The sequence below is a fragment of the Neofelis nebulosa genome, chromosome 6, assembly GCF_028018385.1.
Source record: "Neofelis nebulosa isolate mNeoNeb1 chromosome 6, mNeoNeb1.pri, whole genome shotgun sequence".
NCBI classification, from domain to species: Eukaryota; Metazoa; Chordata; class Mammalia; order Carnivora; family Felidae; genus Neofelis; species Neofelis nebulosa.
The window spans coordinates 32,300,001-32,444,179 of record NC_080787.1 but is presented as its reverse complement, the minus strand read 5'-3'; the positions used below and the strand labels follow the sequence as shown (position 1 = coordinate 32,444,179).

The following is a 144,179-nucleotide window of genomic DNA, read 5'->3' as shown; positions in this document are numbered from 1 at the left end:
GCTTGTTGGCCATTTGTATATCTTTCTTGGAGAAAGGTTTATTCAAGTCCTTCTCCCATTTTATTGAGTTGTCTTTGTTGTTGAGTTGTAGAAGTTCTTTATATATATACCTTATCAACTATATGATTTGCAAATATTTTCTCCCATTCAAGAGGTTGTCTTTCATTTTCTTGATAATGTCTTTTGATGAGTTAACTTTTATATATGATATAAGGTAGGGGTTCAATTTTATTCTTTTGCATATGGAAATTCATTTGCCCTGCACTATTTGTTGAAGACTTTATTCCTTCCCTAGTGAATGAACTTAGTACTCAGGTCAAAAGTCAGTGTTCATAGGTATATGGGTTTACTTCTGGACCCTCAATTTTATTCCATTTGTTATGTGTATCCCTATGCCAGTACCACATTGTTTCGATGATGATAGTTTTGCAGTAAGTTTCAAAATCAGGAAGTATGAGTTTTCCAACTTTGTTTTACTTTTCAAGATTGTTTTGTCTATTCAGGGATACTTGGAATACTCTTTGAGGATCAACTTTTCCATTTTCTCAGTAAAGGTTGTTGGAATTTGAAAGTGACTTTACTGCATCTGTAGATGGTTACTGGTAGTACTAACATTTTAACAATATTAAGTCTTCTATACATAAATATGGAGTGTCTTTCCACTTATTTCTGTTTTCTTTAATTTCTTTCAGCAATATTTTATAGTTTTCAGTGTAATGTCTATCATCTATTTGAGGTGGGAGTTATTACTAAAAGCAGGAAAAGGTGCATCAGGCCAAGTTTCCATAATGGGGGGTTAAGGACATAAGCCCAATAGAGGGAGGCAGAACTTACAGGAAAGATAAAAAGAAAAATCATACCCACTGTCACTGAGTTGGTGTTAATCACGGATAACATGGCCAAAAAACATGTTTTCAGGAGTAGAGGACTTACCCATCTGTTGTAAAACTTCCTCCGCTTTTGTGGTGGTCTTCTTCAAATTCCCCCCTTCCCTTGCCCATATCAGGAACTTCACTTGTCAAGAGCCGGGCAGGTGCAACATTTTTGGTTGCTTTTCCTTGAGGTGCAAGTGATTCATCTGAGGCATCAGATTCTGTCCGTGCCAGGCCATGAAAAGGCTTGATGTATCTTGCTGGAGTCCACGCTGGCCCTTCCTGAGTGGAGACACAAGTATAACCTCGCCCCCATGTTATAAGTTCTAATGGTCCCTTCTATACCTTTGTTTCTGGATCCCTCCACAACACTAAAACAGGAGATTCATTAGCAGTATGTTCAAATTTTTCTTTCAGCTGCTGATTTAAAAAAGGAATCCAAATTAAATAGATTCAATATAAGGACTGTATCAATTTGGATAGTTTTTATTTTTTTTATCTAATTGCTTGGTTAGAAATGCCAGTACAATGTTGAAGTAGGAGTAAAAATGGGCATCCTTGTCTTGTTTCTTATCTTAGGCAGAAAGTTTTCAGTCTTTCACAATTAAGTATGATGTTAGCTGGAAATTTTTCATAAATTCCCTTTATCATGTTCAGGAAGTCCTCTTCTGTTCCTAGTTTCTGAATGTTTCTTTTTTTAAACATGGAAGGATGTTGAATTTTGTCAAATGCCTTTTCTACATCAATCTAACTGATCATATGGGTTCTTTCACCCTAATTCCTTCTTTAAAGTAATCAATCTATTACATTGATCCATTTTCTTATTTTGAACCATCTTTGCAATTCCAGGCATAAATACCACATGGTCATGGTATATTATAATTTTAATATGTCATAGGATTTTGTTTGCTATATCTTGTTGAGGATTTTTTCATCTATATTTATAAAGAGATGTTGGTTTCTAATTTTCTTTTCTTGTGACGTCTTCTGACTTTGATATCAGGGTAATGCTGGCTCTATAAGAATGAGTTAGGAAGTATTCTCTCCTGTTTTTTTTTTTTTTGGAAGACTTTATGAAACATTGTTGTTCACTTGTTGTTGTTTGGGAGAACTCAACAGTGAAGCCATCTGGTCCTGGACATTTCTTTGTTAGAAGGGTTTTTGATTACTGATTCAATCTCTTTACTTGTTACAGATCATTTTAGATTTTATATTTCTTTTTCTTTTAGTTTAATAATTTTTGTTTTCTTAAGAATTTGTCCACATCATTAGGTTATATAATTTGATGGTTATAATTATTCATAGTATTATCTTATACTCTTTTTATTTTTGTGAAATCTGTACCTTCTTTTTTCTTTGTCAGTATAGCTAAAATTTTGTGAATTTTGTTATCTTTTCAAAAAACTAACTTTTGGCTTTATTGATTTTCTATTTTTCTTTTTGATTTCACTCATCTCCATTCTAACTTTTATTATTTTCTTCCTTTAATTTTGCCTAAGGAAGTTTAGTTTTCTCTTTTTATAGATCCTTCTGATGTAAAGTTAGGTTATTAAATTTGAATTCTTTTAAATGTAGCTATTTACAGCTACATGTTTCCCTTTGAGCATCGTTCTTGCTATATCCCATGAGTTTTGGTATGTTGTTTTTTCTTTTATTCACCTCTAAATATTTTCTAATTTTCTTTGTGATTCTTCTTTGACCCATTGCTTAAGAGTATTTTAATTTCCACATATCTGATTTTTCTAGTTTTTCTTTCTTTCTTTCTTTCTTTTTTGTTTTTTCGCTTGTTTCTAGTTTATTTCTTTGAGATTGGAGATGATACTCTGCATTATTTTAATTTTTAAAAATTTATTAAGACTTATTTTGTGGCCTAATGTATAGTCCATCCTGGGAAATGTTCCATGTGCACTTGAGAAGAATGCAAATTCTAATGTTGGGTGGAGTGTTCTATATATGCATATTAGATCTAGTTGGTTATAATGTTGTTTGAATTATCTATTTATATTCATATTAATATTCTTTCTCTATGTTCTATCCATTATTTAAAATGGTATGTTGAAGTATTCAACTATTATTATGGAACTACTTCTCCCTTCAATTCTGTCAATGTTTGCTCCAGTGCTGTTACATTGCCTGATTTAATTCTCAGACTCCATACATATTCTACACCTCCTTCTGTATTTTCCTTTCTGTCTCTCTGGATTAAGCCATATAGTTTCTCTCTGGTCAATTTAATTTCCCCTTCTTTTTCCCTACCTCCTTCTTTACTTTCCTTATTCTCTCTCTGGATTAATTTTTATAGTTTCTGTGTCTGGTCAATTCTACTTTCTTTTCTGTCTCCCCACCTACTTTTTTGTTTTCTTTTCTCTCTTTCTGGATTAAGCTTTATAGTTGCTCTGTCTGGTCAATTTTTATTTTTTTATTTTTCCCCACCCCTGTCATTTCTCTCTTTGTATGTGTTCTTTCATCAGCACTACCTCCACCTTGTTGTTTACTTGTAGCTGGTGTTTATGTTTTTTTGTTTTTGTTTTTTGTTTTTGTTTGTTTGTGTGTTGCTTGTTTTCCTTTCCAGGGCTACTTCAATGTACAAATCAAAGCACACCTGGTAGAGGGTCTAAAACATTACTACAAGTAAGGAGATAAAGTAACCAAAGTCACAATAACAGAGAGCAAGTAACACTCCCAAAACCACCACCTGAAGGGCCAGGCCCTGGACAATGTATGACCCCTCTTTAATACAGTAGTGCTCACAGGTACAGGCTACATAGCAAGCTTTGAAAACACACAAGGGACAGAAAATTAGTCAAAATGATGAAACAGAAGAATTCTCAAAAGAAATTCCAGGAAGAAATAACAGGTAAATAATTGATCAAACAGATATAAACAATATAACTGAACAAAAATTTACAATCATAGTCATAAGATTAATCACTGGGCTTGAAAAAAGCATAGAAGACAGCAGAGAATCTATTGTTGCAGAGATCAAGGAACTAAAAAATAGTCATGATGAACTAAAAAAAATGCTATAAATGAGGTGAAAAATAAACTAGAGGCAGTGACAGTGAGAATTGAGGCAGAGGGGAGAATAGGTGAAATACAAGATAAATTTATGGAAAAAGATGAAGCTGAGAAAAATAGAGATAAAAACATTCTGGATCATGAGGGAAGAATTAGAGAACTAAGTGATTCAATGAAAGGGAACAATATCCATATCATAGGAGTTCCAAAAGAAGAAGAAAGAGAAAGGGGCTGAAGATGTGTTTGAACAAATCATAGCTGACAACTTCCCCAATCTGGGGAAGGAAACAGACATTGAAATCCAAGAGGCAAAGAAAACTCCCTTCAGACACAACTTGAATAGATCTTCTGCATGACATATCAAACTGGCAAAATACAAAGATAAAGAGAGAATTCTGAAAGCAGCCAGGGATAAACGGGCCTTAAACTACAAGGTAGACACATAATGATAGTAGCAGATCTATCTACTGAAACTTGGCAGGCCAGAAAAGAGTGGCAGGAAATTTTCAATGTGCTGGATAGGAAAAATATTCAGCCAATAATCCTTTATCCAGCAAGCCTGTAAGTCAGAATAGAAGGAGAAAGAAAGTTTTACCCAAACAAAAACTGAAAGAATTCATCACCACTAAACCAGCCCTACAAGAAATCCTAAGGGGAACTCTGTGAGTGGAATGTTGCAAAGTCCACAAATGAATGGAGACATCACTACAAGCAGGAAACCTACAGATAACACAATGACTCTAAACCCATATCTTTCGATAATAATACTGAATGTAACGGACTAAATGTTCCAACCAAAAGACTTAGGGTATCATAATGGGTAAAAAACAAGACCCATCTATTTGCTGTCTACAAGAGACCCATTTTGGACCTGAGGACACCTTCAGATTGAAAGTGAGGAGATGGAGAATCATCTATCATGCTACTGGAAGTCAAAAGAAAGCTGGCATAGTCATATTCATATCAGACAAACTAGATTTTAAACTGAAGCCTGTAACAAGAAATGGAAAAGGACATTATATCATAATTATTGGGTCTATCCATAGAGAAGAGCTAATAATTATATGCATTTATGCACTGAATTCGGAAGCACCCAAATATATAAAACAATCACAAACATAGACAATCTTATTGTAAGAATGTGATCATTGCAGGGGACTTTAATACTCCACTTACAACAATGGACAGATAATCTAGACAGAAAATAAAATAAACAGAAACATAGACAGAAAATAAAGAAACAAGGACCCTAAATGATACACTGGACCAGGTGGACCTGACAGATATATTTAGAACTTTTCTTCCTAAAGCAGCAGAATACACATTCTTCTGAAATGCATATGGAACATTCTCCAATATAGATCACATACTGGGTCAGAAAACAGCCTGCAATAATATAAAATAATTGAGATCATACCATGAACACTTTCAGACCACAATGCTATGAAACTTGAAATCAACCACAGGAATAAGGCTGCAAAACCTCCAAAAGCATGGAGGCTAAAGAACATCTACTAAGAAGCAAATGGGTCAAGCAGGTAATTAAAGAAGAAATTAAAACTTCTATGGGAATGAACAAAAATGAAAACACAAGAATTCAAACCCTTTGGGATACAACAAAGGCAATCCTAAGAGGAAAATAGATTGCAATCCAGGCCTATCTGAAGAAACAAGAAAAATCCCAAATACAAAATCTAACAGCACACTGAAAGGAAGTAGAAGCAGAATGGCAAAGAAACCCCCAAACCCAGCAGAAGAGAAATAAAGATCAGAGCAGAAATAAACAATATAGAATCCAAAAAATCAATAGAATGGACAATTAAACTAAGAGTTGTTTTTTTGAAAAGATAAAAAAAATTGATAACCTCCTAGCCAGACTTCTCAAAAAGAAAAGAGAGAGGACCCAAATAGATAAAATCACAAATGAAGATGAATTTGTCACAACTAATCCTTCAGAAATACAAGCAATTATCAGAGAATACTATGAAAAATTATATGCCAAGAAACTGGACAACCTGGAAGAAATGGAAAAACTCCTAGAAACATATAAACTACCAAAACTGAAACAGGAATAAATAGAAAATTTGAACGGACTGACAAGTAGTGAAGAAATTGAATCAGTTATCAAAAATCTCCCAACAAATAAGTCATGGGACAGATGGCTTCCCAGGGGAATTCTACCATTTAAAGCAGAGTTAATACCTATCCTTCTCAAGCTGTTTCAAAAAATAGAAATGGAAGGAAAACTTCCAGACTCATTCTATGAAGCCAGCATTACCTTGATTCCCAAACCAGAGACCCCACAAAAAAGAAGGATTACAGGCCAATATCCCTGATGAATATGGATGCAAAAGTTCTCAACAACATACTAGAAAACCAAATTCAACAATATATTGAAAAGATTATTTACCTGATTTGTTCGTTTTAGCTACTCTGACTGGTGTGAGGTGATATCTGAGTGTCGTTTTGATTTGTATTTCCCTGATGAGAAGTGACATTGAGCATTTTTCATGTGCCTGTTGGCCATCTGAATGTCTTCTTCAGAGAAGTGTCTATTCATGCTTTCTGCCAATTTCTTCACTGGATTATTTGTTTTTTGGGTGTGGAGTTTGGTGAGTTCTTTATAGGTTTTGGATACTAGCCCTTTGATATGTCATCTGCAAATATCTTCTCCCATTCTGTCGGTTGCCTTTTAGTTTCACTCTTATGTGGATCCTGAGAAACTTAACAGAAGACCATGGAGGAAGGGAAGGAAAAAATTAGAGAGGGAGGGAGCCAAACCATAAGAGACTATTAAAAACTAAGAATAAACTGAGGGTTGATAGGGGGGGTTGGGAGGGTGGGGAAAGTGGGTGATGAGCATTGAGGAGGGCACCTGTAGGGATGAGCAGTGAGTGATGTAAGGAAACAAATTTGACAATAAATTTCATATTAAAAAAAAAGAAAAAAGAATTATTTACCATGATCAAGTAGGATTCATTCCTGGACTACAGGGCTGGTTCAATATCCACAAATCAATGTGACACATCACATTAATAAAAGAAAGGATAAGAATCATATGATCCTGTCAATAGATGCAGAAAAAGCATTTGACAAAATACAGCATCTTTTCTTAATAAAAACTCTTAAGAAAGTCAGTATAGAAGGAACATACTTAAACATCATAAAAGCCATATATGAAAGGCCCACAGCTAATACCATCCTCAGTGGGGAAAAAATGAGACCTTCCCCCCTGAGATCAGGAACACAACAGGGATGTCCACCCTCACCACTGTTGTTTAACATAGTGTTGGAAGTCCTAGACTCAACAATCAGACAACAAAATGAAATAAAAGGCATCCAAATTGACAAAGAAGAAGTAAAACTTTCACTTTTTGCAGACAACCTGATACTTTACTTGGAAAACCTGAAAGACTCCACCAAAAGGCTACTAGAACTGATACATGAATTCGGGAAAGTTGCAGGGTACAAAATCAGTGTACATAAATCAGTTACATTTTTATCCACTAATAATGAAGCAACAGAAAGAGAAATCAAGAAACTGGTTCCATTTACAACTGCACCAAAACCATAAAATACCTAGGAACAAACCTAACCAAAGATGTAAAAGATCAGTATGCTGAAAAGTGTAGAAAGCTTATGAAGGAAATTGAAAAAGACACAAAGAAATGGAAAAATATTCCATGCTTATGGATTGGAAAAATAAATACTGTTAAAATGTCAATACTACCCAAAGCAATCTACGCTTTCTATGTAGTCCCAATCAAAATTGTACTGGCATTCTTCTCAAAGCTAGAACAGATTAGCGTAAAGTTTGTATGGAACCACAAAACACCTAGAATAGCCAAAGTAATAATGAAGAAGAACACCAAAGTGGGAGTCATCACAATCCCAGACTTTAGCCTTTATTACAAAGCTGTAATCATCAAGACAGTATGGTATTGGCACAAAAACAGACACTCAGATCAATGGAATAGAATAGACAACCCAGAATTGAACCCGCAAATGTATGGCCAACCAATCTTTGACAAAGCAGGAAAGAATATCCAATGGAAAAAAGACAATCTCTTTAGCAAATGGTGCTAGAAGAGCTGGACAGCAACATGCAGAATGAAACTAGACCACTTTCTTACACCATACACAAAAATAAACTCAAAATGGATGAAAGATATAAATGTGAGACAGGAAACCATCAAAACCCTAGAGGAGAAAGCAGGCAACAATCTCTTTGACCTCAGCTACAGCAATTTGTTTCTCAACACATCTCCAAAGGCAAGGGAATTAAAAGCAAAATGAACCATTGGGACCTCATCAAAATAAAGAGCTCCTGCACTACAAAGGAAACAATCAACAAAACTAAAAGGCAACCGATGGAATGGGAAAAGATATGCAAATGACATGTCTGATAAAAGGTTAGTATCCAAAATCTATGAAGAACTTCTCAAACTCAACACCCAAAAAACAAATAATCCAGTGAAGAAATGGGTGGAAGACATGAGTAGACAAATTTTCAAAGAAGACATTCAGATGACCAACAGACCCATGAAAATATGCTCAATGTCACTCATCATGAGGGAAATACGAATCAAAACCACACTGAGATACCACCTCACACCAGTCAGAGTGGCTAAAATGAACACATCAGCTCTTGCACTGTTTGTGGGAATGAAAACTGGTGCAGCTGCTCTGGAAAACAGTGTGGAGTTTCCTCAAAAAAATGGAACTACCCTACGACCCAGCAATAGAACTACTAAGAATTTGCCCAGGGGATACAGGAGTGCTAATGCATACGGGCACATGCACCCCAATGTTTATAGCAGCATTTTCAACAATAGCCAAATTATGGAAAGAGCCTAAATGTCCATCAACTGATGAATGAATAAAGAAGATATATATATATATATATGCTTATATCTACAATGGAATACTACTTGGCAACCAGAAAGAATGAAATCATGCCATTTGCAGCAATGTGGATGGAACTGGAAGGTATTATGCTGAGTGAAATAAGTCAGTCAGAGGACAGATATATGTTTTCACTCATATATGCATTTTGAGATACTTAACAGAAGACCACGGCGGAAGGGAAGGGGAAAATATAGTTATAAACAGAAAGGGAGGGAGGCAAACCACAAAAGACTCTTTTTAAAAAAAATTTTTTTTTCAACGTTTTTATTTATTTTTTTTGGGACAGAGAGAGACAGAGCATGAACGGGGGAGGGGCAGAGAGAGGGAGACACAGAATCGGAAACAGGCTCCAGGCTCCCAGCCATCAGCCCAGAGCCTGACGCAGGGCTCGAACTCACAGACCGCGAGATCGTGACCTGGCTGAAGTCGGTCGCTTAACCGACTGCGCCACTCAGGCGCCCCCACAAAAGACTCTTAAATACAGAGAACAAACAGGGTTGGGGGGGCGGGGGAGAGGGAGAGTGAAAATGGGTGATGGGCATTAAGGAGGGCAGTTGCTGGGATGAACACTGGGTATTGTATTATAGATCAATTTGACAATAATTTATATTTAAAAAAGACTTGTATCTGGAATATATAAAGAATTCCCAAAGCCCAATAAAAAAGCAACACTTCCATTAAAATGGTCCATTTTTATAGATATTTCAACAATGAAAGTTATACTGATGACAAATAAGTGAAGAAAAATGTATTCAACATCATATGTCAGTAAGGAATGAAATACCACTTTCCACCTACAAGAATATCTAAAATTATACAGACTGACCAGGCTTGGTGTTGGATTTGGAAAACCTGGAACTCATATACTTCTGGTGTGGACATAAGTTGAACATATTCAAAATGATCAAGCCATGTTCATACAAATACTTGTACATAAATATTTATGACAGTTTTATGTGTAATAGCCATAAAATAAAAACAACCCAAATATCCATCAACAGGTGAATAGAAAAACAAATTGTGCTATACCCACACAATTGAATACTATTCAATAATATAAAAGGAATCAATTATTGATATATGAATATTATGGATACACCTCAAAATAACTATGCAGACAGAGTGAAAGCAGACAGACAAAAAATGTGTACAAACTACATGACTTCATTGATGTAAAATTCTGTAAAATACAAACTAATCTTTAGTGATGGAAAACAGGTTGACTCAGGATGGAAGAGGGGCAGAGTGGGGCAGAAGACAGAGGAATTATGAAAGGGGGAGTGAAAAAACTGAGGAATTGTGGGTAAATTTATTCTTTATTAATCATTCTCCTAATTGTGGGATGGCTGTATGTATAAGCACATACATACATATGTCAAAACAACAAATTGTACACCCAAACATGTGCAATTTATTACCCAATTACCCAGTGTCAATTAACACCAATGTCAATAAAGTTGTAAAAATACATATATAAGTTGAGAATTGGTATTTGAGTCTGTATGTTATCAGGGGGACCACTGGAAGGTTTGAAGAGAAAGGTAATGTCCATGATGCTACATATAATTATCATTCAATTCATGAAACTGATTTTTCTGAAAAAAAAAATTCAAAGTCTTACCCCCTAAAATGAGTTATATGGTATTAGGTTAGAGTCAGAGACATCAGAATGAGCTCATGTTTAGCCTATTACAGATACCAGTTGATACAGAAATAATTATATATAAGTGAGAATACATGGGTTAGTATGTACATAAGATATCCTAGTTCTGCCTACTAAGAGGAGCTAGAAACAATGGTACCCCAGTAGCAACAAGCACACCTAGAACCCAGATCTTGATTTCTAATACCATTCTCCAATAAAAGGAACCAGGGCTCTTAGAGAAATGGCTGATTCTAAGGATTGTGACAAGGAAAATAGAAGGTGAGTCTGGAACATTTAGCGGTGCCAACAAGAAAGGAAGTATCCAAGAAACATAATTATTAGAACATATTGAAGGGACATAATAGCTAATTTGAAAGAGCTTCCAATGTCCAAATTTGGAACAATTTGAGCAACAAAAACAATAACATAGTATTGGACTGTAACCCAAAGTGTAAAATAAAAATCCAAGAGTCCATACTGATATAAATAAGTGAATGAATGAATGAACTAATGAATGAATAAATAAATAAATATTAACAAATGTTACATATAGAAGAATTTTAAATAATTTATGTAGAATCTTTGCCCTCCAAGACATGTAGCTTAATTCTTCCTCCCTACCCCAGCCTCCTCCTGTGTAAGGGCTTTGCTTGATGATTTTGTTTGATGACTTGCTTCCAAAGAGAAGGGTATGGACATGGGAGGTGTAAATTTGTAGGTAGGGACACCCGGAAAACACTACTTCACTTATTTAATCAAGGCTATTATTACTAATAAGTCATGTTAATAGCATGTAGTCTTAATATGGTATGATGAGAATGGCACTTCAACTCTGTGGTCTTCCTCCCCAAAACTCATAACCAGAGTCCAACCATGAGCAAACATCAGACAAGCCCAAATTGAGGAACATTTCTACAAAATACCTGACCAACACTGCTCAAAACTGTCAAGATTAACAAAAATGAAGAAATTCTGAAAAACTGCCTCAGACAAGAGGTAGATGACTAAATGTAATGGTGGTATCCTTGATGGGATTCTGGAGCAGAAAAAAAAAAGAAAAAAAAAGAAAAGACATTGGAAAAATTAGTGAAATCTAGATAAAATGCAAAGTTCAGTTAATAGTAATGTTCCAGGGGAGAGAGGGAAGATGGCAGCATAGGAGGACGCTGGGCTCACCGTGCGTCCTGCTGATCACTTAGATTCCACCTACACCTGCCTAAATAACCCAGAAACCCCCCCGGGGATTAGCAGAATGGAGTCTCTGGAGCCAAGCGCAGATAAGAGGCCCACGGAAGAGGGTAGGAAGGGTGGTGAGGCGGTGCTCACTCCACGGACTGGTGGGAGGGAGCCGGGGCGGAGGGGCGGCCCACCGGCCAAGCAGAGCCCCCGAGTCTGGCTGGCAAAAGGGGCCGGACGGACTGTGTTCCCACAGCAAGCGCAACTTAGCCTCTGGGAGGTCATAAGTTAACAGCTCTTCTCAGAAAGCGGGAGGCTGGAGGACAAAGGGAGGGAGAGTTGCTGAGCCCCCGGAAGACAGAGCTCAGCTTAGTGGGGGAAAAAAGGCGCTCACCAGCGCCATCTCCCCCCGCCCATCTCCCAGCCAAAATCCCAAAGGGAACCAGTTCCTGCCAGGGAACTTGCTTGCTCCCCGCAAACACCCAACTCTGTGCTTCTGTGGAGCCAAACCTCCGGCAGTGGATCTGACTCCCTCCCGCTGCCACAGGGCCCCTCCTGAAGTGGATCACCTAAGGAGAAGCGAGCTAAGCCTGCCCCTCCCGCCCCTGTGCACCTGGCCTACCCACCCCAGCTAATACGCCAGATCCCCAGCACCACAAGCCTGGCAGTGTGCAAGTAGCCCAGACAGCCATGCCACCCCACAGTGAATCCCGCCCCTGGGAGAGGGGAAGAGAAGGCACACACCAGTTTGGCTGTGGCCCCAGCGGTGGGCTGGGGGCAGACATCAGGTCGGACTGCAGCCCCGCCCACCAACTCCAGTTATACACCAGAGCACAGGGGAAGTGCCCTGCAGGTCCTCACCACTCCAGGGACTATCCAAAGTGACCAAATGGAAGAATTCCCCTCAGAAGAATCTCCAGGAAAGAACAGCTAATGAACTGATCAGAAAGGATTTAAATAATATAACAGAAAGTGAATTTAGAATAATAGTCATAAAATTAATCACTGGGCTTGAAAACAGTATAGAGGACAGCAGAGAATCTCTTGCTACAGAGATCAAGGGACTAAGGAACAGTCACGAGGAGCTGAAAAACGCTTTAAACGAAATGCAAAACAAAATGGAAACGACGACAGCTCGGATTGAAGAGGCAGAGGAGAGAATAGGTGAACTAGAAGATAAAGTTATGGAAAAAGAGCAAGCTGAGAGAAAGAGAGATAAAAAAATCCAGGAGTATGAGGGAAAAATTAGAGAACTAAGTGATACACTAAAAAGAAATAATATACGCATAATTGGTATCCCAGAGGAGGAAGAGAGAGGGAAAGGTGCTGAAGGGGTACTTGAAGAAATTATAGCTGAGAACTTCCCTGAACTGGGGAAGGAAAAAGGCATTGAAATCCAAGAGGCACAGAGAACTCCCTTCAGACGTAATTTGAATCGATCTTCTGCATGACATATCATAGTGAAACTGGCAAAATACAAGGATAAAGAGAAAATTCTGAAAGCAGCAAGGGATAAACATGCCCTCACATATAAAGGGAGACCTATAAGACTCGTGACTGATCTCTCTTTTGAAACGTGGCAGGCCAGAAAGGATTGGCACGATATCTTCAGTGTGCTAAACAGAAAAAATATGCAGCCGAGAATCCTTTATCCAGCAAGTCTGTCATTTAGAATAGAAGGAGAGATAAAGGTCTTCCCAAACAAACAAAAACTGAAGGAATTTGTCACCACGAAACCAGCCCTACAAGGGATCCTAAGGGGGATCGTGTGAGACAAAGTACCAGAGACATCACTACAAGCATAAAACATACAGACGTCACAATGACTCTAAACCCATATCTTTCTATAATAACACTGAATCTAAATGGATTAAATGCACCAACCAAAAGACATAGGGTATCAGAATGGATAAAAAAACAACACCCATCTATTTGCTGTCTACAAGAGACTCATTTTAGATCTGAGGACACCTTTAGATTCAGAGTGAGGGGATGGAGAACTATTTATCATGCTACTGGAAGCCAAAAGAAAGCTGGAGTAGCCATACTTATATCAGACAAACTAGACTTTAAATTAAAGGTTGTAACAAGAGATGAAGAAGGGCATTATATAATAATTATAGGGTCTATCCATCAGGAAGAGCTAACAATTATAAATGTCTATGTGCCGAATACCGGAGCCCCCAAATATATAAAACAATTACTCACAAACTTAAGCAACCTTATTGATAAGAATGTGGTCATTGCAGGGGACTTTAACACCCCACTTACAGAAATGGATAGATCATCTAGACACACGGTCAATAAAGAAACAAGGGCCCTGAATGATACATTGGATCAGATGGACTTGACAGATATATTTAGAACTCTGCATCCCAAAGCAACAGAATATACTTTCTTCTCGAGTGCACATGGAACATTCTCCAAGATAGATCATATACTGGGTCACAAAACAGCCCTGCATAAGTTTACAAGAATTGAAATTATACCATGCATACTTTCAGACCACAATGCTATGAAGCTTGAAATCAACCACAGAAAAAAGTCTGGAAAACCTCCAAAAGCATGGAGGTTAAAGAACACTCTACTAACGAATGAGTGGGTCAACCAGGCAATTAGAGAAGAAATTAAAAAATATATGGAAACAAGCGAAACTGAAAATACAACAATCCAAACACTTTGGGACGCAGCAAAGGCAGTCCTGAGAGGAAAATACATTGCAATCCAGGCCTAACTCAAGAAACAAGAAAAATCCCAAATACAAAATCTAACAGCACACCTAAAGGAAATAGAAGCAGAACAGCAAAGGCACCCTAAACCCAGCAGAAGAAGAGAAATCATAAAGATCAGAGCAGAAATAAACAATATAGAATCTAAAAAAACTGTAGAGCAGATCAAGGAAACCAAGAGTTGGTTTTTTGAAAAAATAAACAAAATTGACAAACCTTTAGCCAGGCTTCTCAAAAAGAAAAGGGAGATGACCCAAATAGATAAAATCATGAATGAAAATGGAATTATTACAACCAATCCCTCAGAGATACAAACAATTATCAGGGAATACTATGAAAAATTATATGCCAACAAATTGGACAACCTGGAAGAAATGGACAAATTCCTAAACACCCACACGCTTCCAAAACTCAATCAGGAGGAAATAGAAAGCTTGAACAGACCCATAACCAGCAATGAAATTGAATTGGTTATCAAAAATCTCCCAACAAATAAGAGTCCAGGACCAGATGGCTTCCCAGGGGAGTTCTACCAGACGTTTAAAGCAGAGATAATACCTATCCTTCTCAAGCTATTCCAAGAAATAGAAAGGGAAGGAAAACTTCCAGACTCATTCTATGAAGCCAGTATTACTTTGATTCCTAAACCAGAGAGAGACCCAGTAAAAAAGAGAACTACAGGCCAATATCTCTGATGAATATGGATGCAAAAATTCTCAATAAGATACTAGCAAATCGAATTCAATGGCATATAAAAAGAATTATTCACCATGATCAAGTGGGATTCACTCCTGGGATGCAGGGCTGGTTTAACATTCGCAAATCAACGTGATACATCACATTAATAAAAAAAAAGAGAAGAACCATATGATCCTGTCAATCAATGCAGAAAGGTCTTTGACAAAATCCAGCACCCTTTCTTAATAAAAACCCTTGAGAAAGTCGGGATAGAAGGAACATACTTAAACATCATAAAAGCCATTTATGAAAAGCCCACAGCTAACATCATCCTCAATGGGGAAAAACTGAGAGCTTTCTCCCTGAGATCAGGAACACGACAGCGATGTCCACTCTCACCGCTGTTGTTTAACATAGTGTTGGAAGTTCTAGCATCAGCAATCAGACAACAAAAGGAAATCAAAGGCATCAAAATTGGCAAAGATGAAGTCAAGCTTTCGCTTTTTGCAGATGACATGATACTATACATGGAAAATTTGATAGACTCTACCAAAAGTCTGCTAGAACTAATACATGAATTCAGCAAAGTTGCAGGATACAAAATCAATGTACAGAAATCAGTTGCATTCTTATACACCAACAATGAAGCAACAGAAAGACAAATAAAGAAACTGATCCCATTCACAATTGCACCAAGAAGCATAAAATACCTAGGAATAAATCTAACCAAAGATGTAAAAGATCTGTATGCTGAAAACTATAGAAAGCTTATGAAGGAAATTGAAGAAGATATAAAGAAATGGAAAGACATTCCCTGCTCATGGATTGGAAGAATAAATATTGTCAAAATGTCAATACTACCCAAAGCTATCTACACATTCAATGCAATCCCAATCAAAATTGCACCAGCATTCTTCTCGAAACTAGAACAAGCCATCCTAAAATTCATATGGAACCACAAAAGGCCCCGAATAGCCAAAGTAATTTTGAAGAAGAAGACCAAAGCAGGAGGCATCACAATCCCAGACTTTAGCCTCTACTACAAAGCTGTCATCATCAAGACAGCACGGTATTGGCACAAAAACAGACACATAGACCAATGGAATAGAATAGAAACCCCAGAACTAGACCCACAAACGTATGGCCAACTCATCTTTGACAAAGCAGGAAAGAACATCCAATGGAAAAAAGACAGTCTCTTTAACAAATGGTGCTGGGAGAACTGGACAGCAACATGCAGAAGGTTGAAACTAGACCACTTTCTCACACCATTCACAAAAATAAACTCAAAATGGATAAAGGACCTGAATGTGAGACAGGAAACCATCAAAACCCTAGAGGAGAAAGCAGGAAAAGACCTCTCAGACCTCAGCTGTAGCAATCTCTTACTCGACACATCCCCAAAGTCAAGGGAATTAAAAGCAAAAATGAATTACTGGGACCTTATGAAGATAAAAACCTTTGCACAGCAAAGGAAACAACCAACAAAACTAAAAGGCAACCAACGGAATGGGAAAAGATATTTGCAAATGACATATCGGACAAAGGGCTAGTATCCAAAATCTATAAAGAGCTCAACAAACTCCACACCCGAAAAACAAATAACCCAGTGAAGAAATGGGCAGAAAACATGAATAGACACTTCTCTAAAGAAGACATCCGATGGCCAACAGGCACATGAAAAGATGTTCAACGTCGCTCCTTATCAGGGAAATACAAATCAAAACCACACTCAGATATCACCTCACGCCAGTCAGAGTGGCCAAAATGAACAAATCAGGAGACTATAGATGCTGGCGAGGATGCGGAGAAACGGGAAACCTCTTGCACTGTTGGTGGGAATGCAAATTGGTGCAGCCACTCTGGAAAACAGTGTGGAGGTTCCTCAGAAAATTAAAAGTAGACCTACCCTATGACCCAGCAATAGCACTGCTAGGAATTTACCCAAGGGATACAGGAGTACTGATGCATAGGGGCACTTGTACCCCAATGTTTATAGCAGCAGTCTCAACAATAGCCAAATTATGGAAAGAGCCTAAATGTCCATCAACTGATGAATGGATAAAGAAATTGTGGTTTATATACACAATGGAATACTACGTGGCAAAGAGAAAGAATGAAATATGGCCTTTTGTAGCAACGTGGATGGAACTGGAGAGTGTGATGCTAAGTGAAATAAGCCATACAGAGACAGATCCCATATGGTTTCACTCTTATGTGGATCCTGAGAGGCTTGACGGAAACCCATGGGGGAGGGGAAGAAAAAAAAAAGAGGTTAGAGTGGGAGAGAACCAAAGCATAAGAGACTGTTGAAAACTGAGAACAAACTGTGGGTTGATGGGGGATGGGAGGGAGGGGAGGGTGGGTGAGGGGTATTGAGGAGGGCACCTTTTGGGATGAGCACTGGGTGTTGTATGGAAACCAATTTGACAATAAATTTCATATATTGGAAAAAAATAATAAAAAAAATACCCCCCCCCAAATAGTAATGTTCCAATATTGGTTTCCTAGTTTTGACAAATGTATTAAGATTATGTACGATGATAACAGTGGAGGCTAGATAGGGCAACTCTCGGTCTCACCCCTACTCTTCCTCAGCTCAATAAATATTTTGTATTAGTTTCTGTCCTAACATTACCACAAACTTAGTGACTTAAAACAACACAAATTTAATGGCTTACAGTTCTGTAGGTCAGAAGTCAGACATGGGTTTCACTGGGTTAAAATCAAGATGCCAAGAGGCTATATCCCTTTCTGTAAGTTGTAGGGAAAAATCTGTTTCCTTCTCATTTTGTTTGTTGATGGAATTTGGTTATTTGTGGTTGTTGGACCTAGACTTGTGTTTTATTGCTGGCAGTAAGCTGAGGTCTACTCCCAGCTTCCAGGGGCCTCTGGATTTGGCTCATGGTGCCATTCCTCCATTTTTATTTATTTATTTTTAAATTTTATTTTTTAAAATTTACATCCAAAATTAGCCATTCCTCCATTTTTAAGGAATTGGAAGGTTGAGTCTTTCTCACATTGTATCTTTCCAAAGCATTCTTCTTTTGTCATCTTCCACTTTTAAGGATTGGGCCAGAATAATCTTCCCATCTCAAGGTCCTTAACCTTAATCACATGTTCAAAGTCCCTTTTGCCATGTACGGTAATGTATTAACAGGCACTAAGGATGGGGGACACAACATTATTCTGCTTACCACACATTTATTGAATGAATGTTGAATGAAAGAGTCAAAATTATAGGGTGAGGAGGTTTTTTTTCTTTTTAATACACTATACACTACAGAAACTTTGTTTTGTTTTTACTTGTATACTTTAAAAAAATTTGTTGTTACATCATTCCAGTAAGATTAATTTTGCTGTAATTGGTAGTGGCACCCTTAAAAACAAAAGAAGACAGTGTTCCACTATAGAAAATCAAATGATAAAAAGCACTTACTAAGCACTAAGATGACCCAGAGACTTGGCTAAGAGTTTCAGATGCATCAATTTTATTTAATTATCACAAACCCTAGAAAATGAATATAAGTATAATATCTTCATTTTGCAGATGAGGAAGCCAAGTTTTTTTGTTTTTGTTTTTAATTTTTTTTTTAACGTTTATTTATTTTTGAGACAGAGAGAGACAGAGCGTGAACAGGGGAGGGGCAGAGAGAGAGGGAGACACAGAATCCGAAACAGGCTCCAGGCTCTGAGCTGTCAGCACAGAGCCTGACGCGGGGCTCGAACTCACAGACCGCGAGATCATGACCTGAGCCGAAGTCGGACACTTAACCGACCGAGCCACCCAGGCGCCCCGGAAGCCAAGTTTTAAAGATTTAATACATCTCTCAAGTTTGTGCAGCTAGTGACTAGTGGAGGAGCTAATATTAAAAAGAAATTCTGACAAAAGTCCATGGCAGAAATATCTACCCAAGGAGCAACCTTGACTGGCATTAACAATTAGCTGAGTTTAGGAACTAGTAATTCTAAGAGGTGGAATAGATGGTGTCTACAGAGGGGGAAAAAGAGTCCTCGGTGGCCTTATTAAGAAAAAATTAGGAATAAGTGGGGCAAGGTTAAAACTGAGGGTAGATTAAAGGAGATGATCTGAGCCTGAGAAGGGATCCAGATACTGACCTCAGCCACTCTACTGACATTGTATATGGATATAAAATTTATTTTTGTCATTTTTAAACATTCCCAGCATTTTCCCCAACAGCATTATTGAATTATAATTCACATACCATGCTGATCCTTTTAAAGTGTACAATTCAATGGTTTTTAGTATATTTACAGAATTGTAAAATGATAGTAAAAATCTAATTGCAGAATATTTTCATGATCTAAAAAGAAAGTACTCATCTGCAGCCACTCTCCATTCCCATCGCTTGTCCCCTATGCTAAGGCAAACACTAATTTACTTTTGGTATGTACAGATTTGCCTATTCTGGACATTTCACATGAATTGAATCATAACAATATTTGTCCTTCTGTATGTGGCTTATTTCATTTAGTATATGGTCTTCAAGCTTCATCTATGTAGTGGTATATATAAGAATTTCATTTCATTTTAAGGTTAAATAACATTCCATTCTATGACATTTTGTTTATCATTCATCTTTTGATGACTGTTTGGATTGTTTCCACCATTTGGCTATTGTGAATAATGCTGCTATGAACAGGAGTGAACAAATATCTGTTCAAATCCCTTGACCAGTGGAATTTTTGGCCCATACAGTAATTCTGTGTTTAATTTTCTGAGGAACTACCACGTTATTTTCCACGGTGTCTTTGTCATTTTATATTCCTACCAGCAATGCACAGAGTTCCCATTTCTCCACGTCCTCAACAAAACTTTTTTTGTTTTGTGTTGTTGTCATTGTTTTATAATAATAGTCATTCTAGTATTGTGACATTATACCCCATCTTTTTTTTTTATGTGCATTCCTCTAATACTTACTGACATTTAACTTCATGTGTTTATTGGTCACTTTATATCTTCTTTGAAGAAGTGTTTAATCACAACCTTTGCCCATTTTTCATTTGACTTGTTTATTTTTTTGGTGCTGTTGAGTTTTAGGAGTTCTTTATATGTTCTGTATATGAATCCCTTATGAGGTATGTGATTTGCAGATATTTTCTCCCATTCTATAAATTGCTTTTAACTTTGTTCATAGTTTTTGATGCAAATAGTTTTGTATGATAGAATCCAGTTTGTCTTTGTCTTGTGTTGTTTGTAATTTTAGTGTCATATCCAAGAAAGCTTTGCCAAATTCAATGTCATGAAACTTTCCCCCTAATGTTTTCTTCTAAGTGTTTTATACTATTAGTTCTTATATCTAGGTCGTCAATACATTTTTAGTTAATGTTGTATAAGGTATTAGGTAAGTCCATTGTTTTTATGTGAATATCCAGTTTTCCCAGCATCATTTGTTGAAAAGACTCTTTTTTCCCTTTGAATGTTTTAAGTACCCCTGCCAAAAATCATTTTAGTATTTATGTTATTTCTGGGCTTATTTATGGGGTCTCTGTCCTATCTATTGGTCTATATGTCTGTCTTTATGCCAGTACCACAGTGTTTTGATTTCTGTAGCTTTGTGGTAAGATTTTAAATCAGGAAGTGTGAGCACTTCAAACACTTTTTTTTCTTTTTCAGGATTTTTTTTTCTTTTTTGGTTATTCAGAGTCTCTTAGGGTGGATTTTTCTATTTCTTAAAAAAATTACTGAGATTTTTAAAGTTAGAGAGTGGAGGAAAGGGACAGAGGGAGAGAGAGAGGAAAACAATAGGGGAGAGAGAATTTTAAGCAGGCTCCACACTCAGTGTGAAGCCTGACACAACACTTGATCCACAGTGATTTTGAACTGAGCCAAAATCAAGAGTCATATACTCAACCAACTGAGCCAACCAGGTGGTTGGAATTATTGGGATTTTCATAGGAATTTCACTGACTGTATAGATCCCTTTAAGTAGGACTGACATCTTTAAATATCACAATCAATGAAAACGGAATGTATTTTTATTTATTTATCTTTAATTTCTTTCAACAATATTTCATAGTTTTCAGCAAAGTATTTTATCTCCTTGGTTAATTTATAGAGACTTTATTCCTTTCAATGCTACTATAAATGGAATTGCTTTCTTATTTCCCTTTCCAGATTGTTTATTGTAAGTGTATATAAAAACAAATGATTTATGTTGATTTTGTATTCTGCAACTTTGCTGAAATTGTGTATTAGTTACAACAGCTTTGTGTGTGTGTGTGTGTGTGTGTGTAATCTATCTTTCTACATATAAAATCATGTCATCTGTGAATAAAGATAATTTTACTTCTTTCCAATTTGAATGCCTTTTATGCCTTTTTATTGCCTAACTGCAATACTGCTGTGCTTTGGACTGATTTTGTCAGTCCCAAATTCGTATGTTGAAGTCCTAATCTTTGATGTGTTGGTATCTGGAGGTGGGGCCTTTGGGAGGTAATTTGGTCATGAAAATAGAGTACTGTGAATGGGCTTAATGCCCTTTTAAGAAAAGACATAGGAGAGATGATATTTCTGTCTGCAATGTGAAGATACAGCAAGGAGGAAGTCATCTGCAGACCTGAAAGAGACTTTAATAGGAATCAAACTGTCTGAGACCTTGATCTTAGATACCCAGCCTTCAGAACTGTGAGAAATAGACATCTGTTATTTAAGTCACCCAGTTTATGGTACTCTGTTATAGCAGGCTTACTGACCAAGACAATTTATAACTTCCAATATTCTGTTGAATAAAAATGGTAAAATTGAACATTCTGATCTTGTTCCTGATTTTGGAGGGAAAGCTTTTTCAGTCTTTCACCTTCAAGTATTATGTTACTGTTTTGTTTTTTCATATGTGGCCTTTATTGTGTTGAGTAGTTTCCATTCATTCCTAGTTTTTTATTAGTGTTTTTATCCATGAAAAAGTGTTAAATTTTGTCAAATGCTTCTTCTGCCCCAATTGAGTGATTGTGTGAAAATTTCCCCTTCAGTCTATTAATTTAGTGTGTATTACATGATTGATTTTCATATGTTAAGTCATCTTTGCATTGCAGGAATAAATTCCACTTGGTCATGATGTATAATCCTTCTACTATGCTGCTGAATTTTGTTTGGTAGTATTTACTGGAATATTTTTCCATCAATATTCATAAGGGATATTCATCTGTAGTTTTATTTTCTTATAAAGGTTTTGTATGGTCTTGATATCAGGGCAATCCTAGCCTCTTAAAAAGAGTTAAGAATTATTCTCTTCTCTTCAATTTTTTGTTTGATAAGGATTGGTGCTATTTTTTTTTAATGTTTGGTGGTATATACCAATGAAGCCAACTGCTCTGGGATTTTCTTTGGAGTTTTTTTTTTTTCTTAGTGATTCAGTCTCCTCACTAGTTATAAATATTTGTCAAATTTGTTGATCTCTTTGAAGAACCGACTTCTGGTTTCATTGATTTTTCTCTTATTTTTATATTCTCTATTTTACTTATCTTTATTCTAATCTTTATTTTTTCCTTCTTTCTGCTAGCTTTGAGGTTAGTTTGTTCTCTTTCTAGTTCCTTAAAGTATAAATTAGATTGTTGATTTGAGATCTTTCTTCCTTTTTAATGTAAGAAGTTGCAGTTATAAATTTTCCTCTTTACAGCATTTAGTGCGTTCTATAAATTTTGGTATACTGAATTTGCATTTTCATTTACCTATAAGCATTTTCTAATTTCTTTTGTGATTTTTTCCTTGATGCATTGGCTGTTTCAGATTGTACTGTTTAACTTCCACATATTTGTGATTTGTTTTCTGTTTCCCCTGGTTATTGATTTCTAGCTGCATCTTACTGTGTTCAGAAGATACCTTGTATATCAGTCTCTTAAAATCTGTTGAGGCTAGTTTTGTGCCTAAACATATATGGTCTATCCTGGAGAATGTCCAATGTGTACTTGAGAAGAATACTTGAGAAGAATATGTATGTTGTTTTCGCTGGGTGTTTCGTATACATCTGTTAAATTTATTTGGTTTATTGTATTGTTCAAATCCTCTATTTCTTATTTATTCTCTGCTTGGTTGTTCTATCCACAACAGAATAGGGTACTAAAATTTCCTCCTATTATTGTATGACTGTCTATATCTCTTAATTCTGACAGCGTTTTCTTTATATGTACTTTGAAGGTCTGTTATTAGGGGTGTAAATGTTTGTTATATCAACTTGCTATATTGAAATTTTATTATTATAGAATGTCCTTTTTCTCTCTTATAGACTTTTCTGATTTGTCTATTTTGTATGATATTCATATACCCCTTCCCCTATTCTCTTGGTTACTTTTTATATAGAGTATCTTTTTCCATTCTTTCATTCTAAATATATTTGTATATTTGAATCTACAGTGAATCTTTTATAGACAACATATAGTTAAATCATTTTTAAAAATCCATTTTTTGGGGGAGGAGCCAAGATGGAGGAACAGCATGGAAGTTTTTTGTGTTTCAAACATCCATGAAATACAGCTAGACCAACACTAAACCACCCTGCACACCTAGAAAACTGATCTGAGGATCAACACAACAATCTGCACAACTTGAACCACAGAATTCAGCAGGAATTCACCCCAAAATAAAGAGCAGGAAGAAATGAGAGCCAGGGACTTAACCAACACAGATACAAGCAAGATGTCTGAACCAGAATTTAGAATCACAATAATAAGAATACTAACTGGAGTAAAAAATAGATTAGAATCCCTTTCTGTGAGATAAAAGGAGTAAAAGCTAGTCAGGATGAAATTTAAAAATGCTATAAGTGAGCTGCAATCTCAGATTGAGACTATGGTGGCAAGGATGGATGAGGCAGAACAGAGAATCAGCGATACAGAGGACAAACTTATGGAGAATAATGAAGCAGAAAACAAGAGGGAGATTAAGGCAAAAGAGCACAATTTAAGAATTATAGAAATCAGTGACTCATTAAAAAGGAAAAGCATCAGAATCATAGGGGTCACAAAAGAGGAAGAGAGAGAAATAAGGTAGAAGGGTTATGTGAGCAAATCATAGTGGAAAACTTTCCTAACCTGGGGAAAGACACAGACATCAAAATCCAGGAAGAACACAGGATTCCCATTAGATTCAACAAAAAGCGACCATCGAGTCATATCATACTCAAATTCACAAAATACTCAGGCAAGGAGAGAATCATGAAAGCACCAAGGGAAAAAAAAGTCCCTAACCTACAAGGTAAAACAGATCAGGTTTGCAGCAGACCTATCCACAGAAACTTGGCAGGCCAGAAAGGAGTGGCAGGATATATTCAATGTACAGAATCACAAAAATATGCAGCCAAGAATTCTTTATTCAGCAAGGCTGTCATTCAAATTAGAAGGAGAGATAAAAAGTTTCCCAGATAAACAAAAATTAAAGGAGTTTGTGGCCACTAAACCAGCCCTGCAAGAAATTTTAAGGGGAACTATCTGAGGGGAGAAAGATGAAAAAAACAACAACAAATAAGTAAGGACCAAAAGCAACAAAGACTAGAAAGGACCAGAGAACACCAACAGAAACTCCTACTCTACAAGAAACATAATGACAATAAATTCATATCTTTCAGTACTTACTAGAGTGATATAATATGTAATAAATGTTCTAAATGTTCCATTCGAAAGACATAGGGTAACAGAATGGATAAGAAAACAGGATCCATCTATATGCTGTTTACAAGAGACTCACTTTAGGCCTAAAGACACCTTCAGATTGAAAGTAAGGGGATGGAGAACCATCTATCATGCTACTGGTCAACAAAAGAAAGCCGGAGTAGCCATACTTATATCAGACAATCTAGACTTTAAAATAAAGACTGTATCACCATTATAACCAAATAACCTGTCTAGTCATTGTATATATTTATCTGTCATTTTTGACAGATTGGGGCCAGCTTGATGTTTTGAATCTTTAGCCCAATATGAAACCTAAAGGCTCATTAAATTTTTTGCCATTTTATTGAAAATATTTACAATCTGTTTTTGCAGTTTTATTGGTAATCTGTGCCATAAAATTTGAAGACCACCATAAATCAAGGGAAATTTTGTATTCAGTTCCTTTTCTAGTGTAATGTTAAAATTGTAGATTATTAATGCATGTCCACTGAATATAACCCTGGTTTTGTGATATAACTGCTTACATTTTATTGGTGATATTAGATTATTGGTTGCATTAAATAACTAAATTCCCATTGTGATTAATTGAAATTTTGTCTTTTTGCAGAAAATTATTTGTGCATATAAGCTTTGTGCTTAGAGAATGTATGTGTTTTTGTCAGTATGGGAGGATGTAAACTTTGCATCGTTAGTGAATTTACTAGATTTGTAATGCTTTGCAAAATATAATAGGTATTTGATGGAGCATTGAGTGTACTGTGTGTGTGTGTGTGTGTGTGTGTGTTGGTGGGTTAGGTACTGTTTTGCCATCACTACCAATCAAGGTTTTGTAAAGTATTCTCTAAGTAACTTCTATACCCACGCTTTTAATTGAGGAACAAAAGGCTCACCAAATGTGGTAAGGGCCTTTGGATACATTCTCAATTTAAAATTTATTATGGTAAAATATGCATAACCAGATTTACAGTTTAAACCATTTTTATGGATACAAATCAATGGCATTAATTTAAGTACATTCAGTGTTGTGTACATCATCACTATCTAGTTCTAGAGCTTTCTCAGTATCCCAGAAACTCTGGACCCATTAAACAATAGCTCCCTATTCCTCTCCCCACCCTAAGCCCCCAAGCCCCTGGTAACCTTTATTCTTCTTTCTTTTTTTGAATTTGACTATCCAAATCACCTTTTATAGGTGTAATCATATAATATTTGTCCTTTGTGTCTTATTTCATTTAGCATAATGTTTTCAAGGTTCATCCATGTTGTGTTGATGTATCATATTTTGTTTATCCATTTATCTGTTGATGGACACTTAGGTTGATGAACACTTTTTTTGCTATTGTGAATAATGCTACTATCAACATTTTTATACAAGTATCTGAGTCCCTACTTTAAATTCTTTTGAGTGTATATCTAGAAGCAAAGTTGCTGGGACATAGAATAATTCTATGTTTAATTTTTTGAGGAACCCCAGTTTTCCACAGGGGCTGCACCATCTTATATTCCCACCAGCAGTGTACAAGGATTCCAGTTTCTCTACATTTTTACCAACATTAGTTATTTTTGTTTTGTTTTTTGTTTGTTTTTAATACTATCCCAATGAATAAAAAGTATTAATTTTATTGTGGTTTTGATTTACATTTCCCTAATGGCTTGTGATACTAACTAAGCATCTTTTCATATGCTTTTTGGCTGTTTGTATATCGTCTGTGGAAAAATATCTTTTCAAGTCTTGCTCATTTTTAATTGGGTTGTGTTTTCTTGTTGAATTGTAGGAGATTTTAAAATCTGTTCTGGATATTAATCTATTATCTGATATACAATTTACAAATAATTCTATCCCATTCTATGGGTTGCCTTTTTACTTTCTTCATAGTGTCCTTTGATACACAAAATTTTTTATTTTAATGAAATTTAGTTTGTTTATTTTTGTTATCATTGCCTATGCTTTTGGTGTCCTATCCAAGAAAGAATTGCCAAGTCCAGTGTTATGAAGATCCACCTGTATGTTTTGTTACTCCTAAGAGTTTTAAAGTTTTAGCTCTTAAATTTATATCTTTGATCCATTTTGAGTTTTGTGCATGGAATCAATTTTGTTTTGTGTTTGGATATCCAGTTTTCCCAGCACCATTTGTTGAAAAGACTGCTCTTTGTCCATTGCATTGTCTTGGCAGTCTTAGTTGAAATTAATTGACCATATTTATGAGGGTTTATTTCTAGTTATCATAAGTAAGGGGTCTATCCACCAAGAAGACCTAACAATTGTAAACATTTAGCACCAAATGTGATAGCACCCAAAATATAAATCAATTAATCACAAACATAAAGAAACTCATTGATAGTAATACCATAATAGTAGGAGGCTTCAACACCCCACTCACAGCAATGGACAGATCATCTTATCAAAAAATCAACAAGGAAACAATGACTTTGAATGACACACTGGACCAGAAGGACTTAACAGATATATTCAGAACATTTCATCCTAAAGCAGTGGAATATGAATTCTTCTCCAGTGCACATGGACTGTTCTCCAGAATAAACCACGTAGTGGGACACAAATCAGCCCTCAGCAAGTACAAAAAGATCGAGATCATACTGTGCATATTTTCAGACCACAAGGCTATGAAACTCAAAATGAACAACAAGAAAAAATTTGGAAAGGTAACAAATACTTGGAGACTGAAGAACATCCTACTAAAGAATGAATGGGCTAACCAAGAGGTTAAAGAGGAAATTAAAAAGTATATGGAAGTCAATGAAAACAATAACACCACAACCCAAAACCTCTGGGATGCAGGAAAGGTGGTCATAAGAGGAAAGTATATAGAAAACCAGGCCTTCCTAAACAAGGAAGAAAGATCTCAGATACACAACCTAACCTTAAAGAGCTGGAAAAAGAACAGCAAATAAAACCCAAAACCAACAGGAGACAGGAAATAATAAAGATTAGAGCAGAAATTAATGCTATCAAAACCAAAAAAACACACAAAAAACCCCAAACAACAACAGCAACAACAAAAAACAATAGAAAAGATCAATGAAACCAGAAGCTGGTTCTTTGAAAGAATTAACAAAATTGATAAACCACTAGCCACTTTGATGAAAAATTAAAAGGAAAAGACCCAAATAAATAAAATCAAGAATGAAAGAGGAGAGATCACAACCAACACAGCAGAAATAAAAACAATAATAAGAGAATATTATGAGCAATTATATGCCAATAAAATGGGCAATCTGGAAGAAATGGACAAATTCCTGGAAACATATACACTATCAAAATTGAAACAGGAAGAAATAGAAAAGTTGAACAGACCCATAACCAGTAAAGGAATTTAATTAATAATCAAAAATCTCCCAAAAAACTAGAGTCCAGGGCCAGGTGGCTCCCTGGGGGAATTCTACCAAACATTTAAGGAAGAGTTTACACCTATTCTCTTGAAGCTGTTCCAAAAAATAGAAATGGAAGGAAAACTTCCAAACTCTATGAAGCCAGCACTACCTTGATTCCAAAACCCGACAGAGACCCCACTAAAAAGGAGAACTATAGACCAATTTCCCTGATGAACATGGATGCAAAAATCCTCAACAAGATTTAAGCCAACCAGATCCAACAATACATTAAAAAAGTATTCACCACGACCAAGTGGGATTTATACCTGGCATTCAGGGCTGCTTCAATATCTGCAAAACAATCAATGTGATTCATCACATCAATAAAGAAAGGACAAGAACCATATGATCCTCTCAATAGATGCAGAGAAAGCATTTGACAAAATACAACATCCTTTCTTGATAAAAACCCTGAATAAAGCAGGGATAGAAGGATTATATCTCAAGATCATAAAAGCCATATATGAAAGATCCAATGCTAATATCATCCTTAATGGGGAAAAACTGGGAGATTTCCCCCTAAGGAAGGTCAGGAACAAGACAGGGATGTCCACTCTCACCACTATTATTCAACATAGTATTGGAAGTCTTAGCCTCTGTAACCAGACAACACAAAGAAATAAAAGGCATCCAAATCAGCCAAAAGGAGGTCACACTTTCACTCTTTGCAGATGACATAATACCCTATATGGAAAACCCAAAAGATTCCACCAAAAAACTGCTAGAACTGATTCATGAATTGAGCAAAGTGGCAGGATATAAAATCAATGCACAGAAATCTGTTGCATTCCTATACACCAACAATGAAGCAACAGAAAGAGAAATCAAGGAATTGATCCCATTTACAATTGCACCAAAAACCATAAAATACCTAGGAATAAATCTAACCAAAGAGGTGAAAAATGTATACACTGAAAACTATAGAAAGCTTATGAAAGAACTTGAAGAAGACACAAAAAAAAAAAAAATGGAAAAAGATTCTATGCTCCTGGATAGGAAGAACAAATGTTGTTAAAATGTTGATACTATCCAAAGCAATCTACATATTCAATGCAATCCCTATCAAAATAACACGAACGGTCTTCACAGAGCTAGAACAAATAATCCTAAAATTTGTGTGGAACCAGAAAATACCCTAAATAGCCAAAGCAATCTTGAAAAAGAAAACCAAAGCAGGAGGCATCACAATCCCAGACTTCAAGCTATACTACAAAGCTATAATCATTAAGACAGTATGGTACTGTCACAGAAACAGACACTCATATCAATGGAACAGAATAGAGAACCCAGAAATGGACCTACAATCATATGGCCAACTAATCTTTGACAAAGCAGGAAAGAATATCCATTGGAATAAAGACAGTCTCTTCAGCAAGTGGTGCTGGGGAAACTGGACAGCGACATGCAGAAGAATGAACCTGGACCACTTTCTTACACCATACACAAAAATAAACTCAAAGTGGATGAAAGACCTCAATGTAAGACAGGAAGTCATCAAAATCCTTGAGGAGAAAGCAGGCAGAAACCTCTTTGATCTTGCCCGCAGCAACTTCTTACTCAACACATCTCTGGAGGCAAGGGAAACAAAAGCAAGAATGAACTACTGGGACCTCATCAAAATAAAAACTTCTGCACAGCGAAGGAAACAATCAGCAAAACTAAAAGGCAACCGACAGAATGGGAGAAGATATTTGCAAATGACATATCAGATAAAGGGATAGTATCAAAATCTATAAAGAACTTATCAAACTCAAAATCCAAAAAACAAATAATCCAGTGAAGAAATGGGCAAAAGACATGAATAGACACTTCACCAAGGAAGACGTCCAGATGGCCAACTGACATATGAAAAAATGCTCAACATCACTCATCATCAGGAAAATACAAATCAAAACCACAATGAGATATCACCTCACACCTGTCAGAATGACTAACATTAACAACTCAGGGAACAACAGATGTTGGCGAGGATGCAGAGAAAGAGGATCTCTTTTGCATTGTTGGTGGGAATGCAAGCTGTGCAGCCACTCTGGAAAACAGTATGGAGGTTCCTCAAAAAACTAAAAATAGAACTACCCTACAACCCAGCAATTGCAGTGATAGGCATTTTTCCATGGGATACAGGTCTGCTGTTTTGAAGGGACACATGCACCTTGTTTATAGCAGCACTATCAACAATAGCCAAAGTATGGAAAGAGCCCAAATGTCCATTGATGGATGAATGGATAAAGAAGATGTGATACAGACACACACACACACACACACACACACACACATAATGGAATATTACTCAGCAATCAAAAAGAATTAAATCTTGCCATTTGCAACTATGTGGATGGAACTAGAGGGTCCTGTGGTAAGTGAAATTAGTCAGAGAGACACAAATATCATATGACTTCACTCACATGAGGACTTTAAGACACAGAGCAGATGAACGTAAGGGAAGGAAAGAAAAAATAATATAAAAACAGGGAGAGGGACAAAACATAAAATACTCTTAAATATGGAGAACAAAGGGTTGCTGGAGGGGATGTGGGAGGGGGGAATGGGCTAAATGGGTAAGGGGCATTGAGGAATCTTCTTCTGAAATCATATGCTAACTAATTTGGATTTAAATTAAAAAAATAAAATTTAAATTTAAAAATTCAATTTTTTCCAGTATATATTCATTTAAGAGTTTAATCTATTTTTATTTTTAAACTATTTATTAATAAGTAGAAATTTGTTTCTGCCATTTTGCTTTTGTTTTCTTTAGGGTAATAGCTGTTTTGTCACTCATTTCTTGCATTGCTGTATTATTGTACTGAAGATTACTGTATTGAATCATTATTATTCTTTTCTCATTTCCTTCTGTGTACATACTATAGTTATTTTTTCTTTTTAAAAAGTTTATTTATTTATTTATTTATTTATAAGTAATCTCTACACCCAACATACAGATCAGACTCCCAACCCCAGGATTAAGAGTCACCTAGTCTTCTGACTGAGTTAGTCAGGTGCCCTGTAGCTATTTTCTTTGTGGTTACCATGGGGATTACATTTAACATCCTAAAGTTATAACATTCTAATTTGAATTTATATTAGTTCGAGTTTAATAGCAAACAAATTTCTGCTCCTATACAGCTCCATCCTCACCCTCTCTAGTTATTGATGGCAAAAAATACATATTTATACATAGTGTGCCACAAACCATGACTAGAAATTATTTTTCTATGTATTTATCTTTTAAAATTCATGGAAAATAAAAAGTGGAGTTAAAAACCCCAATTACAATAATACTATGTATTACCATGTATTTACTTTCATTGAAGATTTCAATTTATTCATATGGCTTTGAGTTCCTGTCTAGCATCCTTTCATTTCTACCAGAAGTATTTCCTTTAGTATTTCTTGCAGGGAGGTCTAGTGCTAACAAACTCCTTCTGCTTTTATCTGGGAATGTTTTAATTTTCCCCTCTTTTTCAAACAAATTTGCTAAATATACAATTCTCAGTTGACAGTTTTCTTCTTTTAGCACTTTGAAAATCTCAACTCAGTGCCTTCTGGCCTCCAGGTTTATGGTGAAAAACATGCTGAAATTTTAATGAGGGTCCCTTGTATGTGATGAATAAATTCTCTTTTACTAATTTCAAGATTCTTTGTTTAGCTTTCAACAGTTTGATTATAACATGTTTCAGCGAGGGTCTTTTTGATTTATCCTGCTTGGGGTTTGTTGGGCCTCTTGGATTTCTAGATTTATAGCATGCTTCAAATTTGGGAAGTTTTTAGCCATTATTTTTTCAAATATATCTCTGTTTCATTCTCTCTCTCCACCTTTAGGGACTCCTAAAATGCTTATGTGGATCTTCTTTTTTTTTTTTTTTTTTTTTTTTTAAATTTTTTTTTTTCAACGTTTTTTTTTTTTTTTTTTAATTTATTTTTGGGACAGAGAGAGACAGAGCATGAACGGGGGAGGGGCAGAGAGAGAGGGAGACACAGAATCGGAAACAGGCTCCAGGCTCCGAGCCATCAGCCCAGAGCCTGACGCGGGGCTCGAACTCACGGACCGCGAGATCGTGACCTGGCTGAAGTCGGACGCTTAACCGACTGCGCCACCCAGGCGCCCCTATGTGGATCTTCTTGATGATATCCCCTAGTCATCAAAGCTGCATTTTTTTCTTTAATCTTTTTAAAAAATTTTTGTGCCTCAGACTTGATCATTTCAATTGTCCTTTCTTCAAGTCCTCCTATTACTTCATCGTCCTGCCAAAATGTGTTTTTTTTACTTTTTTTTAACTATTTATTTTTGAGAGAGAGAGACAGAAAGCTGGGGAGGGGCAGAGAGAGAGAGGGAAAGATGGAATCCCAAGCAGGCTCCATACTGTCATCACAGGGCCCAAATCAGGGCTCAATCTCACAAACCATGAGATCATGACCTGAGCCAAAACCAAGAGACAGACATTTAACTGACCGAGCCACCCAGGCGTTCCACAAAAAAAAATCTGTTTCTAAATTGCTTAATGTATTTTTCATTTCATTTGTACTTTTAAAATTCAGAATTAAATTTTGGTCCTTTTATGTTTTCCATGCCTTTATCATTGATATTTCTATTTTGCTCACACATCGTTTTTCTGCCTTTGTCCATGTGTTCCTTTGCTCTTTCAGTATCTTTAAGGAGACTGTTTTAAAGTCTTGGTCTAGAGCTAAGATGGAGGCATATTAGGAGGACCTTAGGCTTGCCTTGTCCCTCAAACATAGCTAGATAACTATCAATCATTCTGAATACCCAATAAATTGACCTGAAGACTTGACCTCTCCCCACCACCTCTGCATAGGTGCAGAGACCTGCTGAGGGTGACTAACCAGAACAAACTGCACAACTAGGGGGAGAGAAGACACCACATTGAGGAAGGTAGAGAATGTGGAGACACGATTTGCAGAGAAACGGATTGTGAGTGTTGCAGAAGGCAGGGAGCCCTAGTCCCAGGGAAATACAAGAGAGAGTGGAGTGCATAGGGATACACACAAGGAGAACACTTCCCCAAAACCATTGACTGTGTAAACAAGAGAGGCTGATTTTTGTTTTTGCAACCATAGGAGCTCAAACACTGGAGTCTTAGAGGTCAGCAGGCTTGGTTGGGATAGAGACCTGAAGGCACTTCCCTACTCCTGGAGAGAAAGCAGGCAAGTAACCCCATGGTAGACAGAGCAATCTGAGGACCCTCTAGGTAGCATGGGGAGAAACTGTTCAATCTTCTTGGAGCACATCTGAGAGATGGTGTTTGCAAGACAGGTCTCCCAGACAAAAGAGCTGGTCAGCAGCATTTCTTCCCCCCACCCCAATCTCTGCATAGATGCAGAGACCTGCTGAGGGTGACTAACCCAGACACTGGCTGTTTAGCCTGCTTTGCTCCAAATCTCATGCCTCTGTGCTCTGGCATGAGTGCCCTTCTGGGTCAAACTTGCATTCACACCAGCATGGCGACACCCTCCCCCAGAAGACCAGCTCAGGACCCTGCCACAGTATGTCCCTAAAGTCTCGATTCTTAAAATCCAGCAGGCATAACTGGTATAAGGCCAAAGTGCACTGTCCTCCAGGCAGGCAAGGAACTGGAAGACAGACAGCATGAAAACAGTTATCTGAAAAATGCCTGGGACACAGGAGGGGAAATTATTCGCTCTTCTGAGTGTGTTTCTCTGAGAGCAGCAAGCACAGAGACCCTCTGCGGACAAAGGAGCTGGCTGACACCATTTCCCTCTCCCACCGTTCATCATAAACCAACCTCAGTAAATAGTGCCAATACTGGCTTCCTAACTTACTTACGCTGAATCCTGCCCCTTGCACTCCGCTAGTGCTGACTTTCCTGAGTAAGTGTGCCTAAGGACTAGCACAGTGGGCCCCTTCCCAAGAAGACCAGCTAAAAATCCCAAATACACCGTATCTACTGACCATAGAGTTCTACAAGGCTTCAGTTCTTGTGGAAGTAGCATTAGGCCTCTTTTAACAAGCATACCAGAGCATTTCTAGTAAAAACTTGTCGCGCTCTGGACATCTCCAAGACTACCCAATGCAGGCAAAGAGAGCCTCTGCAGATGACTAACCTGAGGGACAGAACAGCCAAAACATAGCACCAGAGTGCACACACACACACACACACACACAACAAGTGATACTCCCTGACATTATATGATCTCTTCTTCATGAAGCCATTACTCTCAGGAGTAGGAAACATAACAAGATTTCCTAACACGCATAAGAAGATAGAGCTCTAGATAAAATGCCAAGACAGAGGACTTCATTCCAAAAAAAAGAACAAGAAAAGTTCATGGCCAGAGATTTAAGAGAAACAGATATAAATATTATACCCAATGGATAATTTAAAGCAACAATCATAAGGATACTCACTGGGCTTGAGAAAGGCATGGAAGACATCAGGAAGACCCACATCAAGTGATAAAACAGCTTAAAAAGTCAGCCAGAAATGAAAAATGAAATAACTGAGATTCAAATCTGACTGGAGGGGTGCCTGGGTTGCTCAGTCAATTGAGCATCCGACTTTGGCTCAGGTCATGATCTCGTGGTCTGTGAGTTCGAGCCCTGCGCTGGGCTCTGTGCTGACAGCTCAGAGCCTGGAGCCTGCTTTGGATTCTGTGTCTCCCTCTCTCTCTCTGCTTTTCCCCGCTCATGCTCTGTCTCTGTCTCTCTCTTTCTCTGTCAAAAATAAATAAACATTAAAAAAAACTGGAAATAACAAAAGCAGGCCACCACCAAGACATTTGTATTTAAAGTGGCAAAATACAATAATAAAGAAAAAAATCATAAAAGCATCAAGACAAAAGAAGTCCCTAAATTACAAGGGAGGATGCACAAGGCTAGCTGCAGATCTCTTCACAGAAACTTGGCAAGCCAGAATACATGATATGTTCAACATGCTGAGTGGGAAAAATCTGCAAGAGATGAAGAAGGGCACTGTATCATAGTAAAGGGAACTAACAAACAAGAAGATCTAACAATTATAAATATTTATGTACCCCAAATGGGAGAACCCAAATATATAAAACAATTAATAACAGTCATAAAGGAACATGTTGATAATAATATAGTAATAGTATGGGACTTTCACACCCCATTTATGTCAATAGATCATCTAAGGAGAAAATCAACAAGGAAACAATGGCTTTAATTACACACTGGGCCAGATGGACCTAACAGATATATTCATAACATTTCATCTTAAAAGAATCTGAGAGATTCTCATTTGAGAGAATACATATTCTTTTCAAGTGCACATGGGTCATCCTCTAGAATAGATCACATACTAGGTCACAAAGTCCTTAAGTACAAAAAGATTGAGATCACACCAGGCATATTCAAGAAGCAATAAAAATATCAAATCAACAACCTAATCTTAAACCTAAAGAAGATAGAAAAGGAACAACAAATAAAGTCTAAAACCAGCAGAAAATGGGAATTAATAAAGTTTAGAGCAGAAATAAATGATATGGAAACAGACAAACAAACAACAACAAACAAAGAACAGGCCAGTGAAGGGGAGCTGGTTCTTTGGAAAAAAAAAGTCACAAAATTGATGAAACTCTAGCCAGGCTTATCAAAAACAAAAGAGAAAGGACCCAAATATATAAAGATCACAAATGAGCAAGGGGAAATAACAACCAGCATCACAGAAATACAGTTATAACAATGTTATGAAAAAATATATTGCCAACAAATTGGACAACCCAGGAAGAAATGGATAAATTCCTAGAAACATATGAACTACCAAAACTGAAACAGGAGAAATAGAAAACTTGAAGATAGAAATGACAAGCAAAGAAATTGAATCAGCAAACAAAAGTCTCCCAAAAAACAAAATACAGTGCCAGAAGGCTTCACATGTATATTTTACCAAATATTTAAAGAAGAGATGATATCTATTCTTCTCAAACTATCCAAAAAAATGGAAATGGAAGGGAAACTTTCAAATGTATTCTATGAGGTCAACATTACCCTGATATGAAAACCAGGCAAAGACTCCACTAAAAAAGAGAACTATAGGCCAATATCCCTGATGAACATGGATGCAAGAATTTTCAATAAAATACTAATAAATTATATCTAACAGTACATTAAAAGTTTCATTCAAAATAATAGAGTCGGATTTATTCCTGGGCTGCAAGGGTGGTTCAATATTCTCAAATCAATCAACATCATACATCACATTAAAAAAAGAAATAAGAATCATAGGATCCACTCAATTGATGCAGAAAAAGCACTTGACAAAGTATACTTGACAAAGTATAACTTCCACTCATGAGAAAAACTCTCAACGAAGTAGGTTTAGAGGAAATATATCTCAACATAATAAAGTTTATATATAAAAACTCTACACTAATATACTCAAAGAGGGGGAAATGAGAGCTTCTCCTCTATAGTCAGGAATAAGACAGGGTGTCCACTCTCAGCACTGTTATTTAACAGAGTACTGAAAGTCCTAGATGCAGCAATCACACAAGAAAAAGAAAACAAAAAGGCATCCAAACCAGCAAGGAAGAAGTCAAACTTTCATTCACTATTTGCAGATAACATGATACTTTATAGAGAAAAACCAAAGGACTCTAATGAAATATTGTTAGAACAGATACACAAATTCAGCAAAGTCGCAGGATACAAAATCAACATGCAGAAATTTCTTGTGTTACTATACACCAATAATGAAGCAGCAGAAAGAGAAATCAAGCAATTGATTCCATTTACAATTGTATCAAAACCATAAGATACATAGGAATAAACCTAACCAAAGAGGTAAAAGATCTGTACTCTGAAAACTATAAAACAGTGATGAAAGAAATTGAAGATGACACAAAGAAATGGAAAAACTTTTCATGCTCATGGATCTCAAGAACAAATATTGTTAAAATGCCATACTACTCATAGCAATCTACACATTTAATGCAATCCCTATCACAATACCACCAGCATTTTTCACAGAGTTAAAACAAATAATCTTATAATTTGTATGGAAACACAAAAGACCACAAATCCCAAAGAAATATTGAAAAAGAAAAGGCAAAGCTGGAGTCATCACAATTTCAGACTTTAAGTTACATTACAAAGTTGTAGTGATCAAAACAATATGGTACTGGCACCAAAACAGACACATAGGTCAATGGAACAGAATAGAAAACCCAGAAATGGACCCAAATCCATATGGTCAATTAGTCTTCAAAAAAGCAGGAAAAAATATCCAGTAGAAAAAACACCATTTTATCAACAAATGGAAAAACTGGAAAAACTGGATAGCAACATGTAGAAGAATGAACCTGGACCACTTTCTTATACCATACACAAAAACAAATTTAAAATGGATGAAATACATAAATGTGAGACAGGAAACCATCAAAATACTAGAGGAGAACACAGGCAGTAACTTCTTGAACATTGACCATAGTAACTTCTTACTAGACACACCAGTGAAGGCAAGGGAAACAAAAGCAAAAATGAACAATTGCAACCTCATCAAAATAAAAGTCTTCTGCACAGCGAAGGAAACAATCAACAAAACTAAAAAGCAACCTTCAAAATGAAAGAAGATATTTGCAAGTGACATAACTGACAAAGGGTTAGTCCCCAAAGTATATAAAGAACTTATAAAAATGAACACCCCCCCAAAAATAATCCAGTTAAAAATGGGCAGAAGACACAAATAGGCATTTTTCCAAAGAAGACATACAGATGGCCACCAGATACATGAAAAGATGCTCAACATTATTCATCATCAGGGAAATGAGATATCACCTCACACCTGTCAAAATGGCTAAACTTAACAACATGGGAATTACAGATATTGGCAAAGATGAGGAAAAGGGGAAACCTTCTTACACTGTTGATGGGAACTGTTGTACCAGTCTGGAAAACAGTACAGAGGTTCCTCAAAATGTTAAAAATAGAACTACGCTACGATCCAGCAATTGCAGTAGTAGATACTTACCGAAAGGATACAAAAATACTGATTCAAAGTGATACATGCACTCTGCTGTTTGTAGCATCATATCACAATAGCCAAATTATGGAAAGAATGCAAATATCCACTCGCTGATGAATGAATAAAGAACATGTGGCACACACACACACACACACACACACGCATGTGTGTGTGTGTGTGTGTAATGGAATATTACTCAGCCATAAAAGAGAATGACATCTTGGGATTTGCAATGAAGCAGATGGAGTTAGAGTGTTATGCTAAGCGAAATAAGTCAGTCAGGAAAGACAAATATATGATTTCGTTCATATGTGGAATTTAAGAAACAAAACAGATGAATGTAGGCAGAAAAAAAAGAGAGAGGCAAACCATAATACAGACTCTTAACTACAGAGAAAAAACTGAGGGTTGCTGGGTGGGAGGTGGGTGGGCAGATGGGTTAATTGGGTGATGGGTATTACAAAGGGCACTTGTTGAGATCAGTACTGTGTATTGTATGTAAGTGATGAATCACTAAATTCTACACCTGAAGAAAAAATAAAATAAAATATACTATTGTAGCTATCAAGCAAAAGGAATATTATGTTAAGCAAATAAATCGGAGAAAGATAAAGACCATATGATTTCACTCATGTTTGGAATTTAAGAAACAAAACAGGTGAACATGAGAGAAAAAAAGAGAGGCAAACCAGGAAACAGACTCTTAACTATGAAGAGTAAACTGAGGGTTGCTGGAGAGGAGGTGAGCAGGGGGATGGGTTAAATGGGTGATGGGTATTAAGGAGGGCACTTGTTGAATCACTAAATTCTACACCTGAAACTAATATTACATTATATGTTAACTAACTGGAATTTAAATAAGAACTTCTTAAAAAAGTCTTTGTCTAGTAAGTCTCTCATTTGGTCTTTCTCAGTAATCATTTCTGTCAATCATTTGTACCTTTGAATGAGTCAGAATTCCCTGGATTTTTTGTTTTTGTGTGCCTTATGATTTTTTGATTTTTGAAAATTGAACATTTATATCTTTTAATGTGGTAACTCTGGAAATCAGAGGCAAAAGAAAGAAAGGCAGACAGACAAACTTTTGAATTATTGGGTGCATTAGGGCATATGCCACACAGTCTGACACTTTTATGTGACTTTTTATTGCTAGAAACTATTTACGAAGTGGGATAAGACCCTTACCTTATGTTTAAAAAGTGCAATTGTATGAAAGATTTCTGATGTTTGCTAGGATATTTTCTGAGACCTTTTCCATTTCCACAAACTTGCAAATATATTTGTATCATAGCAGTTGAGTTTATTTCGAGGCACTTTCACAAAGAACAAAATCAAGTCAGACACTTAATCGACTAAGCCACCCAGGTACCCCTCCCAATGCTATAAAAACTTAATCTTTATAGGTTTGTTTTCTCTTTTCCCAAGATTTCTTCAGAACATCTTTGGCTGTACTGTGTTGTTTTGTGTAAATGGAAAAATACATCAAGAACTTCATTTTTGTGGCTGAATAATATTCTATTGTATATATATGGTACATCTTCTTTATCCATTTATTTATTGATGGACAGTTGGGCTGCTTCCATCATTTAGCTATTGTAAATAATGCTGTTATAAACATAAGGGTATATGTATCCTGTTGAATTAGTTTTTTTTTTTAATATTTTGGGGGTAAATACCCAGCAGTATGATTAGTGGATCATACCGTAGTTTTATTTTTTTATAAGAGCAAATACATTTATTTGAGACCTAAATTGTTTTAAAATTTAAATCCACGTTATTTAACATATAGTGTAATAATGGTTTCAGGAGTGGAATTTAGTGATTCATCACTTACATGTAACACCCAGTGCTCATTCCAACAAGTGCCCTACTTAATGCCCATTACCCATTTAGCCCATCCTCCCGCCCCCCCTGCAACCCTCAGTTTGTTCTCTGTATTTAAGAGTCTCTACTCGTATGTCTCCGTCTCTCTTTTTATGTCCTTCCCTTCCCCTATGTTCTATTTTTAACTTTTTGAGGAACCTCCATACCTCCATTCCAGAATGGCTGCACCAGTTTGCATTCCCACCAACAGTGCAAGGGAGTTCATTTTCCTCCACATCCTTGCCAACACTTGTTTCTTGTGTTTTTGATTTTAGCCATTTTTTTTTTAATTTTTTTTTTTCAACATTTTTTATTTATTTTTGGGACAGAGAGAGACAGAGCATGAACGGGGGAGGGGCAGAGAGAGAGGAAGACACAGAATCGGAAACAGGCTCCAGGCTCCGAGCCATCAGCCCAGAGCCTGACGCGGGGCTCGAACTCACGGACCGCGAGATCGTGACCTGGCTGAAGTCGGACGCTTAACCGACTGCGCCACCCAGGCGCCCCTGATTTTAGCCATTTTGACAGGTGTGAGGAGATCTTACTATAGTTTTATTCAGCAATAATTGTAATGAAATCTTGCCATTTGAAATGACATGGATAGAGCTAGAGGGAATAATGCTAAGTGAAATAAGTCAGGGAAAGATAAATACCATATGATTTCAGTCATCTGCAGAATCTAAGAAACAAAACAAATAAGCAAAGAAAAATAAAAGAAAGGGAGAAACAAACCATGATGTGGACTCTTTATTACAGAGAACAAACTGACGATTACCAGAAGGGAAGTGGGTGGGGGGATGGGTAAAGTAGGTGATGGGGTTTAAGGAGTTCACTTGTCACGATGAGCATTAAGTGATGTTTGGAATTGTTGAATCACTATATTGTACACCTGAAACTAATATAATACTGTATGCTAACTATACTGAAATTTAAATTAAATTTAAATTAAATTAAATTTAAAAAAGAAGTTCATTTTTGTAAACAATTCTAATTTTTGTTTCCTATATTTACCAGCTCCCCTTCCATTTCTCTAATCCTTTTTTTCAGTTTTATTGAAATATAATTAACCCATAACATTATATTAGTTTCAGATGTACCAGATAATGATCTGATATATCTATATGTTGCAAAATGAGCACCATAAAAAGTTTAGCTAATATCTATCACCGCACATAAATACAAAAATGTTTTCTTGTGATAAGAACTTTTAAGATTTACTCTGTTGGCAACTTTCAAATATACAATACAGTATTATTAAATATAATCAACATGGTGTATACTATATATCATATATCATATATATATATATATATATATATATATATATACTGTATATCAGAACATATTTATCTTATAACTAGAAGTCTGTACCTTTGACCAACTCTATTCATTTCCACCATCCCCACCACCTGGTATCCATCAATCTGTTTTCTGATTCTACAAGTTCTTTTTTGTGGGGGTTTTTTTTTTTTTTTTAGATTCCACATATAAATGAAATCATACAGTATTTATATTTTTCTGTCTGACTTATTTTATCTAGCACAATGCCCTCAAGGTCTATCCACGTAACCACAAATGGCATGAATTTTTATGACTAAATAGTATTCCATCATGTGTATGTGTGTGTATATGTAATATTTCTTTATGATTCATCCATCAATGAACACTTAGGCTGTTTCCATGTCTTGGCTATTTTAATACTACAGTGAACATGGGGGTGCAGCTGTCTTTTTGAGATAGTGATTTTATTTTCTTCAGGAGGTGGAATTGCTGAATTATATAGTAGTTCTATTTTTAACTTTTTGATGAGCCTCCATACTGTTTTCTACTGTTTGTAGCAATTTATATTCTCACCAATAGTAAACAAGGGCTCCTTTTCTTTACACCCTTGACAACATTTGTTATGTCTTGTCTTTTTGATAACACCATGTTATCATGTGTGAGATGATAGCTCATTGTGATTTTGATTTGCATTTCCCTGATGATTTAGTGATATTGAGCATCTTCTCATGTGTCTGTTGGTTATCTGTATATCTTCTTTGGAAAATGTCTAGTTCCCATCCCCAATTTTATTCAGATTTTATGCTAGTTATGAGTTCATTGTATGTATTTTAGGTATTAATTTCTTGTCAGACATATGATTTGCAAATGTTTTCTCCCATTTGAAAAGGGTGCCTTTTCATTTTGTTGATAATTTTCTTTGCTGCAAAGATGCTTTTTTAGCTTGATGTACTCCTACTTGTTTATTCTTGTTTTTACTGCCTTTTTTTAAATCAAATTAAAAAAAATCATTGCTAAAACTGATGTCAAGGATCTTACCCCAGTGTTTTCTTCCAGAAACTTTGTGATTTTAGGTCTTATGTTCATTCTTTAATCCATTTTGAGTTTATTTTTGTGGATGGTGTAAGATAAGCATCCAGTTTTGCATATGGCTTGTTCGATTTTCCCAATACCACTTATTCAACAGACTATCTTTTCCCAGTATATATTCTTAGCTCCTTTGTCACAAATTAACTGACCATGTATATATGGATTTATTCCTGGGGTCTCTATTCTGTTCCTTTGATTTATATGTGTTTGAATGTCTTACCTGTAGTGTATTGATTACTATAGCTTTGAGTTATAGTTTGAAATCAGGAAGTGTGATGCCTCTAGCTTTGTTCTTTCTCAAGATTGTCTTGGCTATTCAAGATCTTTGATGGCTCCATATAAATTTAAGATAATTTGTTCTGTTTCTGTGAAAATTGCCATTGAAATTTTGATAGAAGTTGCATTAAATCTATGGATTGCTTTGTGTAGTAATAGACATTTTAACAATATTAATCCTTCCAATTCATGAACATAGTAAATCTTTCCATTTATTTGTGTCTTCTTCAATTTCTTTTATCAACATCTTATAGTTTTCAGTATGCAGGACTTTTACCTCCTTCATAAAATTTATTCATAGGTATTTTGTTCTTTTCAGGCAACTATAAATGGGGTTGTTTTGCTAATTTCTATTTCTGATAACTCATTGTTAATGTATAAAAATGCAACTGCTTTTGGATATTGATTTTGTATCCTGCAACTTACTTAATTTATTCTAACAGTTTTTTTGGTGAAATCTTTAGGATCTTCTGTATATTATATCATGTCATCTGCTAATAGATGCCATTTTACTCCTTCCTTTCTAATTTGGATGTTTCTTTCTTTCTTTCTTTCTTTCTTTCTTTCTTTCTTTCTTTCTTCTTTCCTAAAGAAAGGATAAAACAGGCATCCTTATCTTGTTTCTGATCTTAGAAGAAAAACTTTTAGCTTTTCGCCATTGAGTGTGATGTTAACCATAGTTTTTATCATGTTGAGGTGCTATGCTTTGTAAGTGTTGAAGGGTGCTCTGTGCTGGTTGTCAGCCTACAGTGTAAAATTAAGGTCTTCTCGGGTCTTTTCTGAACCTGCATCTTTCCCTGGGCATGTGGGGTAACTTTCTAAATTCTCCCATATAAGCAATGCTTTTGAATGTCCTAATTCTTAAAGTCAGCCAAGCCTTTCCCTGAAAGCTGCAGGCCTTCCAGTAGACTTCCAGAGTCCCACAATCTGCTAGTAAAATTATTGTCTAGGTGGAGAAGAGAATTCCTGGAGTTTTCTACTCCATCATCTTTCCTGATCTCTCTACATTGAATTTCAGCATCTCCCTACATTGAATTTTAGAAGATCTCATCATCAACAGTGTGTATATATATATATATATATATGCCTAGTTAAAAAAATTACCATATATTTCATATATTACTCTGAGTTTTATACAATTAAACAAATATTAAAAATAAAAACACTTAAATCAGATTAATTCTTTTCTTAATATGAAATTTATTGTCAAATTGGTTTCCGTACAACACCCAGTGCTCATCCCAACAGGTGCCCTCCTCAATGCCCATTACCCACTTTCCCCTCTCTCCCACCCCCATTCTCAGTTTATTCTCAGTTTTTAAGAGACGCTTATGGTTTGCCTCCTTCCCTCTCTGTAACTTTTTTCCCCCTTCCCCTCCACCATGGTCTTCTGTTAAGTTTCTCAGGATCCACAGAAGAGTGAAAACATATGGTATCTGTCTTTCTCTGTATGACTTATTTCACTTAGCATAACACTCTCCAGTTCTAACCACGTTGCTACAAAAGGCCATATGTCATTCTTTCTCATTGCCAAGTAGTGTTCCATTGTGTATATAAACCACAACTTCTTTCTCCATTCATCAGTTGATGGACATTTAGGCTCTTTCCATAATTTGGCTATTGTTGAAAGTGCTGCTATAAACATTGGGGTACAAGTGCCCCTATGCATCAGCACTCCTGTATCCCTTGGGTAAATTCCTAGCAGTGCTATTGCTGGGTCATAGGGGAGATTTTTAAAATTTTTTTGAGGAACCTCCACACTGTTTTCTAGAGCAGCTGCACCAGTGTGCATTCCCACCAACAGTGCAAGAGGGTTCCCATTTCTCCACATCCACTCCAGCATCTATAGTCTCCAGATTTGTTCATTTTAGCCACTCTGACTGACATGTGGTGATATTTCAGTGTGGTGTTGATTTGTATTTCCCTGATGAGGGGCGACGTTGAGCATCTTTTCATGTGCCTATTGGCCATCTAGATGTCTTCTTTAGAGAAGTGTCTATTCATGTCTTCTTCCCACTTCCTCACTGGATTATTTGTTTTTCAGGTGTGGAGTTTGGTGAGTTCTTTATAGATTTTGGATACTAGCCCTTTGTCCGATGTGTCATTTGCAAATATCTTTTCCCATTCCATCAGTTGCCTTTTAGTTTTGTTGATTGTCTCCTTTGCAGTGCAGAAGCTTTTTATCTTCATGATGTCCCAATAGTTCATTTTTACTTTTAATTCCCTTGCCTTTGGAGATGTGTCAAGTAAGAAATTGCTGTGGTTGAGGTCAGAGAGGTTTTTTTCCTGCTTTCTCCTCTAGGGTTTTGATGGTTTCCTGTCTCACATTCAGGTCCTTTATCCATTTTGAGTTTACTTTTGTGAATGGTGTAAGAAAGTGGTCTAGTTCCATTCTTCTGCATGTTGCTGTCCAGTTCTTCCAGCACCATTTGTTAAAGAGACTGTCTTTTTTCCATTGGATACTCTTCCCTGCTTTGTCAAAGATTAGTTGGCCATACTTTTGTGGGTCCAATTCTGGAGTGTCTATTCTATTCCTTTGGTCTATATGTCTGTTTTTGTGCCAATACCATGCTGTCTTGATGATTACAGCTTTGTAGTAGAGGCTAACGTCTGGGATTGTGATGCCTCCTTCTTTGGTTTTCTTCTTCAATATTGCTTTGGCTATTTGGGGTCTTTTCTGGTTCCATACAAATTTTAGGATTGCTTGTCCTAGCTTTGAGAAGAATGCTGGTGCAATACAGACTGGGATTGCATTGAATTTGTAGATTGCTTTGGGTAGTAGTGACATTTTGACAACATTTATTCTTCCAATCCATGAGCATGGAATGTTTTTCCATTTCTTTGGATCTTCTTCAATTTCCTTCATAAGCTTTCTATAGTTTTCAGCATACAGATCTTTTACATCTTTGGTTAGGTTTATTCCTAGGTGTTTTATGCATCTTGGTGCAATGGTGAATGGAATCAGTTTCTTTATTTGTCTTTCTGTTGCTTCATTAGTAGTGTATAAGAATGCAACTGATTGCTGTACATTAATTTTGTATCCTGCGACATTGCTGAATTCATGCATCAGTTCTAGCAGACTTTTGGTAGAGTCTAACAGGTTTTCCATGTATAGTATCATGTCATCTGCAAAAAGTGAAAGCTTGACTTCATCTTTGCCAATTTGGATGCCTTTGATTTCCTTTTGTTGTCTGAATGCTGATGCTAGAATCTCCAAAACTATGTTAAACAACATTGGTGAGAGTGGACATCCTGTCGTGTTACTGATCTCAGGGGGAAAGCTCTCAGTTTTCCCCCATTGAGAATGATATTAGCTGTGGCATTTTCATAAATGGCTTTTATGATGCTTAAGTATGTTCCTTGTATCTGGACTTTCTCGAGGGTTTTTATTTAGAAAGGATGCTGTATTTTGTCAAATGCTTTTATTCATCAATAACAGAATCATATGGTTCTTATCTTTTCTTTTATTAATGTGATGTATCACATTGATTGATTTGCAAATATTGAACCAGCCCAGCACCCCAGGAATGAATCCCACTTGATCATGGTGAAGAATTCTTTTTATATGCTGTTGAATTCGCTTTGCTAATATTTGGTGAGAATTTTTGCATCCATATTCATCATCAGGGATATTGGCCTGTAGTTCTCTTTTTTTTTTCTGGGTCTCTGTCTGGTTTCGGAATCAAGGTGATGCTGGCCTCATAGAATTAGTCTGGAAGTTTTCCTTCCCTTTCTATTTTTTGGGACAGCTTGAGAAGGATAGGTATTATCTCTGCTTTAAATGTCTGGTAGAATTCCCCAGGGAAGCTGTCTGGTCCTGGACTCTTATTTGTTGGGAGATTTTTGATAACTGATTCAATTTCTTCGCTGGTTATGGGTCTGTTCAAGTATTTTATTTCTTCCTGTTTGAGTTTAGAAGTGTGACAGATATATTTAGAACTCTGCATCCCAAAGCAACAGAATATACTTTCTTTGGAATTTGTTCATTTCTTGCAGGCTGTCCAGTTTGTTGGCATATAATTTTTCATAGTATTCTCCGATAATTGCTTGTATTTCTGAGTGATTGGTTGTAACAATTCCATTTTCACTCAAGATTTCATCTATTTGGGTCATCTCCCTTTTCTTTTTGAGAAGCCTGGCTAGAGGTTTATCAATTTTGTTTATTTTTTCAAAAAAACAACTCTTGGTTTCATTGATCTGCTCTACAGTTTTTTTCGGATTCTATATTGTTTATTTCTGCTCTGATCTTTGTTATTTCTCTTCTTCTGCTGGGTTTGGGGTGTCATTGCTGTTCTGCTTCTACTTTCTTTAGGTGTGCTGTTAGATTTTGTATTTGGAATTTTTCTTTTTTCTTGAGTTAGGCCTGGATTGCAATGTATTTTCATCTCAGGACTGCCTTCACTGCATACCAAAGTGTTTGGATTGTTGTATTTTCATTTTAATTTGTTTCCATGTATTTTTTAATTTATTCTCTAATTGCCTGGTGGACCCATTCATTCTTTAGTAGGGTGTTCTTTAACCTCCATGCTTTTGGAGGTTTTCCAGACTTTTTCCTGTGGTTGATTTCAAGCTCTATAGCATTGTGGTCTGAAAGTGTGCATGGTTTTATCTCAATTCTTTTATACTTCTGATGGGCTGTTTTGTGACCCAGTATGTGATCTATCTTGGAGAAGGTTCCATGTGCACTCGAAAGTATATTCTGTTGCTTTGGGATGCAGAGTTCTAAATATATCTGTCAAGTCCATATGATCCAATGTATCATTCATGGCCCTTGTTTCTTTATTGATCCTGTGTCTAGATATTCTTTCCATTGCTATAAGTGGAGGATTAAAGTCCCCTGCAATTACCACATTTTTATCAATAAGGTTGCTTATGTTTGTGATTAATTGTTTTATATATTTGGGGGCTCCCATATTTGGTGCATAGACATTTATTATTGTTAGCTCTTCCGGATGGATAGACCCTGTAATTATGATATAATGCCCTTCTTCATCTCTTGTGACAGCCTTTAATTTAAACTCTAGTTTGTCTGATATAAGTATGGGTACTCCAGCATTCTTTTGACTTCCAATATCATGATAGTTAGTGCTCCATCCCCTCACTTTCAATCTGAAGGTGTCCTCAGGTCTAAAATGAGTCTCTTGTAGACAGCAAATAGTTGGATCTTGTTTTTTTATCCATTCTGATACCCTATGTCTTTTGGTTGTAGCATTCAGTCTATTTACACTCAGTGTTATTATTGAAAGATATGGGTTTAGAGTCATTGTGATATCTGTAGGTTTCATGCTTGTAGTGGTGTCTCTGGTACTTTGTGGTGCTTGCAACATTTCACCCACAGAATCCCTCTTAGGATCTCTTGTAGGGCTGATTTAGTGGTGATGAATTCCTTCAGTTTTTGTTTGTCTGGGGAAACCTTTATCTCTCCTTCTATTCTGAATGACAGACTTGCTGGATTAAGGATTCTTGGCTGCATATTTTTTCCTTTCATCACATTGAAGATTTCCTGCCATTCCTTTCTGGTCTGCCAAGTTTCAGTAGATAGGGCTGCCACTAGTCTTATGGGTCTCTCTTTATAAGTTAGAGTGTGTTTATCCCTAGCTGCTTTGAGAATTTTCTCTTTATTTTATTTTGTCAGTTTCGCTATATGTCATGCAGAAGATTGATTCAAGTTACGTCTGAAGGGAGTTCTCTGTGCCTCTTGGACTTCAGTGCCTTTTTCCTTCCCCAGATCAGGGAAGTTCTCAGCTATGATTTGTTCAAGTACACCTCCAGCCCCCTTCTCTCTCTCTTCCTCTTCTGGAATTCCTATGATATGGATATTGTTCCGTTTGATTGCATCATTTAGTTCTCTAATTCTCCCCTCATACTCCTGGATTTTTTTAATCTTTTTCTCAACTTCTTTTTTTTCTATAATTTTATCTTCTAATTCACCTATTCTCTCCTCTGCCTTTTCAATCTGTGCTATGGCCACCACCATTTTACTTTGCACTTCATTTATAGCATTTTTTAATTCGTCATGACTATTTTTCAGTCCCTTGATCTCTGTAGCAATAGATTCTCTCCTGCCCTCCATGCTTTTTTCAAGACCAGCAATTAATTTTATGACTATTATTCTAAATTCTTCCGTTATAGTACTTAAATCGTTTTTGATCAATTCATTATCTGTTGCTACTTCCTGGAGTTTCTTCTGAGGAGAATTCTTCCGTTTTATCATTTTGGTTAGTTTTCTGTCCCTTATGCATTTTAAAACCTTGTGTGCTCTGCACTTGCAAGCACTGCTATATTAAAAAAGAGGGTCATACACTGTCCAGGACCTGGCCCTCCAGGAGGTGTTTTCTCGGGGATTGTTACTTGCTCTTTGTTGTTGTGACTTTGGTAATTTTATTACCATACTCATAGTAATATTTTGTGCCTTCCACCTGGTGTGCTTTGATTTGTTCCTTGGAGTAGCCTTGTAAAGGAAAACAGATAGACAAACAGGAGACGATAACATGCAAACACACAGACAAATAACACAAATAAACAAAACAAAAACCAAAGGCTAAAAACAAAAAAAACAAAAAGCACCTACTACAAGTAAAGAAGAGGGTGGAGGCAGTGCTGATGGAAGAGCATATACAAAGAGAGAAATGACAGGAGTGGGAGGGGAGGAGGATAAATGTTGATTAGGCAGAGAGACTAAAAGGCTTAATCCAGAAAGAGAGAAAGGAAAATAAAGAAGGAGGTGTGGAAGGAAAAAGAAGATAAAATTACCCAGACAGGGAAACTATATGGCTTGATTATTCCAGAGAGAGAGAAAGGAGTGTAAAGACAGAGGTGTAGAACATGTATCAAGACAATGGATTAAATATGCCTGTTTAGACAGATCAATAACCAGAGTAACCAGCCTAGGGGAGGGAAGAGATAAAGAGGAGAAATGGGGGGGGGGGTAGTGGTGAAGAATATATCTATATATCCAGAATTGACGTAGAGTTAATCCAGGCAGTGCTGCATCACTTGTCAGGAGGAGCTGTCTGCAGGGTCTCTGCTGCTCTGGTGGATAGCTTTTACCCAGTGCAAGGGGGTGTGGTTTGGCTTATTCTGAACCCACCTCCACTATGAGCCCCAGGAGTTGATCCCTGAGTCCCAGCCTTGGTGGTGGCAGTGGTGGCAGAAGCAGGGATGCCGGGGGGGATGGTAATCTCCCAATCTCTTCTCCACAGAGCCAGACCCAGTGGACTCCATTTGAGACATCCTCACTGTACTGCAAGCGCAGACAGGGTGGTCCTTCTTGCTCCACAAACCCTTCCCGCCCCCCCCCCCCCCCCCCCCCCCGCTTGGCTAGGATTCAAAGTCCTGGTCCATGCTCTCTGGCACTGGGGAAGTGCCTCTCATTGTGGCTATATGTGGCCCTGGCTGGCTTTGTCTGTGTCACAGCACTTCAAGAAGGACTGACTTCTCCTATTGTGGAATGAGCCACTGCCCTAGCCATGAGCCCCCAGGGGTGGCAGAAGCAGGCAGGCTTTGTCTTTTCCCACAGCACTCCACAGAAACGGAAACAGCCGCCTTATCCTTCTGCAAACTGAGCCCTCCACCCAGCCACTGTCGGGGGCGGGGGTGGGGGGTGGGGGGTGGGAGACGCAGACGCAGGCAGGTTCTATGCTATCATGTAGCCTTCCAGGGAGGGAACCACTTTCTCCAGCTGTGGACTGAGCCTCTGACCTACCTCCACACCCAGGGCTGGCTCCCCTTCTCCCCAGGTGCGTGAACAGGGAGGGCCCCAGGCAGAAGGAAGCCCCGCAGTTAGAGATCAGATCCGTCTCAGTCTCAGTCTGAGGTCTTTGTCCTGTCCAGCTATGGTCCTGCACTTCCCTAGCCACTCTTTCTCTTCCCTTTGTCTCTCCGCAGAAGGGGGTCCCTCCCTTCCATGCCAGCATGGCTTTTTTTTAATCTCCCCCAGTTCGCAGTTACCCACCTATCCTTTTTCCAGCTTTCCTATTTTCTTCCTAGTAGATTCAGTCTCTTTTCCTTCCAGGCTCTGGTGTTCAAAGTCCTTTGGCTTCTACACTTCTCTGAGAGATGTAGGACATATGGATCCCCCTACTTCTCCACCAGGTTGGCCCTCTCTCCCAAAATTAATTCAATTATTTTTTCAACAAAACATCCCAGTGAGAACAGACTGCAATTTGTTATACAAGTTCACATGTCAATAAATGCACTCCACTGATGCCTCACAGCCAACTTACCAACAAATGTCTGCTATAGACCACTATCCAAAATCACCCATATAGGTAAATCATTTCCAGAGGAATAAATAAGCAACAGTAAAGTTATCACTTCTTAATTATTATTGTAAAAATTTATTCTTACACTTTATATTTTTGGTAGAGTCCTCACTAGATATTCTTTGCATTAGCACATTAACTTTAGTCCTCATTACATGAGTTATATAAGATGGTAACATCCATTTAATTTAGTGACTATATTCCAACATCATTTTGAAAAACTTCTGCTACTACATTATGTTGGCCATTATCACATAATAAAATCATTACACAGCCATATAGTCAGAATTTTAATTTTTAAGTGTCCTTTATCCATGTTTACTTTGTAAGTATAAGACATCTCTTGGTTAAAGGTCCATCTCATAATGACCATTTCTCTAAGAACAGTCCCCAAATGCAGACAGACTTCTAGGGTTAGGACTCATCTGCATAAATGCCCCTGACCTCAGAGCCATAGTTAATCAACCCAAAGGTGGGCATCTGACCTAACCTGAGTCAAATTGTTTCTCCCAGGGATTTAAAATCTGGAAGTAAGAATCCAGAGATGAGGAGTTGTTGGAGGAAAATCATGTAATTGCAGTATCCAGGGAGTGAAGCCTCATGAGTTCCTACTGATCAAATTCTTGGAGACATGCTGGGTATTTCTCTTCTGACTCTTAGTTGCTTTACTTTTCCTTTGGTTCTGTAAGATAACCCATTGTTCACTGCCTAGCCAAGAACTCTCCTTTGTTCTTCTTTGCCTAAAAACCCCAGATATTTCCCATGATAGTTTCATGAGATGACTTTCCAGGGTTCCCAGACAACATAGATTATCTTTGCCAGAAACTCTATTTTTCATACTTCCTAGAAAAAAAAGTGGCCATAAAATCCAGTTCTAAGCAAGGACGCATAAGAGAAGTTTGAAGGAAGGATTCTAGAATGTGTCTCCCTTTTCTTTCTGGCCTTCAATGCAGACATAGTGTCTAGAACTGCAGCAGCAGCAGCAACAACAGCAGCAGCAAACACATTAAAGATGGTGGAGTAGACAGGGTGTCTAGGTGGCTCAGTTGGTTAAGCCTCCGACTTTGACTCAGGTCATGATCTCATGGTTCGTGAGGTCAAGCCCTGCACTGGGCTGTGTGCTGACAGCTCAGAGCCTGGAGTCTGCTTCACATTTTGTGTCTCCCTCTCTTTCTGCCCCTCTCCCCGTCCATGCTCTCTCTCTTTCAAAAATAAACATTAAAAAAAAAAGATGGTGGAGTAGAAAGATGAAAGAGAAAAGAAATAAAAGATCCCGATGGACAACCCAACTTTGATCTCACTGCCTCCAGATCTCATTTTATCACAGAAAAAATATATCCCTATTTCTTTAAGTCACTATAGTCAGATTTTTTATTTGTAGCTGCAAACATTCTTCACCAATGCTTTATAGTAGCCAGAATAATAGTCCTTCAAAGATGCCCACATTCTAATCCCTGGCACTTGTAAATATTTTGCTTTACATGGCAAAAAAATGACTTTGAAAATGTGATTAAGGTTAAGGACCTTGGAATAAAGAAATTACCCTTGCCCAATGTAAACATGTGAGTCCTTAAAAGTGGAAGATAATTAGGGGTGCCTGGGTGGCTCAGTCAGTTGAACTTCCTACTGTAGCTCAGGTCATGATTTCATGGTTCTTGGGTTTGAGCCCCACATTAGGCTTTGCGCTGGCAGTGCAGAGCCTGCTTCAGATTCTCTGTCTCCCTCTCTCTCTGCCCCTCCCCTCTTTGCTCTCTCTCTTTCAAAAGTAAATAAACATTAAATAAAAAGTGGAAGACAATTAAAGAAGAGCAAATCAGAAAGATGCAATATGAAAAGGATTCAAGCTGTCAATGCTTTGAAGACAGAAAAAGCACCTAGTGACCTCTAGAAGCTGTAAATGGCCCTCAGCTTACAGCCAGCAAGAAAACATGAACATAGGCCCTACAACTGCAGAAAATGAATTTTGCACACAAACCAATGAGAAGGTAACAGATTTCCCCCTACAATCTCCAGAAAGGAATGCAGCCTACCAATACCTTGATTTTTGCCCTTTGAAACCCATGTCAGATCTCTCACCTACAGAACTGTAAGCTAATAAATGTGTGCTGTTTTAAGCCCCCAGGTTTGTGGTAATTTGTTAAAGCAGGGATAGAAAACTGACACATACATAGTATCAACTTAGTAAATTCAATTTATCTCCTCTAGAATGAAAAGAATCTTCAGTAATTCAATAATTTAGTCTTGTAAAATTAAATCCATATATTCTCTGAATTAAAAATAAAATATGCTCTTCCCAAACTCTCAGATATGTGCCTGGCCTTGCCCAGGTTTATCTTTCATTAGTCCCTACTCTAAGCAGACAAGGATAGTTCTATATTGTTATGTGTTGTTCTTCAGAATTAGATTTGGAGTTGTGGTTCCTCTTTGTTGCTTCCTCCACCAACGTAGATGAACTCAGCCAAAAAAAGGCAAATATTTGGCAGATGTTCTCCTTTTAGCAGAATTAAAATCACAGTAGATGTCTAAAAATGTAAGTGCATGAAATTAAAAAAAAAACAAAAGGTTCTAAATCTGTGATTCTGTTAGTTCAACATATAAGAACTCTGTTAATATTATTAAAAATTTAAAATAAGTTTATTATTAAAAAATAGTTGTTAGAATTCCATATGGGATTGTATGTGATTATCTATAATGAAATACAAATAGTAGGTAAGTATCCATACTGTAGAAAGAGTTCACATTAGAGTAATGGTCAAGTGCTATTGCTCTGAAGCCACACTGCCTGGATACAAATAACACTCCTTCCACTTACTCAGCACATGATGATGAAGATTTACCTTCTCTTAACTTCTCTTAGCTCTTAATTCCCAATTAAAATGGGCTTATAGTACCCAAATCATAGAATCATAAGTATTAAATCATTTAATATATTTAAGGCACGTAGAAGAGTGCTGGCCTACAACAAATAATTAACAAATATTATTATTTATTGAACATCTTATGAAGAATATATTATAAATGAATATTTCAAGTATCTTTAATGAGATTTATCATCCTGAATTGGCAAGACTATTTTCTATTTTATTTTACATCTGGGCATCATTAAGAAATATTATTGCCAAAACAATTGCTTTCTTATTGGCTATGATGCTTTTAGCTGCAACAAATAAAACTCAACTAAATGTGCTTAAATCATAAAGAAATTTATTGCTTATCCAATAATTCTAGTTCCCTTGGCTTTTCATATAAATTTTAGAACCAGCTTATTGATTTTTACAAGTAATCTTTCAGGGACTATAAATGGGATTTATACTGAATCTATAGAAAAACTTTGGGGACATTTTACATTTAACAATGTTGAGTTTTTCAATTCATGAACATGGTATACCCTTACATTTATTAGATATTCTTTAATTTCTCTCATCAGTGTTTTGTTAATTTTAAACACACAGACCTTACACATATTATATTTACATTGAAGTATTTCATGTTTATTGGTGCTATTATAAATGGTAGGTGCGTAGGGGGATGGTTTAAATAAGGTCATGGGGATTGAGAAGTGCACTTGTGATGAGTACCAACTGTTTTATGTTGAATTACTAAATTGTACATCTGAAACTAATATTACACTTGTATATTAACTAACGGAACTTAAAAAATATAAAAATAAAATACTTAAAAAAAGAAAATTAATGGCACTATTCTTTAAAATTTAAATACCCTGGGGCACCTGAGTGGTTCAGTCGGTTGAGTGTCCAACTTTGGCTCAGGTCATGACCTCACAGTTCATGAGTTCAAGCCCCATGTCAGGCTCTGTGCTGAAAACTCAGAGCCTGGAGCTTGCTTCCTATTCTGTGTCTCCCTCTCTCACTACCCCTACCCCCCTCTCTCTCTCTCTCTTTCAAAAATAAATAAACATTTTAAAAAAATAAAATAAAATTTAAATATCCAAACCGAGGGTTGATGGGGGGTGGGAGGGAGGGGAAAGTGGGTGATGGGCATTGAGGAGGGCACCTGTTGGGATGAGGACTGGGTGTTGTATGGAAACCAATTTGACAATAAATTTCATATTAAAAAATAAAATTAAAAAAATTTAAATATTCATTATTTCATTCCTATTTTATTTAAAAAATGATATTTTTATATTGATCTTGTAAGCTGTGGATTTGTTAAATTCACTTACTAGCTCTAGTGATTTTTTTGTATATTTTTAAAGATTCTCTATGTAATAATTATGTAATGTACAAACAGAAGCAGCTGTATTTCTTCCTTCTCAATCTCTATTCTTTCTCCCCCTGCCCTTCTTTAGTGCTTTGTCTAGGATCTCTAGTATGATGCTGAATAGGAGCGGTGAGAGTGGACATATTGGCATTGTTCTTGATTGTAAAGGGACAGCATTTAGTTTTTCACCATTAAGTAAGTTTTTTTGTTTTTGTTTTTTTTAACAGAAATACCCTTTCTCAGGTTGAGAAAGTTCCCTTGTATTCCACGTTTGCTGAGAGTTTTGTTGGGAATGGATGTGGGATTGTGTCAGATGTTTTTGGTTTCTTTTTCTTTTCTTTTTTTTAATCTGTTCAAATGGTCATTTTTTTTCTGTAGTATATTGATATGGTGAATTACATTGTTTGATTTTCCGATATTGAATCAACATTGCATTCATAGAATAAGTCTCACTTGGTCATAATCTGTTATATTTTTATAAATCAGTAAATTTGATTTGCTAACATTTTGTTTGGGATTTTCACACCTAAATTCCTGATAAATTTGGCCTGTGGTTTTCTTTTCTCATATTGTCTTTTCTGATTGTGATGCCAAGGCAATACTGGCCTCACAGAATGTGTTGAGGAATATTCTTTCTCTATTTTCTGGAGGATTCTGTGTAAGATAGTACTGTTTATTCATTAAATGTTTGGGATATCTAACTGTGAAGCCACCTAACCCTTGGAGTATTCTGAAGTTATTTATCAATTTTAAATTTTGTGGTAAAATATACATAACATACAATATGTCATTTTAACCACATTTAAATGCACAATTTAGTAGTGTTAAATATACTCACAACGTTGTGCCACCAAAACCACTGTCCATTTCCATAACACTGGCTTTTAAGGTTTTATTAAATTCCAGTTAAGTTAACATACTGTATAAACATTAGTGTCAGGTCTACAATATAGGGAGTAAACAGTTATATACAACACATGGTGCTTACCACAACAAGTGCCCTCCTTAATACCTACCGCCTATTTAGCCCATCCCCCCCTGCTCACATCCCTCTGATAGCCATCAGTTTGTTCTCTATTAAGTTAAGAGTCTGTTTCTGGTTTTCCACTCTTTTTAACCCTATATTCATTTGGTTTTGTTTCTTAAATTTCACATATGAGAGAAATCATATGGTTTTGTCTTTCTCTGACTGAATTATTTTGCTTAGCATAATACTCTCTAGCTCCATCCATGTCCTTACAAGGGACAAGATCTCATTTTTATAACTGAATTAATATTCTGTTTGTGTATATGGAATTATAACTGAATTAATATTCAATTTTGTGTATATGGAATTATAACTGAATATCCCATTTTGTGTATATATATATATCCTATTCCATTTTGTGTATATGTGTGTATATATATATTCCATTCTACTAGTATATATATATACATATATATATGTATATATATATTCCATTTTGTGTATGTGTGTATACATATATATACACATATACATACATACACAAATATATATATATATATATACACACACACATATACACAAAATGGAATATACATATATATATACATATATATACTAGTGGAATGGAATATATATATATACATATATATGTATACATATGTATATTATATATGTATATATTCCATTGTATACATTGTATACATTGTATACATTGAATATACATGTATACATGTGTATATGTATATATATGTATATATTCCATTCCATATATATATATATATATATTCTATTGTAAGTGTGTGTAGATATATATTTATATATTTGAATCATAGGATAGGTCTGTTTTTAGCTTTTGAAGAACCTCCATACTATTTTCCAGAGTAGCTGCACCACTTTGCAGTGCAAGAGAGTTCTTCTTTCTCTATATCCTCACCAACACCTCTTGTTTCTTGTGTATTGATTTTATCCATTCTTATAGGTGTGAGGTAATATCTCATTGTAGTTTTGATTTGTATTTCCCTGATGATGAGTAGTATTGAGAATCTTTTCATGTGTCTGCTGGCCATTTATATGTCTTCGGAAAAAATGTCTATTCATGTCTTCTGCCATTTTATAATTGGATTATTTGGTTTTTTGAATGTTGAGTTTTATAAGTTCTTTATATATTTTGGATATTAACCCTTTATCAGGTATATCATTTGCAATTATCTTTTCCAATTCTGTAGATTGACTTTCTGTTTTTGATTATTTCCTTCACTGTGCAGAAGCTTTTTCTTTTAATAAAGTCCTAGTAGTTTGTTTTTACTTCTGTTTCCCTTGCCTCAGGAGACATATCTAGAAAGAAATTGTTATGGACGGTGTCAAAGAGATTACCACCTGTGTTCTCCTCTAGGACTTTTATGGTTTCAGATCTCATATTTAGGTCTTTAATCCATTTGGAATTTGGTTTTGTGTATGTTGTAAAAGGAAGTCGTCGAATTCATCATTTTGCATGTTGCTGCCAGTTTTCCCAACACCATTTGTTGAAGAGGCTGTCTTTTTCCCACTGGATATTATTTCTTGACTTGGTGAAGATTATTTGATTCATTTGTGGATTCATTTCTGGGTTTTTTATTCTGTTCCAGTGATCTCTGTGTCTATTTTGCACCAGTACCATACTGTTTTGATCACTCTATCTTTGTAATATAACTTAAAGTCTGGAATTGTGATGCCACCAGCTTCGTTTTTCTTTTTCAAGGTTGTTTTGGGTTCTTGGGATCTTTTGTGGCTTCACACAAATTTTAGGATTGTTTGTTCTAGCACTGAGAAAACTCCTGTTGATATTTTGATAGGGATCTTTTTTTAATGTGTAGGTTGCTATGGATAGTATAGGCATTTTAACAATATTTGTTCTTCTGCTCCATGAGCATGGAACATCTCTATTTCTTTGTGTTACCTTCAATTTCTTTTATCAGTGATTTATAGTTTTCAGAGTACATCTCTACCCCTTTGGTTAGGTTTATTCCTAGGCATCTTATGGTTTTGGGTGCAATTGTAAGTGGGATTGATCTCTTAATTTCTCTTTCTGTTGCTTTATTATTGGTGAATAAAAACGCCACAGAATTCTGTACATTGATTTTGAAGCTGGGGACATTACTGAATTTCTATATCAGTTCTAGCAGTTTCTGGTGGAGTCTTTGGGTTTTCTCTATAGAGTATCATGTCATCTGCAAATAGTGAAAGTTTGATGTCTTTTATTGGATTTGATGTCTCTGATTTGGATGTCTTTGATTTCTTTTTGTTGCCTGATTGCTGTCAGTAGGACTTTCAGTACTCTGTCAAGTAACTGGTGACAGTGGCATCTCTGTCTTATTCCTGATCATACAGGAAAAGCTGTTTTTCTCCATTGAGGATGATATTAGAGGTGGGTTTTTGTATGTGGCCTTTATTATATTGAGATGTGTTTCCTCTAAATGTATTTTGTTGAGGGTTTTTATCATGAGTGGATGTTTTACTTTATCAAATGCTTTTTCTGCATCTATTGAAATGATCATATGGTTCTTATCTTTTCTTTTATTAATGTGCTGTATCACTTTGATTGATTGTGAATACTGAACCATTCTTGCAACTGTGGAATAAATCCCACTTGATTGTGATGAATAATTTTTTTAATCTACTGTTAGATTTGATTTGCTAGTGTTTTATTGAGAATTCTCGCATCCATGTTCATCAGGGATATTGGCCCATAGTTGTTTTTTTGGTGGGGCCTTTATCTGGTTTTGGTATCAGGATAATGGTGTCCTCATAGAATGAATTTGGAAGCTTTCCTTCCATTTCTATTTTTGGGTACAGTTTGAGAAAAATAGGTATTTTCTCTTCTTTAAATATTTGGTAGAATATATCTGTGATGCCATCTGGTCCTGGGCTTTTGTTTGTGGGAGTTTTTTGATCGCTGATTCAATGTCATTGCAGGTTATTTACCAGTCTGTTAAAGTTTTCTATTTCTTTCTGTTTCAGTTTTGGTAGTTTATACTTTTTAGGGATTTTTCCATTTCTTCCAGATTGTCCAATTTGTTGAAATACAGTTTTTAATAATATTCTCTTATAATTGTTTGCATTTCTATGGTGTTGGTTGTTATTTCCCCTCTCTCATTTGTGATTTTATTTATCTGGGTCCTTTCTCTTTTCTTTTTGTTAAGTCTGGTTTATCAGTATTTTTTAAAGAATCAGTTTCTGGTTTGTTTCATTGATCTGTTGTGTGTGTGTGTTGGTTGGGGGGGTTGTTTGTGTGTGTGTGTGTGTGAGTGTGTATGTTTTAGTTTCTATATCATTTATTTCTGCTCTAATCTTTATTCATTCCCATTTTATGCTGACTTTAGGCTTTGTTTTTTGTTCTTTTTCTAGCTCTTTTAGTTGTAAGATCAGGTTGTTTATTTAAGATTTTTCTCGCTTCTTGAGGTAGGCTCGTATCATTACATACTTCCCACTTGGGATTGCTTTTGCTGCATTCCCAAAGTTTTGGACCATTGTTTTTTATTATTGTCATTTGTTTCCATGTATTTTTTAAAATTTCTTCTTTGATGTCCTGGTTGACCCATTCATTGCTTAGGAACACGTTTAACTACCATGTATTTGTGGTCTTTCCAGATTTTTTCCTAAGGTCATTTCTAGTTTCATAGCCTTGTGGTCAGAAATGGTGCCTGGTATGATTTCAAACTTTTTGTATTCACTGAGACCTGTTTTGTGACTTAATATGTGATCTATTCTGGAGAATATTCCATGTGCACATGAAAAGAATATGAATTCCGCTGATTTAAAGTGGAATGTTCTGAGTCTATCTGTTAACTCCATCTGGTCCAGTGTGTCATTCAAAGCCATTGTTCCTTGTTCCATTGTTTCTGTTTAGATCATCTATCCATTGATGCCTATAGTAAGTTCCCTACTATTATTGTATTATCAGTTTGTTCCTTTATATTTGTTATTAGTTGTTTTATATATTTGGGTGCTTTCAAGCTGGGTGCATAAATATTTACAGTTGTTGTATTTTCTTGTTGTATTGCCTCCTTTATGATTATATAGTGTCTTCTGTCTAGTGTTATTGTCTATGTTTTAAAGTCTAGTTTGTCTGATATAAGTATTGCTACTGGGGCATCCCTCACTTTCAATCTGCTGAAGTCCTTAGGTCTAAAATGATTTTCTTGTAGGCAGCATATAGATGGGCGGGTTTTTTTTTTTTAAATCCATTCTATCACCGTATGTGTTTTCATTAGGGCATTTAGTCCTTTCACATTCAAAGTAATTATTGGTAGATATGTATTGCTATTGTATTATTTCTTTTCTTGTTTCTGGAGATTTCTCTGATCTTTTATTGTCTTTGTCACTTTTGGTCTTTCTACTCAAAGAATCCTCCTTAAAATTTCATGCAGGACTGGTCCAGTGGTCACAATCTCCTTTAATTTTTCTTTTATTTTGTTGGGGGAAAATTTACTTTGCAAATTTAATTACAATATATCTTGATGTTGGCCTACTTTTGCTGATTTTGGTAGGAGTTCTCTGTGGCTCCTCGATCTGGATGTCTGTTTTCTTCCCCAGATTAGGGAAGTTTTCAACTATTATTTCTTCAAATAAATTTTCCGCCTCTTTTCTCTCTTCTTCTTCTTCTGGGTCTTCTATCATATGAATGTTATTATGTTTGTTGGAGTCACTGGGTTCCCTAATTCTATTCTCGTGTTTCATAATTATTCTTTCTCTCTTCTGTTCAGCTTCATTACTTTCCATTATTTTGTCTTCTAGGTCACTAACTCATTCTTTTGCTACTTTCATTTTTTTCTTTTCATTGCATCAAGACTGTTTCCAGTCTCATTTATTTCATTCTTCATCTCTGATTGATTCTTTTTCAATTCCTTTATCCCTGTGGTAATGGTCTCCCTGATGTCTTCTATACTTTTCTTAACCCCAGTGAGTATTCTTATGATTGTTGTTTTAAATTCTCCATCAGGCTTGTTACTTATGTGTTTTGCTTAGATCTATGACTGTGACCTTATCTCATTCTTTCATTTGGGATAAATGCCACATTGGGATAAATGTCATTGCATTTTGTCTAAGTCTCTACCTTCTTAGTGTTACAAAATTAGTTATGTCTCCTGATTCTGAGTATAATGGTCTTATAAAGACAATGCCATGTAGCACCCAGGGCTTGGTTCTTCAGGGAGTGTCTCTGGTATATGCTGTGTGCACTCTGTTGTTGGGTTTTTGCTGCTATATCCTTCAAGCCAGTCATATGCAGAGGTTCTCTTGCCTGCTATGAGCAATGTTTGGTCCTTGGCTGAATGTGATGAGTTTTAACCAGGTGTGCTCTTGTATGCTTGTGAAATGAGACCTGACACTACTTCCACCAGAACTGAGGCCCTGCAGAACTCTCTGGTTGGGAGACATGATGTGGGCTAGGGTTTGTGCTGGTCTTCTGGGGAAGGAGCCCACCCTCCTGAGATTAAGGCTACCTTGACTGAGAAGAGCAATCCCACCAGGACACAGGGGGTTGGGGCCTACTGTATGCAAGTTAGGCATACAGTGTTGGTGTGTGCTGCTTCCCACAGGTGACACTATGTTTACGCTGAGGGGCATGGAAATAAAATGGCACCAGCCAGCTCTTTTTGTTCTCAGAGAGGTATCTTAGTGAACTCAGCCTCTCAGGGACATGCTCTGAGAAGAGTGAATAATCTCCCCATTATGTGTCCAACGTGTTCTTCAGATCTCTTCCACACTGTCTGCCCCTGGGTTGTTTTCCTGCCTTCTCTCCAGTAGTAGCATAATGCCCTCTAGGCTCTATCCCAGCCAAGCTTTTTGACCTTTAAAACTCCTTGCTTTAAGACCCTCTGGTTGCAAGAACTCTCAGAATTCATCCTCTCTCATTTCCCAAGTCCATGGGTTTGGGGAAACATTATCTTTGTATATTCCCGTGTATTTCTCTCTCTCTCTCTCTCTCTCTCTCTCTCTCTCTCTCTCTCTCCCTCTATCTCTCTCTCTTCCTACTCTGTGACCATGCCTCCCTCCCCTCCCTAGTACCTGTGATCCATTTCTCCCATAAATGACATCTCCACACTTCTTACCTTCTTCACTGTAGTCTCTACTCTCCCTTTAGCTGTGGAATTTGTTCTTTCAGTCTTCAGGTCTATTTCTGTGGTATTTAGGATGATATGATTGTTATCTAGTTGTGTTCATGGGACAAGGTGAGACTAGGGTTCTTCTACTCCACTGCCATCTTCCTCACCCAACCCATTTCCATAACTTTTTATCATTCCCAAACAGTAACTCCCCATTACTTCCTGCTCCCAGCCCTGGTAACCTCTATTATACTATCTCTATGAATTTGCCTATTCTAGATACCTTTTATACATGGAATCATACAGCATTTATACTTCTTTTCTGGTTTATTTTACTTAGTATAATGTTTTTAAGGTTCATCCTTGTATGAAAATTGCCTTCCTTTTAAGGTTGAACAATATCCTGTTGTATATATAGACTACAGTTTGTCTCTCTATTCATCTTTGTTTTTCTACTTTTTTAATGTTTATTTATTGTTGAGAGAGAGAGAGATAGAGAAACAGGTTGCAAGCTGGGAAGGAGCAGAGAGAGAGGGAGACACAGAATCCGAAGCAGGCTCCAGGTTCTGAGCTGTCAGCATAGAGCCTGATGCGGGGCATGAACTCACGACCCATGAGATCATGACCTGAGCTGAAGCTGGACGCTTAACCAACTGAGCCACCCAGGTGCCCAACTCTATTCATCTTTGATTTCATTTGAGTTGTTCTATGTTTGGGCTGTTGTGAATAATGCTGCAATAAACATTGGGGTACAAGTTCGAGTGCATACTTTCAATTCTTTTGTATATACACTCAGACATATAGTATCTATCCCTAGAAATGGGATGACTCTTCAAAGTATTTAATTCAGGAAGTTGAGTCAATCTGGTCAGGAGTTGAGTTGAATTTGGGTTTTGGTTATCTTCAGTACACCACTGGCTTCAAATTCCTCTGGTATTACATTGTGCTTAGGGTAGAATCTCAGGTCCTAGAGAGTTTTCTTTAATGTTTCTGCTCCATTCTCAGCTTTGGCATTCCCTGGGATCCCACACCACACACATATTCTCCATGCTTGCCACTTCCCAGTGGTAGACTAAGGCAGGCCTAAGCGTGAAAGCTGGCTTTAGCCATTTTTTAAATTTCTTTGAGCCTAATTTTCTTATCTATAAAAAGAGAAGAATAACACCAAACTTCCAGGATTGTTAGGAGGAACTAGAAACAGTAAATTTAAGAAATCTGGTGGTGAAAACAATAACTACAGTAACATATATCTATTACTATCGGCCAACTAGAATTCTAATTGCTTTATTAATACTAACTCACTTGTTATTCCAGACTTAGTTTGAGTCACCTCCACTAGGTCACCTTTCTTGATTTCTCAAGACTTCATTAAATGTCTTTGCTGATTATTTCTATTTGTGTCTCCAGATCTTACCATTCTCTGTCTTACAAGTGCCCTGAGAGACTGTACATATGGAACACATCTCTTGGGCACCTTTTCTGGCTTCCATGAGGGTTTGACTTTTAAGTGAGATCAACTAGCAGTTGGAGAGCAAGGCCAGGATGTTTCTTCCCCATGGGCTTACTGATTGAGTTATGTTTCTAGCAATTGCTGTTTCCTTCTCTGTATTAGTTTGCTAGGGCTGCAGCTGTAACAAAGTACTACAGAATGGGCCAAAAACATCTCTTATTTCTTTAAACAACAGAAACTTATTGTCTCACAGTTCTGGAGGCTGAAAGTCCAAGACCAAGGTGTCAGAAAGTTCGGTTCTTTGTGAGGCCGCTCTCCTGCGCTTGTAGATGCCACCTTCTCCCTGTGTCCTTATAAGGTCTTCTGTGTGTCTGTATCCTAATATTCTCTTCTTTTAAGGACACCACTCATATTAGGGCCACCTCAATGACCTCATTTTACCTTAATTACCTCTGTAAAGATCCTCTTTCCAAGTGCAGTCACATTCTGAGGTACTGGGGAGTTAGGCCATCAACATATGAATTTTGGAGAACACAATTTAACTCATAAAACTCCTCAACTACAGCTCCAGTCAAGGGGCCTTTGTCAACCTCCTTCCATGGCTGCAGCTTCTAGTAGGCTCCAATCAATCTAGTCTTCCTTTCCTTAATTCAGGCCTAGGGATTACAACAGCTTCCCACTGTACTGGTCTCCTGCTACCTTAGCAGTTATCTTGGGTTCTGTTAACCTTGAAACCTTTCACTAAGAAATTCTTCATTGCAGTTACTTGCACAATCCGACTGGATTCCATTTCTTCCTGAGATACTATTGTAGTGCCTTCCCTGTGGATCCCCTTATCAACTTTCCTCTCCTGCTCCCAATACCTAGCACATTATGTGGCAACTGTCCAATTCCTTGTCCATGTGCCCTATGGAACTGCAAATTCCTTGGGGGTGAAATATGTGTATTTTCATTTTTATATATTTAGGGCCTAGTCTGGTATATGGCGTATAGTAGGTGCTAAATGTTTGTTGTACAATTAGTCACTGACTAATGACTCATTTCCCCCTCCCCCACCATCACTCTCTTTCCAGCATTACATTTATAGAACCCTAATACAACATCTCTAGACTATGAAAACAGCTTCCTAGTGGGCCTCTGTTCCATCTTCAGAACTAATGACAGATTAATCTTCCTAATAAATTATTCTCAGAGAGATGTACTATTCATTTAAGGCATCCAACTCAACCTTAACCTACCTTCAATTTCTCATTCTCCTACTATGCCCCTAACTGCCAACCACTTTCCAGATGCCAGCCTTTGTGCTACTGCTCACACAAAGCAGTTGTTACTCTCTTTGTCTTCAGCTGGAATCTCATCAAGCCTCTAAGGGGTGGATGTTCATAATATCCTTATATTGGTTCATAATATCCTATATGGTATTGTAGAAATTGCATAAGCAGCTCGGAGTAGGAGCAGGGCTTAAAGTCCTAAAGTCTTTAAGTTTAGGGTACCATGGGTAAATCTAGTTTCTAGGTAGTGGGAAGGTTAGGGTATCCCAGAGGAGGGGCCTGGGTAATGAGAGGGAACCTGGAACAGCAAATGATTTCTGCTACTGCTTATCTGTGTAGCCCTAAGAAAATCATTTAATGTTTTGATACCTGAGTTGCCAAATGTCTTAGACTAGAATTTGATGATATTCAAAGGCCCTTTGAGTTCTACAATTCAATTTTCTTTAGTATATACCAAATATGATTTGCTGATTTGGCTCATTGTCAACCGTCTATCTCTTGAGGCCAGGTTTTCCTCAAAACGTATAGGAGAAAAGGCTTCCCTTCACAAGGCTGAATATTTCCCAAACCTACATACCTGTATTTATGTATGTATGTATGTATGCAAATATATATATATATATAAAATTATATATGTATGTATATATAATTATGTATGTATGCAAATATATATATATGTATATATATGTATATATATATGTATATATATATATTTATATATATAATTAAGCTGCTTTTATTTATTTGCAAATTCTATGAAGTTCAAAGTCTTCCCTTAAAGATGTTACCTGTAAGAATATGATAAAGGACAAGGTGAGAAGGTGGGAATTGGTGAGAGGTGGGAAGCCACTATAATCAGTTTGGCTTCGAAGGAAGAGCACATTTTGACACTGCCCTTATTATGTTTAGACATAAAGCATATGCATCACTTCCTATAATATCACTTTTGGAAATGACACCTTATGAACCAAGAATTTCAGAATGTGGCATTAAGACAGGTCAATCTTATATTACTGGCTCTAAATAACCAAAATCATTGTGCTTGAAACATGCATGAATGTATGTATTTGTAAAGAACCTGCATACCAGAAATAAGGAAATGTAAGAGCCAGCTAAGACAGTTCCATCAGTCCTTTCTGTAAGGTCCCAAAGCAAATTTTACAAACTCAATTATACCACATTACACGGAAATTATTTACATGTAAGACCTTTCCCATGGGCTTGGTGAATAAATGTGAGTTAAGCATGGGGGCAGTTTTGGGGTGCCTGGGTGGCTCAGTCAGTTAAGCATCCGACTTTGGCTCAGGTCATGATCTCACAGCTCGTGAGTTCAAGCCCTGTCTCGGGTTCTGTGCTGACATCTCAGAGCCTGCAGCCTGCTTCCAATTCTGTGTCTCCCTCTCTCTCTGTCCCTTCCTTGCTCGTGCTCTCTCTCTGTCTCAAAATTAAATAAACATTAAAAAAAAACATTTAAGTGTGGGGAAGTTTTGTTTATATTTCTGTATCCTGAGCATCTAACACAATGCCTAGAATATAAGTTTTCAATAAATGTTGGTTGAATAAATAAATAAGCCACCTCAATTCTTGGATGGGGAACGTGCATGAGGACATCCAAGACCATGTTACCTGGAGAGCATTAATTGGACTCAGGGACAGTAGAAAGTGAGGGGATTTAAGAAGTGGAAGAAGATGATTCGTTAATGGATTTATGTACCCAAACCCTCCACTTTATGAAAATATAACCACTTTTAGAAGACTGTCCGTTTCCTTTGAAATAATTACTCATTCTTTCAAGCATTGTGATATCTTCAATTTAATATCATGAGGAAAATATATTAGGCTCTCATAGTTATTCTGAAATAGTTTCTAGGAAAATATTCAAATGGAACCTAACACAACTCTTGACTTATTTGGGGAAAAATAAAAATATATTTTTCTCCAGGGAGAAATACTAACATTGGCTTCTCTTCAGCCAATATTTCCCTCTGGAAAGTATTGATCGCCCATTACAAACCTTTAGGAAATCCCAGTTCTTGCCTTTTGTGCAGCTTTCAGAGCTAAAAACAGCCTGGCCCTGCTTAGTGATGGGAGGCAGCTGCTCCTTTTCAACATAAAACACATAGAACTATTTTTGAATAAAGAAGAAGATGCTTAAATGATAAGTATTTGTTCTAATTTCAAATGAATTCATATTTCCCTGAAATACATCATAGCTGTAGGGTAACTGGCTGTTCTGGGTTGCCCAGGACTTAAAGGGCTTCTGGGGACACAAGACTTTCAGTCTTAAAAGCAGCAAAATCCGGGGGAAACTGGGACAAGTTGGTCACCTCACATGACAGATGCTTTATACCTACTCAGAGAACCAAATTTTCCCTTCTTTTTATGTGATGACTAAATATATTAGAAATAAGAAATTCTATACATTTAAAAAGAACAGAAAGTGACTGATACAAACAAAAACCATATATTTCTTTAGGAAATAGGTAAAGAGGGCTAAGGGATTATTATTTTAAGTCCACAAAACGAGTACATTTAATAACTGGAAGCAAGCATGGTCTGTTTCAAGGTAGTTCTGCAATCAATTAATTAGACATTTTACCTCTGAAGCCCTAAGACAGACAGCTATGCAATTCTGGCAATTAAAATCAACACTTAGACTCATCCTGAAGTTCTAGAGTTGCTATTACTCAAGAAAAGAAAAACCCACAAACATACTTTTATCCAAAAAGAGTGTTCATACCATGGTTTGAATAAAATAACCACAATGAGGAAAGCGTCCTCCCCATGTGCTTGGTTATTATGACTTGAACAAAAACAGATTTTAAAAGCAAAAGTTCATTTTAAATTGGCCATATCTTAAAAATTATTGCAGTGAGGATGTATTGAAAATGTCCACATAACAATATTTATTCTTCCAATCCATGAGCATGGAATGTTTTTCCATTTCTTTGTATCTTCTTCAATTTCCTTCATAAGCTTTCTATAGTTTCAGCATACAGATCTTTTACATCTTTGGTTAGGTTTATTCCTAGGTATTTCATGATTCTTGGTGCAATTGTGAATGGGATCAGTTTCTTTATTTGCCTTTCTGTTGCTTCATTATTAGCGTATAAGAATGCAACTGATTTCTGTACATCGATTTTGTATCCTGAGACTTTGCTGAATTCATGTATCAGTACTAGCAGACTTTTGGTGGAGTCTGTCGGGTTTCTATGTATAGTATCATGTCATCTGCAAAAAGTGAAAGCTTGACTTCATCTTTGCCAATTTGGATGCCTTTGATTTCCTTTTGTTGTCTGAATGCTGATGCTAGCACTTCCAACACTATGTTAAACAACATCGGTGAGAGTGGACATCCCTGTCGTGTTCCTGATCTCAGGGGGAAAGCTCTCAGTTTTCCCCATTGAGGATGATATTAGCCGTGGGCTTTTCATAAATGGTGTTATGATGTTTAAGTATGTTACTTCCATCCCAACTTTCTTGAGGGTTTTAATTAAGAAAGGATGTTGAATTTTGTCAAATGCTTTTTCTGCATGGATTGACAGGATCATATGGATCTTATATTTTATTAATGTGATGTATCACGTTGATTGATTTGCAAATATTGAACCAGCCCTGCAGTCCAGGAATGAATCCCACTTGATCATGGTGAATAATTCTTTTTATATGCTGTTGAATTCGCTTTGCTAATATCTTGGTGAGAATTTTTGCATCCATATTCATCAGGGTTATTGGCCTGTAGTTTTCTTTTTTTCTGAATCTCTGTCTGGTTTGGGAATCAAAGTAATGTTGGCTTCACAGAATGGGTCTGGAAGTTTTCCTTTCCTTTCTATTTTTTGGAACAGCTTGAAAAAGATAGGTATTATCTCTGCTTTAAATATCTGGTAGAATTCCCCAGGGAAGCCATCTGTTCCTGGACTCTTATTTGTTGGGAGATTTTTGATAACTGATTCAATTTCTTCACTGGTTATGGGTCTGTTCAAATTTTCTATTTCTTCCTGTTTGAGTTTTGGAAGGGTGTGGGTGCTTAGGCAATCTACACATTCAATGCAATCCCAATCAAAATTGCACCAGCACTCTTCTCGAAGCTAGAACAAGCAATCCTAAAATTTGTATGGAACCATAAAAGACCCCGAATAGCCAAAGCAATATTGAAGAAAACCAAAGCAGGAGGCATCATAATCCCAGACGTTAGCCTCTACTACAAAGCTGTAATCATCAAGACAGCATGGTGTTGGCACAAAGACAGACACATAGACCAATGGAATAGAACAGACACTCCAGAATTGGACCCACAAAAGTATGGCCAACTAATCTTTGACAAAGCAGGGAAGAGTATCCAATGGAAAAAAGACAGTCTCTTTAACAAATGGTGCTGGGAGAACTGAACAGCAACATGCAGAAGAATGGAACTAGACCACTTTCTTACACCATTCACAAAAGTAAACTCAAAATGGATAAAGGACCTGAATGTGAGACAGGAAACCATCAAAACCCTAGAGAAGAAAGCAGGAAAAAAACCTCTCTGACCTCAGCCACAGCAATTTCTTACTTGACACATTTCCAAAGGCAAGGGAATTAAAAGCAATAATGAACTATTGGGACATCACGAAGATAAAAAGCTTCTGCACTGCAAAGGAGACAATCAACAAAACTAAAAGGCAACTGATGGAATGGGAAAAGATATTTGCAAATGACATATCGGACAAAGGGCTAGTATCCAAAATCTATAAAGAACTCACCAAACTCCACACCTGAAAAACAAATAATCCAGTGAAGAAGTGGGAAGGAGACATGAATAGACACTTCTCTAAAGACATCTAGATGGCCAACAGGCACATGAAAAGATGCTCAATGTCACTTCTTATCAGGGTAATACAAATCAACACCACACTGAGATATAGCCTCATGCCAGTTAGAGTGGCTAAAATTAACAAATTAGGAGACTATGGATGCTGAAGAGGATGTGGAGAAATCAGAACCCTCTTGCACTGTTGGTGGGAATGCACACTGGTGCAGCTGCTCTGGAAAACAGTGTGGAGGTTCCTCAAAAAATTAAAAAAATCTCCCCTATGACCCAGCAATAGCACTGCTAGGAATTTACCCAAGGGATACAGGAGTGCTGATGCATAGGGGCACTTTTACCCCAATGTTTATAGCAGCACTTTCAACAATAGCCAAATTATGGAAAGAGCCTAAATGTCCATCAACTGATGAATGGAGAAAGAAATTGTGGTTTATTTACACAATGGAATACTGCTTGGCAATGAGAAAGAATGAAATATGGCCTTTTGTAGCAACACAGATGGAACTGGAAAGTGTTATGCTAAGTGAAATAGGTCATACAGAGAAAGACAGATACCATATGTTTTCACTCTTCTGTGAATCTTGAGAAACTTAACAGAAGACCATGGTGGAGGCGAAGGGGGAAAAAAAAGTTACAGAGAGGGAGGGAGCCAAACCATAAGAGACTCTTAAAAACTGAGAATAAACTGAGGGTTGATGGGGGAGGTGGGAGGGAGGGGAAAGTGGGTGATGGGCATGGAGGAGGGCACCTGTTGGGATGAGCACTGGGTGTTGTATGCAAACCGATTTGACAATAAATTTCATATTAAACAAAGAAAATACCCACATATCACACTGTCTCATATATCAGTTATCTAGCTATCTTTCTACCCATCACTGTATTTGTCCACCTGTTGGGCTGCCCACAAAAACCTTACGAAGCAGAAAGAGGAACTGCCATTTAAAAGTCACAAAGTAGAGACCGATTTCATATCACCTTCGAGATGAACTATGCCTTTAATAGGGAAAAAGCACCATCACGGACCCTTTAATTACAAGAGAGGTAAAATAAGTACTTCCCTATATTTTGGAGCAGAATAGGGAATGAACTGATGTCATTATAAAGCCAAATATAAATGTTTTCAGATTGTGACATTGTTCTAGTATGTACAGTATGCAAGTTGTGTATCAGTGAAGCAGGGGTCGCTTTGCCTTTGACTTTCTTGCCCTTTTTAGGGGTTACTGGATGTATGAGTAGTCAAAGAGAAATATACCTTAACTTCCTCTGAACTGAATGTTCCCCATGCTATGACAGCTTGAACCTCTCTGCAGCTGTGGTTCTTGTGTTAGTCATTTGCACAGATCTGAAGTTGAAACTCTGCATAGAAAAGGCACACAGGTGTGACCAGCACTTGAAAAGTAATGGTCTTTGAATAACACAATGTGGCTCTAGGTGAGATCTTCTTGGCTGGGGGTTGGGGGTAGTTTGGGTGGTGAAGAGGAAGGTAGTCTCCTGGAGAACAGGTTTTCAGTGAGAAAACATCCTCACTTTGGTGTGGATAAGAAAGAAGATAATCCTGGTCTGTAGTCTAGCCTGAGCAGCTCTTTATGTATGACGGTTTTCTCATAATTCATAGGGTTTTAATGATGAATGACTAATCAAAATAATGATCAATGTTATCTAATGTAAAATCCAATAGAGTGTTAAATAATGACACCATTGTGTCATATGAAATGGACTTCCCCTCTCATGATAAGTGAAATTTCTTTTGGGACATTCCATTCTCTGAGGAAACCCCCTCCTCTCTCCAGCCCCCTACCCAGACATTTTAAGTATCTTCAGATATAGTTCAATTTCTGTTTCACACAAAAGGGTAAAAAACAAACAAAACTTACCAACACACAGCTTTTCACTGGAGAAAAACTCTAAAGGAACATTTAGCAGATGGATGTTATGTTTGCTAAGGAGGGCTGCTCTTGCCCAATCATTCCTCAGAGCTGGGGCTTCCCTTGCCATCTTCCTTTATATCTTCACTTCTGGGCTGCCCTAGGGCCCTGCAGGCATATTAAGAAGCAGAAGTGTGCCTTTAAGAGGGTGGCTGCCCATGCAGGTGTCATAAATGTGGACAGATGGGAACTCTGACCAGCGACATTTAGGGACCATCCCACTCCCCACTAGATATAAGGGTATGTGGTCACTTTGAATCAGGTTTTATGAAGATTTAGAATCCATTAACATAGTACTACATAGAAGGTAACTGGTCAGAGCTCCTGGTGTATCTCTTCATGCCCAGGTGAGTTAGGGTAAGAAAGCAAGGCCCAAGCTATATTTTAGACCAGTACTGTCAGGCAAATTAAAAAGATGAATATTCTAGTGAATCTAAAAAGACATTAGTAGTTCAGATTTTAGTAGCTTTGGGCTTGGATCATCAACCATGAAAAAGCTTTCTTTTTTAAATCATGCAAATTATTTTTTAATGTTTATTTATTTTGAGAGAGAAAGAGGCACAGAGAGAGGGAGAGAGAGAATCCCAAGTAAGCTCCATGTTGTTAGCACAGAGCCTGATATGCGGGGCTTAATCTTATGAACCGTGAGGCCATGGCCTTAGCTGAAATCAAGAGTTGGATTAACTGACTGAGACACCCAGGATCCCCTAGACCATGGAAGATTTTAAAGAACCTGTTTGTTGTCTCAGATAGACCTTTCTTGGCAGATATAGGGAAGAACATAGGTCAATTGCACACAAGGAAAATAACCATAGCCAACCTGAAAGATGGATATTCATAAACCAGGAATGGTTTCTTAACCAAAGCTCAAAGAACAACATGATATCAAGGGCAAAACTACAGAAAGTACTGGGCTCCACCAACTACAGCTATGGCTGCAACTCAAGCAACAGAGTACAAGAGTACAGAGTACAAAGAGCTATGCCACATGGAAACTATTCTAAAAAAGGAAAAACAGGTAGATGAGGTATTGATAGAGTATCTAGCATATAAAAGAATGAATTATTCTTGAGCCTCACATGACAAATGCAAAAACGTCCCAGCTGTTTTCTCTCTTTAGTTAAAAAAAAAATCTGACAGTTTCCCCACATACTAGGAGCTATTATAGGTACTAGATACAAAGATTGATGACAACAAGTCCCTGCCCTCATGAAGCTTAGAATTTTGGAAGTTAGGTGTACTCACAATACACATGCATCCATGTTATGACTTGTAAGCTGACAATAGTGTCACTTTCTACTTGATTTTTAGGAACCAGGGCTCTTATTTCCTCCTTTGCCTGATAGTCCACTCTATAAACTCCTTGATAACCCCATTCCTCCAACACTGGCCTTACCTCTGCCACCCCTCCCAAGAACTCTACATGTAGCAGATTTTATTGGCTCCCAACTATGTCTGATAGCATCTCTCCACTGGCCTCCTCCCATATTCTCCAACCCCATCTCTCTGCCCTGCTTACCTACCTGCACGCCCATTCCTCTGTTCTTCCCTGATCTCACCAAATGCTTGTGCTCTGAGGTCTGGTCTCTCCGAACCTCATAAGGGGAAGGAGGACACCAAGTTCACAATCAGAAGACTACTTGGAGGGCTGGAAATTGGTGGCCTTTTAAAGGTTGAAGTCATTGAGGAGCCTATCCTTATGGTCAGGATGAGGTTGACCCCAAACAGTCAACTGGGTATCCTCTTTCTGGACAGTTTTGGAGAAACAAAGAAAATGTTTTGTGCTCTTGCTTAGTAGTCCTAGGCTCCATCTTTCTTCTCTCCACAATTTCTTAGCTTGCTTTTACTTTCAGTAATGCTTTGGTTATATTAGTTCTTCATCTCAACTTCTTGTTCTTAGATTGTTCTTGTTTTACAGCATAGCCTAAGAATTCTGTGGAGGATTAACATTAATAGTATAGATTTAACTTGTTATAAAGTGAGAGAAAGAGAGAGAGGAAGAGTGACAGAAAGAAAGAGATTTCATCTCTAAAAGATCTCATCCTTGTGGCCCCATCATTCAGATGATAATGGCAGAAAGTGCCTTTTGCTCTCCAAGGACTAGAGATATTTCTCATTGTCACAACTGAGGGAATGCTACTGACATATAGTAATAGAGACCAGGGGTATTCCTAAATAGCCTACAATGCACAGGATAGCCCCAAAAGCAAAAAAAAAAAAAAAAAAAATCCAACCCCAAATATCAGCAGTGCTGAGGTTGAGAAAGTCTGGACCAAGCAAGACCAAGGAAGATTACATAATTCCTTTTCACTTGGGCAGAGGTTTATCTCAATTCTCTGAAAATATCAGTAACACTCCTAATGATTTGGTTGACTATAATGATTGAGCTTCTGCTTGTGGGCTTTTGCATACTACTACCTTAATGTTCAGTTATTACTCACTAAATAACACCATTAACTGGTTGTCCTTCACCACATGTGTACAGACTCAGCTTAATAGACTACTCCTCTCTTGTGCACATGTGAAGGCTTTACTTATTTGGAGTCATTACCAAAATTTGTGGTTTTGATTGTGTTGAGAGACAGGAAAATGGCAAAAAGGAAAGTGGAAGTAAAAATCTTACTTGGAATGAAATTCCTCTAGGCTTATGATGACTTAAAAATTTTATGAGAGAGAATGTAAATGAATAGCTTCTACTTTATTTTTTTTTTAATTTTTTTTTTTAATGTTTTTTATTTATTTTTGGGACAGAGAGAGACAGAGCATGAACGGGGGAGGGGCAGAGAGAGAGGGAGACACAGAATCGGAAACAGGCTCCAGGCTCCGAGCCATCAGCCCAGAGCCTGACGCGGGGCTCGAACTCGCGGACCGCGAGATCGTGACCTGGCTGAAGTCGGACGCTTAACCGACTGCGCCACCCAGGCGCCCCGAATAGTTTCTACTTTAGATGTGAAACTTGCCAGCTTCATCTAGGAGTCTTCTATCTTCCCTTCTTTCTATAATCAGGAACTATAAAGAATAAAAGAAGACAGGAAGGCACTTGGAAATGGGAAGGTCACCTGTTAAGCATGAAAACTGAATCTGAAAATCTCTGAAGTGTTGCTATGAAAATGAAAAGAGAGAAAACCAGGATGTGTGGCCAAATTGGATAAGACTTTCCCTTTTCCATTTCTTTAGCCCCAAACTTGCAAGATATGACAAACTGTTAATTATTGTGTGCTGATGAAGAAAAATAGGGTTAGGTTCTATGGTAGGATGGGGGAGTGCAGGCAGATAGTCTCCCCTCCCCCCTCACAAACGCACAAGAATATATTTTAAAAATCTGATTCTTCTGATTTCTGATGTTAATGGTCTCCTCTTTTCTCATTTAACCAAAAATAAAAACTTGCAATTGTGAAATGAGTTCTGGGCATGTGGATCTTGTGGGGCCACACTGAATGCAGGGCAGTGCACCCTTTTTGACTGTTAGGAGATAATCATTGCAGGTTCTGAGCCTAGGAGAGGTTGTAAGAAATGAATAAGAGAAAGGAAATATTCCAAATAGATTATAGAAGAAGAACTGGGTATGGATCTGCCATTTATGGGAAAATACTAACTTATGAACTTGTTGTGTTTTTCAAAGTTCATCTGACTCCCGGAACAACATCAGTAAAGTAGAGGGAAAAAGCAGTAGTTCATTTATTGCTAGATAGTATCTTCAAAAATTCAGTCAAATGCTCTCATTTTAAGGAGAAATAAAATGGTTCAGAAAAGTTGATTATCTTGCCCAAGATCACTCTGAGATTTAGGAACAAAGGTTGTTCTTGGGATTCCCCAGGCAGTCCGTTAACCATGCTTTGTTATTGATGAGCAGGAAGTCAGTAAAAATAGCGATTGTGAGGAGCAGAGGGATAGGAGTGACTTCCAAGTGACTGGAAGGTGGAGAGGAGAAGTGAAGGTGGTAGAGAAGGAAAACTCCAGAAGCAAGGGTTAGGAAGGATGATGCCTGATCTGGGTTCTATCCAACCTATGGGAGCCAGTTTGGGTGTACACTGAGTAGGGGTTTCCTACATGTGGGGTTCTGGTCCCTGCTATTGCCCAGAAGATATGGAATATAAGGAGAGAAGTGGCTCAGATGGAATCTGGAAGTTCTTTTCAAAGTATCAGCATCCCTCAGAATATAACGGCTGTCTTCTCAGTCCCCTAGAATTAATTAATTTATTCAGCAAATATCTATGGAATCCCAATTTCTTGCCAGGTATTGTCTCAGGCCACATGACTATAGTAATGAATGACACCAAGTCCTTTTCATCTGGAAGCTGCTTTCTAGTGAGACAGATAAAATGTAAGAAAACAAACATGATAATGTCCAATTATGTTAAGTGCTGTGAAGAAAATAATACAAGGTAATATGACAGTGATTTGAAAGATCTACTTTAGATTGGGTGGTCAGGAAAAGCCTCTTTGAGAAGGTGACATTTAGGCTGAGACCAGAGCCAGCTTTGCAAAGAGCTAGGTCTGTGTAGGGGGCACAGTCCATATAGAGTGCAAGGTTCAGCCTGGCAAGTTCAAGAAGCACACAGAAAGCCAGTGTGGCTGTAACTTTGTGAGCAAGAAGGAGCAGCTGAAATGAGGTCATCAGGGGTGAGCCTGGCCATATTAGATTGATGCATATGTTCATTTAACAAACATTTAAGCACCTATTGTGTGCAGAGCATTGCTGAAGATATACAAATAAAACTGAGAAACCTCTACCTCAAGGATTTCATCCCCAGGGAAGAAAATTAAGAGTTTAGTAGGGGGTGACAGAATTCTCAAAACAATTCTGCCACAGCTTAGAAAGTGTTCCACTCTAGACAGAATCATAATGCAGACATTACTACGTTGCATAGCAAGGACAGGGGCTTTCCAGAAGCAATTATATTAACACAACTATGCACCTACTACAGTCAGTTTACAATCTGAAGATGGGCACACACTAGTCGTCCAAAGCCACGGTAAGAGGTCTGAGATCCCGCCATCTGCTCCCCCAGGGTAGGGAGGTTAAGTCATCCCAGAGATGAGTCATTGAGCCCACCTTTTCCCACCGGGTGAGCCTTCTCGGTCTCCGTGGGTGGGGCAGGGCCATAGGAATCCCCCAACCCGGGCCTAAATCTGTCGCACTCAGAAAACCCAGGCAGGGGAGCCGCGAAGACCAAGGTTAGCACCTGATTCACCGAGGGAATCGAGGCAGGGTGGTGACTACTGGTAACAGGCCCCCCGAGTCGCCCCAGGGGAAAAGGTCTGCGGGAGTTTTGGTGACCCCGATCTCGGGGGACCTGGCCTAGAGACGCGCTGCGGCCGGGTAGAGGCGGTGCCTGCGCGACCACCAGACCCCGCCCCCGCCCCCGCCCCCGCCCTTCAGTCAACCTCCCGGAACGCGCGCCCCAGCAGTCCCCGAGGCTTGCGCTGCGCGTGCGCTTTGGGTTTCGGCTCCCGCCGCCAAGGAGCTGTGGGCCGCGCGGGGCGGGGCGAGCGGTTGCAGCTGCCGGGAGCCAGACTACAAGTCCCAGGGAGCCGGTCCGGCCAGGGAGGGGCGCTGGGGCGCACAAGGGGCGTGCACTGGCAAAGCAAGACCATTTCCCGGCAAGGGCGCCAGTGCCTCTGCTCTGCTCGTCCGGGAAGTCCGGGTCGGACGAGCGGAAAGCCTTAGAGTCCAGGCCGGCTCCCTGGAGCAAACCCAGTGGCCTGGATGTCCCTGATTATTATTATTGTTTATACTGCGAGCACGAAATTCTTCCCCAGGGCCTCCTCCCCCGCCCGCCCCACCTGCTCCCTCCTCCTCGTGTTGTAATATGCCTTTATTGAGCCTGCGACCTCATTACCAAGGGTGCTAGAGTTCGCATTCAGCCACCATGGGGAATGGGATGAACAAGGTAACGTGTCTTTCTTTCATTTGTTCTGGTTTTGCTTACACTTTTCAGCCTTCCCCGAGGCTGGTGTTTGCTGGGCAAGGAGAGAGCCTTCGACGAGTGCCCTGCTCTCGCTCCGACCTGTCTGGCCAGGTTCCGTTCCACAGCGATTTTGACACCTGGTGCGCTTTCCCCTGGTGGGAGCGGGAGGGCGGGGCGGCGCGCCTGTAGTGGTGCTCGCGATGTTTTTGTTTTTGAGGTGCCCCCGTCTCCAGCTTCCTGCGGGCTTCTGGGTAAGCAGTCTTCCGCACCTACCCTGCCAACCTGTGTGCTCTGCAACTGAGACCAAGCCGTGCTCTTTAAAAGCGTTGACACTTGTTCGGCGGAGACCTCAGCTGAGCTCAGAGGGGTTGTGGTTTCTTTTTCTCCCTTCCCCTTCTCTCCCAGAGTCGACTCTTGAAGCATCACCACCCACATTATTAGTAAACTAGAGTAGCTATTTAATTCCTGTTTCTCCCATATTCTTCTTCTTCTTCTTCTTCTTCTTCTTCTTCTTCTTCTTCTTTTTTTCTTCATGTGGACAAAGAAGTTGACAGAGACCTAAGTCCTGAGGTGTTACCTGGCAGGGGAAGGAGTTGTTGAGAAAACAGATTCAGATTTGGTTTATCCTGGATTATATGGCTTCTGCAGCAAGGGCAACCTGTCTGACTGGCTGTTTGTGCTGATTTTGCCTCACAGAAAATCCATATTGGTCTCTTCTTTTTGTCTCTGTTTTGCCCCCCACCCTCTACTCTCCAGTTTCCCCAGAACCCCCTTCTCAGGTTGTGTTTTTCCTGACAATGGAAGATACCAGGTTTAGCCCTGTAGTTGAGAGTTGCCTGGGGTTCATGTCACCCACAAGGTTAAGGATTTTGTGATCTGGTACTAACTGGTTTCAAGGAGAGACTTAGAAAACTTTTAAAAGTCCTCACCAAAGATAAGTACCTCTTCATAGGCCTTTAAATGATCTGCCTCCATTGTATTCCACACACCTACATCTCCACGCAGACCCAGCTTTCATAGTTGGTGGGTATAACAATGTGGCTGTCTTTCTTTTCTTTTTTTCTTTGTGCACTGCGGTCAGCAGTGGCTTGGTTCTTTCAGCTAGAGTGTGAAGTGGGATGGGGGAGTATTAGAACTCAAGGTTGGGAAGAAGAGTTCAGTTAGGCATAATCCTGTGTACCCAGTTAAGTTTTTTTCACCTGCCTGTTTCATGTTTATTGTGTTCTGCAGACACAGTTTATGGAAGAACTACTGTATGATTTAGGCCTGCATATCTGAGGCTTTTGGCAACCAGAATTGTATTCCTTGTGTGTACGTATGTGTATGTGTGTGTGTGTGTGTGTTGGGGGAGGGGGGCAGTGATCAAGATTAGAAACAGACTATTTCTCTCTTGGGTAAATACTTGCATTATGTCCCCATTAGCACTGAAATCCATCAGCACCATGAGCCTTCTGCTTGTTAAATGAAAACAACAATAAAGGTGCTTCCATAAATTTGTGGTCTCTTTTTGCCTTCCCACTAGTTGTAGTCATACCTTAGCTTTCCTTTAGTTCTTTCTACTTTTTTTCCACTTGACTTCTTCACTCTCCACCTTTTTCAGCATTTAATTTGTAGTATTTTAATATTATAAGTCAAAGAACATAATACCAATGATTGCCTGAATGTTCAAAATTAATTTAAGGCTTTTCAGCAAAAACAGTCATAGTCATGATTTTTATCTTTTGAAGAAGTAATACATTTCTTATTATCTTAACCATCTTGTATTGTAAACAGAGCCATTATATCTAACGTGCTGTGCTGTGCTAGTTGTAAGGGCAGAGGGAGAGTATAATGGTAAATGACACAAAGGTTTTTCATAGAACCTTTGGTATAGACTAGCAATTGAACCAACGGAGGTGTTTGCCTCCATTGTCACAAGTGAGTTTCCTATGAAATCCATGGACAGCTTGATTTCCACAAGGCAGGATGCTTTTGGAGGACACAGAGCAGTGAGGAAAAAAGGGGCAATCAGCTTGGGCCGCTGGGTTCTGAATGAAGTAAACCAACCCTGGCAGTCAGTCAGGGGTTAAGGTGTCAGAACCAGAGGGTCCTCACATCCTACCTATAATGGTAGTGCTTTCTTTATCCCACGTTTAGGTGAGTAATTCAGGTTGACCGAGATAAAAACATGCACTTGGAGAAGCATTTAGAGTGGATTTCTCTGACATACTGCTCAGAGAGACTAGATTTTTGTTTGTAGTGGGACATTATAGTACTTAAAATTAATAAGACAGTATAGGAGTTTCCATTATAGGTCCTCACCCAAAAGCGTAGGAGGTTCAGAACCTTGAAAGAGCTTTGCATCAACTGGGAATTTTCAAAGACTCTACAGAAACATGACATTTTCATGCAATAGCCTATTTAGTTTAACTCTAATCTCACTATAGATGTTTACTAGATTGATCTTTAGCATCTTAGTGAGGCACTCTGCATTGTAGCTATGAGCCAGACACCTGGCTTTGAGTCCAGGCTCTTCCACTTACCAGCTGGGTGATTTTGAGTAGGTGATTTATCCTCTGTGCACCTCATCTATAAAACAGGGATGAAGACAATAGCACTTCATGGGGTTATGGTGAAGATCAGATGAGTTGCTCTGTATGGTAAAGTCTCGAAATAGGGCCTGACACACCATAAACTTATTAGTGATTACAGTTTTGGCCACTTCAGAGAATCTATTTGGGAATTGTTTTAGTTGCCTGCCTTTCTCTCCTCCTTTTATGAATCTCAAACATGAAGGAAAAGAAAAGATGGCTTTTCCTATTTTGCAATTAATTTGGAGCTCTGGGGAGCTTTATCAAGTTATTTTTCAGAGTCTTTAGAATTCACTCGGGATAAACTGCCATCCTAGCACAAAGAAAAGACCTCCACTAACTACCTTCACAATCAATGGAAACTAGGTTCCAAACCTAGCATTAGGAATTTAGTCATGTTACTTAATCTCTCTGATGGTCCATTTCCCACAAAGAGGAAAAGACAGACCTCCCGGGGTTATAGTCAGGGTTAGATTTTTTATGCTAGAGGCACATGACATGAGGCTCAAAACTAATAGATCACAAATGCTGTGTTCTCTTTCTCTACATCCTCACATCTTTAACTGGCCAGAACACAGAAGCCTCATTCCCTTAAATTGCCTGTGTTATATGCTCTGTCCACCTAACTGAGACATAATGTTTACCACACAAGAGACAGGAATGTATTGATGAGAACATCTTCCATGAGGACATGGAATATAAGTAAAAACTGCTATTCTTGGAGCAGTCGTAAGAAAATCTACATTGTTTAGTTCCTAAGTTTTCTTTTGCTTTGCTCTCAGCACAGAGCCTGCTTGGATCCTCTGTCTCCCTCTTTCTCTGTCCCTCCTCCAGCTTGCATGCATGCACTCTCTCTCTCTCTCTCTCTCAAAATAAATAGATAAATATATTTTTAAAAGATTTAAAAAAATAAAATGTGGCTAACTGCAAATGAGATGTGATTTAAGTTTAAAATACACACCAGACAGTACAAAAATTGTAAACCATTCTATGAATAATTTTACATATTGGTTACAGAAATAAGTTTGTATGTTGTGTATTATAAATATTATGAATATATATTCTGAATATATTCTGAATATATTTCAGTTAAGTAAAATATATTATTAAAATTGATTTCATCTGCTGCTTTTTACTTTTTATGTGACTACTAGAAAATTTTAAATAACATGTGTGGCTCACATTGTATTTCCATTGGGCCACCACCGTGGTAAAAGACAGAGGGGTAGGGCTATCACAAAGCCTGATTTGGGGTATCTCTACCACTCTGCTGCTTCATGAGTGTGATCTTGAACAAGTCACTTACTGTTTCTGAGCTTCAATTTTTTTACCTCCTTCAATTCATAGAGACGGTGGTTAGCTTATCTAGTTTTCTTTGCTCTAAAACAAATATGATGATACCTCCTCCAGATACTACCAAGATTCTTGAGAGAACCAAATGAGAATTTATTAGAAGACATTCCTGCAAACTGTAAAGTACAAATATGCACTGCTATCAGTGTTCTTAGAATTGTCCCATTAATCGTTATAGTGATAACATTGGTTTAGGATAGCTGTGTTCTGCTTAGGAAGATAAGGGAATATAGTTGAGAAAGGAGTTTAGTTCAAGGGGAAAAGATCAAAGACATGAATATGCCTCCTTAAGCATATGGCAGGGTTCCTCAACTTCTACACTATTAACATTTTGGACAGGATCAATTTTTGTTGTGGGGGCTGTCCTATGCATTGTAGGAGGTTTACCAACATTCCAGGCCTCTACCCACTTGGTGCCAGTTGCCCCCTTCCCCCATTGTGACAACCAAAAATGTCTTCAGGTATTTCCAGGTGTCTCCTGGAGGGCAAAATCATCCCCCATTGAGAGCCACTGGCCTAGGCTTCTCCACTCAGAGGAGAAGGTGTGTGTGACTTAGGACTAGATTGTTATCAAAAGGTGTAATAGGGCCTTAAAAGTTGAGAAGCTCTGTTTTTGTATAGTAAGGGGCTGGAAGGTTAGACATCCTTGTGCTATGAATGCCACTGTTTCCATGTGACAGCACCTGACTTGGCCACCTTCATAATTTATTCATCTGTTCATCCCCCTGTTCATCATATTATATTATTGAACACCTGCTATTGTCAAAGCACTGTGCTAGAGCCTGTACTGGGCTTCTTGTCAAAGACAAGAAGACCCTGCCACCTGGCCCCAGGCAGCTTACAAGAGGAGTACTTCTGCAGGAGGTGAATATACCATGTACACAGCTGTACAGATAAAAACTGCTCTATGCTGGTAATCTCTGTCTTTGGTCCTCTGTACTACCTTCTGGATATTTTTTCTTTTCAACATTATATTTTTATTTTGTATTGAAGGAAAGATGCTTAAGGCAATGTTCTAAGTGCATACGAGAGTATTCTCAGTTTCTTCCTTTTGTAAATGCAAACTGGTTAAGTCCATGGCCAAATGGCATTAAGAAAGTGTGTGAAATTTAACCCTTCTGAGAATCCACCAGATTCTTTGAAACCCAGAAATTTCTGACTTGGGAAGAATTAAGATTCTCCTACCCCCCACAACCTTGTACTGCTGCCTGATCGGGAATTTTATCTCTTAAATCTGTTTGGGTGATGTTCTTAGACTCCGTGGCATCCTGAAACACTAAGAGAAATGTTTAAAAAATAAACTCAAAATATTTACTGCCTTAGAAGTAGTATTCTTTTGTTCATAAGTACTTTTTTTGTGGCTAAGGATTTGGTTTTATGTATTTCTGTATGGCCAGTGTTAGTATAGTGTGGGTGTGAACAATATTGATGGAGAGGATCCATTAACCATGGAAAATATTTAGCATGGTCTCAAAGTATTTCTTCAAGAGTCTGCCTTCATTTTCTATTTGCATACAGTCTTTTATCAGAAAACAAGAATCTTTTTTGACTAGTGTAGTGCCAGAGAACATCTTCTCTTGCAGTTCATGCTATGCTCCATCACCTTTTATTCTCTCTTCATGTGCCAGACTCTGTGGCAGGCTTTTGAGACAGAGTAGGGAACACAATAGAGACCTCCTTCAAGGTCAATCAAAAAAGCAAGCAAATAATAAAATAATTTTAAGTTCTGATAAATAAGATGAAGAAAATAACAGAGTGGTGTGATGAAGGGTGTCAGGGAGTTTAGTGGTCAGGAAAGATGACCATCTCAGGAACTGTCATCTCATGGAGTATCTAAATGACAAGGAGCCACCCAGGTGAACAATGGAGGAAGACCATTCTCAGCAGAGGGAAAGAACAATTATTTTCCAGAAGGCCCAAAAATGATTAGGACCAATCTGGTTCTTATTTTAGAGTCATAGAACATTCCCAAATGCATATACACACTTCTTTCCTTGGTCTATGCTTTTCTTTCCTTCCAGGTGGTAATGATTTTCATGTGCTTTGCGTTCTTGCTTCTGGCTTGAGCTCAGACTTCATGAATTGACTGATTGATCAGCCACTTTGTCCCAGATGAACATTCTGCTCCTCCATGATCTCCTCTACAAGTCATCTTTATGCTGGAAAATGATTGTATTTCATTTTTCTCTTTCTCTGTACTTAAGGATTACCAGCAACAAGTGGATGGGTCAAATGTTTTGAGTTTCAAGTTTGAATTACGAAGCTGACTGGAGTAAAAGTTTAAATATTCATGGGGTTTTTATTTTTCTTGAAAACAAAACTGTAATTTCTCTTTCTGCCAATGGCCAGTCGTGTAGCCTTCCTTTATCTTGTTGTGTAATTCTATATGGAAGAAACTAAAGAAACTGGGATTGAGCTATTCACTTTCTTTTTTAAAATTTTTTTTTTATTTAACGTTTATTTATTTTTGAGACAGAGAGAGACAGAGCATGAATGGTGGAGGGTCAGAGAGAGGGAGACACAGAATCTGAAACAGGCTCCGGGCTCTGAGCTGTCAGCACAGGGGCCGGATGCGGGGCTCGAACTCACGGACCGCGAGATCGTGACCTGAGCCGAAGTCGGCGCTCAACCGACTGAGCCACCCAGGCGCCCCAGAGCTATTCACTTTCTATTTACAGCCCTTGAAACACTAGTTTACTCTCCTGGTCTTGAAAATGGAGTTAAAAGTTGACTGAAATAGCTCTGTCACCTCTTTGCATATGTGGAATTTAAGAAACAAAACAGATGAACATGGAGGGGGGTGGGAAAGGAGGCAGACCAGCAAACGGACTCTTAACTCTAGTGAACAAACTGAGGATTGCTGGAAAGGAGGTGGGCAGGGGGATGGGTTAAACAGGTGATGGATATTAAGGAGAGCACTTATTGTGATGAGCACCAGGAGTTGTATATAAGTGATGAATCACTAAATTCTACACCTGAAACTAATATTATGCTGTATGTTAACTGAAATTTAAAGTTTTTTTTTTTCAACGTTTTTTATTTATTTTTGGGACAGAGAGAGACAGAGCATGAACGGGGGAGGGGCAGAGAGAGAGGGAGACACAGAATCGGAAACAGGCTCCAGGCTCCGAGCCATCAGCCCAGAGCCTGACGCGGGGCTCGAACTCATGGACCGCGAGATCGTGACCTGGCTGAAGTCGGACGCTTAACCGACTGCGCCACCCAGGCGCCCCTGTTAACTGAAATTTAAATAAAACTTGAAAAAATTAAATCATAAAAGTTTAAATGCATGCAAAAAAAGTGCATCTTAAATTATTTTTAGTAAATTGGCTGTTTGATTTTGGTAAATTTAAGCCTTCCTCTGCCAGCACTCTGCTCTGGCATCCCAAAGGGATGCCACTCTCCTCCAACACTGGCCCCTGTGCTTCTCCCTCCCAATATTTAAGGTGTTTTTTTTTTTTTTTTATGTAGTTGATAACAGTTCAAAATTGGGCTGTTTCCCTTAAAACCTGGATGCTGGAATTGGGGGTCCCGCTCTGCATCTTTGTGTGGTCACAAAGCTATGGGGAAGTTTGGGTAAAAAGCAGGCATGGGGCTGTGGCTGAAGACATAGCAACCTGAGTTCGTGAAGGTCTCTCTTGAAGTGCCAGATTTAGGCTTCATGGTGATAGATACTTGGAACCCTGAGAAGGTTTTAATCTGAAGAGTTATATACTCAACTTTGCACCTTAGAGGGGAGTTTGAGGATTCCTTTTGAGGGACAAGTCCAGAGGTAGGGAGATCTTTAGGCGGCTGTTACAATAAGCTAGAGGAAGCTGAACAAATGTAGTAAACAGAAGTTTCAAGAGGAGCAAATAAATTGGGGAGCTATTAAGGAGTAGAAGTAAGTGTTTAATGGGGTGCTAATAGAGTCCAGAGAAGGGAGGAATCTCTTGTCAGAGTGATCTCTAACTGATTCTGGGAGTGCCAATGGTGCTGCTGTTTACAGGGTGGATAGGACTTTGCTAGTCTGTGACTTGCCTGAAGGTCTGTGCAGCTCATTTGCATTTGTGCATTTTGTCTGGGTTGAAAGGCCTACATCAGGGGCTGTGGTTGTAAGCAACAAAAGCCAAATGTGGTTGCTTTGGGTATAATAGGTAGGATGGCCAGGAAGGCTGGAGAACCAAATTAAGGCTACCCTGCCAGAAGCAGATCCTAGAACTTGTCTGGGGAGAGCATTTCTGGGGCTACCCAAAGATACTGCTGCTGCTATTGTTAGGCTCCAGATGTGCCACCAGCCCTGCTGCCCCTAGTGTAGGAGAGAATGCTCTGGGTTATCTCTGGTTTCCAGTCTGGAGCAGCTGTGGAGACCTCTTGCACTTAGGTCACATTTCCATGTCACAGCAGCAAAGACAAATGAAAGTAGATATCTGGGTATTTGCAGCTTCTGTAGTAAAAGCTAGGCTGTGCTTCCCACCACTCTAAAGTGGGTGGTCGGGGGGATTCCTCAAACATAAGAAAGGGCTTCCGTGGCTAAGAAACCAATAAAATAAAATAATTGTCCATTACAGTGTTTATAATTTTTTTAGTATAGCCAAGGGGGATGAGGGACCCCAAATAGTGGGGACTATTTCTCTGTTTATGTTTACAATTTTTTTAACGTTTATTTATTTTTGAGACAGAGAGAGACAGAGCATGAACGGGGAGGGTCACAGAGAGGGAGACACAGAATCCGAAACAGGCTCCAGGCTCTGAGCGGTCAGCCCAGAGCCCGATGCGGGGCTCGAACTCACGGACCGTGAGATCATGACCTGAGCTGAAGTCGGACGCCCAACTGACCGAGCCACCCAGGCGCCCCTATTTCTCTGTTTAAAGAGAATATTGAGAACAAAGAAATGTGACATTGCAAGGTAGGACCAGTAAGGGGTAATAGGAAAATGGGGGTTACTTGACTTGGCTGCATGTTAGAGAGAAATAGGGAAAATCCTTCAGGGGTAAGTTGGAACCATCCTGTGGAAGCCAAGTTGAAATTTTCAGTTAAAATTCAGTTTTGGAATAGAAATACCACATGAGCCAAGAATTCTACTACTGGGTATTTACCCAAAGAAAATGAAGACACTAATTTGAAAAGATATATGCACTCCTATGTTTACTGAAGTATTAGTCACAGTAGCCAAGATATGGAAGCAATCCAAGAGTCATAATAGACAAGTGGATAAAAATGATGTGAGATCTATCTATCTATCTCATGGAATATTACTCAGCCATAAAAAGGAACAAGATCTTGCCATTTGCAACAGCATGGATGGACTTAGAGGGTATTTTGCCAATTAAAATAAGTCAGAGAAAGGCAAATACCATACGATTTCACTTATATGTGGAATCTAAAAAGCAAAACAAGTGAATAGGCAAACCAAAAGCAGAATCACACCTATAAATACAGAGAAAACACTGGTGGATGTCAGAGGGGAGGCGGTGGGGGGGGGGGATGGGCAAAAATGGGTGAAGGGGGGTGGGGAGTACAGGTTTCCAGTTATGGAATGTGTAACTCATGGGGATGAAAGGTACAGCATAGGCAGTATAGTCAAGGGTATTGTAATGGTGTCATGTGGTGACAGATGTTAGTTACACTTGTGAGTGTAGTATAATGTATAGAATTGCCAAATCACTATTTTATACACATGAAACTAATGTTACAGTGTGTATCAACTATAATCAAATAAACATATTTTAAAAAATAAAAATAAAATTCAGTTTTGGCTTTCTTTTTTCTAGAAAATAAAGGGTTTGCTATGAAACATCTAGAAAATGACCCAGTGAGAATATGACATTTAAAAATTAATTTGATGGGACAGAGAAGTTAGTTCAGTGGATACTACTCTAGCCCATATATGAACTGAGGCTCTAATCTGGGGTGGTGGCTTTGGGCCAAGGAGCCAGGACTGTTCTGGGAATTTGTAACTCACTGGGGAGAGAGAGGCACTAAGGAAGAGAGAGGGAGGTACTGTGGTGGGAGTAGCCTCCAGGTTTTCACTCTGGGTGACTGGGAGAAGGTGACATCATCAGGACACTTGAATTGATAATGTGGGTGGGAAGATAATGTTTGGTTTTAGATAGCCTTGCAGGGAGTGGAAGCCAGACTGGCGTTGGCTTCTAAAGGATGGATTTAGGAATCATAAAACTGGGGCACCTGGGTGGCCCAGTCAGTTAAGAATCTGACTTTTGATTTTGGCTCAGAGCGTGATCTTGCAGTTTGTGGGTTCGAGCTCCACATTGGGCTCTGTGCTGACAGTGCAGAGCCAGCTTGGGATTCTTTCTCTGCCCTCTCCTGATTGTGCTCTCTCTCTCAAAATAAATAAATAAACTTAAAAAAAAGCAATCATAAAACCATGGCTCTTAGAGCAAGGAAGAGAGGTGATCTCAAGTTCTTGCTTTATTTTATTTAAAGAATAATATGAAACATATTTATTTTAAAAGAGAAAGTAGTAGAAGTACAAAAAAGAAAAGAAAAACTGGGCCATAATCTTTTCCCCAAATAACCCCTCTTGACTTAAAAAAGTAGGGGCACCTGGGTGGCTCAGTCAGTTAAGTGTCCAACTCTTGATTTCGGCTCAGGTTGTGATCTCATGTTTCATGGGATGGAACCCCATGTTTGGGTTGTGCTGTTAGCACAGAGCCTGCTTGGGATTCTCTGCCTCTCTCTCTGCTCCTCCTCTGCACATGCTTATGTGCACTCTCTCTCTCTCTCACTCTCTCTCAAAATAAATACACTTAAAAAGAAAAGTAAATTGAAGTAATGTTCGCATGAAGTTAGACCATCCAAACCATATAGAAAAGTGCAAACAGCAATACAAAGTGGCCCTACCTGGACCCTCCCCACAGCCCCCCGTGTTCCCTTTACAGAGGTGAACATGATAATGAATACGTTGACTACATATACAACTTTACCTTTCCTGTATTTTTATCATGACATTTCCAAGATATGTTAAATAAAAATATATGAAAAGATATTGCTAATGGCTACACACATCTTAATCATTTTAGTGGTACTTAATCTAGAGCCCTGAAAGCTTTCCATGGCTGTCTGTGTCTGCTGCATGCAGCCTGGTCCACAATCTGGACCACAGCCTCCTGTTCTGCCTTCTCTGTCTCTGCCTCCCTCATGTTCTTTCCTGGTAGATATTGGCCTTCTTTCTCTCTACTGGCGGTTTCTGTTGCTCCCCTGCCTGTCCTTCCCTCTCTCCTGGCCCACTACCCTTGAGCTGCAGGTCTCCTAAGTGTTGCTGCCTCCTGGAAATCTTTGGCGATCCCAGAGTGGTCAAGTCACCTCCTCTTTCCCTAGGCAAGGAGTTCCACAAGGGAAGTAGGCCTTTGGCAGGACCATGTCTCTCTCCATCACCCCTATATCCTGAGTGCCAAGCATGCTGCCCACATGTGACCAGAAATCAGTAAACATTCATCTACTGTTATATGTTCTGTGATTTTTGGCAAATACACATGCTTATATTATAGTTCATTATAATTGTCCATTTTATGAATCTGGAGCCATTTGTGGTCAATGTTATAAAAGAAAAATTATTCTGACACTTATTAAAAGTGGTAAAGAAGACCTTATTTGACGCTATTGAAATAGGGGGAGGTACTATTGCAGGTGACAGAACTCAACTCCCAATACAACAGGAAAAAGTGGGGATTTCTAGCCAACAGGCAAGTTGAGGGAAGGATGGAAAATTACTGAAAAGAACTTGATTAAGTATAAAAGGTATGAAATGAGCTTGACTGGATATCAAGAGTGGGAGGATTCTTACTAAACAGGCTTAGCAGGATTCTTTGCCAAAACTGGCAGGCCACAGATGAGGCCTAGTCAAGAGGAAGGCTCAAAGGAACCTAACTGAAGTTTGGTCAAGGAGGAAGTCATTGTTACTATCAGCCAAGAGAGCCATGTGACGATTATACCCTTTAGTATCTCATGTTACCTCCTAATAAAGATAGGAGAGACCCTGTACAACAGGAGATTGCATATGAAAAAGCTCTATGCAGCCAAGAGCTGCCAGAGACTATCAGTTTGATCTATCTCTAAGATGAACTTGTATTGTTCTTATATTTTAAAATAGGAATAATGCAGTATTTTCTCCACCCTTCCTCCCAGGAGAATCCCAAAGACTGATTATGTTTCAAGAAAGACCTGTCAAATGTTTTAGCTCCTTGGCAATGGATGCTGGTGTTTTCCCCTGAGATACTGTTTCACATGTTCCTGGTTACAGATCTAACCTGGCTTGCCTCAGTGCTGTGACTTCAGTCATGAATATAACTGACCTCTCAGTCCCCAAGGGAACTCTCCAAACTCAGTTAGCCATGGTGATCACACATCCCCATGCCCTGCTCACTTCTGGGTCTTGCCTATTGTCCTGGAGTACTGTTAATCCTTGAACAACACAAGTTTGAAATACAAGGGTCAACTTGTACAAGGATTTTTTTTTTACAGTACTGTAAATGTATTTCCTCTTCTTTATTATTTTCTCAACATTTTCTTTCCTTTAGCTTACTTTATTGTAAGAATACAGTTTAATATACGTATAACATGCAAAATATACATTTATAGGCTATTGGTCAGGCTCCCAGTCAAAAGTAGGCTAAATTAATAGTTAAGTTTTGGATAAGTCAAAAGTTATTCATGGATTTTCAACTTTGTGGATGGGGTTGATGCCCAATATCTTCATTGTTCAAGGGTCAGCTATAGTAATAAATTCTTTTTTCCTTCTCACAAGTATCCCTATTTGGTCGCTATGTTCTGTGGCCCCTCAGCTTGGCAACCTCTGTACCCTGGCACAGAGGCTAACCCTAGACCTGTATTGCTGTGTTCCAGCAGGCTGCCTTGACAGTGACACAGTACCTTCTGCCTGCAGTGACTTGCACAGATGCTATCAATTTTTAGCAAGGTAACTGGTTGTCAGGAAGATGCTCAAAGAAATCCAGGCATGTGAAGAGTATTACCACATGCTGCTTTCAGCTTTCTTGGTGGGAGTGGATAAAAATAGGGAGTGTGAAGCAAATGGAGCTGAGGGATGGTGGAGCAAATGGAGCTAGGGTGTGGGGTGGTAGTACTGACAGGAGGGTGTCACCAGGGCACCAAGGGTCTGCAGTGGCCAGTATTCTGTATGCATTTGAAAATCATGTCAGCTTCCAAAAGCAGTGTCTGTATTTGGATTTCTAACTCTTCATACAAAGTAATGCCAGATAAGAATTAGCTTTGTATTTTGCAAAGTGGGAAGTTGCGTGTGAAAAACCCTGCCCTGGTTCTTATCTCAGATTTACTGAATCATTCTATATGGCAGCTGGGGCTGGGGCTTGTTCATAAATCTGAATTTTTAACACCTTCTGGTGATTCTGATGGATTGTCTTGTTTGAGAACCACTGCCTTAGGAGAAGTAGACATTTTGGAGCAAACATATGCTTTTATTAACCTGTGCATTTCTTTTTTTTTTTTTTTAATTTTTTCTTTTTAACGTTTATTTATTTTTGAGACAGAGAGAGACAGAGCATGAACAGGGGAGGGGCAGAGAGAGAGGGAGACACAGAATCTGAAACAGGCTCCAGGCTCTGAGCTGTCAGCACAGAGCCCGACGCGGGGCTCGAACTCAAGGACCGCGAGATCGTGACCTGAGCCGAAGTCGGCCGCTTAACCTACTGAGCCACCCAGGCACCCCTAACCTGTGCATTTCTAAATGCACAGTTGATTCATTCATTTAGTAATTCTTTATTGAATAGTAATCATGAACCAAGCCCTGGGCCAGGAGCTGGATATACAGCAGTGAGTGAGAGGATGTGTTTGCTGTCCAAAGAGCTTTCTAGCCTAGCAGAGGAAACAGACCTTCACCTAGCAATACCCCTGTGACATCATCACTATAAGGGGAATACCAAGGACTGTGGGTGCTGAAACTGGGGCCTACCCCAGACTCTGGACTCAGGAAAGGCCTCCCCAGGGTGTGAGTCAGAGCTGAGACCTGAGGGATGAGGAGAGTAGGAGTATAGCTTCCAGACTTGGAAAGAGCATGCACCAAGATCTCAGCAAAGGGAGGTTTTCTGGAGCTATGAGATAAGTTGGGGGGGTATTTATGGTGTTATGAGAAAAGGAGGAGTAGAGGGGGAAGGGTAGGGAGTAGTGGTAGATGGCTTGGATTTGGGCCCCTTTGGTTTGGGGCTGTACTCTCAGAATGCTAAGGAGCATTGCAGGGCTTAAGTGAGGTAGAACATGTGGCTCTTTGTGAGGATCTGTGGGGGGATCCTGGTCTTTAAAGTCCCATGAGCTGATGGGTACCAACATGCAGCTATTCACAAGCTATTTGAGCAGGCTTTCTAGTGGCTGTGGGCAGGGCCAGAGCCCTGGAAACAAGGATGCCCAGTCATCTGTGCTGTCCATATAGGAAGGTGCCGGGAAGTGGGCATGGGAGGCAACAGGCCTGGGCTGTGCTCCCACTGCTATGGTGAGGGCCCAGCCTCTGTGTGCTTCAAGTCTGTAACACTCACATTTGATCTGTGTCTCTCTCCTAGATCCTGCCTGGCCTATACATTGGCAACTTCAAAGGTGAGTTATCTTTTATTATTGTGGTAACATACACATAATATAAAATGTGCCATTTATACCATTTTTAAGTATAGACTTCAGGTGACATTAAGTACATTCATATTGCTCTGCAACCATCCGTCTCCAGAACTCTTTTCATCTTCCCAAACTGAAACTCTGTGCCCATTAGGCACTATTTCCCCCACCCTCAGCCCTGTAGAAACCACCATTCTACTTTTTGTCTCTTTGAATTGTACTGCTTTAGTGTTTGCAATGTTTGTCCTTTTGTGTCTGGTTTATTTCACTGATCATAATGTTGATTCATATGGTAATATGTGTCAGAATTTATTTCCTCTTTAAGCCTACATATACATATATAGCCTTAAATATATATATGTATACATATGTATATATTTTTTATGTATACATATATGTACTTATGTATATATACATATATACATATATGTATATATGTGTGTATGTATATGTCTGCATATATATATATATATATATATATATATATATATGTATATATATTACCTTTCATCTATTGATGAACATTTTGGGCTGCTTCCACCAAAGGTGAGCTTATGTCTTAAAAGATCAGCTTGAAGCTTCTCAAGCATGATTGAGTCAAGGTGTCGACTCAGTTTATACAAAATCTGATCTGGACATAGCCACCACTTTTGTCCAGGCCCCTTGCTGGGACCTCATACTTGTGCTCAACCCCTTAACCAATGGCTGACAGAGTGGTATGGGGCCACATAGGTTCCAGCTTACCTTTGATCTTCATTTTAATTCTGCATGCTTGCTGGAACATTATTATCAAAAGAAGATGGCTAAAAGGCACATTTAGCAGCCATGTAACTTATCTATAATCTTTTATCACTTTTGTTTTCTGGTTATTGTTAATACATTTTCAGAAACCTGGGAAAAATAAGTGGTAATTTTATCTCTGGTAGATTATCCTCTTCTTGTGTTGACTTTTCTTCTTACATATTTCTCTGCATCTTGTTCTGTGTGTATTGATTCACTGTTAGCTACTGACTTTTTTAATTTTTAGTTCATCTGTCTCAAAATGCTCTTTAGCAGTAGAAGGGTGAACAGGCTTTTGTTAGTTTCCAGGGAGGGGCCTAGTTCCCCTTCCATGTGATGTTCTGAGTGTGTTTAAGTGAAGACACTGGTTCCTTACCACTGGAGATATGTATACTTAATAGAATGGAGTAGACCTAGGAAACTTGCAAAAACAAGCCTGCCTGTTGGAGAGAGCCTAATCTCCTCAGAGGGCTCTGAAGTTCCTCCCCCCTGGAGCAAACCAGAATACATTCCTGTCTGCTTTGAAGTTGTTGCTTAAATTTGAGTTCAAGTTCAAAATGACTGTTAAAACAATCTTTTTTTTCCCCAATATATTTTAAATTACTTTAATGTCATAGGAAATTAACCATTAAGATAATTACTGAAAATATGCATAAAGGAACACCTATCTTTCATAGCCATATGATGACTATATCCACAAATCACTTAACTGTGAGATCCCATTACTGTATATCTATTTCCCTGTGAATCTGTATCAGGTTTTCTCCCCCCAAACAATTCTGCACTAGTAAAAAAAAATGCTATAGCATGCTATATTTACTCACCAAAACCATCAAAAAAGACTTACCTCTGTAAAGTAAATCTTGCTAAAGTGGTATATGAGAAACCAATAAAACACACATAAGGACAACCCAGAAAATTTTAGGTTCTGTACCCACTGATTAATAAAAATGCCTCAGGAGAAACCACATTGAATGAGAAAATGCATAATGCTGCTCTTTTTTAATTCTCTGCATAATGTTTATTTCCTTCTCTTCTCCTGCCAACCACCCCTTTTGGCTCCTAGTGCTGTTAATTGCTCTCAAAGAGAATTGAGCATAGGGAGCTGACAGCTGCTAATTGCTACTAGAACATTTTAAAAATAGTACTGGAGTTCCTAAATTAGTAAGCTTTGTAGTTCTGAAAAAGCAGCAAGTACTTTGTGGTAGGTAGGCAGTAGTACTGGAATACATTAAGAAGCAACTATCTTTTGGGGTTACTTAGGGAGTTATTAACTACTTTCATGAAGAGAGGGGAATGTCTTTGTGTTTGAGAACAGAGTTTAGGATAAATTCTTAGAAGTAGAATTGCTATGTGAAAGTGTTTACAAATTACAAATTGTAATGAATACCAACCCAATTAAGTATGTCTGCCAACAGTTTATGATATTTTTATCCTTATTCATAGTAGGTTACTTTCTTCTAGAAGGTCATGGGCGCATAATTACAGGGAACATTTAAAAGTCTTTGTACTATGGGGTGCCTGGGTGGCTCAGTCGTTTGAGCATAAGACTTCGGCTCAGGTCATGATCTCATGGTCCCTGAGTTTGGGCCCCACCTCGGGCTCTGCACTGACAGCTTGGAGCCTGGACCCTGCTTCAGATTCTGTCTCCCTCTCTCTCTGCCCCTCCCCCACTCATGCTCACGTGCGCGCTCTGTCTGTGTCAAAAATAAATAAACATTAAAAAAATTTAAGCTCTGGGGCGCCTGGGTGGCGCAGTCGGTTAAGCGTCCGACTTCAGCCAGGTCACGATCTCGCGGTCCGTGAGTTCGAGCCCCGCATCAGGCTCTGGGCCGATGGCTGGGAGCCTGGAGCCTGTTTCCGATTCTGTGTCTCCCTCTCTCTCTGCCCCTCCCCCGTTCATGCTCTGTCTCTCTCTGTCCCAAAAATAAAAAAAAAAAAAAAAAAAAAAAATTTAAGCTCTTTGTACTAAAATCTATACCTATTTTCTAAGTATTCAGTGTCACGGGAATCCCTCACAGTTCCTGGATTCTTGCTGTGGGTTTTACCCATTAGAGATGTCTACACCAGCCCATACCTCTCCTGTTCAGATGGTTGATATTTTTTCATTGTCTTCATTTATTCTGACATTAGTATATGGCCGTTTTTTATTCACTCATTAATTCACCAAACATTTATTTAACACTTACCAAGTGTAAGGCTTATCTAAAACAAAGGAATAATGATACAGTGAATGGACAAGAGGCTGGAAGGAAGTGTTGCTCTCCATACAGTTGCCTGTGAATTAATTCATTAATTTCATAAACATTTTGCAAGTGCCACTGTGCTGGGAGTCTGACGTGAATGTACATTTTGGTCCTCAGTGGTTCAAAGTCAAGAGGAGCAAGTACAGAACAGGGGAGCAGGTCCTACCATGGAGAGAAGCAGTGAGGCAGTCTGCCTTGGAATCTGGTTACCCCCCACCACACACGAGCCAGATATTACCCTAAGACACATTACACAGCCTGGACACCAAGGGGGCTGTGATAAGGATGAACTAGACAGTGCAGCTGATACACTCCATTCAGTGTCTGGCACATAACTGGTCAGCAAGTGTCAGGCTGTTCTTGCCCTCTCTATCTGTGGAATAGGAACCACACACTTATTTCAGGATGTGGTGGAAAGGAGATAGAGCTCATACAGCACCCATGCCATGGTAGGTGCACAGTAGGCATTGATCATTGTTAGCTAGTAAGGGTGGAAGACCAAGGTGAAAGGATCATGACTGCTCCTGGAAAGTGAATCCAGCTGTCATAGGTGCTTTAGCATGATGTCTCATTTGTCATTTTCTTCTCTTTTTAAACTACAAATAACACATGCCTACTGTAACACAACAACCAATACAAAATGTATAAAGAAAAATTAATGGAATTTTTTTTTTTTTTTTTTTTTTTGCCTTTCTGAGAGATCTTCATTGTTTTACAGCATGGATTGGCACTGCTATTCAGGTCTTGGTTCTAATGGCTGTGGTCTCTTCAATCCAATCATTGAATGGTCTCCTGTCCTGGCTCCTTCCTCCCCTCCTTCACTCCCCCATCTCTTTTGCCTCTCTTCTCTTCCTTTCCTTTCCTTTCCTTTCCTTTCCTTTCCTTTCCTTCCTTCCTTCCTTCCTTCCTTCCTTCCTTCCTTCCTTCCAGTGTGATCCTTTACATGTCACCCAGAAACTTCCTCCTTTTTCTTTTTTAACTTTGCAATGAATCACAAATGGTTTTCCAACACCTGGTGATTTTTCTACCTAGAGAAAAACCCACAAACCAACCCAGCTTCTGGAGTCTGGTCTTTGATGAGGTTCTCTCAGTTGAGGTGTCTTAGCTGAAAGCTGGCTCTGCCTAGAAGCTAAGAGGGAAGGCAGGAGTGGAAGCTTGACGAGGAGCTCCAGGACAAGAGGCTAGGGTTATCTGCCGCTTCACAATTTGGCAGATCCCAAAGTGGATGTGAACTGACAGAGGACATGTCCTTGTTTGAAGGTGTCCACAAACTTCTAGAAATGTGGGAAATAAGCTCACACCTTATGTGTGTGCTGGTTATGTACATAGAGACATGCATGAGGTCTCAGAGCCTTTGTTCTGCATCTGCCAGTGAGAATGGCCATGGTTCCCAGTGGTAGTTCCCCAGTTGTTCAGATAAGGCTGACCTGGTGAACACTGATCTTTGGTAATCTTCTGTTAACTGAGCCTAAGAGAATCAGATGGTGAGTGATGAGCATCAGGTGGTAGAGCAAGAGCTGGAATTCAGATGTCTTCGAAATAAGCATGTATTTGGAAACATTCAGTGGTAATGGAGATTGAAGCCCATACTGCAGCCTTGAAACTTAATCTGGTCCTAATGATAATAATAATGATGGCAATGATGACATTTACTACATGTCAGCCAAACACTATTCTAAGCATATCATTTAGTATTTCCAGCAGCCCTTTGAGGTGGTACTCTAACCATTTTCCCACTTTAAAGGTGACAAAAGTGAGGCATAGAAAAACTTGCCCAAGGTCAACACCAATAAATGTTACAGCCCACATTTAGTAAAGAAGGGAATAGGTAGGAACTGCCCCATTTTGGCCCTCAGCCCAGGTTGGAAATGTATCCACTTAAAAGTTGAACTCACTAACAGCTAATTTATAACTCTAGAAGGTATTGTGACATACAATAATTTGTAACTCTAGAATTCATTAAATTTCACAGTGGGAAGTAGAACTACAAAACAGATCAGAATCACTTACCCACCACTGAGCAGATCTCAACTTGGAAGGCAAAAGTTGTTTGGGAAATGACTCAGAACATGGCTTGGGGATCAGGGTCAGAGCAGAGGGAATTGGGCCCTTCTAAAACAGAGACCTTCACTCTCTTCTTCGCTCACTCATCCTGCATGGCCATGCTTTTAAGTCCACAAATCAGTGTAGCAGGTACTCTGAGTATTGGAAAGGCATTATCAAAGAAGTTCTTTCCTGCCAAATATCTGTTTCTCTAGAGGGCTTGTGATAATGGTGTTATTTTCTAGTGCTTCTTCCAATATATTTTTGTTAATTTTTAAATAAAATCAAAGACAATTAGAGACAATTCTGCTTGACTTTGATGGACTAGCTTATTTCCCATGGCCACTCTGGCATTTTTCACATCTTAGGACTGGTTACCCCTGTTCATCTTCTGTATCAGTATAAGATCTAGAGCACTAATTCCCCTTCCTTAAGGAAGCATGTGGCTGCCACTTTACCTTTTGAAGACAGCATCTTTCAGGAATCCACATGTTCCCTTAGCAAGGTCTTACCAGTGATAGATGGGATCTTCTGCTGAGGGAATGTGCAACACCAAAGGAGAAAGATCAGGTAGGTGTTTCTATTTCAGTGCTCCCACTATGTAAAAATGACATTTGCTTCTTCTGAAGTCCACATGAAGCCTCAGGGGGGTAAACAGAAGCAGGTAGCAAGAGTGGGCAAGAGTCCAGGGGTCAGGGGAGATGTTGAGAGAGAGAGAGGAAAAGAACATAGTTAGCTGTTTTACCAATGAAGGATTGACTATTTGTTTTACTTATTAATGTAATTTATGTTGAATTTTGTGAGTAGTGTGTTTTTTAAGTTTTCTTTTCCTGATTATAAAAGTAATGTAGGCTCATCAGTCAAAATAAAATAAAAACTTTAAAAATCCAAATGTGATAGAAATATGTTAAATAGAGTGAAAACTTCCCCAAACTCTACATCCCAGGGTAACCATGGTCAGTGTATATTCTTCTAGATTTTTTTCCATGGGAATTCTAACTTGTAATCATCCAGTTGGCATTATTAATGCTATTGCATTAATAATGTTACATTTGTGATTGCAAGTGGCTGTGAGTTGTTTTCTGGCTTAGAAATGGCATTAAAATGGCATGCTACAGTGGGGAAGGGACATCATTGGCACCAAGTCATAGCTCACTCCCTGGAGGCCCTGCAAAGCTCCATATGTACAGGGCACACAGTCTTCTGGGGTTCTTATTCAGATGCATGTTCTGATCACGTAGTTAGGTAGTGGGCCTGGGAGTCTGCACTTCCAGCAGGTTCCCAGGTGATGCCATGTTGCTGCTTGACAGACTCTGGTTTGAGCAGCAAAGGACTAAATTCCACTCTTTTGATTTTGTGCCCAAGGAGAGCTGGTGTGAAACTTCATATGCATGTGAGTGGGCTGATAACCCCATGGTCATGTCTTACAGCTGCATTCACAGCTTGTTACCACAGTGCCTATGGTTGTAAGTAGTCATCCAGAACCATCAATAATTTGTAGTCCTAAAGAGTAAGAGTTCCGATGTCATCATCCAAAAGTATTGGTTAGGCACTTTATGTACTCTCAAATAGTTAGAGCATGTGCTTATGGAATAAGGTAATCCCAGAGTGGTGTATCAGTACAGACGGCACTCTAATAAAACAGAAAGGAGCACAAAACAAAAGGAACATTATTGTCTAAGAGTTGCTTCTCCTTTCTTTAGAGCCCAACAATCTGTTGTCTCATATGTGGTGTCAAGTGGTTCTCTGTATTCAAAACAGCATACTTTTATTACCAAACCACATTTTTTGTTTATTTTAATTTGTGTTATAAAAGTATATTTATGAGGTAATGAAAATGTTTTAAAGTTAGATTGCAGAGGCATCTGGGTGGCTTAGTTGGTTAAGTGTCCGACTCTTGATTTGGGCTCAGGTCATGACCTCACAGCTTATGAGTTTGAGCCCTGCATCAGGCTCTATGTCGTCAGTGAGGAGCCTGCTTGGGATTCTCTCTCTCCCTCTTTGCCCCTCCCCTGCTCTTATTCACTCTCTCTCAAAACAAAGAAATAATCTTTAAAAAAATGTCTAAAAAAAAGTTAGATTGCAGTGATGGTTCAAAAACTCTGAATATACTAAAAACCATTGAATCATATACTTTAAAAGGGTGAATTTGTAGCATGTGAATTATCTCAAGGAAAGCTATTTTTTAAAAAAGGAAAAAGTATATTTAAACAAATATTTAAAATTCAAATTCTGGGCAGAATCAGAATCCAGAAGATCCTGCCCTAGATTGTCAGGATGCTTTCAGCACTCCACCAGCTGCTCTGTATTGTCCCACCCTGTATTGTCCCACCTTGTCTGGGCTCTTCTGTGAGCACCCAAAGCTCTAGCTTGATCTTGCTTTACCACTTGGCTAAAACATACATACTGGTGGTGATTAGAAAAATTGCATGTTGGTGAGAATGTGGAAGCTGACTGCCAGTGAGATCTTAAATGATTCTAGTTCCTATTTAATTCAAACTCACTGATGCCAAAACTTGTGATAGTTGGGGGCAGAGTGGGGGATGGTGTTTGGAATTGAATCCCCCTATGTTTGGTGTAGATGGCTGCTGTGTAAATCTGAATTTGAAACTGGAGATGGTTGATTGATGAAGAAAACCTTAAAACCAACATTTTAGTATTACTTTTAAAGATTTCTTTTCTGACTTTATAAAGTGGTGCATGTTTATGAAAGTGCAAAATGTTTATGAAAGTGTTTCAGTCTCTACATAATCATCAAGGCTTATTAAAACTGCAGATTCCTCAGCCTTGCCATAGACCTTGAACTAAATTGGAGCCCCAAACAAGCCCCCCAGATAGTTCATAGACATGTTAAGTTTTCAGAACCAGTTATGTTGCGTATACCAAAAAAAAAACCAAAAAAAACCAACAAAATAATATAAAAAAAATATTAAAACACGTAATTCCATCTTTTCAAGATTATCAGTATTAGAGCTAATTCCTTGTAGCAATTTTTCCATATATGTGTTTGTCTTTATTATGCTTTTATAAATTGAGCTCATATTCTACTTATTGTTTGGTACCTGCATTTACAGTCTGCTTAACATTATATCCAAAGCATTTTCCCATATCATTAATATTTTCCAGAAACATGAAAAACATTTGACTTTCAGTCTTTTTTAACTTTCTATCATTTTACCCTGTGTCATTTAAAAAAGCTGTCCCAGATCAGGACATGGGCATAGGGGGAGCTGTTTCTTGGTGGACCCGTTTTGTAGGTTAGCAGAAGGGTTCCAACTTGAGGATATTCATTCAGTCTTTCTTGTACAGTATTAGATAGGAGCATTAGAAGAGAATGTAATTTGGTGTTTCCCTAGTTTCATACGCAAATAATTTAATAACCAACTCGTAACTTATGGACAATTCTGTTTGAGATTTCCAGAAAATGTTCCATTTTTACTTTGGCCCTGAAGTGAATTGTAGGTGTAAAACACAGTCTTATCTGCATTTAAACCCATCCCTGCCTTTAACATCAGGGTAAAGTCATCCCTAGCAGATTCCTATATGTTACATAGCAAGTGGCTCTTTTGTATTTGATTGTAACTTAGATTATTAATTATTAAGAGGTAATTTTTTAATATTAATACATATTAAACAACTTTATAGTTAATATTTCATATAAGACTAACCTGAGGGTCTACAATTTAACAAATGGCAACTATGAAATGACCTCATAGTTTCACTTCCCTTAAACAGCAACAATCATGATTACATGATTCTAAATATAAATATAAATCTACATAAATCTAAATATATTTCAAGTTTTAGGTGACCACTTTGTATCAAAAAAAATCTGCCAATCACAAATAAATTTAGTTATCTGCAAAATACATTAAAGCAATAGTCCTAAATTTTCCTAGATATAGATTATTCTAGATTGGGTATGGCCAATTATGAAGTTTCAAGAAAGAAATATGCAGGTCATATTGTATTTTTTCCTGGCTAAACTTTAGGATTAATTCATTTGCAGAGAAGAATAAAATGCTCATGTTCTTTCTTCTATGACAGATGCCAGAGATGCAGAGCAATTGAGCAAGAACAAGGTGACACATATTCTGTCTGTCCATGATAGTGCCAGGCCTATGTTGGAGGTAAGGGAGAGCTACATGCATTTACTTTATTTGTGTTTCCTGGGAGTGCATAGGACATTAGTGAAGGCAACTACCTTCTCTCTGACTCAATGTGCCCCTATTCATGTTGTGTACCTGTGGGCATATTAATTTTGTTTCCAGGCCATATTTGTGTCTATGCCCTGTCTGTGGCATGGCAGAAGAATGTATTCTTTTTCTGATTATACTCCTGCTACATTGCTAGCTTGGCTTTCTTCGCTAAATACCAAAGAATGAGTTGATGCCACATTTACCTCTAGATGTTAAAGACATTTAAAACTCATTTGCATTCTTTAAAAAAAAATTTTTTTTAAATGTTTATTTATTTTTGAGAGAGAGAGCATGTGTGCGCAAGCAAGCGGGGGAGGGGCAGAGAGAGAGAGACACAGAATCTGAAGCAGGCTCCAGACTCTGAGCTGTCAGCACAGAGCCTGACGTGGGGCTCAAACTCACGAACCGTGAGATCATGACCTGAGCTGAAGTCAGACGCTCAACTGACTGAGCTACCCAGACGCCCCTGTTTGCTTTGTTTTCAATAATATCCTTAGCTTTAGAATCCAAAAAAATTCAGCCTGCTCATTTCCTGATTTTTTTTTTCCCCATTTGAGCTCAATTATCTACCATTTACATTTAAGGACAAAAGACAATGGAAGATAAATTGTCACTGGAGATTTTCCGGGGCTTCTGGTACAGGGACTATCAGTGTAGAAGCTCTTGTTATGGCTTAGGTTTTCGAGTAAACAGGGTGTGTCTGCCTGTACACTAATTCCAAAAGCACCTTCACGTCTTCAATTTTACCCTAATGGATGGTTTGAGCTGTTGGCCAGGAGTAAAATCTACTTCTATTTTTTAGCCTTGACAGAGCCCAAGTTACCTTTTTTTTTTTTTTTAGAAAATAATACATGTGTGGTTGTGACCCATAGGTGTTCTTCTATTTTAGGATGGGGTATTGGAAGGGGAGGGGTTACTTGTTCTGGAAGAAATAATCCTAGTTCAAGCTGTTTTCATTTAAATTCACATTATGCAAGAGCAGGTAACATACTTTTATTTTAAATTTATTTTCCTTATCCATTAGAGCTGCCAGATTTCAGTTAGTGTAAAGACATGAGAACATAGTATAATAAGTAATTCTATTAAATGTTATAGTACCAGAGAACCATTGATGGTGAACAAACCTCTGTTCACTTCTCCAGATCTGTGAGTTCATACTTCCTTCTGTTGTTTCAGCTCTGGTTTTTTGTTAAGGTGCTATAATTTGTGTTGCAGCATGATTTTATTGAAAACAATAACAACAGCACATCATTTTTTGGAGATTAACAGTTCCTTTGAAAATAGCTACTCTGTTTCTTCATCTGTCAACAATAGTTTTATATTTAAAATATAGCCAAGCTATGGTCAAGATAATAAGTTAAACACAAACTGGTCATGATTGACTTCCTCTTAAATCACAAGATGAGGCTTGAGGTTTCCTTTATTTTAATAAATTACATAGATGTTCTTTCCACTCTCATCCTCCGGGCCTGCCTCACTACTTCATACTCCATATAATGGAACACATTGCCATGCATGAACACGACCCTTAAATCTGTTCACATTGTAACTTCTGTCCAGAACCAAGACCCGCACATTAGAAATAAAAAAGCTCTGGACCTTTTTTGTCCAATCTCCCCCACGTTACATGTGGGAAACAAAGGGCTAGAAAGTAAAACAGGTTGGCTTATAACCCAAAATAAAGAGACACTCTTTGTGTAAAAACCTCAGAGCTGTGGAAAAACTGTGTTTCCCCATCAGTATTCTTTTTCATTCCCTTACCTCAGTCTATCAGGACTGACTTGGGAAAAAAAAAAAAAAAAAAGAAATTCTGTGCCTTTTCTTTAGAGGTGGCTTGTATTTAGCAACATCCTGTTGTAGTCTTTGAATGCTGTTATTTACCTCAGCTTGATAATAAGTACTTTCCAAAGTTGCCTTTAAAAAATGGTGAAATAAAGACATGCCAGTCAAACTCAAAAAAAAAAAATAAGTACTTTCCTGTGATTTAATATTCATTAAGAGTTAGACCATCATTTTCTAGCATAATATACTTTAATGTTTCTCCTCTTATTTTGTTCAGTTTTAACTTCACAGGTAATTAATAAATACATTCCTATAAAAAAATTAAAACAGTAGTCTCTCTGTACAAGTGGGAAAACTCAGTCACCAAAAGTTATTTCAACTCATGTGCTCACATTAAGTTACTGGGATACAGGAGATTCACTAGGGTCCCAGAGGTTGCAGAACTTTGTTTAGCTCTCTGCCTGGTGCATAAAGGGACTCTTGTGTCTTAAATTGTAAATTCAGTTCCAGAAGCCATGATCTTACCCAGCCTGAGATGAATCAGGGAAATTGTTTGGAGTTGGTAGATTGAGGGATGGATTTTATTCTTCAGCAGCTCTGTGTTATGCTAGCCTTGATCACTGGAGAGAAGTAGAGCAGGGATGAAAGTGAGAGGGCAGGTTGTGTGCAGAGCCAAGCAACTGCAATAAGTTGAACCCCAAACTGGTAAGAAGCCCTAATATAAGGTGAAGGGATAAGGCATAGGAGACGAGATAACTGGGACCTCCTTCGTGATCTGAAATCTTCAAAGCCATGCATGTTTATTGAATGGCCTCCAACTTACTCTGGGCAACACTAGTCTGGAGCTGGTCTGGGAGTGGCAAGGTTGTTATTATTGAAAATCGGAAGGGTTTCAGTGCTACTAATTCCATGCAGGAGTTTCCAAGCCCTGCTGCCATGTAGCCACTACACTGTAAATACTTCTTTTGTTCATTTCCAACAAATATTTGAATGGGTTTAAAAGCAATGGGTGCTTAGCATCAAATATCAAAGGCTTTTATAATCTTTATGTATGCTCTTATTGTAATGGAAGCTAGGTGAAAGAGGGTAGTCATATTGTGCAATATGGTTTCTAGTACAGAGCTCATAGGTCAAGGGCTTTGTGAAGATTCTAAAAGGGTAGATTGTTGAACAATAGCCCTGGGATGTGATACTTTGCAAAAAATAAAGAAGTTTAGGGAATTTAGCACACTATTGGCTCCTCTGGAAGATCCACATATTTATTAAAAGCTCTCAAGTTCTGCATTGAAGATACACACTTATCAATCTTTCTAAACAGGGAACCAGTTTGTGTGTGTGTGTGTGTGTGTGTGTGTGTGTGTGTGCGCGCGCGCGCGCGCGCGCGCCTGCTTATGTAACACACTATCTAATAACATCCCATGGCACTATTTTCTGCTGAATAGAGTCATGGACATTTAGATTAAGGAGGACTCAGGAAAGGGGTCTGCTGGCCATTAGAGTCCAGGGTGAGCTTTCTGGGTGAGCACTTGTTCAGAGGGATACTTACACAGCTAGTAAGCTAAGGTGACTGTGATCAGGGAAAGGGTGCTAAACCCGATCTTGTTACCAAATGGGGCTGCCTTAATACAGATTGTTGTGAGAACCTAATATTGGTAGGATGGAAAATTGCATAGTTTTTGTGCTTGTTACATCTTCCGTGGTCATAATGATTTGTAACCTGTTGTAACACCTGACCAGTGACCATTCTGGTGCATCTGCCATGAAAAGCCTCATGAATATGCTAAAGACATCTTTAGTTATGCATTTATTGATTTTACTTTAGGAAGGACTTTTAAGGAACTTGTGATTTGGTTGATTTCAGTTAAATTAGATGTGATTCTCTATTATTTAGGTACTTTTTAGAAGGGTTTCCCAATATAATGTTAGGGTGTTGTACTCTTTCTAACAATCCAAAGGCAGAAAAGAAATGAAAGAATAAAAGGTGCTGTTCTCAGGGTGGAGGGGCTGGGCCTCACCTCACCTCTGGTCATCTAGTAAAGCCAGGTGGTCTTTGGTGCTTCTTCAGTGGATGAGACAAGGTTTATTTATCTTTTGAATCATGAGGCAAGGTGGTCAGCCAAGATAAAGAGGTCCAAAGCCCCAATTTCTTTTTCTCCAGAAGAGTATCTGAGGAGTAGATTTTCTGGGATGATGATTCTAAGAAACAGTAGAAACTTGGGGGCCTATATATTCACTTGAGTCAGCCCTAAATTAACATCTACAATTCTGAAGAGCTCTGACTCCATTTCTATGCCTACTTTTTCTGTGTTTGACATAGGAATCCCAGATGAACAGGGTCCCAGAGATCACTTACTTTGATTCTGCATTGTGTAGACAAAGAAGCTAAAGTTCAGAGACATGAAGGGACTTGCCCACAATCCCATAGTTGATCTGTGTAGCTTAATAGGAACCTGGATCTTCTTTCCCAAGCCAGAGATTTCCCCAGAGTGCCTTACTGCCTTGGTCCTCTCCTTGCAGGACTGATGCTTCTGAATCTGCAAGCAATATTAGTAGATATTGCCACATATGCTTTGGAAAGGGTTATACCATTTGTGCCTTTACTGGCAATGTATGAAAGTTCCTGTTTTCCAATACTTCCACCAGCACAGAGTTCTATTCTTCATTACTTTTAATTGGCAATATTTTTTTTTTTGTTTTATTTGTTGTGAATGCTGTCCTCACACTGTTGAGTTTCTTTTCCAAACCATTCTTGCCTTTGAAGGCAGGGAGTGATTGATTGATTGACTGATTGATTCAACTCCTGCTACGTGCCAGGCCCTGGGACAGATGCTGGAGATAACAGAAGGAATTAATCCCAGTATTTTCCCCAATGAAGCCCTTAGAGTGTAAACAAGATATATATTATGGGTATTTTATAAATACCAGTAATAATTAAGTCCAGTGCAGGAAGAGCTCTGGCTCAGGGTAGGCCCTTAGTACTAGGAATCAAGTAGGAACAGAGGCCAATGAAGATCAGAGAACAAGGTTTTTCCTCTGCCACATGAATCTGGAGACATTTGCAGTTGACCAGGCATTTGACTGGGTTTTTGGAGATGATAAGAATTTGAAAAATCTGGTCTGTTGCATTCCAGCCAGGAGGAAGCTGGTAGTCCCAAAACATGACTTTTGGTAGAGCTCTGATTCCATGACAGTCATACCAATCTCTTTCAATCCTCCAAAAAGACTGAGAGCCCAGCAAGGCGGATGGCAGTGTTCTGGTTCCTTCATAGCATAATCAGACCTGGTGACTTGCTCACATCACCTGTTAGCAAGTGGCAGGGCCAGGGGGAAAATCTTTGCCACATTCATTAATTTCAAACAGAAGTTAAGTCCAGACCTGTAATTTAAATATTGAAGGCGGAAAAACCCCTTTGTCTATTTCTATGTGTAGGACTTGGTTGGGGAGTTGATTGCTTTTTCTGGAGTGTTTCCTTATCAGTGAGCTGTGTCTTCAGTGTCTACTGATTGCTCTAGATTTGAGGGGTAGTGAAAACTCCTGTCACAAAGATGGTGTTTTTTTCATATCAGGAACCCCATATTGTTTGTAGGTGCTAAGGAAGTAATATTGAGCAATGAAAGATTTCTCCCTTCCCCTGAAAAAAGAAACAGAACTCTATCTTTCTAATGTAAAAATTTCAGAGGTTGTTTCATTTTTCATTCTGTGTACTTAACCAGAGCACCTGCAGGAAACAAAACTATTTTTTGCTATTAACAAAAATGCTTTAAAAAGTATTCTCATTCCTTTGCTGAACTAATCCTCCAAATAATTTTAATTTTTAAATTATTTATATTTTAGGATTACTAGAAAAAAAACCAGTAGTTTATATGCATATAGTCAAACCAGGGTATTTTATGTATACCAGGTAGGTTTTTTGAGCTTGAGTTGAGCATGGATATGTATTCTTTCCATTTTAAGTTTTGGCTTTTATACTTTGAACCACTTAAGTTTTTTTTTTTTTTTTTTTTTAAGAATAAGATGTTTTCATAAAAGACATTTATTCTTGGTGGTTCTGTTTTATATTTCCTTTAACACTAAAGACATATTTTGAGGTGCCCATGCTCACAATTTCATTTTGTTAGTTTTGTTTATAGTTGGCCACATCTTCTGGTTCTGATACTTATTGTTATCTATATGTCTGTACTGCTGTCTTCATTACCCACTTATTTTGAGGAAACTCTCACCAAGGTGAGATATTCAGTCTACTTGGACAGTGGTGTTGGCAGACTGAGGGGCTCCTTGATGTACTTTGGTTGTCTGCTACATGTCTGTCTGGTGACCCTCCTCATTTCACTACCTCAAAAGTTAAGTTGGTTTCCCAAGTGTAAATCAAACCAGAAACAAGGTGTTAAGTGGCATTTAAAGTTTAAGAAACTTCTATATGCTCTTCTTTCTTCTACCCTATTGCCTGCTCAAGCCCTACCCTTCCTCACAGCTTGGCCCCAGCTCTCCTTCTGAGAAGGACACTCCCAGTTTCCTCCAACCTCAGGACTTCTTCCCTTTTTTCTGTAACATTTGTAGTTTGTACTCTGAGCTGGGTTGTGAATTGTATACACTCTGTGACAGCCTCTGTAGTCTATCAAATGGCTATTTAATCTCTGTTTGATATCTAACTCTTAACTGTGTCCAGGCTCCTCAACTGGCTTCAGGCCTACTGCAGGCAAGTACTACACTGAGATTTCTTTGGGGTCTCCAGTACTCAACCTGGGTCTGGTATACAGGAGTCCCTCTGCAGACACTTACTGATGAACTGAGAGCCACATGCATTTTCAACTCCATTCCAAAGTGGGAAATCAGGTCTTTGACCATTTGTAGTTCATTGAGAGGTGTGAGAGAAGAGCTGTGCCAAGAATGATTTATTAACCATGAGTTATAAGTGAAGCCAGAGGATCTGTTTAATACAGTGTAGCCTCATTTATGTGGTTTGTTTGTTGTGTTCCTCACTTGTCAGTAAGTGATAGCAAAACTTGATGTACTGTTTTGTGGAGTTCTTATGGACTCTAGTTCAGAATTATCTTTTGCTAAGTTATTATAACCAAGAATTCCCTGTGATACTTCTATGATGTTCTGATTGATCTCTTAAGGATCCTTTAGCCACCTTTGGTTTGAATTAGAAGCTTTGTCTTACAAGGAGGAAAGTACATTTTAAGACACAGACAGTGAATGATCAATTAGAAGGTTTGCCATACCCAAGGCAGTATGCTTGAAGTACAGGCAGAGTTGGTTGAGGCATTGTCTCAGACTTCAAGGACTTAATAGCCAGATCATGAATAGCTTGTGTTCTGGCTCATGAGAAAGATCCTGTGGTCTTCCTTTGGCAGCCACATAAGCACACTTGCAGGGTGGGTGTCACCCCCAGCTCTGCCTTTCTACCTGGTATCCATGTTGGTCCTCAGCTTTCAGGACCCAAGGGCCCACCCTGCCCATGACCTTCAAGTCACAGGAGCTATAGGACACATTTCCCCTAGGAGGATAGGTAATTAATGAAAGCCACATGTTTTATCTTGTACTCACAGAGGTATGGGCAACGATGTTCACTGCAGCTCTGTTTGTAATGGCAAAAAATTGGAGCCAACCCACACATTCAGCAGAAGGGTAGTAATCAATTATGATACAACCATGTTAAGAAATACTCTGCAGCAATTCAAAAAGAGAAAGGTTTATAGGTATACACAGGAAAAAGTTAATTGTTAAGCAAAATAAGCAAGTTGTAAAATAATATCTACAATATAATCCCATTTATATAAAATTAAATATCAATTATATATTTCTGTGTGTACATTTATATGCATGTAAATGTACAGGTAAGGGTTTAGAAGGACCATGCCAGATTCTTCAGAATGGTAAGTGGGGTAGGATGGGAAAAGAGGGTAGGAAGGATGAATTTCACTTTTGTGTCTAGTTTTATTTTTTTCACAGTGGGAGTCTCTTCATAGTTTCTTTTTGAATGAAGAAAGGTAGGGAAGGGAGGTAGGCAGGTGGGTGGCCATACCCCTGGTCTCTGTAGTAGTGACAAGTGGATATTGAGGCTTGGCCAGAATGGGTTCTGTGGTAAAAGTGTTCCCTATGGATTCATGTGTGCATGTTGGACATCAGACACATTACATCCTTGTTGTCCATGATCAGGGGATATAAACCATTCATTTCAGTTATCTTAATCTTGAAAGGGAGAAGGTAGCCCGAGACAAACCTTTCAACTGTCTAGATTTTATTTTTGGTATCAATTAACTTCTATTTGATTGTTTCAGTTAAATGAATTTATGTCCTTTCTTAAGATTCACAAATCCCCTAGTGCAGCTTGAAGCATTGGGTGAGATTTCCTATGTAGATTGGCCAGTGTATCCAATGTGGATGATTTTAGTTAGTTTATTGGCATTGCAGAACCTTCACACTATCAAATTGCTAATGAGGTCCTGGGCCTTTGAAAACAAATCATTGTTTGACCATGGTTTTCAGATTGACAATTGTTTCCAGTGAACCCCCATTGTTTTCACCTCTCTAGGAAAGTCTTTGATGCCACCCAAGTATCAGTGGCACCTACCATACCAAAGGCTTGCAGCAGCTTTCATGTGTTGAGGTAAATTTGTTTGAAGCCAACCCCAGACTTAAATAGAAATGACTCAAATAGAAATGATTATGGTAGGTATCGAAAACTGTCTAGTAATCGCTCTTTCTTGAATCAAGCTGTATCTGAGTTCCGTGTGTGTGGGCAGTCAAGTGCGTAAGAAAGTTCCATCTGGCTGCTGACCCCTCTGTGACAAGCTCACTTGCAAATGGAGTTATAAAACCAGAATTCCAGCATGAATGGACTAAAAGGGGCTTGAAATCTTTATTTCTTCTAGAGAGGAAACGGTGCTTTTTTGTCTTTAAGTGAAACAGATCTATGTTAACCTTTCTTTTCTCTGGCTTTCTAGAGCACCCTGCATTTCAGATGTGAACCTTCTCTTTAGTACTCATATTTTTTGTCCAGCCTCTCCACATAACTGAAGACTTTTACAAAGCACTCTTCCTAAACTTTTCTCTAAATCAAGTCCCAGTTTTTTTAGTATTTCTTGCTGAGTGCCCTTTTTTGTCTTTCTTGTCCTGACTCCCCTGTGTGTTCAAGTACTGAGCACACTGTGTGTTGAGTGTTTCTGAAGTGGGTTTACCTTGTTTGCATCCCTCCTTTTCTTCAATGGGGAATATATCCCATTGATCTGTCAATATCTCCAAACCATGGTCTCAGGAGAAGTATGTAACTTGTGGTCTCCCCTGTGTGCTTCAGCTGGAGTGATAGTATGCATTGATACAACTACATAAATTGCCTATAAATGCTGAAGCACATGGTAGAAATTCTGTCTATTTATGCAAAATATTCAGACTCATGGGCTGGGAAGTTTGGGGAAGACTTTGTAAAGAGGGGTGTTGAGGCAACCTTGTAGAACCAGTATGGTTTGGTTCAGTGGGGAGGTATGTCTCGACTAGGAGCAGCCCTTCGCAGCCCTTCCGGACTGGTCAGGAAGGGGGAAATAAGCCCTGGAGCCATAAGAGATGTGTGGAGATTGGCTGATTATAGAGTGGAGAAGGTGGTCAACATGGTGGGGTAAGGGTGGGGCCATACTCAGTTCTCCTTTTGGCTAAATTAGGAGTTATTCCTTCAGATTCAGCAGATGTTTACTTACCTTATAACAAGGATTGGGGATAAAATACAAAGAAGTAAGATGGGGCCCAGCATTAAGAAGAGACAAGCACAGAAATCCTTGTAACAGTGCAAAGTTGTGAATGCATAACAGAGGTGAGGGGCTCTGGGGCACTTGTGAAAATGGCTAACCCAGCCAGGTCAGCCATGATTTGCCAAGGAGTTGACAATTTGGTGTGGTCTCAAGAGATAACAAAAGTTTTTTAGGTACTGATGGTGAACACAGACAGGGTGGGGGAATGAGATTTCTCTAGGCATGCAGAGGCACCAGATGTGCAAAGGCAAGGCATGTTCTGTGACTTGTGAAAGGCTCATCAGGGCAGAGTGGCCAGGCTGCAGAGACAGGCTCAGAGCAGATTGGAAAGTTTTTATTTGTCAAGTTGAGGAGTCTGAGCTTTATCTGTGAAGCAGAGACTCAGCAAAGATTTATGAACCAAGTCAGGTGACACATTCAGGTTCCTTTTCCAGGGTATTGACTAGGGAATGGGATGAATGAGGGTGATGGATATCAAGGAAACTTTAGGAAGCTCTTACAATAATCCTGGTCAGAAATGGTGACGGTTTGAACTGGGATGCTGAGAGTGGATTTTTCTGTAGAAGTGGAAGAGTCATTTCCACAACGTGACACAGCAAGGTTAAAAATCAAAGGATGAGCAAAGATTTTTCAGCATAAATGAACCAAAAGAAATGTGGCATAGGAATATTTTTATCAGACAAAATAGAATTGAAAGCAAAAGAATAAAATTGGATTAAGGAGGAACTATATAAATGAAACAAAGGAACAATCTGTCAAGAAATTTTAACAGCCATGAACTTGTAGGTACTTCATAAAACGGCTTCAAAATACAGAAAGCCATTTCTAAGAATTGTTTATAATTAGATATGGGGAGTGAAGCAAGGGAGAAGCTAGGGATGTCTGAGGCCACAGCATGATGGGCTAAAAGACAGATGTGCCACCAATGGATGGATGTGAGCATTCGGGGAGGCAGAGCTGGAATTGAAGAAGCAGCAAGATAAGTTCTGGGTGAAATGCTCATGTGATATTGCCAAATGAATAGAAATATATGTCCAGGGCTCAGGAGAGAGATCTAGGCTGGAGATGAAGGTTTAGCATCATCATTGTAGACTTGTAGCTAAGCCATTGAGATTGAATACAACCATGCAAGAAAATGCTTCAACAGGATGAATAGGAGGCTAGAGAATGAACAGAATCCTGGGAGCATGGAAGCGTCTGACTTTTATGTGGTGTTAATAACATTGAAAGCATATAAACACATGCTCCCATCAGTCACGTGTCAGGTGAGGTAGATGAATCTTGATTATTATTCCTAAATTCACACCCCTTGATGGGTGCTAGTTAGTCTCAACTTTTTTGAGTATAGTCCTTGAGGTACTCTTTAGGGGCACCCCAGAGCACAGAGGGGTTAGAGAGAAAAGAGCTCTGGTGCAGATATAATGCAGTTCTGCAGTTCTTTGGCCATCAACCCTTAACAAGAAATTCTTGTGCATGGTTGTGCTAGATGCTAGCACTAGAAGGCAGGAGAACAAGTGACATAGGAGCAAACTCTGGAAAGCTTTTAATAGGGGCCCAATTTTACTAAGGAGTTTAAAAGGGAAGAGCAGCTTAATTTGGAAGATACAATCAAAGTAAGTATCCTCAGAAGGAAATATGTTTTTGGTTCCAGGTTAGGACAGCACAGCATGTAGCTGGCAGACCTTCAGGAAATCTGAGCATCGTGGTGGTAATGGCAGAGGATGTCTAGCCCAAGGGAATTGGACAAATTGCAGGCTCCTTGGGTGAGGGGACTTTGAGTCTGTAGTCAGAAATTGGAATCAGAAGTTAAAGGTTATATTGGTTGGTTGGTTGGTTGATTAAGATCCAAAGCAGGGTATAATGGCTCTGTAGGCACTATTGTTTTTAGCCATAAGATAAAAAATATTTAAATGTAGTCTGGTTTACTGAAGATGGTTTAAGCAAATTTGCCATTTTTAGGTGCTCCTAGTAATTCATTGCTGGTAGGCACTGCAGGTGGACCTTGTGTCTGCCACAGCTGCAAGGGAAGTGATCCAAACTGACTTTAAAAGCCCAAGAGTAAACCAATGGCACCTAGCTAAGAGTCATCATCTCAGTTCAGGCTAAGTGGACAGGTCATGCCCATACTACTCTTTGAAATGTTTCCTCCTCTCTGTGGTCTGACTCCTGAGGTGTTTTACAGACCTTTATGTGTATTCTGGGGCAGAGAATTGTGTCAAACCCTGGGTTTGAATTGAGAAATTATTTCTCCTTTCAGTTATCACCACAACTAGTACAGATGTTGAGTTTCAACATGCATTACTTAGAAGCATCTTCAACTAGCTCTTATCTGCTTTTCTAATGGGAAAGCAAATGAAATACATGGTGAAAGTTTGAGCTAGTCAAGCCATACCTGCTTATAGCACTGGTGAGGGAAAAGTAGTAGATGCATCCAAGATCTGAATTAGAGCCTTCTTCTCTTGAGGGCCAATATGGACATACTTATTTGCTTCTCAGATTTTTCCCAACTAAAGGGAAATGATCCATAATATTCCTTTGGTGAGAACCATAGCCAGCTTCCAGAGAATGGAGAGGACATGGGAAAGCTGCCATCAGGCTATGCCTTTACCCTTTAAATGGCTGCAAAGAGACAGCTTTTCTAATATTGTGTGAGCATGGGGTAAGGCATCACAGACAAACAGAGCTGATCCCAGACCTCACATTGAACCATGGAAACTATTCCTAAGCAGAGTAGTTTAGAAATCATCTCAGAATTTACAGATCTTTAAAGCATTTGGGGCTTCAAAATGGTGGAACTGGTCCAACTTGACTTTACCTATTTAGTGAAATACCTTGTCAAGGAGACCATCCCCACAGCTACCCAAGCAGAAGGTAATTTCAAAGCTACTATAAATGATTAATTTAAGCTGCATTATAGAATGCTCTGATACTATGCCCTAAAGAACAAAAATTATCAGGGCACCTGATCAGGGCATCAGTCAGTTAAGTGTCTGACTCTTGATTTCAGCTCAGGTCATGATCTCACAGTATTGAGATGGAGTCCCACATCTCTCCCTCTCTCTGCTCCAGTCCCGCTTGTGCATGCATGCACACACATGTTCATTCTCATTCTCTCTCTCTCTCTCTCCCTTTCTCCCTCTCCCTCTCCCAAAATAAATAAATAAACTTCTTTTAAAAAATAACAAAAATTATGTCATAGCTAACAAAGAATAACATTTCTAAGTATTTGGTTTTTTTTTAATGTTCCTTTACACTGAGGCTAGCCAGCTTTTCCAATGGAAACCTCTCTTGCTGTTGCTCCTGTATGTGTGGTGGCATTGTGGTTGAATAGTCCCAAACAGTAATCCTGAGGTCCTGCTGACCCCAATGAAGGAGGGACCTTTGACCTCCTTGGTGGCCAGTGCTCGATCTCTCCTTGTGAGTCCTACATGGGCTCTAACAAAAGTGGTCTGGGACTTCCTTCTGTGCCTAGTGCAAGAGGATGCAGCTGTCAAAATAAAAATAGCCCATCAGATTTCTTTCAATGGCAGCAGTGGGGGAGGGAAGATTTGGTAAAATGCTGCCCTTTCAAAGGAAGGCCATGGAACATTGACCAGCCGATCCTTAAAACAGAGCAAGGAAAATGCACCCCCCCCATTATGTTTGGGTAATAGGACACCCCTTATCTGTTGTACATGAATGTTCCATGAAACAAATTTAATGCAGTCTCTAATCCACATTTACCTTCATTGTAGAGGGATACTCTTCCTTATATTCAGGAGAAATGGGAGAGGTTCTGTTCTCTGCCCTACTCCTCTCTACCCTTCAGCTCATAGCTCTTTCTTACTGTTCTGAGTTCCATGGCCCTTCTTGTGTGGCTCGTGCACTGGCCTTTACCACCTGTAGCCTTTGCATGTCATAAACATTAGCCCTACCCATGTATGACTGGACAGCTCATAGGGTCAGTTTTGTTTCAAGAATGAAACCTGCTTGTTTTCATTCTTGAAACAAACCACTTCGAGGTCTGATCCCACATAGAGGAGGTGATGTTAGGCCCAAGAGATTGAGTGCTCTTTAGAAAAAGCTTCTTAGCTTTTTCAAAGCTGCAGATTGTATCCAAGACTGAAGACAAGTGGCAATCTACAGAGTCAGTAACCCAGTGTTCAGTGAATTTATTATTCTATCATAAGTGAGAGAGTCTGAGAATTCATTTGTTTAGTAATCTCCAAAAGAGGACACGAATAATGTTTGAAACAATGCTATGTTCCTCCCTGAGTAGAGAGATGTATTTAAGAAGGGAAACAGTCACCTTCTTGCTGAAAAGGTGAGGATGACTCAGGCAGGTGTGCTCATCCAGGCCTAGTAGACAAACAAGAGTGAATGTGGCTCTTCCCACTGGTTCTAGTGAGCTGTCTGCTAACAGCATTCCAAAGCCTGGTCTGTGTGACACTGAATTTGCTGGTAACCTGGGGCTGCAATCAAGATAGAGATGACTGACAACAAACTTGCCTTTTCCAGTTATTGAGCACCTACTAGCAGCACTTAGTGTGTTTCACATATTGCATCTAATTTCTTTGTTAAAAATGTCCTATATTAGAGGAAGATTCCTCTGTCCCCCTCTTTTGCAGAGAAAGAAGAGAACTGAGCACAACTAATGATTTAGAATATTGCAATTCTAAGAAGGTGCTGTGCTGTATCAGGAGCACCTGGGTGGCTCAGTTGGTTAAGCATCCAACTTCAGCTCAGGTCATGATCTTGCAGTTCATGAATTCAAGCTTGCATTGGGCTCTCTGCTGTCAGTGCAAGCCTGCTTTGGATCCTCTGCCTCCCTCTCTCTGCCCCTGCCACATTCACTCCCCACCTCTCAAAAGTAAATAAACATTTTTTTTTTAAAGAAGGTGCTATTCTGTATCGGATATCATTTAAATATAGAAGAAAAATTTGACATGCAAGATGAACTTGAAGCCATGAAAATGACTGTGAAATGTCATTGACTAGACCAGGGCTCGGCACACATTTTTATCAAGGGCCAGATAGTAAATATTTTGAGCTCTGTGGGCCCTAAGTTTCCTGTTACAGTACAGTACTGTCTCCTGTACCATGAAAGGAGCTATTGACAATGTACAGATGAACAGGCATGACTGTGTCCCAATAAACACAGGCCTGTTTGCAAATCCTGCCAGCGTCATCCAGGAGCCTGTGTTGGGTCTAAAGCCTGGGGCCATTTATTCCCCAATTTAATGCAGTCCTGAAGATATCTGAGCATTTTTCCTGCCCTCACCTTGGTTATTATTTCCCATTGTTAGTGAGACTGTTCACAAGATTCTGCTGAGACCATTTAGAGCATGTAGTAAACTAAATATGGAGACCTAGACCTTAAAGACCATTTGTGCCTGGCCTGTCTGCACTGGGTCATGACTTTGGAGCCAACTGCAAGTGCCTCTGGCCAGCCTAGGGCAGTGCTCAAGGACATATATGGGCCATTCTAGTAATTTTTTAAATATAATTTGTCAAATTGGCTTACATATAACACCCAGGACTCATCCCAACAAGTGCCCTCCTCAATGCCCATCACCCACTTTCCCCTCTCCCCCACCACCCATCAACCCTCAGTTTGTTCTCTGTATTTAAGAGTCTATTATGGTTTGCTTCCCTCCCTCTCTGTTTGTAACTAATTTTTTCCCCTTCCCTTCCCCATGGTCTTCCGTTAAGTTTCTCAAGATCCACATATGAGTGAAAACATATGATATCTTTCTCTGACTGACTAATTTTAGAATTAAAATTGTGAAAATGGATCTTCTTTCCCATGCATTTCTTCCTTCACTTAGCAACCATTATTAATGGTCTTTGAAGAGAAGGGTACTGGGATACTGAAAGAAAGATGACTAAGATAGGATTAGGCATTTAAAGAATTTAGGGTCTATTGTGAGAGACCATTCATAAGACAGTTATGGTCCTCTATTCTGTGGTCTTGATGCCTGTGTGCCAGCCATGTTGTGTGTTGTCAGGGCACTTGGAACAGGGAGGTGGAGTCAGCCTGAGGTGGAGGGAGATGATGTCAGGGAAGGTTCTGGGCATGCGGCTGGTAGGTTACATCAGGGGAGGTTCCACCAAGGAAGTACCCCTGGGAGGAGTCCTGAAAGAGAAGGGTATTCCAGATATGAAAAAAAAAATACTGGAGAGAAGAAGGAAGCCTGGGGAGAAGTGGGCAGGAAAGTACAGAACATTTGGAGAGACTCTCGAGCAGCCCAGATACCTGGAGTTTGGTGAGCTGGGGGAGGTGAGCTTAGGAGGTAAGTTGTAGAGAAGTATTGAAGGATTTTGAAGTGGATCTTCTTTACTTTACAGATATAATAAGGAGCCACTGAATGTGTTTTAGCAGCTGAGGCATATGATCGGATAAAAATTTATCTTTGTATCTTTTACAAGTGGTATTAGAGAATGCTCCTAAAATATCTACTGCTGATTTCTCCTGATTTACAAGCATCCATTTTCAGTCATGGTAATTTTTTGATATGGTCATTTATCATTAACATTCGTTAAGTAATACTGCAGAATTACTTGGTTTGGAGAGTTTTCATGAGTCACACTGGGTACATCAGCAGTGCTCAGACACAACTGAAATCACAGAAAACGGCTTTCAGTGGTGGGTTAGAGCTGGCATGAATCTCCCTCACTACCTTCCCATAACCCACCCATGTTGGCTCACTATGTGTGATGTGCTGACTATGCCCACTTTAGCCTTCATTGAAATAGCTCGAGCAAAAATAAGCATTTGGGTCCTCATCGGTTGATCTGACGAGTCAGATGTATGTCGTTTTTTGACTAACCTGAAAGAAGCCAACAGGTGTTGGAGGTTTCTCATTTGCATTTTTTCTCACAAAATCAAACCAAGGGCTAAATCTTGTTTCTCCACTCTGACCTTCCCACCCCTCCCCACCCCATCAAGTACCACAGAGTTCTTGGAAGTTGTTATTTGTAGTAGTGTTTCCTAAATTTAGCTGGTGCAGGAAGAATCAGTGGCAAATGGGTGCCTGAAGAAAATGCATCTTCAGTTTAGAATCTAGACTCAAAACATTTATTATATAGCACAACAAAAGGATTGCATTTATTTTCTGTGGTGATTTTCTACAGTAATTCCTATGAGATTTTGGTTATGGTACAAACAAAAAGAGAGATGGCTGAGAATCTCATCCCCGGACCTTATCTGTTCATGTTTTTTTATGCCGACTTCCAGTTCTTAGTCCACAGACATACATAAGTTTTTCCATATGTAATCTTTCTGTGGATATAATTTTGTATTCTACTTTTTGCCCTTAAAATGCTATTGGCCATATGAAAATTATTAAATTGAGGAGAAATAATATTCAAAATGTGTGTGCCAGCTACTGGGTTTGGCATCCACATACACAAACTGGATGAAAATCTTCATATGCTTTCTCTGGAGTGAGACACTCTGTGAAGAGGTGGCTTTATAAAGGAGAATAAGGTTGTCAAACCTGTGTACATCTGAAAACAATTTCAAGTCAGCAATTGCCATCTCTTGGGTCTGTGACCTTCCTAGCGTGGCTAGACTAATTTTTTCAGAGTTTACTTTAGGTTTATATGAAAGTGCAGAAGCAGTCAAATTCATAGAGACGGAAAGAGAGTGGGGGTTACCAAGGACTGGGGGAAGGGTTAATGGGGAGTTAGTGTTTAATTGACATAGAGTTTCCATTTGGGAAGATAAAAAGTTCTAGAGATGGATGGTGGTGATGAGAATGTGAATATACATGATGCCACTGAACCATTTAAAATGGTTAAAATGGCAAATTTTATGTATATTTTACTACAATAAAAAAAAAAGCAGAATGTGACTTTCTCGAGTGGGAGAGACCTTTGTTTTTCACAGTGGTGTACAAACTGTGCTCTTCTGATCAGGTGTGGTACAATCTAAACTTAAATCTTTTAAAATTTTGTTTCTTTTTTGGAGTCAGATTTTTTGATAATTGGGTGAAATTAGGTCTTAATAGGGCCCCCAACTTATTTTGCTCAATTCAGTCATGGGTGTTAGATGATTAGTGTTAATAGAGTTCTGTGTGTAAGAATTACAGAGTCCGATGTCAGTGTGCCACACTGATATCTTGTAAATGTGATTGTCAAAGAAAAAACTGTCATCTCCTTCAGAGGACAACTCCATATTGCTACTAGTATTTGGATGGGATGAGATAAGAAACCAGGGTTTGTAATAAGGTCATTTTTATTAGCAGCTAAAATAACTTTTCCATCACATGGATTTCCTGATTCTGGCCCCTTAGTGAACTTCATTTCCTATTATGTTTCCTCTTAGTTTGTGAATAAGTCCTTACAGAAAATAGTTATATTCTATAACTGGTTTTTATTAGTTTTCCTGGGAAAGAGAGAACAGATTCTGAAGGGCTTGATCTTTCTTTAGAAAAGTAGAATGTCAGCTAGGTTCTTCAAAAGCCTCTTATGTTTCAGAAACAAAAGAACAGTGAATTTTAGAAATTGTACTTGAAACAAGCGAGAGTTTGATCTCTTACTAGTCCTGAAATCAGAATCTTGGCCCTGCTTTCCAAGTACTTGTCTATGTATCGTTTTAAGTGTAATCTTTAGTTTCAGCCCCAAAGAAAGGCAAAAACCTTACTTTTGGTGGTTACTATGCTTGTTGAAACAGAAAACAGAAAAATATTAGAACTTTTGAGAATATGGACTTAGAAAGCTTTAAACTTTGCTCAAAAAGAATATTCTGGAATACTTTCTAAACTTTCTTTTCAGTGAATTGATGTCTGCAGTGTCTTTCAAAACCTAACACAAAAGCTTTACCCAAAAAGCTTTCTTTGGATGATCCCATTGAAATGTAACCTCTTTTCTGTATTTTCCTAATTTTTTTTCCATACTATGTAATATTAATTGATGTGTTGCTTGTTATGAATATTCAGTATGTATGTGGTCAGTGTAAATATGAGGATTTTTCTTAATTCTTTGCATTCTTCCTCCCTCTAGTCCCCATCTTATCAGTATTAATAGCGTTCGCAGGATGTGTTAAGCCATTCAAAATGCCATGTAGTCAAAAGAAATTATCTGCTCTTTCTTTGTACCTCCTAGAAATCATGACAGTCTTAAAGCATATACTGAGCCCCTTTCCTTTAACTGAACGGTTTTTGTATTCGTGGGCCAGGAACCTAACTTGAAAATCTGCAACTTGATGCTTACTAACTCCGTAAAAGTTTAATGGTAATTGGCTTTCCACCAATCACTTTTTTAAAACATTATGGAAAATACTGAATTTTTATTTATTTAATAATAATTTTATTTCAAAGGTAATAAACTGCAGTTTTATTTGTTTTTCTTTTAGCTTTAGAGGTAATGTGTAGGAGTAGGAGTAAATATCACACAGTAAGTGCTATACTAATGAAAACATTACTGTTATTTTTTTTTATTCCTTTATAGTTAACATACAGTGTCATATTAGTTTTAGGTATATAATATAGTGATTCAAGAATTCTATACACATTACTCAGTGCTCATCATGATAAATGCACTTTTAATCCACTTCTCCTATTTTACCCATCCTCCCACCCACGTCCCCTCTGTGTTATTTTTATTACTTATGAATTTTTCAGATTGTTCTAGAATTTTGTTCTAGAATAAGATTTTTATTACTTTGTTTTGTTTGCTATGCTTTCCATAATTTATCTAAACACATTGTGCCCCTTTTCTCTGTCTGACCTCAACATTAGAGAATGGTCTTTTGGGGTTCTATTAATACTAGGATAATTTTAAGTCTATCCAGCCTTCTTGTAGCACTGAGTTCCTTAATGGTGTCAGCACTCTTGCTGCTTTCTGAATTAGTAATTAACTGCCATGAATTGTACACATGTGCAGGCATCTGAAGGCTTTTTTCAGGTACTTCATGTTCTGCAGTCTGTGGCCTCCAAGAGAGATACTTTTCGTGCTTTGTTAATGACTAAGCCAAGATAAATAGATGTTCTTGGGTGGTGAGCAGCTGAACCTTTTTGACAGTTTTGACTCCTTTCTTTATAGTATTTGCATAGTTTGTTCACTGTGTGGACAGGCAGGAGACTGATGTCTGGAGCTTGTGCAGGGAACATGCCCTTCCATGGCATAGCTAAAAGTTCAGCTCCCTTGTTTTAGTGGTCACCAGGTTAAGGCATGGTCACTTTACAATATTTTTCTCACTTGTAGTATTCTTATAGTATGATCTTCATGTTAATTGATTTTCACCTTGTTCAACAGATATTTAGTGAGTGTTTACTATGTGCCAAGGTAGGTTATTGTTCTGTTTTTGAGAGAATATGATCTTGTGTTATATATTTTTTCTGTCCTTCCTTAAGAGTAGGGGATCCCCAAACTTGTGGCTGAGAGCTACTTTGTTCCTCCTTAGAGCTTCACAGATGGGAAGCTGTAGCTGCCACATGCCCATCCCAGTTAGTGAGGGTGAGGGGCCTAGCATGGCTGAAAGTCACCTCCTCATCATCTGTGGGCATGGAGGGAAGGATATCCTTTGCCATCTTCGTGCAGTTTTCTCCTGCTTTATAGGGCCAGTATCCTTTTCTTTTTTGCATTAGGCACCAAAAAGGGGAATGTGACCCCACTCACGGAACACCTAAAGGAAGTGAAGTACTTTCCAGTCACACTGATGTTGGCATTTATAGTAAATGCTCTTAATAAGCTAAGACCTATTTAGCCTCCTCTTCTGTCCATCTCTTTATTTTTTTTTTCTTTCCTCCCATCATATGGGCTGGGCTGATTTTAGATTCTGTTAGAATTAAGTGGCTGTCAGCATGTGTGACAGGCATTTTTATATCTTATGTTAGAAGGAATCCACCTCAGCATCCTTGATTGATTGAAGGTACTCAGGCTATGACAGTCACAGTGGAAGGGAGCATGGAAACCTGAAAATCCTTCACATCCCTCTGGAAGTATTGGTCTGAAAGAGGTTGGAGGAAGTGTGTGGGAGGAAAGAATTTCATAAGCTTCTGGGCCCGATCCATGGCCAACTCTCACTTAAGAGTAAAAGAAAAGAGTAAATGAGTCATTTCAATGACGGGTGTATGAAATGACCAGCATGTGTATCTATACTAATAAGCTTTTTGACCTTGATGGAGGGAAGGAGTGAAATCACTTATTTTTACAGTATCATTTCCTTTTCCATTTTTTCCTTTTAAATTACTTCTTTAATACCTCTTTGGGTTTGGAAGTGCTTTAGAACTTCAAACAACTGCCTTAATATTTCCAGCAGAGCACAGTGCCCAGAGTCCAGGGAAAAATGAGGATAGAGACAAAAGGAGGCAATTAGGGATAACAAAGCAAAAGTTAAATGAGGGAGAAACTGCTGCTTCACCATCCTCTAGCGCTGATCCTTAAGCCTTACCCTTGACATGTTTAATTGTGTTTGGTCTCATGCTGAAGTGTTCTCATATGTATTAACAGTGGTAAAACTCATCCTCTTTAAGAGTCTTTGCTGGAAGATGTAATGATTGACTCAAAGCTGGAAAAACATGGATGTGTATATGAATTAAACAGGAAAAAAGGGTTTTTCTGACTTCTCATAATAGTGGGAGACAGGGAGGGGAATTTTAGGGCTCAGGTCTTAGTTACAGACAGCTGATTCTACTCTGAGCCAGTTTAAGCAGGAAGGGGTTTATTAAGAAGTTGTTGAGAGCTTATGGTCTTCTCAGAAGAGCTGGAGAAACAGGCTTTCAGCTGAAGTTAAAGGAACAACACTCAGACCACATCACACAACTGGCCCAGTAAGATCTGCTGCCACGTCTCCCCACCCACCCCCAGTACCACCTGCCTCTGCTGCCACCTGCACCTGCCAAGCAGGTGCTCTTTACCCATCTAATTCTTCCCATGTCTTGTTTCCAAATCCACTTCAAGTAGGTGTGTCAGGTGATGCAACTAAATCCTGAGTCTGCACCCTAATAGCAAAGGAGATTGAGAAACATAATTTATGTGGATTCTGTATTGGAATAGTGGGATTCACAATGTTGGGAAGTATTGAAATGTGGAAGTCTGGAAGGGTTTGGGGTGGCTGCAAATTTAGATGTTCCTTATAAGATTACATTAGCAAATACAACACAGAAATGCCTCATAATATGAATTAACAGTAAAATTTTATGATCAACTGCAAAAAAAATGCAACTCTAGAAGACAAGTTCCTTTATGGCTTTATTTGCTGAGGGACTTTTGGTAGTCTATATCATGATTCTACATATTTCTCCTTCATTTACTCTCTTAGGTTGGTTATTTTTCTAGTGTTTGATGTGTTTCTTCTCCTATTTATTATCCTTGACATGGCAAGATCCCATCAGATTAGGCTATCAAAGGAGGAAGGGTTTAAAAATCATTCATTTAAGTCCTCACAGAACCACATTCTTTTGAAGAAGTTGCTGAGATTTCTAGATTTTGTACTTCTACTTGACATTGAAGACCTTTGGAACTATACTTTAAATCCCCCTGAAGAAGAAACAACTAGGTTTTTAATAAAACAAATTTAGCTTGAGTTTTTGTAGCATGAATTTACACAGACATTTTTTTTACTCATATAATCCATTTCAGATCTTTATTTTACTTAAGTCACTAAAGATAGACTTTCCCTCTTCCTCATTATTTTTTATTTTTTTTTAATATATGAAATTTATTGTCAAATTAGTTTCCATACAACACCCAGTGCTCATCCCAAAAGATGCCCTCTTCAATGCCCATCACCTACCCTCCCCTCCCTCCACCACCCATCAACCCTCAGACTCCCAGACCTACCCTCCCCTCCCTCCCACCACCCATCACCTCCTCAGTTTTTAGGAGTCTTTTATGCTTTGGCTCTCTCTCCCACTCTAACCTCTTTTTTTTTTTTTTCCTTCCCTTCCCCCATGGGTTTCTGTTAAGTTTCTCAGGATCCACACACAAGTGAAAACATATGGTATCTGTCTTTCTCTGTATGGCTTATTTCACTTAGCATCACACTCTCTAGTTCCATCCATGTGCTACAAAGGGCCATATTTCATTCTTTCTCATTGCCATGTAGTACTCCATTGTGTATATAAACCACAATTTCTTTATCCATTCATCAGTTGATGGACATTTAGGCTTTTTCCATAATTTGGCTATTGTTGAGAGTGCTGCTATAAACATTGGGGTAAAAGTGCCCCTATGCATCAGTACTCCTGTATCCCTTGGGTAAATTCCTAGCAGTGCTACTGCTGGGTCATAGGGTAGGTCCACTTTTAATTTTTTGAGGAACCTCCACACTGTTTTCCAGAGTGGCTGCACCAGTTTGCATTCCCATCAACAGTGCAAGAGGATTCCTGTTTCTCCACAATCTCTCCAGCATCTATAGTCTCCCGATTTGTTCATTTTGACCACTCTGACTGGCGTGAGGTGATATCTGAGTGTGGTTTTGATTTGTATTTCCCTGATGAGGAGCAATGTTGAGCATCTTTTCATGTGCCTGTTGGCCATCTGGATGTCTTCTTTAGAGAAGTGTCTATTCATGTTTTCTGCCCATTTCTTCACTGGATTATTTTTTGGGTTACACAGACATTTTTAATGGATTTTTATGGAGACCTATGTGAAGTTTTTGGTTTTTTTTTTCAAATTGGGCCATTCTTTTCTTTTTTTTTATTTTTTTTTTAACATTTATTCATTTTTGAGAGAGCCAGATAGAGCATGAGTGGGGGAGGGGCAGAGAGAGGTGGGGACACAGAATCCAAAGCAGTCTCCAGACTCTGAGCTGTCAGCACAGAGCCCAACGTGGGGCTCAAACTCACAGACTGCAAGATCATGACCTGAGCCAAAGTTGGACATTTACAACTGAGCCACCCAAGCACCCCAGGGGCCATTCTTTTTAAAAAATGTATTAGTTTGGTACATAAACTTTTACTCTTTTGAAAAGCAAGCAAAATATATCAAAATATTTTGCATGTGTAAAGTTCCTACTAATGCATCAGTGAAATTGTAACTCTCTGATTACTAAAATATGATATAGAAAACTCTGTAACATAACATTACAATTTTTACTTAGCATGTTAAAGTTTTTACTAACAGTGCTTCTTTTTTGGCTACTCAAGATCTTAAATGAAATAGATTTTAAAAATGCTAAATATGTAAACAAGTATTTGAAATCATAGTTTTGAAACTTGTTGACACTTACTGGGAAGCCCTCAATTATTTCACTTTTTTGATAAACCCTGTCTAAACCTACAAGCTGTTTGCAAACTAGAGCATAAATATTTGTATGTATGGTCGCGGAAAATAACCAGGAACCTTAATTAAAGAGTTTTTCCCTGGTTCCTTGGCAACAAAAGATGAGTGAAAAACTTCTCCTTTTTACTTTTTATTTTTTGACCTGAGTAAATAGTTCCTTTAAATATTTTTCTCCACTAAGTATCGTCTTTTTACTTAATTTTTTTATATCATTCTACAGGGAGTTAAATACCTGTGCATTCCAGCAGCGGATTCGCCATCTCAAAACCTGTAAGTTGGTTTTTTCCTATATTTTTTGGAGATATTAAAAACAAATAAAGGACAGTAAAGTAAAGGACTGTGAAATCGTTGGAGCCAATGGGATGCTTCATGCCATGCGTAGCTGCTGCTCTGCAGGGGAGGTAACAAGGCCCATAGGAGGTCTGTGCTGCCAAGTTAGGCAGAGCTGCAGCTGGAGGCATGCTTCTTGTTTGCCAGTCCTTCAACTACACAACACTGACTGATGGGATGTCTATAAGAGCCTAATTTTTAAAAAGGATGCCTTAAACCAAACCTTGAGCATGTTCATCTCTTCTCTAGAAGTAAACCCTTAAGGAAGCTATTGGGTTTTGTCTAAAAGCAGCACTGTCCAATAGAAATAGAATGTGGACCACAAATGTAAGCTGTGTAGGTAATGTTAAATTTTCTAGGAGTCAAATTAAAAAGAGTAAAAAAGAGGGGCACCTGGGTGGCTCAGTCAGTTAAGCATCTGACTCTTGGTTTTGGCTCAGGTCATTGTCTCATGGTTTGTGAGACTGAGTCCCAAGCAGAGCCTGCTTGGGATTCTCATGCTCCCTCTCTCTCTCTATGCCCCATCTCCCTCCCTCCCTCTCTCCCTCCCTCCCTCTCTCTCTGTCTCTTTCTCTCTCTCTTTCTCACTCTCAAAATAAATAAATAAACTTAAAGAAGACCATGATATGGAGTAAAATTTTACTGAAGCATGGATTTGAACCTTGCAGGCTAAGACACTGGGGCAGAAATAAAGTACTTAACCACTCATTGCCTCCAGTAGATACCAGCCCCTGCTTCCAAGGCTGGCCTTGTGCTTACATTGCAGGTCAAACGCAACCATGCTAGAATTATAGGTTACTGCATCTTATCTGGGAAGTTACAAGCTATGGTGATGTTTGTGAATTTGGGAGCCCACAGGCTTGTTGGGATTCATCCTTCGTGATTCTTAAGCTCTATTGCCTACAAATCCTGCATATTGGAGTTACAGACCATATAATCTTATGTTTAGTATCCCAATTGTTCATCTTTTCTGAAAGCTATCAAATACTGGAACATTCGCAAATCTTGATTTTTGATTGCTAGAGAGCAGTGAAATCCCAGGTTACACAATAATTTTGTGAGATCTACCTGTTTGAAAAAAAAATGGGGCTAGAGTCAGATGGATTGATGTAGGGAAGGGTGGGGGGTGGTATAGGACAGGGGATAGGTGGCATAGGATTAGATGAGATAAGGGCAAGGGTAGATTTGAAGCAGGGACAAATATGTTCTTGCATAAGGCCTTTTTTTTTTACACTAACTCTCCATATTTCACAGAAAAAGTCAGTCTTTAAGGCTGAGGATGACAGAGGAAAGATTTTACTAGGATCACTAGGAAAACAGTAGTAGCTTGGGTCTAGGAGGAGAAGAAGCACCAGAGAACTTCCTTGGTTACTAGTCGTGTCAAGAAACAGAAGTGGTTGGAAGGGCATGGTGTATACGGAAGGAAGTGAGCCACTGCCTTTCTCTGGAGACCACAGCAATCTTCTGCCCATGTTTTGGTGGCTATTTTTAAAATGGTTGCTTTGTTCTTATCTCAAACTGAGATTCTAATATACTGCTGAACTTGTCAATACCTGATTGGCAATATGACTCTTTGGAGGAATCAGATTATAACACATCCTGGGCATTTGTTGTGAGGTAAGGTGGCCACCTGTACTTGATTGCCCTCAGGACATTTCAGCTTTGCTAGGAGCCAAGCATTGTGCTTGATGTCCAGGACAATAACTGACTTACCAAATGAAGATTGAGCATTGAGCAGTCCTGCACTATATAGACAAGTAAGCAGTAGACCTTGATGTTAGATATCTTAAATTTAAAACTAGTTGTATCTACCTTGGGCAAGTCATTTAAACCCATCTGAACTTCAGTTCCCTCATGTAAAAAATACCTGCCTTGAGGATTTTTGGAGATCAGATCACGTATGAAAGTGTTCTCTATGAACTCTAAGCACTTTTGAGAATAAGAATACACTTTTACTCTCTTAAAAGTGTATTCATATATCTTGAGAGTTATAAAAGAAGATAGTTGAAATAACAAGTTTTGGTGCTCAGGAGACCCACTTTAGTGGGAGATTTGGAAGATATGCTTACATGGAAAGACCAGAGTGACAGAAAATGTAGCAGAAGCTTCTCCAAGTTCCAGGGTCTCATGGGTCAGTTCAGGTCTTCTGGCAAAACCAGCCCAAACACAGTCACCTTGGGTCCAGAGGACTAACCTGTAAGATTTGAATTTGTTCTCTCCTGTCCCAAATATGTGCAGAGGTCTTGTTAAGCTGTGTGATTTGCCTTCTTAACTCTTTCCTTACATCTTGGTGAAAGTGTAGGGTGGGACACCAGGTTTCAATAGGTAGTTACCATAGCATCCATGTTTGGGGCTAATGACAGAATGACTTCAAGAGGACGTGCCATTGCTGCTATGTTGAGGGAAGTCCTACAGCTGTACAACCTCTGTTTCAATTGGAAAAGAAAGTTAAGGCCGTAACTCATCGAAAGGCAGAAAAGCTGGCACTCGCCTGTTAAAAGTTATGTTCATAGGCATTTATGTGATTCTTTGGGAAAACTTTTATTTGTAATCCATTAGTAATCGCAAATCTTATGCATAAGTAAGACTTTGGGCACATCAATGTCCATGAGTTTATAAATATTTCTTGCTCTACTGAAGTTACATGGAAATTGTGGAGTTAAGTTTGTAATTTGAGTGTACTGTGTATGTTAAGAGACAGCCTATGAAATAGCTTGAGTTTCTCTTTCCGTGTTACAAATGTTTCTTTGGGAGCATAACATACCTTTTAACAGCAAGCATGCTTTCATGATATAATTAGATTATTAACCATTGGCAAATGGAATACTTGACTTTTTATATGGCCTGTTCACTTCAGGTAGCCTGTGGTCACCAAATATTAGGAACATATAGCTGACGGTGAACCTTCACTTTTTGTACCCTCAACCAATGCAGATAGGAGATAAATACTCTGGTTAACAAAAGCAAGAGAAATCAAGTCCATCACTTGGAAAATATGCTCTGGCTAACTCAGACAATTATAACTAGTAGTTCTTTAGTCTAGCCACTTTTAATTACTGATGCCTGAAAAGTCTTAAATTTAATGACAAAATAAATTCTAGAAAACTGTATCGCTTATTGTTTTAAACCTACAGATTTTTAAAATTGTTTAACTTTAGATGTAATTTAAAGTTTTATATCCTAAATATTACCCCACAAACCCCTATACCAACAGGAATTCTTCTTGCTAATTATGCTTAGTAAGAGGTTTGTGACCTTTTGAAACTAACTGCTTTCACTTGGCATTCAGTGGTTGTAAGCTGCCCAGAAAGGTCAATTTTCTGTCTTGGCTTTAATCCTCACAAACTCCCCCATGATCTCCAGGAACTTAAAATGCAGAAACCTGGTTAAGATAACATTAACACATTAAAATTTTACCTCAGTTCCCTAACCACCTTGCCTTTCAAAGTCAGGAAATGTGAAAGTTCAAGTTCTCATAGTTGTAATACCCCCACAGACCCAGGCTGGGGTGTTTTGCATGATTTGTCACAATTAGAGGCATCCTAGAGCTTATATCACATGCATACACTACATGATCTCTGAGTGGCTGATGTGGGGTGGGTGGTGAATTGAGGCTTTTAGAAATACTTGCTTTTGCTTTCTCTGTGTACTTTCTTATGCAAGTCACTTTAATCTCACTTCTCATCTGTAAAATACCTATCTCACACAATTCTTGTAGTATTAGGTTAGATAAGTGAAAGTATTTTTTATGAACTGTAAGCAATTCCAGAAATAAGATTATATTTGCTATCCAAGTAAGGAGTATTAATGTATTTCGAGAGTGAATTATTGGATATATGGTAGATAATTTATTCATTCTTATTTTAATATTTATTAAATTGGTATTTTTTATTTAGATATTGTTAAGGGAATACTTTTTAAAAATCTTCTAATGTCAAGTACAGGAGAGTTTGGTCTGTGCTGTGGAGTTGGTGGCATTGCATCATTGCAGTAGAACTTTTGTGACATTCAGTGGTTTGAGTATCGAGCAGGTCTCTAAATTTCTTGAGGTTTTTGTGGGGAGAAGAGGTAATTAGCAATACAGAAAGCTTATATTTAAAGTACCAGTAAAACTTCCTTGCCTTATTCTACCTCCCTTTTTGTGTATGTTTTCTTTAATTTAGCTGATGTCTTCTGTACATCCAACTCTTTCGTCCTCTTACAGTTTTTCTGTGTTGTAATTATTAAAAAGAAGTTTTGCAAAATCAAAGCTAGGTGGGCCCTTGGAGTGCTGTGGTTCTGTTTCCAGACAGATGCATACATACTTGAGCATACATGTGCACACACACACACACACATGATCACACATGACTCCTGAGGACTTTGCAGCCCATAGGAATGAGAAATACACAGAAAATGGATATTGAGTTTTTTCTATAAGACTTCACTTATTGAACTTAACTGTATTTTAGTCTTAAACTTTCTTCTCCTAGTTTTTCTAGTGTTCAATTATTCTTTGTGAAATAATGTTATAGTAGATGGTAGAGAGGTTTTTGTTTTGTTTTTAAAATGACCTTATGTAGCAAAATGAAAAGCATGATAAAAATCCCCCCCCAATTAAAAAAATGTTTAAGTGCAGGAAATATAAAAGTTGGGGAATCATTGATGTAAATATGAGTTAGTTGTATGTGTTAAATTCTGTGCACTGATAGAGCAGCTCTGCCAGTGTCTGTACTGGTGGAGAATGTTCCTGCTTGCTTCTGGGTGGGGTGAGAGTGTTCCAGCTGAGGGAGCCTACATGGTTTCTGCCCCAGGAGGAAACAGCTCTCCTATCTGAGCTCACCTTCCAGAGCACAGGCTCACTCAGATAGAACATTCCACCCATTTACTTTTTGCTTTATCTTTTTAAGTATTCCTTTTCCAGGAAAAAAAATCTAAGAGTGCTTACCTTTCCTGGTTTTTTTTTCCTCTTTTGCTTTCATATACAACATACATGCACAGACGTGTACACGTGTCTGTGTGTACACATATGTGGGAAGGAAAAGTGTCCTCAGTCGCATGGCTTTGCTGTCAATACAGCCTAGTCTGATACTGCTGGCTTTGGAGTGAGCCCAGCTCCCTGAGCTCCTGCTCATATAAGCAGAGTCTTCAGCAGGACAGAGCTGCCTCAGATCCCACAATGGGGATCACAGCCTTAAAATCTTGCAGTGTTGGAGTGAGCACACATTGTTCAGCCTCAAAAGATGATCATCATGTGGTGTAGTTTTGCTAGATCCCATCCACCAGTCTTTTTGTGTACTCTCTGAAGGTCAGGAAAACCTGGCTGATCCTGGCTTTTGGCCTCTGGACAGAAAGAGAGAGGAAGCTGTTCAAGAAGGACAGCCAGCACAGACTGAGGAAGTGGAGGAAGGGCAACAGTGGCTGCTGCAGGGCTGTTTGCTGAGTGCTCATGGAGGACATGTCTCCCTGAGGGCCTACCAAAGGCCTGCCCCTCTGCCCTACCCAAGGTGTTCTCTTCAGATTATTGGCAGCAGCAACCACTGTTACGTGACTTTGTGACACACATGTAGGTCAGTGAGCCTCACTGGCTTTCCTCCAACAGACCTTACTCCATGTGTGGGTATGCAAGTGAAGGTACAAAATGAAGAGCAGGAATAGGGAACCTGTGTTCATTGAAACAGTCTGTGTTGGAATGGTGTTTGAGATATGTGCTTCTGCTTCACATCAGAGAATTGGGCAACAAGGGCCAGAGTCGCGGGTATTTCCCGCTGTGGAGGAGGGAGTTTAATGACCAGTGCTAGAGCTTATGTCATCAGCTTCCCTGGAAATAACCCCCACTCCTGCAACACACCAAAGCAGTAGTGAATGCGCATGCCTCCTGGCTTTACTTGGAAAAGGCATTTCTAGGAATGTCTGCTTGGCGTGGCCTCCTGCCTAATTGTGTTTATGAGTCAAGTTTTGTGGTGGGGCTTTAAGCCATCCCTTCACTAGCATCATTACACTCTCAGGTTGGGCTGTGAGCCACCCTCTCTCTCACAGATGCCTGCTGTGGGGTTCCTCAGCTCTTGCCCCAACTCAGTGGTGGACAGGTGCTGTTTGTGGGTTTGTCTTAGGCTTAAGATTGATACAGTTAGAACTAAGAGAAAAGGGCTGGCAGGGAGCAGAGTAGGAGCACCTCCTCATGACTTCCTTGCCCTCACAGCTCTTTCATATGCTCTCTCTGTTCTCTGACAGGTCTGCATGTTACCCTGCTGACCCCACTCCACCCCACACTCTTATTCTGAGAAGAGGCAAAACTGACTTTAGAACCCAGATACACCCGACAATATTTAAGACCCAGGTTTCATCATGCATGTGGTTTGGGACATGCAGGTATAAAATCCAGATATAAGCAGTTGTTCCCACTTTCAGGTTTCAGTAAAGGGATTCATTTGTTGTCACTTGAATTTTTCAAGTTCTTGATGAGCTCCATAGCACTGACCGTGTTCCCGTAAAACACTAAGTCCTACCCACTTAGAGTGGCATAGTTAACTTTCATGGCACTCGGGCTTTGCAGTGTGTTCTGGGGCAGTCTGTGACTTCTTCACTAAACTGGCAACTGTCATTCATTTCTAGATTTATTTTTCCTTTTCTGGTTACTGTATTCTTCTCTGCCTCTCTTATCTCAGATGCAGCTCTGCACGATTAGAAAGAGACCCATTAAATAGGCATGAGCATGGGCTGCAGGCATGGAGAGGACTCTCAGAACTCTTGGATATCCCAGCATGGCTACTTAGTGGACAAATATGTGTGCCCTCTAGCCACACCCCTCAGCTGCCAGGCTGCAGTCAGGGGTGAGCCTTGGGTTCTGGGCAGCCTGTCCTGGTCCTGGGATCTATAGTCAGACCCACCCCACCCTCTGGCGTGTCTGCCACATGCAGTGACCTACAGAGGAGGACAGGCTGCACTGCGCAAACCATGAAGCAGATGGCAGAAGGGCAGCCTGTAGCCGCTTCTAGGCCAGATGAGTTGGCTCAGTGTTGTTAAAACTATTGAATTGGTTGCTGATACTGGGTAGATTGTATTTGGCTGTAAGTAGCAGAGTGTCTGACTGATAATGTTTTAAGTTATAAAGAAATTTAGTTCAAGCCTTGACCAAGAAACCTGGTGATGGTTGCTCCCAGGACAGGGCATCCCCTGAGGTCCCTCTTTGTATCCTTGCTGCCTTTCCACCCCAGGGGCTTATCACCAGTGGTTACAGAGCAGCTGATGTAGCTTTAAGCATGACACTCACTTCTAGTTTCCTAACAGAAATCTGAGGCAGAGATAGATAGCTTCCCTTTCATCAGGAAGGGAAAACTTTTCCAGAAGTCCCCACCTCACCCCACAACCTTTTCTTTAGTTCTCCATGGCTGGAGTCAGAGGTAGGATGGACTATTCTGACAAACTAGTGCCCCAAACAAAATCAGAGTGATTCAAGATGTCTGCCACAGTTTTAATACTTCAAAATCAGAAAACTTCACTGCAGACTGTTTTTGCTTGAGAGATGGGAAGCTCTAACAACACCGAGCCTTCACTCTTGCCTACAGTGCCTTGCCCTTGGGCCAGGATTCTGCCAGTCACATCACAGTGCCCGCATCCCTTCATCCTTCTGTGTGCTCTGCTACACTGCCTGGCTTCCATGGGCTTCTGCTTTACGGTCCTGTCTGAGGTCTGTTTCAGTGTTGACACTTCAAATTTCAGGAATTACAGCAGGAATCTTTTCTTGCCTGCTTTATACCAAGCAGTGTTTGCAATTAGAGTTGCAATGTCTTGAGTCATTTTATAAGTTTATGTCTGGGAGCATTTGTGCCTGGGAATGTTAGCAAAAGCATGTCTTTCAGTATTCTGGTAATTAGAAATTTTAGGTAAGAATATGGAGCCCTTGGGTTAGACGCCTAGGACCTTCCATGTTTAGTGACATCATGCCTTATGGTGGGTTATGGAATATGTACAAGTATGCATGCGCATTGAGTTTCCTGTATTGCTTCTCTGTCTTAATCTAGCTGGGCAGCTACACTTAGGTTGCTAAGTTTCTTCTGCATTTGATACCTGGATGAGTTTGTTATGCCACACCTGAATTTCCCAATCTTTTTACATTCATTTGTCTTGTCATCCTTCATAGAACAATGGACCTAGCTTATGTGGTTAGAAACTACATCTCATTCTTCTCTGAATCTCCTGCAGCACAGTTCCTGGTAAATAGTCAGCACTCAGTTGGTGTTTAAAAGAAGATGAATTTATTCCATGGGCAACTTCAGGTGTTTTACTGCTTTACAAGTCATTCAGATGTAGAAGACCTCAAAAAGCATGTGCTCTGTAGGTTCCCTTGGAATATTTATAGTTAACCCACTAGGCAGTCCAGAATGTGCTCTAAGTGGTTGGTGCTGCCACACATATGTAGGAGAAAGGGTTTTTAAAAAGCTAAGGATCAGAAGAAATAAGGATCATGGTTTCATCATTATATAGGACTTTATGGTTTGCAAAGCATATTGGCATATATTACCTCATTCCACCCTGTAAGACATTATTTCCACTTTTTAAGTGAGGTTGAGGGAAACTAAGTGACTCTCCCAAGGTCACACAGCCAGTAAGCCACTGAGCAGGGATTGAAACTGCACTTACCATTTTCCCACAGCTCTCTGGTGACATGCTGACAGGACCTACCAAAGTCAAGGGAGACCAATATGGGAGAATATGATTAACTTTTTCAAATCATCAGAAGTAAACTACTTTTTTTTAATGTTCATTTTTATTTTTGAGACAGAGATACAGAGCATGAGTGAGGGAGGGGCAGAGAGAGAGGGAGATAGAATCCAAAGCAGGCTCCAGGCTTTGAGCTGTCAGCACAGAGCCCGACTTGGGGCTTGAACTCACAAACTATGAGACACTTAACTGACTGAGCCACCCAGGTGTCCCAGAAGTAAACTACCTTTTATTTATTTATTTTTTAATGTTTATTTATTTTTGAGACAGAGAGAGACAGAGCATGAATGGGGGAGGGTCAGAGAGAGGGAGACACAGAATCTGAAATAGGCTCCAGGCTCTGAGCTGTCAGCACAGAGCCCGACACGGGGCTTGAACTCACGGACCGCAAGATCATGACCTGAGGCCGAAGTTGGCCGCTTAACTGACTGAGCCACCCAGGCGCCCCGTAAACTACCTTTTAAAACTGGGAAGCCTGAATGATAAGGACACCTTCTTCACCTGAACATCTGTGAATGTGCACAACTGGTGTGCAGATCATCAGTGTGGTGTCACTGCTATGGTCCTGAGTGTTCAGGGGCACCAATGACCAATGGGATAGGCAGAAGCCTCCCCCCCCAACCCCCGACACACACACACACACACACACACACACACACACACACACACACTGGTGAGTGGCAACTGTGTGTTTCAGGGATTCCTTGCAGAGAAATTCTGAAAATCCCAGAAGATGGGCAGCCCTTCCCAAGCCTCAGCATTGTGTATGAAAGGTTCTAAAGCTGAGGCAGCTCCAGACCCAGACAATGTGACCACGGTTTTGAAGCTGTGGGACTCTGAGACCTTTTCAAGAAACCTCAGATGGATTTTTTCTTTTCATCATATGTTGAGTAAAGTAGAGAGATGTCACTTCTCTCTTTTTTTCTCCCCCTACAGGACAAGACATTTCAAAGAAAGTATTAAATTCATTCACGAGTGCCGACTCAGGGGTGAGGGTTGTCTTGTACACTGGTATGTATGCCTCTACCTAATTAATAATAGCTTAGCATTTCTTCTCAACCTGATTTCTGTCAAGTGTTTTTCTGTGTGTGATTAATTATTTCAGCTCTTAATAGTTCGTCTACCATCTGAATCTTGAACATACACCCCATCTGACCCCTGCCATTTGTTAGTCATCATTAGTTTTTGATGACAGAGAACCCTATGTTTTTTTTTTATTTTCATTTTCACAGTAGGATTTCTGTAGTGACTGTCAAGGTTACTGGACAACAGAAAACTCTTTTCTAGCCTATGTCTATCATTCCCTCAAAACAGCCTCCTGTGGAGGGTACAGATTTTGTGGGCTCATCCCTGAAACTTCAATGACCTTCCAAAACACCATTTCTTTCTGGAGAGTTTTGATCACATATGTGGGTGTTTAGCATTGTATTAGTGTAACACCAAAATAACCATTTCTTCTACATATGCAGATTGGGGCTTTTATGTATGTTTAGCTTAGTACTTTGAAAAGATCTGAATAGATTCTTAGAAATAAATAGTTTATATATAGCTCTCTACCGCATTCAGCTATACTTTGTGTGGATATGTATATACATACACGAGTACGTACACACTACAGAGAAAGCTGTTAAAACGCACATAATCCAAGGACAATGTACATAAAGTTCTTAGCACTGTACCTGGCACATGGTAAGCTCTCAGTGAGTGTTGGCTCTCATATTTTATTTTTTTATTTTTAATTTAAATATAGTTGACATTAGTTTCAGGTGTACAATGTAGTGATTTGACAATTATATATATTATGAAATGCTTGTTACCACTAGTATTCATACTAATCACATAACTAATATGTCAAAGGAACCAGTAGCCAACATCCTAGAGCTGGAACTCTGCTGTTCATTAAAGTGCAGGCTGAGCATTTCCCTCTTTATATTGAATGAGGCTCCATATTAAATACTCTTCAGCCACAGAAAAAGATAAGATCTTGCTATTTACAGCAACATGGATAGATCTAGAAGGTATTATGCTAAGTGAAATATGTCAGAGGAAGCAAATACCATAAGATTTTACTTATATGTGGAATCTAAAAAACAAAACACATGAATGAACAAACAAACAAAAAACAAGCAAAAGGCAGAACCAGACCTGTAAATACAGAGAACAAACTGATGGTTGCTGGAGGGGAGGAGGTAGGAGGATGGGCAAAATGGGTGAAGGGGAGTAGGAGATACAAGGTTCCAGTTTTGGAATGAATAAGTCATGGGTATAAAAGGTACAGCGTAGGGAATACAGTCAATGGTATTAGCATTGAATGGTGACAGATGGGAACTACACTTGTGGTGAGCACGGCATAATGTAAAACTTGTAGAATCACCTGGAATTAATGTAACGTTGTATGTCAACTATACACAGTTTTTTAAAAAAGAGACAATATTATATTGTAAAATATAGATATTTTTAAAAAGCTTAACAGTCCTTTGAGTTTCCCCAAAGAAGTTGCTGTTGTAGTGAAAGCTCTTTGGAAATGTGAAGTGATGTCTCCTGGGCTGCGTTGCTGCTGAGATTGGTGATAAACTTGTCTTGACCAAGGAGATCCATTGCTTGATATCCAGGAGAGCCATCAATGAAAACTAAACTGTTCAAAGGACCTGTAACCCATAATAGGAGAGCAGGGATAGTAGATCATTTGATTGCTTTAGAAAAAAATAGCATTCTGCAGTTTTATGCAGTTCTTGAAATAGTGTGATTTACTTTTTTTACTTTTAAAAAGAGTAGGACATGTAACACATTGTGGGTTTTGTAATGGTAATCTACATTTGATTAAAAGCACTTTGAGGAGTGCAGCTGGGACCATATAAGGGGAGTTCTGAAATCTTGTGCCTGTGCTTCTATGGCTCCTGGTGAATTAGAATCTCTAGGTTTGTACCCCAAGAGGATGTATTTTTTTAAAAGCTCTCAGTATTTCTGAAATAAAACCCTAAGAAAGAGCCACTACTTGAGAGTCATTGTTTTATTATTATTATTATCATCATCATCATCATCATCATTTGAATATGTATAGATATGATATTCTAGGAATTTGTATTTCATATGGTTGTATAAATCTGAAGATAGGCTTTTCTAAAAATGAGAAATTTTCTAAACTTCCCCATATTAAACCGTTGCTAGAACACTCTAAATCTGATGCAGCACAGCCTTCTGTGACCACCTTAATTTGCATATGCATTTAAAATTGGTCCCTTACTCAGCCTGCCTGATATAATTAACCGTTCTTGACCCATACATCCCAGAGCACATGGAATGTGTCCTCTCTTGTACTGTGCTTAGTTGTGTCAAGAAGAATAAATATTTCCTAAGAGCTTCTGTATTTAATGGGTTTTTCAGTTATAGATTGAGTTTTCATTTATCTAAGAAAACCAGACTTAAAAAAAATGAAGTCTTCTAAACTGCTGCAGTTTATGAATAGATTTATTGCATAGATCCAAGACCTTCAAGTTCCTTTGATGTGCTTTGGTTAGTTTTTTTTTTCTGTCCTGGGAAATGGGGAATATGTGAAGGAAGAGGGGCTAGGGAACATAGAAAATCATAAAACTGAAGTGTCCAAAGCCATAGCCAGTAGGAAATCTACAAAAAAATGAGGCTAACACAGATACCGAATGCCTGAGATTCTAGTGTATAATAAAGTAGAAGCGTATAATAAAGTAGAAGCTTATATGTTTCTGAATAATTTCATACTGGCTTGGTGTCCACTCATAATCCAAGGCAGGACGACTTTCTCAAACGAGATCCACAGACTCTCCTGCTCTCAGTGAATAATAAGATAGACTTCTGGACTGAAACCCTTTGCCCATGTGGGTTCTTTTGGCCCTACAGCCTGGCTGGCGTCTCCAGGAGCGTGACTCTGGTGATCGCATACATCATGACTGTCACCGACTTTGGCTGGGAGGATGCCCTGCACACTGTGCGTGCAGGGAGGTCCTGTGCCAACCCCAACCTGGGCTTCCAGAGACAGCTCCAGGAGTTTGAGAAGCATGAAGTCCACCAGGTAACCATGTTCAGGAGACTTTGGTGATGTAAACAGCAGCCCCTGGGAAGATGCCACAGTCTTTCTGTACATCATGGAGGTTAGAGTTAGAAAGGCCCACAAAAGACATCTAGTCCAAGAATGCCCCACCTGCATCCCCATTAAAGTCATCAGCTTAGAACATATCTTTTACCATCAGACCCCATATTAGCTTCTGTTTATCTCCCTTTGGGTCAAGTACCATTTTCTTGGTTTGGCTTGCTTTCATGTCCTCAGGCCACAATCTGGAAGAAGCAGTTATTTCTCTTGCTTGACACTGGCTGGCCAACCACAGACCCATGATTACCCAATGCCTATTTATTCCTTGTTTATATGTAGCAAAATCTGTACCGTTAAGTAATAGGTAAAATCTATGTGAATGCAGGTGTGTGTGTGACATTTTGGTTTTTTTAACTTCTCCAGTACCGACAGTGGCTGAAGGAAGAATATGGAGAGAGCCCTTTGCGGGATGCAGAAGAAGCCAAAAACATTCTGGGTAAATATAAAGAGCAAGGGCGTGTGGAGTCCCAGCCTGGTATGAGGCGGTGGAGCAGCTTTCAGACCTTGCCTCCTCTGGCCTACAGCAACTATACGACAGAGACCTAATAACAGAGTGATCTGGTGCCTGCCTTTCCATCCCTTGTCTTCAGTGCATTTCTGCTGGGTGCCCTGGAATACTGACTGCCCCCATGGAGGACAGGAGAGGGAGGGTGGCGAAGGTGGATCCAGGCTTCTTCTCCATGAACCCACCCCAGGCCCCTTCACTCAGCCAACTTCTGCCCTGCCTGAGCTTGGGGAGTCTGCTTGATTGCCCCGTACCAACTCATGTGTGCACCTGTGTGCAGGCAAGTGTGCATGTGTGCCCATGAGTGTGAATGTTCATATTGCAGCAACAGTAACAAAATCCATGCTGACAGCCTTGGTATCACCACCCTTCCTTTTTCCAAGACTCCACATGGAAGTCATTTGAAGTTAACATTTTAAAAGCTTCTCAGCCGGAAGCAGCCTGTGGCTGTGAGCAAACAGAATCCAGGGTGGTCATGGTGAGAGCAGCAGGAGTCCAGACTCCCTCCTGAGTGTTGTTCCAGGGGCCCTGGAAGACAGAGAAGGGGTGCTCTGAGCATTGCCTCAATCTTTCAGTGAAAGTGTCCCAGGCTGTGGCTCCTACCACCTCAAGTCAAGACCCCCTTCTCAGCCCATCATATCCCTGAGTTCTACTTAGTGTTTGTTCTTGGTGGCACTGACTATATTTAAGTTCCATGGGGAGACCAACCACTTCAACCCAGGCTGTATGCCCAGAGTGCCCTTCCTTTCTACTCCTGTCCAGCTTCACTTGCTCTCAACCTCTTGTTCTCTTGCTGTTACCACTCTGCAAGGGCCTCTTTGCAACATTTGCATGCATCTTCAGGAATTGGGAAGAGCATTTATTAGGCACTGTAGCAAGTTTGCATTTAAAAATACATTTTAAAATGCCTGAGCACTTATTAAGCACTTTTGTGTATGCTGTGGATTTGATATTCGACCTCAGCTACCTCATTAAATGTTTTTTGAAAAGGTGTTTTCGTTACTGTAATCAACTCATCTTTGAAAATGTTTGGTCATGATTGCTTTTGAAGCCAAAGTACAAAAGCATCAGTATCAATGGGCTATTTAAAATTTTTGACTGGAGCTCCAATGATGCTTTCTAGTGGGTAAAATTTCACATTCAGGCCGAGGCCAGCAGGCCTGGAGGACGTCTGCAGTTTGCAGCATGGGGCAGCAGGAATCTTGGAATGCTGCGAGCAATCTCGTGGTTCAGTCTTTTATACCACCTCAAATTGTTTAAACACACAAAGCCACAAGAATGAAAAAGTATGCTTGGCCTCTCCCAGAAAAGATGTTGCAACCCAGTTTCTCCAAATTCCACCAACAAAAGAGTCCCTGAATAAGAAGAGCAGTTTTCCTGTGCATATAGAAGGTATGTCACAGGTGAGCTCTTTGGGGACCAGAGAAAACTCTACACACCCACATAGGCCCCTGATATACACTGGGAAAGGGAAGCGTGGCCATGGACTTTTCCATCTACAGCTGAAATAATTTGTCTATAAGGTACATTTTTTTTTCTTAAACCAAAAAGAAATGTAAATATGTTCACAGAAATAATATTTAGGATATCAACTGGAATCCTTAAATATGTGTGTACATTTATGAACATCTAAATGTATTCTTATAGGTCTTAAAATGTTGCTTTAATATTTGTTGCCAGTAATATTCTTTCTCCACAGCCACTCCAGGAATTCTGAAGTATTGGGCCTTTCTCAGAAGACTGTAATGTACCTGAAGTTTCTGAAATATTGCAAAGCCACAGAGCTTAAGGCTGGTGCTGCCAAAAAGAAAAGCAACCTAGAGTTTATTTTTAAGTATCCAGAAGTGATTTGTAAACTTGGTTTTCATTTTAAATTGACTACATGTGCGATGGTGGTGATATATGTTGAGAACTAAGGGTACTCTTTTAGCAAGAGAAAATATTTTTACCTTAATTCCACTGCTGCATCAATTTTTTTAACCTTAACTTTGATGTTTAAGCAATTTTTTTAAATGTTTATTTATTTTTGAGAGAGATGGAGACAGAATGTGAGTGGGTTAAGGGCAGAGAGAGAGGGAGACGCAGAATCCGAAGCAGGCTCCAGGCTCCGAGCTGTCAGCACAGAGCCTGATGCGGGGCTCAAACTCATGAGCTGTGAGATCATGACCTGAGCAAAGTTGGACACTCAACCGACTGAGCCACCCAGGTGCCCCATGTTTAAGCAATCTGAAGAGCCCTGCTGCACTGCTTTGGTTACTATTTAGTAATCATGATTGTTTCTCATGAGAATTACGCTGTGTAAACTCTGCCTGTATGTTCTTCAATTCCCCAGCTTGGGACATATCTCTTGGTGTGTGTTTCACCCATGGTTTGCGTTCTCCATGGTGGAATTTACCAAGAGCTACACATTTTTGTTAACGAAGGGCAACCTAGCATTTAACTTCATGGGCAATGCATTCTTCCTGAGGTGAGGGGTGGACACTGTATGTGTTTCTGCCTATGAGGGTCATGATACAGGATTGGAGCCTGCTCTCATAGCAGTAATGCTGGTTTAATTGCAGAGGCAATGAAAAGTAAATTAATTTCACCATGAGAGAAAAATTGATCTTCAATGTGGAAAGAAATTCATAAATTGGACTTATAGTTTGTTTGCACACGTGTGAGAACTGAATATTTGGCACCCCTGGAATTATTGCACTTATCTCAGGGGTGTGCAGCCCAGGTACTCCATGATCATTTGCTGCACATTGTTGAATGCATTTTATTCTGATTCCATATTCAGCTTTTAATTTGAAGAAACACACACTGGCCTAAAGAGCAATTTAAGTCAATTTCCTAAATTTTCCATTTCTAAATCCAGGGGAGAAGGAAGGAAATTTGACTTTTTAGTCTAAGGATAGGGTTGGCTTGAACTAAGGGCAGGTGAACACAGGAGCTAATGTACCTGGACCCTTTAACTGTAGGTGGCAGGCTTGACCTGTGTTCTAAGTTTCTGCTTCAACCAGGGAGGGGCTCAGGGAAGGGGCTGGGAGCTGTGTGTTGGGATGAAGAGGACCCGCTGTACTGGCAACAGCCCCTGATGGGTGTGAGATGATACACACTGATCAGTTTGGGTCATTAAAATGCTTATTCTGACTCAGCAGGCCTGCCTGAGTGTAGTACGGGTAATCTAGTTGTAGGAACCTTTGAGTACTCCCATGTGTCATACTTAAAAGCCCCAAGATGTTTCCACTTCCCACTTGTGAGGATATGCCAGAGCCTTGTCTCTGGAAAACTCAGGGGAAATGGCCAAGGCTGAACACAGAGCCTTAGGAAGACCTCTGTTCTGTGTGTAGGACATGAGGTGGCAGAATTAGGAAAACAGGTTTGCTGGCAATGGCCCCAGTCCAGTAGGGTCACCCACCCCTTGCAGCCTGACATCCTTTCCTGTCCACTTCTTCTTGCTATAGGACGAGATCTGGCACCAACAATAATCATCTAATAATTGGTGTTCTGTGGATTACAAACTATCACTGCAAAGCTTTATAAACCCGCAGACAGGGTTATTCATTTGAGTCTCAAAAAGGCTAAGAAATACACTGGAAAGTGAAAATGTTAGTGCTTCTTTGCCTGAATCTGGATCTTTTTATCCCAAATCAGTGGGTAAAGTGAGAGGGAGGGGCTGAGCCACCTCTGGGCTTTGCACTTAGAAGTTTGTGAGCCTCTAACGAGGGCTAAGGGAGAACAAGCACCCCTGTAGCAAAGCTGTATGGCTTTTGAAGCCAGAACCTCTATTTGCTTCTCCCCTTTTCTCCCTAGGGAGTTTGTTTTGATCCCCATTAATGGTGTTGACAGGAAAATTGACAATTACAGAGTAAGTCCTAAGGACTAGTATAGGTGCTCCCAAAATGTGTGGGAAAGGGAAAGAGAAACACCATTCCAGTTTTGGGGTGAGTTAGGCAGTGTTCAGGGAAGGCATCTTGGAAAAAGTGATACCTAATTTGAGACTTGAAGCTTAAGTGCTAGAATTAGCTGGGCATAGTGGGAGGAAAGGGAGTCCAGGCCCAGGCTCAGCATGCATGTTAAGTTGGTGGCATGAGGGAACACAGTGCACTGGGGTGACCCCAAGTCATTGCGTAAACTAAAGCAAGAACCAAGGGGTGGGCATTGGTGGTAAGTGGTACAGACAAAGCTGCACACACAAGCAAAGACTCAGCTGGCCAAGGTGATACCATTGCTTAGTGTCTGTTGTATAATAACTGGTTTACTTCTTATACCAGCCCTTGGAGCTGATCAAGCTCAGAGGTCAGGTGCCCTGCCAGCTTTCCACAGGCTGATTCTTGAGCTTGGAACCTCATGAGCAGCATGAATACCATTATGCAGATATAATGGATATAATGGGTGGGGGCTCATTGAATGTGCTGGAGCAAGCAGGAACCATGGTTGGTGTGTAGGTGGAGAATTAAGGGTGGGGGGGGTGGCAGTCAGGGGGCAGCTGTATGTCATCCAGGTGATTGAAACTAGTGCCCTGAACAGGGTCATGTTGATAGAGATGAAAAAGGACAAAGGAAGCAAATAGATTTGGGATTGAGGGAGGTTGGGGAGGGAGAAGCAAATTCTCTTAGTATTGGGATGAACATGGGGGACTATGGGTTTTGTGGCCTTGCCATTCTGGAATCTTCCAACACAATGGTTCTTTGTACCAGTATCCTCCTTCCCCATGATGATTGTTTGTAGGCTCTGAAATGTCCAGGTTAGATTTAAGGGGGCTGCCAGACCTAGGACCTCCAAAGGCAGTCATCCCAGTTTTGCAGATTAGGGCCTCAAGTTTATCCGCGTACACAGGACAGACTCCCTGGAATAGACTCATGACAATTAATGTGGAATTCAAATGTCCAGTTTCATAATTTATCATGAAAAATAAAAGAAAGTAGCTTTATGAAAACCAATTTTATTCACTAGACTATCTTTCATTATCAGATTTGTGGGGGAAGCCAAATTAGTCATTAGGCATTGTCTTGTGAGATGGACATGGAGCTAAGAGCCTTAGTGGTGTGCAAGGAGTAATACTGATCTGGCATTCCCCCATGATTGGAGTGCTTTTCCCATAACATGCTTGAGTGGTGTTTCTGCCAGGCTCCTGCTTTGCTTCCTGAAGTCACTTTTCCAGGGTCTAGCAGACTACCCAGTTTATATACTTTTTTTTCCCCCCAAGGTGATCTTTGGTTTAAATCATGTTTTTTAGAGCACCTTCATTAACCTTGGGTATTCTCGTGTGTCTTCAAAAGCATTTATGCTTTTCCGTGAAGATGAGTTCCCACTAGTGGCTTTTTTTATTTATTAGGTGCTTGTTCTTTCTAGTTTCTGTCTCAGCAGGGAACCCCATTTACAACTTCTGGGGCTTCTTTGTGTTACTCATGCACAGAGACAGCCTATAAATTCTGGTGATTTGTGTGCATATGTGTGTGCACATACACCTGTGTTTTTTTGGTTTTTAGTTTTTAGAGAAATCTTTAACTTTCAGGAGAGTCATGCGTACAACAACAAAGGTACCTTGAACTCGGGTACCCTAGATGGCAGGTACCTGGAACACCCAGGGAAATGTCA

General features: G+C 38.9%; 1 protein-coding gene and 1 long non-coding RNA gene across 11 annotated transcripts; one reads left to right on the top strand and one right to left on the bottom strand.

The window, feature by feature from the left end:
- Positions 1-68,220: 68,220 nt before the first annotated feature.
- Positions 68,221-71,612, bottom strand: LOC131513426 (uncharacterized). Its single transcript, XR_009262578.1, has 3 exons — positions 71,458-71,612; positions 70,836-70,939; positions 68,221-68,542 (listed from the first exon to the last, which is right to left on the bottom strand). It is a non-coding gene; the product is annotated as an uncharacterized LOC131513426 (long non-coding RNA).
- Positions 71,613-77,027: 5,415 nt separating this feature from the next.
- On the top strand, positions 77,028-143,521 carry DUSP22 (dual specificity phosphatase 22). 10 transcript variants are annotated; one of them, XM_058733219.1, is made up of 8 exons: positions 77,453-77,671; positions 91,874-91,907; positions 101,039-101,121; positions 125,153-125,202; positions 134,902-134,976; positions 137,839-138,010; positions 138,452-138,524; positions 140,293-143,521. In XM_058733219.1, the coding sequence occupies exons 1-8, from the start codon at positions 77,621-77,623 to the stop codon at positions 140,337-140,339; spliced, it is 585 nt and encodes a 194-aa protein (XP_058589202.1). In that variant the 5' UTR covers positions 77,453-77,620; the 3' UTR covers positions 140,340-143,521. The 10 variants fall into 10 exon arrangements, with proteins under 10 accessions (XP_058589206.1, XP_058589204.1, XP_058589200.1 ...); XM_058733217.1 differs by lacking the exons at positions 77,453-77,671; positions 140,293-143,521 and adding an exon at positions 77,034-77,402 and having other exon boundaries at positions 138,452-139,584; XM_058733216.1 differs by lacking the exon at positions 140,293-143,521 and having other exon boundaries at positions 77,457-77,671; positions 138,452-139,584.
- Positions 143,522-144,179: the final 658 nt, after the last annotated feature.

What these genes read in the sequence shown, in the direction of transcription:
- DUSP22 (XM_058733216.1), top strand. Translation starts at nt 77,621, where the DNA reads ATGTTTTTGTTTTTGAGGTGCCCCCGTCTCCAGCTTCCTGCGGGCTTC. An exon ending in AGCTTCCTGCGGGCTTCTGG is followed by an intron (nt 77,672 to 91,873) that starts GTAAGCAGTCTT and finishes TCTCTCTCCTAG; the next exon opens with ATCCTGCCTGGCCTATACAT. An exon ending in ATACATTGGCAACTTCAAAG is followed by an intron (nt 91,908 to 101,038) that starts GTGAGTTATCTT and finishes CTTCTATGACAG; the next exon opens with ATGCCAGAGATGCAGAGCAA.